General features: G+C 37.8%; 1 protein-coding gene across 8 annotated transcripts; it reads right to left on the bottom strand.

Annotated features, from left to right (window-relative positions):
* Window positions 1-40,079: 40,079 nt before the first annotated feature.
* Window positions 40,080-119,449, bottom strand: ELAVL2 (ELAV like RNA binding protein 2). Of its 8 annotated transcripts, none has more exons than XM_058168774.1 (7): window positions 119,378-119,449; window positions 117,108-117,351; window positions 75,267-75,370; window positions 55,487-55,640; window positions 50,431-50,656; window positions 42,476-42,514; window positions 40,080-40,410 (listed from the first exon to the last, which is right to left on the bottom strand). In XM_058168774.1, the coding sequence occupies exons 1-7, from the start codon at window positions 119,447-119,449 to the stop codon at window positions 40,080-40,082; spliced, it is 1,170 nt and encodes a 389-aa protein (XP_058024757.1). The 8 variants fall into 8 exon arrangements, with proteins under 8 accessions (XP_058024757.1, XP_058024758.1, XP_058024759.1 ...); XM_058168775.1 differs by having other exon boundaries at window positions 40,080-40,407; XM_058168776.1 differs by having other exon boundaries at window positions 117,108-117,348.
* Between the last annotated feature and the right edge of the window lie 24,730 nt (window positions 119,450-144,179).

The following is a 144,179-nucleotide window of genomic DNA, read 5'->3' as shown; positions in this document are numbered from 1 at the left end:
GCTCCCCTGCCACCCTGTGCATGTGCATGTGACACCTCATTTTTGGCCTAGCCTCCCTGCTGCTTCCTGGGCCCAAAAACAGGCTGTGAGGGGGTGGGCCAAACCCCCCATGCCCCATATTTGGGCTAGCATGCCTCCCTGAAACTTCCTGAGCCCAAAATCAGGCTGGGGGGGCACTCCCCACTCCACCCCGCCCCCCTGCTCATGCGCACACATCTCCCCCATGCGCTCCGCTTCCTGAGCATCCAGAAAATCAGCTGACTGGTGGGAGGCTCGCAGGCATGAATGGTGGCGCTGAGCTGGGCAACAGCTCACGTGCCCGCACAGGTGCCATAGGTTCGCCATCACTGGACTAGGAGAAATGCCAATAGAAGTGACACCATCTCTTCATCTCATGTACCCTTTATCTCAATTCTGGCATCAAATTATAGGAGAAATTTGTTCAGAGAATTCTTCAATAACAAGGTTGAAGCAGATTCTTTTATGGAAACACGAATTATGGCAGCAGAGGCTACCATAAAAGGGGTAGGGATACAAGTCCCATATTGGTTATTCTTATTTAGTTTTACCTTTATCCTACCTTTATTATTTTTATCACTCAATGAACTCTCTCCTGCTCCTATTTTATTTATTTTTATTTATTTATTTATTTATTTTCACATTTATATACCGCCCTATCTCCCTAGGGACTCAGGGCGGTTCACAGGCAAGTAAAAAGTACATATAAATACAGACTAAAATAACAATTAAAAAACTTATTCTACATAGCCGAATTATTAAAAACTATATAAATAATAAAACCCATTTAAAACCAGTAAATTTAAAATCTAATCCAGTCCTGCGCAGATGAATAAGTGTGTTTTAAGCTCGCGACGGAAGGTTCGGAGGTCCGGAAGTTGACGAAGTCCTGGAGGGAGTTCGTTCCAGAGGGTGGGAGCCCCCACAGAGAAGGCCCTTCCCCTGGGTGTCGCCAGACGGCACTGCCTAGCTGACGGCACCCTGAGGAGTCCCTCTCTGTGAGAGCGCACGGGTCGGTGAGAGGTATTTGGTAGCAGTAGGCGGTCCCGTAAATAGCCCGGCCCTATGCCATGGATTTTCCCGCAACAAACAACCCTGTGAGGTGAGACAAACTGACAGATGACCCAAAATCACCCAGCTGATTTTTTAATACCTAAACTTAAATTTATGTTAATTGCAATGTGCATATGTTTAGGTCAGCAGAATAATTTATTGGATAGAGCATATTTGGTTGTATATGCATGTTGATAAAATGATAGGTATATGATAGTAATTATAAAGATAATAGTTTCAATTAGATTAAAGCAAAGCTCTTTGAATAAGAGTTATTATCAATATATTACTTTTGTCTGCAGCGTAAAATTGGAAGTGTCTTGGCGACGTTTCGACGAAGTCTCATTCATCATCTTCAGGCTTCAGTTTTGTGCTTCTGGGAGCAATGTGTGATTGCAGCTGTTTCTTCCTTTTTAACTGCTAGTGGGGGTTTGAACTGATTGGGTGGGAGCTTGGCTGTGCTCTGATTGGATGGGGTTTTTTTGTGCTCTGATTGGCTGGGGGTGTGTCCTGTTTGGGTGGGGGCTTGGTTGTGCTCAGATTAGTCTGAGTTCCAGGGGGATTTGAGCTGGTGACATATGTTTACATATGTTTTCTGAAGTTTTCGCGGGTGTTTGTATGTAGGTCTTTGGTTATTCGGGTTTGCTCCCAGAAGCACGAAGCTGAAGCCTGAAGATGACGAATGAGACTTCGTTGAAACGTCGCCAAGACACTTCCAATTCTACGCGGGAGAAAACCCGAATAACCAAAGATCTACACACACACACACACACACACACACACACACACACACACACACACACATATATAAATAAACTTTTCTAGGAGTTATCTCCCAGTTTCCCAGTGGTGTTTCTGTCTGCTAGTGCAACACTATTTATGTCAAAATGTGTACAGTCCAGCTGACAATTTATTTTTCTTTGGAAAAGTGAATTTGGGAGAAGAGGTAATTTACTAGCTTTACCTAACCTCTATTTCTTTCAATTACACTGTCAATCAGATTTCACATTTCTCAAAATATTTTGTGGCATTTCTTAAACTTTTGAAATGACTTTACTGTTTAAAAATGACACTAGGTATGTATTTGGACTGCATTTTTTCTTTTTAAAAGAACTGCATTTTATATAAGAATGAAGTATGGGCGACATTACCCAACATTGAAATAGGCAAGGAGAAGATTTTGTTAATTTTATCAGCCTCCATCCTGATAACAGTTTGCTTTTTTATTACTGCATGATCACATATTTATTTCTCCTTTATTATTACATTTATTATCACATCCTTTACACATCTTCATTGGGCTCTTGAAATCAGACACCATAGTGTGTGCTTCAAGAATCAGTGCTCTAAATGTCTAATGATTGACTAACATTTTACAGATAGTCCTCAACTAACAACTATAACTGAGCCCAAAATATCTGTTGTTAAGCGAGACATTTCTTAGGGGAATTTCCCCCAGTTTATGACCTTTCTTGCCACCATTGTTAAGTGAATCACTGTAGCTCTTAAGTTAGTGACACAATTCTTAAGTGAATCTGGGTTCCCTATTAACTTTGCTTGTCAGAAAGTCATAAAATGGAATCATATGACCCCGGGATACTACAAGTCTCATAAATATGAATCAACTTCCAAGCATATGAATTTTAATCACATAATTAAGGGAGTAATGCAACGGTTATATGAAAAATGGTCGTAAGTAACTTTTTTCAGTGATGTTGTAACTTTGAACAGTCACTGAATGAATTGTTGTAAGTCGAGGACTACCTGTAGTTAGAAAACAAGCCATCAAACGTAAAACAGGATTATTCATCAAAAATAATGTGTTTTGTGGAATAAGAGAAAGGAATAGCCTCCCATTCTACAAAGCTACAGAGATAATGAGTTGTGACATTGGGAATCAGGCATCCAATTCAATGGATTTATTGTTGCTTGTAGCAAGTTATGGTGGCCCTAGAAAACCAGGTAGGGATCAATTATAACCCCAATTGGTGGGGTGGAGTGAAATGTGGTAAGACTTCGAGAAACTGGAAGTGTCATCATCAAACAAGCTCTATTTCTTAGAAAAGATAGTGTAATAGGGGAATGAGAATGGATTTCCAATAGGAAGCCACTTATTTTTGGACCTCCAAAGGAGACAATGTAAAACTGCTTTTGCAGCATTTCTTCTGGAACCTTGGTTGAGCAATTAACAGAGTAACAGAGTTGGAAGGGACCTTGGAAGGTCTTCTAGTCCAAACCCTTCCTCATGAAGGAGACCCTATATTTGTGATGGTGAATCTTTTCCGGACCGAGTGCCCAAAGCGTGTGTGCATGCCCGAACCCCCAAAATGCAATGTGCATGCTGCCCCCATGCATATGTGCTGACCCTGTGCGTGTGCGCACGCCCCCACGCATGTGTGCACGCCCCTGAACAGCCCTCCCCCGTGCTTGCACGCACAGCCCCCTGCACGCACCCTACCCCTGCACATGCCCCACCCCCACAAATTCTCGCATGTCCCCCCCACACGCACCCCCCCATGCATGCACAGCAGAGACCCGTCAACCAGCTGGCCAGCAGGAGGCACACGTGCATGCGCGGCAGAGCTGAACTGGGGCAATGGCTTGCGTGCCCACAGAGAGGGCACTGCATGCCACCTGTGTCATGCATGCCATAGGTTCGCCATCATGGCCCTATACCATTCCAGACAAGTGGCTGTCCACTTTCTTCTTATAAGCCTCCAGTGATGGAGCACCCACAATTTCTGAAGGCACATCTAGTCTGATTAATTGATAAATCATTTTAAGCAAATTAGTTGAGTCTTATGATATTACAAGGACATGGTTAGGCAACATCTGTCTCACACTGGTGAATTCCCTGAATGTGAAAGGACCTGAGTTAAGAATTATTAACATCTGCCTTCCTTCTGACTGGAATGAATGCTTTCTCCTCCCTGTTCTTTCACCTTTGGGTTATTTTCTCCTGGTGATCAGTTTTTTTTTAAAAAAAATTTACATTTATATCCCGCCCTCCTCCGGAGACTCAGGGCGGCTTACAGTGTGTAAGCACTGTGTACAGTGTGCAGTGTGTACAGTCTTAGGTTAAAGTTTTGGGGATTTTGGGATGAGACCACGGAATCAGGTAGTGCATTCCAGGCATTAACAACTCTGTTACTGAAGTCATATTTTCTACAATCAAGATTGGAGCGGTTCACTTTAAGTTTGAATCTATTGTGTGCTCATGTATTGTTGTGGTTGAAGCTGAAGTAGTCTTCGACAGAAAGGACATTGTAGCAGATGATTTTAGGAGTTATGCTCAGGTCATGTCGAAGGCGGCGTAGTTCTAAATTTTCTAAATCCGGAATTTCAAGTCTGGTGGCATAAGGTATTTTGTTGTGATGAGAGGAGTGGAGTACTCTTCTGGATATGCTCAATTGTATTAATGCAGTGTGGGTTCCATTCTATATACTCATACTATATACTAATTCTATTTGTATATTTACAAAGTCAACTTATTGCCCCCCCAACAATCTGGGTCCTCATTTTACCTACCTTATAAAGGATGGAAGGCTGAGTCAACCTTGGACCTGGTGGGACTAGAACCTGCAGTAATTGCAGGCAGCTGTGTTTTAATAATAGGCTTCTTACAGCCTGAGCCACACCGCGGCCCCTTCATTTTTCAATAACTCCTTCCCATCTCTGAAAGTAATGAAGTTGTAGCTGGGGTAAAGTTGTAATCTAGACTAGATGGGTAGCGAGGCTATTCAAAATTTCTGAAAATGATGCAATGTTGAGTGGGCACGTGCTTCTGGGGGCAGCTTGGAGCAGCTTTTGAAGCAGTAGCCCAATCTTTCCAGATGATGGATTGGTTTCAATGATTCAAAAAAAGAGAACGAGCATTGTGAAGCACCCATTTTGAATGCTTTGTGCAGTTGTAGTTGCCTTTCTTTGCAATCATAGATATCCTTGTTTGTCATGCCCCCATTGGAGTCTGAATTTGCAGGGGAAGATGAACTGGAACAAGAGGAGGCAGAGATCGAGAGGGGGGCTCCGTTGGCTTTGGAGGAAACTGGGGAAGGGCACAGTCAGTCTGGGCAGGTCTTTTCAGGATTAGAGAGATTTGTAGACAGAGAGGAGCAGGAGAGACATAGCTCAGGTGAAGAGCAAGAACCACCCTCTCCGGATCCTAGAGCATGGAGAGAAGACAGAAGGCGAGAACAACACAGATTGAGCCAGCTATGAGGAAGGAGAGTGCCTCGCCCCCACCCCCTCACAAGCACACTTGGGGACTAAGATGTAAGGAGGTGCCGGTGGGAGGGGCATTTGTCGGGAACAAGCATTGAATCTGTGGAGCCTTGTGTGCACTTGCCGACGCCGGGAGATTACGGTGCTCTGTCTTATGGGGCTTGCCCGGTTTGCCTGCTTCTCTGAACTTCTTGCTCTGGTTGCTGTTTGGCTAACCTTGTTTACTGGATTACTCATAGCCAGAGACTGCTGAAGGTGCATGTGAGAGCTTTACTCCAGGACTTGTAATAAACATGGGGATGTTTGGGGGCACAGTTGGAGCAATAAAGGGGAGTTAGACCTGTTCTCTGGTTGTGTTGCTTTCGTGCCATGCCCTTGGGTCATCACAGTGTTTCTATTTCCTTGCACAAACTTTTTCTCTCTAGTAATATATCTTATGTATTTTATCTGCTAATATGTCTCATATTTTATCACATACTTTTGCTATTACAAAAAAAAATCAGCACCCGTAAATTATATAAACGGCAATCAACCCAGCATCCATTCAAGAGTTAAGGCTTCACTGCCTTTCTGAAAAGCAAGTAGAGTAGACCAAACGTGCTACTTGGAAGAGGTAAGCCATGAATGTTTGCAGGAAAGAGCTGCTAACTTCAAATGATGGCAACCTGAAGAGCAAATCATCTCAAGAAAATTCCTATCTCAAATGTTTCTGTGGTTTCACATTCAACAGAGAAGAACTGATGCCCGGATTAAGACGGCAAACATCCTCTCTTACTAAATTCCACAGCGCAGTCATTTCTGTTGATACTTGTCTGTCAAAATACGTGACTGATGGAGATGTGCTTGTATTTTGTGTGTGCGTGAACATCCTTTTGAAGTTCTTAAATGGATCAGAAGATACTGAAATTGTACTTAACACCTTCATTTTTAAAAAATATGGGCGTCTAGTTCAGATAGATACTAGACAGATAACTTCACCTCATCAGCATTTCAAGCAATATATCTGTGGAGATTCTCAGTCATTCAGGTCATAGTTATCTCAAAGGTGTTCTTTTTCTTCACATTGTCCAATTCCCTTGAAGAAGAAGAAAACAACCACCCAACTTTGAGATCTCAAGCAAGAACCTCCTCATCATCTGAAAGAAACTTCCTGAAAGAAATCTGAGGATAATACTGAAGTCCCTTGTAGTCTTTCTCATGCAAGACTCCCAACTTCTTTTGGTCTATAGAATGGAAGCCAAACTTGATTGTGTCGCATGATGCATTGTGACGTATAATGATGTCTTTGCGTAGCCAGGGTGGGCCTGGCCTGCACGTGACGTATCCACTCCGCAGACTGCCAGTTTGACAGGTCTGGACTACAGCTTCCATCAACTGCATCCAAAAGACTTGAGTGGTCAGCTTTAACGGGAATTATTTATTGTAACTGAAAAAGATCAATAAGTACTATGTGATCTTTAAATGTACAGGCAGTCCTCGACTTACAGCCATTGATTTAACGACCATGACAGTTACTGAAAGATGCAACTGATGGCCATTTTTCAAACTTACGATGGTTGCGACACCCCCCTGGTCAAGTAATCAAAATTTGGATGCTTGGGAGCTGGTTTGTGTTTGTGACCATTGCAGTGTCCTTTGGTCATGTGAACAGCTTTTGTGACCTTCTGACAACCAAAGTCAATGGGGAAACCAGATTTACTTTACAACCGTGTTACTAACTTAACCACTGCAGTGATTCACTTTAACAACAGTGGCAGGAAAGGTCGTAAACTGGAGCAAAAATCACTTGACAACTGTCTTGCTTAGCAACAGAAATTTTGGGCGCCATTGTGGTCGTAAGTCAAGGACTACTTATATTGTTTTTGTTTTATTGTCTATTATTTTGTTTGCAGAACAGGCAAAAAAGCCAAGGAGGCATTTACAAAAATTGCAGTTATGGAATTGGATAGAGGCCATAGTGAGTTTCACATTTTTTTACTACCGGTTCTGTGGGTATGGCTTGGTGGGTGTGGCATGGCTTGGTGGGCATGGCACGGGAAGGATACTGCAAAATCTCCATTCCCACCCCACTCCAGGGAAAGGAGACTGCAAAATCCCCATTCGCTCCCCACTCCAGGGGAAGGTTACTGCCAATCAGCTGGGAATTAGGAGGCAGAGAATAGAGGGGGCGGGGCCAGTTAGAATTTTTACTACCGGTTCTCTGAACTGCTCAAAATTTCCGCTATCGGTTCTTCAGAACTGGTCAGAACCTGCTGAAATCCACCTCTGGATGGAGGACTGTTTAACAAATCATGTCAATCTGATCCTTCCAGAATTGTTCTCTTTATCTTGTAAAAGAGAGCGAGAAAAACCAGGGCTTAAAAAAAATCTATATTTTTTTTTTATGGCGGGCATAAAACATTTAACAGACTGGTTCAATTATTCATTAAGCATTGTCTGAATTTACATTTTTACAAATCTGTATGTTAGAACAACTCAGAGGAGTGAAGCCTTTATCTCATGTTTTAAAAGGAAGTGGGGGAACACCCATCAGTGATCACGACAACAAAGTGCCTTCTCCAACAGTGAGATTTCCCATTAAATAGCACTTACTTCAACTGCAAAGCTCGGCCGGAACCAGCAGCAAACAGCGGAGGGTTTACACTGCATACAAAGTGGATTCATCTTTGAACAAGAATTCTAAGAGAAATGAGAGAATTTGCATTTCTTACAAGCATACGAAGAACCAAACAAAATCAGATACAAATGGGAAATGTTACTTGCATTGAAAGTCTTTCTGGTAACAAGAAAAAAAATACTTCAGAAGCCTCTTCCTTCCATGAAAAATGAATTGCTCAGAACTCTTTAGACAAGGAATCTCTTGATGCTGGGATGCTGGGACTGAAGGAGATGGAAAACTAGATAGAGCAGCAACACTGAATTGTATTCAAAATGGGGGGAGAAAAATGCCATTAATTTCATTGAATTTAAATGGACTGACTTCACCTAAACAAAAGACAATTGTTTAATACACTTAAAAAAAAATACAATGCTGATATTGTTGGTTTACAAGGAACATATATATTTTTCCGAATTAACATATCATGTAATGGTGGGTTTCAAAAACTTTTAGTACCGGTTCTGTGGGTGTGGCTTGATGGGTGTGGCATGGGTTGATTGGCGTGGCTTGGTGGGCGTGCAGGGGAAGGATACTGTAAAATCTCCGTTCCCACTCCATTCCAGGGGAACGTTGCTGCAAAATCCCCATTTCCTCCTGATCAGATGGGATTCGGGAGGCAGAGAATAGATGGGGGCGGAGCCATTTTTACTACCGGTTCTCCGAACTACTCAAAATTTCCGCTACCGGTTCTCCAGAACTGGTAGAACCTGCTGAAACCCACCTCTGATATCATGTTAATTTATTGAAAGAGAGAGAAAACATTAAAGACTATCCAGCAGCAGGAAAATGAAGGGATAAAACATTTTTTTTAATGACCCCTTTTTTGTGATCCCTTTCATTGGGGTGAAGTCAAGGAAACTGAACATGGAGCCGGACATTCACTGGCTGGATGCCCTATGTCGGGATGTCAAACTCAAGGCCCAGGGCCCGGAACTGGCCCGCGAGGTGCTTAGATCTGGCCCACGGGGATGTCCTGGAAACAGTGAAGGACCGGCCCATGGTGCCTCTGCCAGTGAAAACGGAGCTCGGGAGGGACGCGGCAGCCTTCCTGAGCTCCATTTTCCCTAGCAGAGGGTTGCAGGAGGCCATCGCAGCTAAAAACAGAGCTCAGAAGCCCATTTTCACTGGCACAGCACTCGGGCCACCACAGATACCTCTGACACGGGTGAGTTGAGCTGACCACGCCCACCCCGGCACCCTGAGCTTAACCACAGCCCTGATGTGGCCTTCAATGAAATTCAGTTTGACACTCCTGCCCTATGTGAAGTTATATTATATGATAGAGAAAAATTTGTTGCTGCCTAGATTGAACTCTCAACCTTCTGAGTGGGAGGCAAGCAACTTCAATTCTAGGCCCCCGCAACCCTAGGAGTAAAACAAATACCTGAACCAAAACCTCCAAGATCACTGAAGTCAAGTAAGCCTCCTTAATAGCTTCCTGAGGCAGTTGCAGATGCTGGCTCATAAGTTATGTGTTTTTAAATGAGAATTAGGAAATAACTGGCCTCAAAAACTGACTAGGACCAACCTTCACTTTATTACAGGTAGTCCTTGACCTATGATCACAATGGAGCCCTCAATTTCTGATGTTAAGTGAGACATTTGTTAAGTGAATTTTGCCCCATTTTATGACCTTTCTCGCCTCAGTTGTTAAATGAATCACAGTAGTTGATCTGTTAGTAACATGGTTGTTAAGTGAATCTGGCTTGCCTATTCACTGCTTGTCAGAAGGTCACCAAATGTGACTGCATGACTCTGGGACACCGTAATGGTCATAAGTACAATTGCTAAACATCTGAATTTGGATCACATGGCTGGTGGGGGGGGGATGTTGCAAAGGTTGTAACTGTGAAAAACGGTCATAAGTCACTTTTTTCGCTGCCGTTGTAACTTTGAACAGTCACTACACAAACTGTTGTAAGTAGAAGACTACCTGTATTTATTATACAACAGTATTATAGTTGTATATTTCTTAACTGGGAAGAACCTTATTTTCTGTCTCCAGTTCTGCTCAAGTAAAGTTGGTTCAAGCAGATTGCATACAGGTAGTCTTCAACTTACAACCGTTTGTTTAACAATCATTAGAAGTTGCAACAGCACTGAAAAAAGTAACTTATGACCAGTCCTCGTATTTACACCATTGCAACATCCCTTCAGTCATGTAGTCAAGGTTGTAAAATCAGGAGTGACTCATTTAACAGCCACCCAGCTTAGCAATGGAAATTCTGGTCCCAATTGTAGTCGTAAGTCAAGGACTACCTGTAAATTGGGTCATGGGGAATTTTGCTCCTTCAAACAACAACAACAACAAAAAATTCAAAATTAAAACAAAACAGCAGCAGTTTATCTTGTCACCTGCAGGGGAGGAACTAGAAAAATGAAAACACAATGGAAGAATTTTATTCCTGAAATTAAGAAGTTTATAAATTAATGTTGGCGTCCATATTTATGTTTTAAATAAAAAGGAATAATTTTATGAAATACTTTTGCAAATGCTTGCAGAAATTATGGGAGGTGGAATAATTATTGCTGGAGACCTGAATAGAAAGCTAAATCTACACTTGAGTCAAATTTTCACAAGAAGCAAAAGAAAAGGAAAGTTCCATAAAAATGTTTTTCAGTATATAGACATACTGGCTTTGACAGGTGCCAGATGCAAAAAACCCTACACTTTTTTTGTCAGCAAAATATTCTAGAATTGACAATTGTTGGCTCTCTAAGGTTCTTACATCACCTATCAAGGAAAAAGAGATTCTCTCAATGACATATGTAGATCAGAAAGCAACGTGAGTCCAGGGAGAAGACTATCTTTTAAATAAAGCACGAACGAAAAGAATGTTACTGTAAGAAAATATATCACTGAGATGCAAAGAAGAATTAAAATACTTTTTAAAAAATAAATACAGTTCTTGGGATGTTAGTAACAATCATCTGGGAAGTTAGTAAAGCTTATATAAAAGGGATTGTTATAAAGTTTACAAGGAAATAGAAAAAAAATGTGAAAATTACAATTGGAAGAGAACAGAATTAGAACAAATTTGTAGCATTAATCCAAAATGATAGGCATTGAGATTATTAAACAAAGTTAAACAACAATTAGGCTTACTAGAAACAGAAAAACTCCAAAAGGAGATAAAATTCTGGCATGTAAAATTAGAAAATGGAAGGAAAGAAAGGCAATAATAGCAACAAAGAAATCGTTATATATAAGACCAGAAATTATAAGAGAAGTTTCAGAATGCTTTAAGAAATTACATGCCAAGAACAATGTTGATCAAGAAAACTTGAAAACCTATATTAGACAGTCAGAATTTAGTGGCCACCATTCTGGCAAGGCTGGATGGGGAAAGAGACTAATATTTTAAAAAATCCGTAATAGTTCAAGAGATTTGAAAATAAAGAAAATAAAGATTGTGAAAGTACCAGGCCCAAATGGATTTGTAACCCAATACTACAAAAAGCTAAATGAAAACTGTTGAAATGAATACAAATTAATTATGTAAATTAATTAAATTAATTAAATAAAAGTGACAAAATCAGTATGAAAGATAGGGGAAGAAGCCTATCTACAGTAATTTGGTTTACAAGAAGGGAACGATCTGGAGAAACCTCAGTCTTACAGGCCAATTTCTCCGCTGGACATTAATTATAAGGTAGTAAATTTAGCAATCAAGTGAACGAGGGCAGACTACATGTGGAGATTTCGGGAAATGGGGGTGAAGAGAAAAGTCAACAAATCTACATTTTTTGTTTCCCTCCAATGTTTTGTTTTGTTTTGTTTACTGAAGAAATGTGGGTTCTGTGTATGTGCGTGTGAAGCAAGGAAAAGGTTCTGGGAAGCTCCTCTTGAAACTGCCACCTTTGCAGTTTTCCCAAAGCCTAGCAAGAGCCAGGAGAGGGTTTGTAGTCTTCCCCGACAGCCAGCTGATCTGGAGGGACAGCTTTGAAACAGGATACCATTTCTGCAAGAAATTGTCAGAGCACAGAAAATGGCGCCTGCTCCCAGGAGACATGGGAAGCAGGCCCAAGCATTGGCGGCAGGGGTGGTATTCACTTACTTTCGCTACCAGTTGGCAAATGTGAGCATGTGTGCCTTCCATGCATGCGCAGAGCGTCAAAAATGGGATGTGGGATCTGGGTGGGTGGGAGGAATCTCCCGCAGCTGCCGCTACCTGTTCGTGCGAACCGGATAGAACCGGCTGAATACCACCACTGATTGCAGAGTTCTGGCAAGGCTGGATGGGGAAAGAGAAGTCGCGGACGCTGTAGCGTCCCTGTGGTCAGTCATAAGGGTGAATGACTGCAGGGGCACTGTAGCTGCCATAAAGGTCACATGTACGGTAGCTTGGGGAGGGGGAGGGGGGGATTGTTGTAAGTTCGAATGGCCGCTAAATGACCAATCATATCTTCTTTCATTTTATTGTTCTGATGCTGGGAGTCAGTTGGAATTGGGTCTCCTTTTAAGCCTGTGTAATAAATCATAAATAAATATTCTTCTTTTTAAATTTGCAGTGTTACGCTACATATTTGTTATTGTTGCATAGATATCCACAGAGGAGCATGCATACATATATTTTTTTAAGAAAGCAAAAAAATAAAAATAAAATAAAAATAAAAAAATCATTCAAGCAATTTTGTGAAGAGGATTTTTAGATTAACTTTCCTCTTCCTCCCGCCCCGAAAATCAAATAGAAAAATGGTCTGAGTTTTAGTGGGTGGGGAGAAAGAAGTCAGATAGCTGTAATCCTTCCTCTTTTGATGCAGTCTCCATCAGCCTCATCCCTCACCCCCATCCCAAAATCTGCTACTTGCATGGAGTCAGTTTCATTCATTGAAAATTTCCTACCCAAAGCAGCAACAGTTGGCTGATATTTGAAAGGGGAATCAGAGCTATGATTAGGACAATAACATTCTCTGTGGCCAAGACACTGAGCTTGTTGATCAGAAAGGTCGGCAGTTCAGTGATTCGAATCCCTAGTACAGGTCTTCTGCGTGAGCAGGGGGTTGGACTAGACGACTTCCAAAATCCTTTCCAACTCTTTTACTGTTATTATTATTAATGTTTTTCTACTTTAACCTTAATCAGGTTCTTAATTCAGGTTGTACCCTGGAGCTTGTGAATTTACTTTGGAAAAGCCATTCTTACAACTTATCATATTATGAGTGATAGAGTCTTGGTTTGATCAGGTCAACCAACATGCTTCTGATCAGGGAAACACAATATGGCTCTCCAGCTTTCTTTCCAGGATGGGTGGAGGAAGAAGAATAACAGAATACAGATTTGGAAGGGACCAACTCCAGTCCCATCCCCTGCTCAAACAGGAAACGCTGTATCATTTCAGACAAATGGCTGTCCAGTCTCTTTTTAAAAGCCTCCAGTGATGGAGCACCTACAAATTCTGGAGGCAAGCAGTTCCACTGATTAATTGTTCTAACTGTCAGGAAATTAGAATTGTCACGAATTAGTTCTCGGTTGGTTCTCTCTTTGATTAGTTTCCATCCATTGCTTCTGGTGTTTTGAAGAGTAGGTCAACCCCCTCTTCTTTGTGGCAGCCCCTTAGATATTGGAGCACTGCTATCATGCCATCCCTAGTCCTTCTTTTCATTAAACTAGATATTCCTAACTCCTGCAGCCCTTCTTCATGTGTTTTAGCCTCTAGTCTGCAATCCAACAAGACAGACACAGACTTCAGAGGATAATTAGAACTGCAGAAAAAACAATGGCTACCAACCTGCCTTCCATTGAGGACCTGTATACTGCATGAGTCAAAAAGAGGGCTGTGAAAATATTTATAGACCCCTCACATCCTGGACATAAACTGTTTCAACTCCTACCCTCAAAACGATGCTACAAAGCACTGCACACCAGAACAAATAGACACAAGAACAGTTTCTTCCCGAATGCCATCACTCTGCTAAACAAATAATTCCCTCAACACTGTCAAACTATTGCTAAATCTGCACTACTATTAATCTTCTCATCATTCCCACCACCCATCTTCTTCCACTTATGACTGTATGACTGCAACTTTGTTGCTTGTATCCTTACGATTTATATTGATACTGATTGTTTCCTGATTGCTTATTTGTACCCTAACACTATCATTAAGTGTTGTACCTTATGATTCTTGTTGAACGTATCTTTTCTTTTAGGTACACTGAAAGCATATGCACCAAGACAAATTCCTTGTGTGTCCAATCACATTTGGCCTATAAAAATTCTATTCTATTCTATTCTATTCTATTCTATTCTATTCTATTCTATTCTATTCTATTCTATTCTATTCTTTAACATTAAGGACAGATGGCCTGTGAACTGATGATCAGACATGTGTGCTTGTAGTTTGATGGGTCTGAGGATCTCTTACGTGGAGAATCCAAAAGCATCAAAACCAGGGCATTTAGCAAAGCTGAAATGTGATACATTGCTACAATATAGGTTGTCAATTTATTGCTGTGGTTCTATATTGCTCTGGGAGTGCACAGGCATGCCATTTGGATTTTCTTTCTCTACTGTCAAATGTCTTCAGCCAATAAAAAATTCTATGCTATGCTATGCTATGCTATGCTATGCTATTCTCCTAATCATCTTTGTTGCTCTAAGTCTTTATTTTTACTTTTGGGGGGAGGTACAGTAGGTGGTTTGGGATCTAAGAGAGCAAAACACACATTTTTCTCCTTAAAATCTCAAAAGAATTAAGGGTCCCAGACGCAGCCATATTTGAAAGCAGCTTTCAATTATTCCACCTTGCACTGACCATTCTGCATTCCAAGACTGTGCTCATGAAAAGCTCCTGCAGGGATTTTTGTCTGTGACTTAGGCCGCTCGTGGGCATTGTTGCAAGGATTCACAGCCGTTCCTTGATCATTATTCTACCTTTACCAGCCTCTGTGAATTTGAGAATGGCTCTGTCTATGAGGTAAAAAAATCTCATGTCTGCTGACCTGTCTGTTATTCTCCCTGCTGGCCATTTTAGAAGACGTGATGGGCTGCTATAACTACAGCAGCAGCTTCTATGCCTGGCAAGACAGCAAATATCTTCCAGGTGTCTTGAAGCAGCTAATACACACCTGACACAAGTAATGTGTGTTTTTAGGCTAGCAGCACAGACCGGAGGATAAAGAATCCTGTCAAAGCTCTTCATTAGCAAAGACTGACAGGATGTTTCTATGGCTCTGGAATGACTTCCACGTGCATTTCAACCAGCACATTCGTAGTTCCTGAAATTATGCAGAAAATGTTAGATGTTGCTCTCCCTGGAATGCATACAAGGAGAATTACATTCATCATCCTTTTAGGCACCAGGCAAGCTGAATTTTAGCATGGCTGCTGCATCTGTTAGCAGCACATTTGGTTCCGTCTCCCCTTGTCACCACTCTGAAGCAGCCCTGACAAAGAAAAGCAGACCCGCCGGGCACAACTGAAACCAAAGTGCAAACTAGAATCACACCTCCTTGTCTCATTTTGGTATCACTTCCCCTCTTGATAAACAACACTTAGTTTCACTTTCCAACTCATGGCAAGTAGCCATCGCTAAACATGCGCAGTGGAGATCAGTCACAACAAATTATAACTACGTTTCTATGAATCAGGGCAGGGGGAGAAAATGAAGCATCGGCTGTTCAGTGCGTTTGGAGAAGCCATATTTCTTTAGAGACAGGAAACCTGCTCTTGATGAAAGAAGTTAAACAAGGAGGAGACTGAAACATGTGGAATTTATTATTCGGGACACTTTTTAAAAAATCCAATATAATAATGTTATTTATTTCTTTTAAAAAATCCTGTTGATATGTGACAATTCAGTTGTAAACATAAGTCTCTAAGCAGGTGCCCCAAGTTATAACTGGCAGTGTGACATCTATCACTTAGATCAGGGGTCTCCAACCTTGGTCCCTTTAAGATTTGTAGACTTCAACTCCCAGAGTCCCTCAGCCAGCTTTCCTGGCTGAGGGACTCTGGGAGTTGAAGTCCACAAGTCTTAAAGGGACCAAGGTTGGAGACCCTTGACTTAGATGGTGATAAATTTCCTCCCTTAGCGATAAAAAGTCAGGCTGGCATAGTGTTTAAGGCACCAGGACAGAAAACAGAAGACTCTGAGTTCTAGTCCCACTTTAGGCACAAAACAAGCTGGATGATCTTAAGCCTACCCTTTTCTCTCAGCCCTACAAAACAGGCAAGGGCAAACCCTTTCTGAAGAATCTTGCCAAGAAAACCACAGAAGACAGCCACCCTAGAAACAAGGAGAAATTTCCTGACAGAACAATTAATCAGCCGAACAGCTTGCCTCCAAAAGTTGTGGGTACTCCAAAAACACTGGAGGTTTTTCAGAAGAGATTAAGTTCATATACCGTATATACTCGAGTATAAGCCGAGTTTTTCAGCACGTTTTTTGTGCTGAAAAACGTCCCCTCGGCTTATACTCGGGTCTATACGGCTTATACTCGAGTTTTTTTTTTAAGCCTCGGCTTATACTCGAGTATATACGGCTTATACTCGAGTTTTTTTCTTTTTCACATTTTACCGGACGGAAGCCCTGCCGGTGCAGTGAGAGGGCGGGGCGGGGGAGCCGCCAGCCTTCTCAGCTGAGGGAGGGAGGGTTTCCCCAACCGGTAGGTGCCTCATTTCCCACCCTCGGCTTATACTCGAGTCCCCAGTTTACCCCAGTTTTTGGGGTAAAATTGGGGACCTCGGCTTATACTCGGATCGGCTTATATTCGAGTATATACGGTAATATTTATTATTATAAAGTCCCTTTCAACTGTTATTCAGGTGCTCGCCAAGGGTGAAAACTGACTTAAAGCTCCCCTCCCCCCCCCAAAAAAAAACCCCATCAAAGAAAACCCTTAGGGATAAGTTTTCATTGATTAGTGTGACATTAAAGTCCTAACAGGCTCATAAGAGTAATTGGGAATCAAGACATCATCATCATCATCATAACAAAATAATAATAATAACAACATAATAATAAACAACAACAACAACAACAACAACAATAATAATAATAATACCCCAGATATCATGATTGTGGAAAAGAAAAGAAAAGAAAAGAAAAATGTGTGGATAGTCGACATTGCTATACCTGGTGACAGCAGAATTGATGAGAAACAACTTGAAAAAGTCACCAGATATCAAGATTTGAGAATCGAATTGCAGAGACTCTGGCATAAACCAGTGCAGGTGGTTCCAGTGGTATTCGGCACACTGGGAGCTGTGCCTAAAGACCTAGGCAAGCACTTAAAAGCAATTGGCGCTGATAAGATTACCATTGGTCAGCTGCAGAAGGCCACCTTACTGGGATCTGCTCGCATAATTCACTGATACATCACGCACACCTAAACACTTGGGAAGTGTTCGATTAGTGATCTGTGATACGAAATCCAGCATAGTTATCTCGTTTGCTGTGTATATTGTCATTTTGTGTAAATAAAATTAATAATAACAACAACAACAGTAATAATAATAGCACTTTTTTGCAGTACACTGTTTTACATAGTTTCTCTCAAAGTTGCTATTCTGGAAAGTAAGATAAGGTCCTTTCCAGGGGTGCTATTCAGCAGGTACTGGAGAACCGGTAATGGAAATTTTGAGTAGTTTGGAGAACGGGCAAATACCACTTCTGGCTGGCCCCAGAGTGGGGTGGGAATGGGGATTTTGCAGTATTTTTCCCCTGCCACGCCCACCAAGCCACGCCCATAGAAACGGTAGTAAAAAAAATTGAATTCCACCACTGGTCCTTTCCTTGAATGTTCCTCTGTCTGTTGACAGATCCTCAAACCGAAAGGATCATTTCCATGCTGCTAGCAGTAATCTCCTGTTGCCTTACCTTCCTCATCCTGGTCTGTCTTCTTTCCAATCAACCAGCTTTCTACTGTGAAGGAAGGAAAAACCCCAAGTCAACTGTTTTCAGGGAGAGGTCAACCATCCCTTAGTTCAACATGTCAGGATGGTGGAATCCCTGGCTTCTGGAGGCCCAGGGAATTCCAGAGGTGCCAATTCCTACTACAGAGAAACTGTTCTGCTCTGCAGCTTTATTTATTTATTTATTTATTTATTTTGTTCCAACAGTATACACAAGCATCAACATAAAATAACTACATATCATATAAGCATATATATGAGCAAAAGTATGCAATAACTATATTAATTTGATATAATGAAAGGAAACAATAGGACAGGAACGGTAGGCACGTTTGTGCTCTTATGCACGCCCCTTATACTCCTCTTAGGAATGGGGTGAGGTCAATAGTAGAGAGTTTTTGGTTAAAGCTTTTGGGATTTTGAGAAGAGACCACAGAGTCAGGCAGTGTGTTCCAAGTGTTAATAACTCTGTTACAGAAGATTTGGAGGAAACCCTCTACAACCGAATGGCAGCATTTCCTCTGCACCGAGTAACTCAAGGAGTCAATTAGCTCAGCTTTCCGAGATGCCCCGAAGCCCCACATCATTGTGGGGACATGCAAGCGTATTGCTGAACTGTGTGATCACTGTGTTCCTTCCATACGGAAGGCCTCTTAAGCATCTAAACAATCCTACTGGCCTATTTTTACAGAAAGGGGAAACAAATAGGGTGTGTTTCCCAGGACTAGCTATTTTTGATTCTTTCACTCTTGACAGTCCATTCCGAAGTCTGAAAAGATCTAGCTGAACAGTTCTGACAGCTTGAACTGCATGTAGAAATAAAAAGTGAAAGAATGTGGAGGGTTTTTTTCCCCCCCTGCAAGCCATCTATTTTTAATTACCTACAATCTTACATATAGGAAACGAGGGAATATTTACTAGGAAGAAGGTATTACTAAATCGTAGAGAGTTAGGATTATTTTGAGCATTCAAGAGATGTGTGCTGTATCAAATAAAAATGGGGCCTGTCATGTCTCTCAAGACTACTTGTCAGTCATAGTGCCTACAACAGTCCCTTCAAGTCCCCCGTGGCTCTACATTTTAGGCCCTGTTAGCTTTGTCTTGAAGATATATTTCTCTTCACTTATGCTTGTTAGGCAAAAGACTGGGGTGCAAAGTTAAGTCCTTTTCTGTGCCTTCCCATTGTTAATTAACCTCCTCATGGAATAGAATGGACTAGAATAGCGGTATATATAAGAACCGCTATTAGGGATAGTGGCATCCAGGTAGTTCTCAACTTACAACAATTTCATTTAGTGACCGTTCGAAGTTACAACGGCACTGAAAAAAGTGACTTATGACCATTTTTCACACTTATGACCATTGTAGCAAACTCATGGTCATGCGATTTATATTTGGATGCTTGACAACTGACTCACATTTATGACGGTTGCAGTGTCCCGGAGTCACGTGATCTCCTGTTGCGATCTTCTGACAAGCAAAATCAATGGGGAAACCAGATTCACTCAACAACCCGTGTTACTCGTTTTACAACTGCAATGATTCACTTAACAAATCTGGCAAAAAAAAGTTAACTGTGGCACGAAAGGTCATAACATGGGACAAAACTCACTTAACAACATTAATTTTGGGCTCAACTGTGGTCGTAAGTTAAGGACTACCTGTATTATAAGAGCCGTGGTGGCACAGTGGTCAGAATACAATATTTCAGGCTAATTCTGCTGACTGCCAGCAGTTTGTTTCTGACCGGCTTGAGGTTGACTCAGTCTTTCGTCCTTCCAAGGCCCGTAAAACGAGGACCCAGATCATTGGGTCCTCACCCCATTCCTAAGAGGTCTGTAAGGGGCGTGCATAAGAGCACAAACGTGCCTACCGTTCCTGTCCTATTGTTTCCTTTCGTTATATCCAATTAATATAGCTATTACATACTCATACTCATATATATGCTTATATAATGTATAATTATTTCACGCTTATGCTTATATATACTGTGTGACAAAATAAATAAATAAATAAATATGCTGACTCTATAAACCACTTAGAGGGGGCTGTAAAGCACTATGAATCGCTATATAAGTCTAAGTGCTACAGAATAGAATGGAATGGAATGGAATAATTTATTTGGCTAAGGGTGCATATGTGCACAAGTCTTCTCAATGTACATGCAAATCATCACAGAAAACATAGCTGGGAGTAACACTGTCTTACATTTACCCTGAGTCATTGACATACTCTTTCTACATAGCAATAGCACGTAGATTTATATACCACTTCATAGTGCTTTACAGCCCTCTCTAAGCTGTTTACAAAGTCAGTATATTGCCCCCAACAATCTGGGTCCTCATTTTTACCGACCTCGGAAGGATGGAAGGCTGAGTCAGCCTTGAGCCTGGTGACATTCAATCCGCCAACTGGTAATCAGTAGAAGTAGCCTGCAGTACTGCAGGCATTCTTAGCACTGTGCCACCACGGCTCATAAGTTCTTCCTCACATAGGGAGACAAGGCTGATGTGTTTATGATGGATTGTCCCAAAAATTGTATTTGAAGGAAAAGTCTGAGTTAGAATTTTCTCTTTCGATATGCAAATAAATTGTGAAAGCTGTTTATTTGGAAAAATCTTGTGCTCTGTTACCAAGAGGGTCTTTCGGCGGTCGTTATGGAGATACAGCACGTGAGCTAGTTGATCTTAGATGTAGGCTTAATAAAGGCAATGTGTTTGCAGGCTCCTAACGTGCCGTGTATCCCTCTTGCAAACAAGAACAATCCTGAAATACATGCAGGGATGACTCAAGCTAAGTTGACTTTCTATTAGATTCATAAGTAGGGAGACATAATAGTAAATACATGTTCTGTTGAAGCATAGTAACTGAATAAAATGTTGGGACGCTTGCAAAAAGACACAGGGCTAACTCCTTGTCAGACTTTCCAGCACCAATTACGGAATAACACCTGAACAGATTGTTTCATTGGGCAAATATGAGCTGTAGGCCTATCTTTCAAATAAGATGCTCAGTTGCAAATGCCATCAATTATTCCAGACTGTAGACTGCTCGAATATGTATGTGTGTCTCTCCCCCTCTCTTTTAAATTTTCAACATTGAAATCCAGGAGTCACAAGAAAGATTTCTTGTTAATGCCTAGCCTTTTCCCTGATATCTCAATTTCTCTTTCCCTGGATATGCCTCTGTATATATTTTGATGTTTGAGGGAGTGAGACAAAGGAAACCAGAGAGAGCATTCAATCAAGAGCCCTATTTGCAGCGTGAAGTGCTACAGCTCATTAGCAAGGTTTAAACCATCATGTGATGTGAGGCAGGAAAGGAGAGCCAATCTGAAATTTGACAACAGGGTTCTATAAATGTCCGTGCTCGCTTTGCTATGTAAGCAAACCTTTCTTGCACATATAGGTAGTCCCCAACTTACGACCAAAACTGACCTTAGCAAATTTCTGTTGCTAAGTGAGGCAGTTGTTAAATGTCTCATTTTACCACCTTTCTTGCCAGAGTTGTTAAGTGAACCACTATAGTTGTTCAATTAAGTGAGTGTGGTTTCCTCATTTGCTTCTCAGAAGGTCACAAAAGGGAATCCCATGACCCTGGGACACTGTAACCATCATAAATACAAGTCAGTTGCCAAGTGTCTGACTTTCGATCATGTGACCACGGGGATGCTGCAAGGGTCGTAAAGGTGAAGAAGGTCCTAAGACATTTTTTCCCCCAATGTTGCAACTTTGAACAGTTAAAGGTAAAGGTTCCCCTCGCACATATGTGCTAGTCGTTCCCGACTCTAGGGGGCGGTGCTCATCTCCGTTTCAAAGCCAAAGAGCCAGCGCTGTCTGGAGACGTCTCCGTGGTCATGTAGCCGGCATGACTCAACGCCAAAGGCGCACAGAACGCTGTTACTTTCCCACCAAAGGTGGTCCCTATTTTTCTACTTGCATTTTTTACGTGCTTTCAAACTGCTAGGTTGGCAGAAGCTGGGATAAGTAATGGGAGCTCAACCCGTTATGCGACACTAGGGATTCGAACCGCTGAACTGCCGACCTTTCGATCGACAAGCTCAGCGTCTTAGCCATTGAGCCACCTTACTAAATGAATTACCTGTACCAGAAGTCATACTATTCTGCACATTTTCCTACTCATTGGTTCCAGAGGAAGAATATAGTCAAGGGCATACAGTGGGGTGGAGAAGAGAAAAGAAAAGGAGATATTGTATTTCAAGAGGTGAGCACCTGGCCCTAGGCTACTTTTGGGACAGATGGGAGGAAGAGGATTCCTCCTGAACAAAGCCACCAAGAAATTGGTTCTATAAAGATGGGCTCCAAATGCCAGTTGTAGCACTATAACCAAGCTCACAGGTCAAGCCGGAGGCGTATTTCAAGTGCTGTTGCTGGTTGACAGGCGTCTTCTTCCTGCTACCTTGAAAATGGAAGATTTCAGAGGGGGGGGGGATGAAGAGAGGAGAGGGCATTTATACACATGTCCACATAAGTTCCAGAAGACCACCCCTCTCCTTTTTTTTAATTGCCTTTGGTAGAACGGCTATGAAACAGCTGCGACCGCAACAGTTCCAGCTAATTGCTCTCAGCTACTAGAAAAAAATTAGAACAAGGCAGCACCGCGGGAAGATGCTTTATCAGTGAAATATTAATATATCTTTCAAGCCTCGTGGCCTTCCTCTTTTCAAGCGGTCTGCTGACACAATGGAAGGCTTCTCTCAATATTCACCAATGCTTTCCTAAGAAGGGAGGGAGGAGAGTAACATCCATTATTTCCAGTTTCGATAGATCCTTGGAGCAGTACTTAAAACTCCAGAGAGGTGACCCTACTAGCCTGTTATAGAAAAGGGGGAAAAATGAGCAAGAAAGCTGGCAGCGTGTCAAGAGACTGATGGCAGACAGAAGCCGGCTTCACATCTTCACTGACAATGAAGTAGACTCCCAGATTCGTGACAGCTTTCATCACAGTCTGTCTGTCCATCTTGAAATGGATGCAAAGTCTGAGAGAGTAAATAAAAGCAACAAAGCAAAACTGCATATCATTTCGATTGATGACAGATAGTCCTTGACTTACCAGCAAAACACAACCCAGAATTGCGGTCGTAAGTCAAGGTATGTGAGCAGACTTGATTTTATAGCCATTTTTAAAATGCTCAGAAAGCGAGTCCCTTTGTCACAAAGCAAGTCACATGTGGTCGTTAAGCAAATCCAGCATATCCAATGGGCACTTTTTTTTTTTTTTTTTGCCATTTTCTGCTGGGCAATGAAATTAGCATCAGTGGAACAGCACAGGTTCCATCTCTCTGAGCTTATTACCTAATTGGCTGGGACTTCTGAAAGTTGCCATTTGGCAGCATCTAAAGGGCCAGAAGTTTAATCATTAACACTATACAGGTAGTCCTCGCTTTGTGTGCCTGCTTTGTCTCTTGTAATTCCTTCTTCTCCAATCTCTCCGATTTCAAAGAGTCGGGGGAAGAATAACAGTCACATGCAGGACAACGGTATGCTCAGAGATGAGAACCATAAGCACTCTATGCAGAGTCTAGTGTATTCCCAATTGGGTACATGCTTACTCTCTTGTGATCCCTTTCCCTCCAATCTTATCACTCTGCAGGAGGTAAGAAAGAAATGACTGTCAGATACAGGAGAGATTGCCTACAGAAATTGCTTTTTTTCCCCAATCTCTCACAGAATGGAAATTGGAGAGGAAGAATGTAGATTAATTCCGATCTGTTAATTAACCTAGGTGAGCATTCCAAAAAGGAGGGAGAGGTTGAGAAATTAATAAAAGTAGAAAATGAAATTGATTAGTCTTGCCAGTTTTGAACCAGCTATCCCAGCATTCCAAAGGCAGGGAACATGGAGAAAAGGAAAAGCACAGTTGTGGTCCTATGATTTTCTACTTAGCAACCACTTCACTTACCACAAAACTGCTGATCACAACCGTGGTTGCCAAATGGGGACTACCTGTATATACATATACTATATATCCATACAGGGACGTAGTGGCTCAGTGGCTAAGATGCTGAGCTTGTCGATCGAAAGTTCGGCAGTTCAGCGGTTCAAATCCCTAGTGCCGCGTAACAGGATGAGCTCCGGTTACTTGTCCCAGCTTCTGCTAACCTAACAGTTCAAAAGCACGTTAAAAATGCAAGTAGAAAAAAATAGGGACTACCTTTGGTGGGAAGGTAACAGCCTTTGGCGTTTAGTCGTGCCAGGCACATGACGATGGAGACGTCTTCAGACAGCGCTGGCTCTTTGGCTTTGAAACGGAGATGAGCGCCACCCCCTAGAGTCAGGAAAGACTAGCACATATGTGCAAGGGGAACCTTTACCTTTACCTCATATAAACATACACTCTCTCTTTTTGAGAATCTTAGGGAACTCTTCGGAAATGTTTATTCCATTTCGGGCTATGTCATTGACACATAATATTGAAATGAGATCTCATGGGCATAGGTCTGGACATGCAATTATACAGACACATTCAGGCTTGAGGAGAAGGCTGAAATCTAATCAACATTCAGTAATCACCATCCATGACTTATAATTTCAAACATATCCACAGAACTACAGTTTAGAAATTATGCCAATACATGGCTTCTGTCAACCATTATTAAGAAGTCATACATCACTGAAGTTGAACCCAGTTAACAGCATTAAGATAAAATTAATATTTTACTTGCTCTTGCATGTGTTCTTCTGCATCTTCTTACATGTCCCCAAATTTAGCACAACAGAATGCTGGAAATCCCCCCCCCCCCAAAAAAAAAGTTGCAAGCTTTCAACATTCAAGAACTCTTAAAAGTGAAACTGATCTTGTTGGTTAGAAAATAGGAAGTAAGGGAAAAAAAATGTAAAGATGAGGTTGGTTTTAAACAGGTTAAAAAGTAGCGTCAGCATTCTCCCGTTCCTGGGTGGAAAGAAGCAAGTAAATGTTTGTAAATTCTCCATTTTTGGAAATACATCCTTCAGGATCCAATCTGGGTCGGTCACCAGGACCAAAGGTTTTGTCTTCCGAGTTGTCAACCTCATGTTGAGGCTCATCTTCAGGGCATGAGGCTCATTTTCAGGGGACTTCTCTCTAGCAGCGTGGGCTGTCCTATGTGTGATATTTATAGTGCCTCTATTGTATGTGGCTTCTTAGATGTTGATCGGGGTATGTTGATGACTGGCTTTTAAGTGATTTGCTTGTGCTGCCCAGCCCTCGCCTCCTAAATACTTGGTAGGCTGGTGGTAAATGAACACTATTGACAAATTTCAATTTATATAAGGTAATTTATTACTATTATAGATTCGGTGGTGGGAGCTTTCCAAAGTTCCTCCAAAAGTCTTTTAAACAGCATGTCCTCTTGCCATATATACACACAAAAAAAGCAAAGCAAGGTAAAAACCAACAACCCAAAACATTTGCTTACCTGGAAGTGAACTTTCATTTCTTCAGACAGAACTTGAAACCCAGATCCACAGCTACAGGTCTGAACCCCAATAGGACAAAGTTATAGATTGCTTGAAAAATTCCAAGTAATTATTTGCCTGCAGAAAGTATGAACTAAAGCAGACATTAAACAAGTTTCTAAGATGAATTGTAAATTTTATATGAACAGTCACTGTAGCTGACATGGATATTAACCTTCAGGTAACAGTTTCTTTTCTACATACCACAGTTACCCAATAAATCAAGTACAGGTAGTCCTGGATTTACAACAGTTCATTCAGTAACTGTTCAAGGTGGGGTGAAATGTAAAATTTGTTACTACTGGTTCTGTGGGCGTGGCTTAGTGGGAGGGGTAATGCGACTGGGTGGGCGTGGCCAACTTTTTCTTTTTTACTTTTATAAACATATTTTCTACAACCTATTCGACCGAAGAGGTTGTAAAAAAATGCTTTTAAAAGCCTGTGATGATCAGGCAACTCAGCTGGGATCGCCAGAGGAAAAAAAGCATTTAAAGGGTTCTGACGATCCCAGCTGAGTTGTCTGATCCCCAGAACCCTTTCAAAGCATCTTTTTTACAGCCTCTTCGACCAAAGAAGTTGTAGAAAAAATGCTTTGAAAAGGTTCTGACAATCCCAGCTGAGCTGTGCGATCATCAGACGTTTTTTTTTTACTTTTAAAAGCATTTTTTCGGCCAAAGAAAAAATGCTTTTAAAAGTAAAAAAAACCCTCTGATGATCCTGCAGCTCAGATGGGCATGCGGGGGAACGGGGGACAGGGATTTTTGCTACTGGTTCTCTGAACCACCCGCCGCCATCACTACCGGATCAGGCAATCCAGTCTGAACCGGAAGCATTTCACCCCTGGTTCAAGGTTACAACGGCATTTTAAAAAATGACTTATGGCCTTTTTTTCATACTTACAACTGTTGCAGCATTCCCGTGGTCACAGGATCAAAACTGAGACAGTTAAGCAACTGAGTCATATTTATGATGGTTGGAGTGACCTGGCGTCACGTGATCACGATTTCTGACAAGCAAAGTCAGTGGGGGAACCAGATTCACTTACCATATTTTTCGGAGTATAAGACGCTCCAGAGTATAAGACGCACCTTATTTTTGGCGGAGGAAAATAAGAAAAAAAAAATCTGCTTGAGAGGCTCTCTGTTTGAGAGGCTGCATTTGCAGCCTCCCAAAACTCAGTTTCCAAAGGAGCTTCTCTTTGCAAAGGAAGCCTCTCAAATGGACCTTTTGGAGGCTGTTTGAGAGGCTCTCCTTTTGAGACGCTGCATTTGCAGCCTCCAAAAGGGTGGGGGCCGGTGGGTGGGTGGGGCTACATTATCTGTATAAAACACACCCAAATTTCCGCCCTCTTTTAGGAGGGGAAAAGTGCATTTTATACTCCGAAAAATACGGTAACAACCATGTTACTAACTTAATAACTGCAGTGATTCACTTACCAACTGTGACAAGAAAGGTCGTAAAATGGGGCAAAATTCACTTAACAAATGTTTCATTAGCAACATAAATTTTGGGCTCAGTTGTGGTTGTATGTCGAGGACTACCTTTATAGTTCTTTCAGATAATTTGCTATGAATGGGAGGACGGGGAGAGAGAATATAATAATAATAATAATAATAATAATAATAATAATAATAATAATAATAATAATAATAATAATAATAATAATAATAATAATAATAATAATAATAATAATAGGGGCTGTTGAAAACAAATGGATGGAGTAAAAATGCAAATGACTGCAGATATCACTGGTGAAAATGTTTTTGAACTTTAGCCAATGCTTTAGTCAATGTTTGCTTGTTAAATTTTAATCCCTGCTTAACACCTAAATAGGACTTTTTTTTCCTCCCCGCTCATTTTCATTTGCCTGTTGCCATAACTCCATTTTTCCTCTTTTTTTTTTCTAAACGTAAAAGGAGGGATGGGCTTATGTAACTGCGTATATATGAAAGATGGCCGTTTGTGTTTGATAGAGATAATAGTTATCTGGATAGGACACTAGTATGTATTTAATCAGTTTCATACATTAGGTTTATGCAGATAAATCTAGAAGAACCCTGAACCCTGCATATTCCATTTGGAGAAGGAATTAAAATCTAGCAAAAGGATTAGTGTAACTAAGACTCAGGGAATGTGCACTTCACTCTAATCACTTCTAGAGGGAAACAAAATCCCACAAAACAGCTTTTTGTGGCAAGAGTGGAGGGAAAAAATAAAATCAATAAAAATCATTATGTACTTGTTAACAGTGTCCCATAAGTATATACAGATTATGTGACTCTAACTCTAGTTGGATTTTATTTGTTTTCATTTCTCTGTTCCTGGAAAGTTTTGAAGATTTCCTAAAGGTCCATCCAATGGATGACCATCATATCAATGATTATGATGGTTTTGGTCTAATGGTTTATAAATTCAGACATGACAGCAAATGAAAATTACTATAAGCCAGTGGTTCTCAACCTGTGGTCCATGGAACCCGGGAAGTGGGCACGATATCATCATAGGGGTTCCACAAAGGTTTGAAGAAATGTTATGATTTAAACCTTGAGTTAAGTCTTGGGGGGTCCATGGCCACAAAAAGTATTTAAAGGGGGTCCCTGGTGAAGAAAAATTTGAGAACCACTGCTATAAGCTATATTTTACAATTTCAAATGGTTGCTTCAAAAGCTTCAAAGACATCTTAATGCATAGGCAACCTAATGTTTTTAACAGAACTTCGTTTCCTAATGCATATAACCAGACAAAGATTTATTACGAATTTTACAGGAAAAGTAAATTAAGCAACTTAAAATTATAGTTCAAAGTGAGGAATCTAAATCACCAGCTTAAAAAATGTTTTTCAGAAATTTCCATGCTTTTAATAAAAGTTTCCCAGAACGAAGACACTCACCATTTAAATGCAGAATATATAATTGAATTTAATACCAGGAAACCTGCATGAAATATAACTACTCTGAATATGTGCCTAAAAAACGTTTTGAAAGATTAGTAATGGCCAATTTAAAGGTCGAATTTGAAATCACATTTATATCTTGTCAATAGAGTTACAAAGTTGTTAATATCCTAATTACAGTGGCTTAATTTTTTTCCCATATTCTTATTGATAATCCAAAAAATTATCAAGCTAATCCAGAATCAATTTGTCTTTTCTTAAAAATGAAATGGAACTAACTAAAGAAGTGCCCCTTAAAAAAGTGTATTCAGTTATATTTATCTGATCACAAATCCTCAGATTTTAATCTTTTCCCCCCCATGTTTTATTTGTTTTATTTATATAACATTCAATTTCCATCAGTGTGTGATCTGGGTACAGTTATTTTTAAACAATCATAATCCACATATTTGTTGCATCACCATGTTAATAATATAATATAATAACAATGATTTTCTTGAAATATCGTATTATTAAAATGCCAACAGCATCTTCTGCTATAATAGCCTGGGATAAATGCAGTGGTGTGCTGGATAAATGTATACAACAACTGGCTGTGCTGACTTCAGTTACCATTACAGGCTACATAGCAATAGCAATAGCACTTAGACTTATATACCGCTTCATGGTGCTTTTACAGCCCTCTCTAAGCGGTTTACAGAGTCAGTATATTGCCCCCAACAATCTGGGTCTTACATGGTGAGATGCCACATAGCTGATCAATTTAGTAGGTATTATTGTTCAGTTCTGTTCTCAATTGGATTGCAAAATTCCTGAAAATTTACAAAAATTGGCCAGTATAAACTGGCTCCAGCACTCTGGCGGACAGATGACTCATCAGAGTGAAATATGAAATAAAATCCTTAAAACTATATACTGCTGATGTGATTGAGGGGAAAACTGAGAATAGGAGAACATACATAAAAAATGAAGAGATCGTGGGTAAGTTAGCTGACAGCTAATCTCACAAAAAGGCAACTTTCTCTGTCAAGAAACCTAGGAAGGAAGGAGCATATTAAATCATTTAGAGATGCTGCCTTAATGAATTCAGTAGAAATAAGAATTGGAAATTTTGATTCTGGTTTCTGATTTTATTGGCCTGAAAGTAGTGCAGTGCTGGTATTTCCTAATCCTGTTTAGCTTAATGGGGTTAAATAGCTGACCCTTTTAAGAAGTATTTTTCAAAATCTAGAATAGGCAATCTTCAATCAAACAGAAAACTTTTTTTCTGTCAGACATACAAAGGTTGTAAGAAAAGTATTGCTAAAAAAATCAACAAGGTGTTGCCAAACATTGACTGTGCAACTAATCCCCCTAACTGTGATGTTATTAAATCATTTTCATCTGTTAAAAGTATTAAAATGCCCAAAATCGTTGCAAGCAGCTAAACACTGGGGGCAGTTTGCACAGATTTGCTTTTTTCCTTATTCCTTAACCAAGGGGTCGGCAAACTTGGCTCTTTTAAGACTTGTGGACTTCAACTCCCAGAGTTCCAGCTTTGATGGCTGAGGAACTCTGGGAGTTGAAGTCCACAAGTCTTAAAAGAGCCAAGTTTGCAGACCCCTGCCTTAACCCATAAAATGAATTTAGATTATTAATAATAATGAGCCCAAACCAAAAGGAAGCACACACAGTTTGCATATGTAGAAGTACATCTGGAATATAATATGTGGAGAAGTATAATATGTGGAGTACTGCGTATAATATACAGCTAAAGGATCTTTTGAGGATCACTGCAACTTTTCTTATTTTACTTAGTTTTGAAAACAAACTCTTTAAATGTTTTAATATGGAGAAAATGAAAGCCAACCAGTTTAGTCTAAGGCACCTGGGTAGAAGCTAGGAGACTGTGAGTTCACATTCCATGGTAGCTATAAAAGCTGGCTGGGTGACTTTGAGCCAGTCACTCCCTCCCTCAACCCATCTCACCTGACAGTATTGTGTAAATAGGAGTGTTGGATATGTTTGCTGCCTTGAAATATTTGTAAACACAATAAAGGTGGGCTATAAATACATAAATGGCTAAACAAATACCAGCCGCATACATAACACCATTACTCTTAATTTTAATCTGTTATTTCAATATTAATATTTTAATAATAGTTGGAGAAAAGTGTCATCTATGACTTTTTGCCATATTGTAAGCCACTCAGAGGTGCTGTATTGGGAGATGGGAGGCATCGGTGGAGTTGAATGACATACAAATTTAATAAATACATAAATGGCTAGTGGCTATTTTTTTTAACTTACCTTACATTTATATTCTAGTCTATCCTCTATTTGTAATCTGAGAATGAGCATGCTAGAGATGTGAAAATATAAGATGGGATATTCTTCTCGTAGAAACAAATGACAACTGATTCTTATGCTTAATGAAAAAAAATTCCAGATAGATGCCAGTTCAGTGGTAGAGTATCCACAACAATAACCCTTAGACTTATACACTCCTTCACAGCCCTCTCTAAACAGTTTACAGAGTCAGCATATTGCCCCCAACAAACTGGGTCCTCATTTTACCAATCTTGGAAAGATGGAAGGCTGAGTCAACCTTGAGCCAGTCAGGATTGAACTGCTGGCAGTCCGTAGAGTTAGCCTGCAATACCATATTCTAACCTCTGTGCCATCATGCTATGCTGTGTATGTAGTATGCCAACTGACTGGCAGCGTATGGAAGCCTTCGGCCTATTTCCCATTCCACTGATTTTAGGAAGCTGCTGCCAAAAGAAAAAGACTTGACAAGATGGGAGCACAGTATGATTCTATCCAAAACGCTTTCATACGTCACCTATCAAAAACATGTTCAGTTACAAGAACCATGATTTCTATCGAATGAGAGAATCCTTCAATGGTACAGTCTAAGAAGCGCTCCTCTACTGGTACAGAAAAAGATTGCCAAATTCTTGTAGAATTCCTTGGCCTTCATTTAAACTTGGCTCTTTTAGGTAAGGTAAAAAAAAAAAACTCTCATCAGTGAAAGCCATTTAGAAAGTGGCATGGATGAGAAACTCTAAGATGTATTAATAAAATACAGAAAATGAGGGATGGTAGCTCAGCATTAGTTAAAATTAATTAAGGTCATAAACTAGCATCAATAGCTCAGTGGGGAAGTCTTCTCTTTTGTACTTAGAAATTCCCTGGTATTACTAGATAGGAGTCCCGTTGCCAGCTTAGGGGGCAGTGCTCAGTCTCCATTTCAAGCCCATTGAGATAGCACTGTCCAAAGACATTTCCATGGTCATGTGACCAGCATGACATCACGGAGCACGGCTATTTTCCCATCAAAGTGTAAATTACATTACATTTGAATTGGCTGCTGTTCTCTTCAAAGTGGTACCTAGTTATCTACTTGCATTTGCATACTTTCAAACTGCTAATTTGGCAGGAGCTGGGGCAAGAATGGGAGTCTTGAACCTGGGATGCCAACTTTCCAGTCAACAAGCCCAGTGTCTTAACTACTGAGCCACCATGCCATAGTGAAGGGAAGGGGAAAACCCCAATCTGAAACTCAGGAAAAACTGCATTTTTGTCTAATTTCTTAATGATCCAGGTTTGGAATAAATAACAACAACAATAACAACAACACTGAATAGAAAAGGAAATAAACAAACACATTGTTTTTAATAATTTATTTCCTTTTATATTCAGTGTTTATGCCAAATGTATCCTTCTCCAGAAGGTTACAAAGAGTCATGGTCAGAAACAGAAATCCCACAAACACCTTTCACATTCTTGTAATCATGTACACTCCACTGGTGCTCACCAATTCATCCCTGATGCAAAGTTTTGTATTGCAATCTGTAGTGTGGATTAGGTCATTCCCAGATCAAGGTCATAATGTGGGGTGAGGAAGAAAGATGATGATCTTAGTCCTCTCAAAGTTACAAGAAAGCAACTTTAAGAGTTGTGTCATTGACTGAAAGTCAAAAGTTGAAGTTCTCTATGTCTTAGCCTTGAGGGGTGGAATAATACTTTTCATTTTGGCTGGCATGGAAATTGACAAGGAGAAATTGGAAACAAAGAAAGAAAGACTGAAGGCAAGAAGACACACAACCTACTGTTTCCAGGATGTGTGTGAAGAAGCCTTGCCAATTCTACATAGTTGTGTGTTGGGCAGGAAAGGGGACTGGAAGGAGAGGGAATTGAAGAGAATGCGGGATAGGCTGTATATGTATATATGTGTGTGTTTATACATACACATAGAGTGTACTAACAAGCTATAGGCTCCGGGGACAATTGATTATATAAATTACATTACGTGTTTGAATTAGTTGCTGTTCTCTTCTAAATACTTCCTTACTTGATTCATGCTTGATCTTTGAACATTCCTATGCACATTAAAATTATCTTTGACAGTTGCAAATTCTAATGTAATGGTCTCCTTTAGATTATCAATTTTGTTTATAGGGTATGTCCTGTATAGTGCTAATTTATTAAGAATCGTCTTCTGTATAATTTATTTTTCCTTTCCTGTAACTGCAATATACTGGCAATAGAAATACACTTAATTTACAGGCTAATTAAAAGTTACCCCTACCCATTAATTAGGAAGCTTTGAGATGCTAACCTACTGATTAAATGTTAAAGTTCTACTTATGCTTACGATAAATAAGCAACAGCAAGGAAGCCATGTAGTTGTATGTGTGTATGTGCAGCGGTTAAGGAGAGAGAAAACATTACAATTTAATCTGGTTTAGAAAGGAAATCCTTTTACACTGTCTGAACCTAACACGTAACGGTGAAATTTTCTCCTCATGCAGATGGAAAACCCAGAGGCAGAACAAACTCTAGGCAGAGAGAGAGAGAGAGAGAGAAATAAAATATTGCTAAATTCTATTTCTTAAATTTCCAAGCCCATGAGCCAAGAAGGGCACTAAATGTACCATCACCGCTTGAAGTGGTACATAAAACTTTGTTTTAATAAAGGACAAAAAGCTCAAGTTGAAAGGAGAGAGAGCTGTATGGATAGCGTGAAGTTTGTAAGTCTTAAAGAAACGAACAAGTGGGCACTCAGATAGTCAGCTGTTGATAGGATCTGCAGCTTGAACAATCCCAGCAGATTCCATATTTTATCTCATTTTGTTAATCTTAATATATTTTGAATATATTTTGATCCAGACCCCTATTCCACTGAGCCTTCTAAAAGAGAATTCTAAAATCAGTTTAATATACAAGGTTCCCCCTCATCAGATATAACATTTATTCAGCAAATTAGTCAACAAATTTAAAGCATTATACATAATGTGAATTGTCTATGCTTGCCCAGTTCGAATTGTTAACCTACAATCAGAAATGGTTAACATTTCAAAAGTAGTAATCAGCAATTATACCAGGTCCTATTTAGTTGATTATGTCACCAGCCACTGAGGAACAGATGATTCAGATGAAATATCATTTTCTCAATTAAGGCTTAATGGACAACCCATGTACAATGACTAAAAATCTACGTGGTTCATTGCAAATTCTCAAAATAGAGACATTTCTAAAGTTCTAATAACAGTAGCAACAATTTTCAACTCAATAAGATGCTAAATGTTTTGCCAACCCTGGTCAAAAACGTCCTGCTCATAAGCATAAGCAACTGTGCACCTGAACTCCAATCTGAGGTAAAGACCTAGATGGGACACCTAGAATCTCCCTTGGCACCATAAAGAGGATAGTTCTGAATATTCACTCTTTTTATGTAGGGGGCATTGAGGAAATTTAAGAATAAAAATCAATAAAATCTTAGCTATTAGCCAGGATCTACCAAATTTCCCAGGCAAAACAGAAAGTATAACTGTGCCCCTAGGCTGGGGTGTCAAACTCGCATCGTCACGTGACGTATCGTGACTTTTTCCCCTTCGCTAAACCGGGCATGGGCATGGCCAGAATGTGGTGCATCCAGCCCGCGGGCCGTGAATTTGACAGCCCTGCTCTAGGCTGAAAATGATGACCCAAACCTGATTAAAGCTGTTGAATCAACATGTAGAGTTTAAATAGGATGCTTATGTCCATAGCTCATTTCCTTGAAAATTGTGTGTTGTTTTATAACAGGGCATTATAAACTCTTTATTTATAAAAACTCTTATTTATTTATAAGCTTATAAATAAGCTTCTTATTGCAATCGGCAGCAGAAATTCAGTTGATTGGGTCAATGGGTTTGGTTCAGGGAATACCTGTGATGGGGAAAACGTTTGGGAAGTGAATTCATTAACCAAGTAAGAATACAGCCAGATTTCCCTAGGTTCATGCCAAGCCTTATGTTTTTGACGATCCAAAATGTAGTATGGAGAATGCAAGCCAAACTGTTAAGTCAGCCTTTGCCTAACAATAGCTTGCAAACTGCTTTCATGGGATATATTCTGCCTGAATGTATTTTCCTCTGAAGGAAAGAAAACAAAAACTTTGATCCCAGATTGTACATTACCAGTAGCTCACAATTGTTGAGTGAGTTGTGCATATGGAGGCCTATGATGTAAGCATGAGTGAGATACTGAATCAGTATGTACTAAATGAGATTCTATCCTTAGAATTTACATCTCAGGGAGAAAAGAATGAAACCTGGTCATAGGGAAGTCAATCTTCTCATTCACTCCATTGCTAAAATCTACCGGATGATTGGTGTCAGTTGAGGTCTCTTAACCTTGTATTTGCTAAAAATAACCCCCTCAAACAAGAAATTTAGCTTGCTCTTCAGGATCTTCTGATCTTCAGAGAAAATCACTAGGCATCCAAATTTTACATACATACATACATACATACATACATACATACATACATACATACATGACATTAGATAAAAGTTGACTGATTCAGGGGTAGTCAACCTTTTTGTACCTACTGCCCACTTTTGTATCTCTGTTAGTAGTAAAATTTTCTAATTGCCCACCGGTTCCACAGTAATGCGCCATGTATTGTCGTCTGTGCATGCCTCTCGTGCATCGTGGATTGGGTTTGGGGGGGGGCACCAGTTACCAGCTCTGCTTGTCTGTTACAGCTGGTGGTGTGGGGGGAGATGCGCGAACTATTCTGGGATGAGGCTCTTTTGTTTGCAGTCGCACTATAGCGCCATTTAGTTTCACTTACATAACATGAACTAAATTTATGCGCGGGCAATTCAAATAGTATATTTTCAGAAATTTAAATTGTCATGGGGAATTTTATGAAAACCTAATGAAAATGTTTTTAAATAATGCTATAATTTTTTTTAAAAAGTCAATTAAATAAAAAAAAAGGAAAGTGCTTCAGTATCGGACAAAACCCCTACCGCCCACCATGAAAGCTGGAATGCCCACTAGTGGGCAGTAGGGACCAGGTTGACTACCACTGGTCTGATTAAAGAAAAAGCTTTCCCCAAACTTTTTGTTCTTTCATTCTTTTAAAAGCTTCCATTTATACTTTCTGATCTTTACTCAGCAGGCAATTGTTTTAGCTTTCCTTTCATGGTTTTTAAGTGCCAGTTGAGGAATTACTTCCATATCTTTGGGGATTCGGCTACCTATCAAACAAATAGGTACAGAAATGCAAACTATGACATCAGTACCATTCCTTTCATGGCATATGATGCTTCTGATTAGGTAAAGTTTTCCTGTCAGTCGTGTCCGATTCTAGGACACGGTGCTCATCCCCATTTCTTATCCAAGGGAGCCAGCATTGTCCGAAAACAATTTCCATGGTCATGTGGCCAGGCCAGCATGGCTATACGCCAAAGGCACATGAAATGCTGTTACCGTCCCACCAAAGTGGTACCTATTCATCTACTTCCATTTGCATGCTTTCAAAGTCCTAGGTGGCAGGAACTGGGGCAACTAATGGGAGCTCACCTGTTGTGCGGAGCTCTGGTCCCAAATCCAGACTGTCAGCTCTGCAGCTGACAAACTCAGCAACTTTAAGCGCTGAGCTATTGTGCTTCTGATAATCATGATGCAATTTCATACATGCTTGGTTATATGTAACCTATCTGTAATTTATAGATTCCTGGAATCTCACTATAATTTGTAACCCTTCTATCTTTTTAACATTCCACTATATATTGTCACTAAGATATTAACTTTCATTTTTTGTGGGGGGGGGGGACTCCAAATCATGGAGAGGAGAATGTGCATGCAAAACTGAAGTTAAGGCTTGCTTTTTCTGTTAAAGTGAAAACCAATAATTTTATAGATATGCTGAATACTACATTGCAAATTTCTGCAAAAGCCCAGCTAGTGCCATGACTTCTATCACAACAAAAATTTATCTAGAACAAAATGGCTAGAAAAGAAGCTCAAACTCTTTTATCGCAATCCATCAAAGTTAAATTATGGTACATTTGACTTTGAATATAAAAAATATCTGAGCACAAGGAATAGTAAATGTTTCTGGAATAATTATTAATTATCCCTATCTCAAGTGAATTTTGAGCATAGTGAATTCTCCTTTAAATTCAATGCATAGAAAATTCTATTTCATATAATCCTTCATTGAGATAATTTACCCCTTTAAGTCTCACCATATGGAAAGATAATTTCTAGATTTTAATAATTAATTAAAAGTAGATACGAGTTGAAAATTAATCCAGATTGCAGAAATAGGCAAATTCTGGATTCTATCATCTTATCCATTGCAGACGCTTTCCAAGTTCAGTTTTCTTACTCTTATCAGCAGTATACACTGAAAATTCAAAATTTTATTTTTCTCACAAGGGTTAGAATTACAGCAATCACTATATTTTTTGAAAGTATTAGCAATCTATGTAAACTGATGCCATCTTCAATAAAAGCTTAATTTTTTAGTGTCATCCATCAACACTGGATGCCAACCAATGAGCAGACAAGAATGCAGATTGCACCAATGTGTTCTTGACATGAGGGGTGTGTGTGAGAAAATGGAAAAATAAAAAGGACAGTTATATTAGCTAAAACAGTTGCGTTTAAGGTTGCCATTTTTATTTTAGCAGTTGATAAAATGATATACTTCACAAACTTAATCAATTGACTTTTTCACCGTTGGCTTTCCATTTCATTACAATTTGAAGAAGAGATCATAATCTCTATTATAACCTGGTTCTTTTAGAATGGTGTATATGCATATAATGGTGCATATAAATTAGAGCTGTCTGTTCTATGACTCGATCTGATGTTCCTTGAAATGCTCCTCTTTCTTGATGCAGAAGTCTCAGGTACTAATTCTTCAGAAAATAATGCATCCTAGCAAACACAGCTTTTAAAATTTTCTTCTGCTATGGGGTTATTGAATAGAAATATTGAGTAGGAAGCTTACCATGCATGTAGGTATTAAGACTTGAATTTCACATTGTACTAGGACACCCAGATGCGGTGGCATATCTAAGCCGTTTAGATTTTGAGGGGTGGCTCCTGCACTAAGTAGTTTGAATTTAACTTAAAAACCTAAAGGAAAAATAAACCCAGGGAAGTACGTTCAAAAGAAACATGAACTTTTAAAAGACCTCTGCACCACAGTGTTCTTTCCCTTCAACTTTTGTTTATTGATGTACTGAACATGAAAAAGTACAAAGGATCCAAACACAAAAGAAAACATGTACAGCCTCTTTTAAATACTCAACAGAATATATTTTTCTACTCCAACAGATGTGAATTAAGTCATACTGTACAACTTCAAATAAATACCAGCCTTACATTTTATTAAGTGCTCTGTTAAACAGTGTAAAGTGAAGCCTGATAGACATGCCTTCTCACCAATGCTTTGATCTTGCTACCGTAGAATATAGTAGCAGAGAGTACAGTTACGTTCCCCACTCCCAGAACGGATCTCTTTATTGTTGTTATTATTACTATTGTTCTTTTCCAAAGCAGTGTGTTTGTGTTAGTACAGAACAATTGCTCATCGCACCTCAAGTTGAACGTCTTTCAGAAAGTCAATCGATTTGAAAAGCATTGAATGGGTCTAGCATGAACAATCGCTTTCACTTTAACACTCTTCTTCCAACAGTTTTATGTACTGTACTATACTGAAAATTTATAACTACGATTTTTTTTTTGAAAAAAGAAATAATCAAAAAAAGCAACTGCAAAGATCATGTACAAGTATGTTATGCATAGCACATTGCTTGTTCTAAGGGGAAGCATGTGAGCATCTCAGTTTATACAAAAAGCAGGACGTAACTATATAGTTGTCAGGGCATCCCGGTGAAGGCACAGCAGCCTTCAGCTTTTTAAAAATTTATTATAAGCTAGATGCTAATCAGAAAATATTTGTACTTTTTGACCTTAAATTTCTTCCATACATGGTAAAGACTTTATTATTTCCCCAAATAAGTGATTTTAAGCATCATACAAAGTTAAATTTCAATAGCATACAGGTATTTATGATTCTGGTATGAAAAATGTAAGGAATTTGTTCAAAACCTATGGTTATACTCATTTTTTTTACCACAAACATATTTATAAACAAAAAAGTAGCATCACCATAAACAGCTGAAGCTAGACTATCTACAGACAAAATTTGCAACGTATCTGATCCACTGTAAATTCAAGTCCTCAGGACAACAAAAATGAATAAGCAGACCTCAAGTAACAATCTTAATGCCATTTACAAAGAAAAAAAAATACAAAAACATTTGAACATCACTTGGCATGTTAAGTAAAGAAAATAAAAAACCAGAAGAAAACTCGAAGTATTAGCTGAAAGAAGGTTCATCAACAAAAGATCTTATTTACATTACACAAAGCTCAGGTGTTAGCCTTGAACATAACTTTCAAAATACCTTCAAATATATCCAATGCAAGACTGTTTTTTCCTGGTCTGCCACTATGCAAACCATGTGCAAACATCTTTTTTTTTTCTTTAAGACAAAACAATTCTTCAAACAATACTGCAAGTACATCACTAAACACCTTGAGCTCTATCTGAAGGGAATTCTATAGGAAGAACAGATTTTTCCCCCATCTCAGTTAATTTAAATTTCTTGCCTGCTCTTATATACTTTTAAATTTTCTTCTGTTTCAAAATCACAAGTTTAATGTGAGCCATCTATCACATAGTAACCAGGATGTTCAGAGATTGCACCAACGATTACAAAACCAAAACCAGCAGTGCTTTCTCCCAGTGATTCCATTTCTTGAGTAACAAAGATCTCTTAAAGAATTTCTACATCATAAATCGCTCTAAAGTGTTTTCCCCCAACCACTGCAAATTTCCTGGTAAGTTTTAAAAGCTCACTAGGTGTCATATGAAGAGATTTCTCAAAGTATTCAAGTCAAAATATTTGTTCCAGGACCTGTAAAAAGTTTCTCCAAATTTTCTCTTTTTTATAAAAATAGATGCTTTGTTTTTTTTTTAAACCCACATCAAAGAGGCTCTTATCTCTTTGGCAAGGTACAGCTTTACGAAAAGTTCTCCATTAATCTTACAATAGGCTTTTATAATGCACCACCCCCCTTCCCCAACCCAAATCATAATTACAAAATAAATATTCTTAAACTTTATAAATAAAAATGTAAACTTCAAAACACTTCTGGAACAGACTAAACAGCAAGGCATTAAAGTGTAACTCAAACACAACATAAGGTTAACTAACTCAGGAATTTTAACACAAAGCCTCAATATCTACTCACAGGTTCAAGGCAGTCGTGTAAAAGAAAATTTCTTCCCTTAGCTCAAACATTTTTTAAAAGGTCCACCTTCTTCAAAGAAGGCAATAGAATGCATTGTGACAGGTAAAAACCCTGTACCTCTTGTCCATATTTCAAACATAGGATATTTAAGAAGTTTAATTCAAATACTAGCAATAAAAAATCTCGCAATATTTCTTAGGATGCTAGTCTGTTATTCCCCCATCTCAACACTGACTTACAAAGACATTTACTAATGTATAAAGTTTCTTTTAACTTGCCTTTGTCGAATAGTTTTCAAATATAAATTGGGCTGAGGACACCTCATTAGGCTTTGTGCGTTTTGTTTGTTTTAAAGGAAACCTGCAAGACTCTGTCTCCAAGGCGATATCCATTCAGGCTGGCTATTGCCATGGCGGCCTCATCATAGTTTGTCATAGTCACAAATCCAAAACCTTTGCACTTGTTTGTGTTGAAGTCGCGGATAACCTTCACATTTGTCACGGCTCCGAAGGGTCCGAACATTTGCCACAGGATGCTCTCGTCTGCATCAGGAGCTAAATTGTACACAAAAATGCACCATCCGGTTCCCGCGTGTCCTGGGATATTGATCCCAGCCAAACTGGTCATTCCATCAATGGTCATCGGAGAAAACCTGCTAACCAATGCAAAAGGGTAAAAAAAAAAAAAAAGACAAAATTCTTTTTTTAGAAGAAAACTTTTTTCAAGATTAGAATCTATTTTTTATATATCAGCATGCTTTAAGAAACTTAAACCAAAGGCCTTTCTGCCTACATCTCGTGGATCAATTGTTTCTTCCTTCAAGTATGCATTTTTGTTACATTATTTATAGACATATGCAAAGGTAGTCTGGTGTAGTGGTTAAGATGCTGACCTAGAAAACAAGGAGACTCTGAGTTCTAGTTCTGCCTTAGGCATGAAAGCCAGCTGGGTGACTTCGGATGACTCTCCTTCAGCACAATCCACCTCATAGGGCAGTTGTGGGGAAAACAGGAAGAGATGTTTTTGTCACCTTGAGTTATTGATAAAAACAACAAAGGCAGGATAAAAATATTTTTGTTAAAAAAAACAACACTTGATTAGTGTTATAGTGCCATTTGACCAAAGGTATGAGCCACTTATGTGACTTTAATACTATTTATTTATTTATTTAATTAATTAATTTATTTGTTTGTTTGTTTATTTATTTTATTTATTTTTTTTATTTTCGTCAAGCATGTATTTTATGACAGATACAAGTGTAAACATAATTATAAACACATGTAAAGGGTATGAATAAAAGAAAACATTAGGACAGGGAGGTAGGCACGCTGGTGCGCTTATGCATGCCTGTGAACAATAAAATATAGTTGCTGTGATGTTCTGTGGTTAAACCTTTCTCAAGTCAGATTATTCTGCTTTTTGCCTGGGCTGCAGATAAGCTGACTAATTCAATTACTTTCAATGATGATATGAGAAAAGCAAACTGTAGTCAGCTATTAGAAAGCCTAAAGAATATTGCAATTGCCACCTTTGGAATGTGATTAACCAAGGTTCCTGAGAATTTGCTTTTTGTGTGTAGGGAATAATATAAACAAAAATATTATGTAAAACCTAAGCGCTTTAATTTTAACAACAAGTTTTGTTCAAAATTCTGTATCTATTAACAAGTGAGTGGCTCTACCCTGCCCATCCCCCATGGGTCTAGATACCAATTCTCCAGAACATGGGCTGCAGAGAGGGGCTGTTGAGAGAATCCATCTACTAAAACTTCATGTTGTGCTTTTAGATAGACACCATCAGAGGGAAATCTCTATTACTTTAGCTAAGGAATGGCTAGCAATATCTTTTTTTAAAAAGAGAAAGGAACAGCAAGAGTTTTGTTTGTAGTGCTAGTATTCAGTTTCAGGAATCATTTGTTCAGTTCCTTTTAAAAACCTTAGTAAAATACTAACTCATCTCTATGTAAAAAAAAATTTCAAAAGGAAATTATATTAATAACAGAATGGTGAAAAAGTAAAAAGTACAAATGTATTGCCTTCAATAGTTCATTATATTGTTCATATTTATTGTGTTGTTTCACCATGGATTTAGCGAATTATTTAACACAACTGAACACTTATTCAACAGAAAAAAATAGCTTCAGAGATTTCTGATGTTACATCTACGTTTTGGTTTATTTATTGTTATGTAGATCCCTGAGTCGCCTTTGGCCAAATGGGCAGCTATCTAAATTTGATAAAACAAACAGATGAACAAATCCTACATAAAACATACATTCTTAAAACTCAAGCTTCAAATGGCCTTATGGAATTATTATAACCTTCTTCTTAACCTTTTAGGTTATATAACATACTTGATATGGTAACCTTAATGTAGCTCCAAACCTGTATCTGCTTGTTGTAGAGACAGAAGATGACTAAAGAAACACACACCTGGTGGGTGGACATTATTAAAATGTCCTTTGAATCTATAAAATGTCCATATTCTTTCAAAGTGAAAGACTGATACAAAAGACTCCCAAATAAGTCATTTAAATGCAGATACTGGGTACCCTAAACAATGCTAGAAAGCTGATAAAGTAAGTGATAAATGGAAACAAATGATTGTTTAACCTCTGTACATGCAAAGATCACTCAATATAGAAAACATGAAGTACCAATACTTTTAGTTCAAACAATAAGTTATTAGTAAAGTTAATTATGGATCTAATTTGTTATTACCTCTTTACTCCGTAAGCCATATTGAGCAGATTGTCCAACCTGCAAAACACATTTAGCAAAAGTTTATTTAACCTTTCAGTCTTTTACTTTGATTATGTTATGTTGCTAGATTTTCTGAACTGCACTTTATGCAAAATTGCACTTGTGCAATGATTATACATTGGCATTGCTTGGATTTTGCTGAAGAGATACTGTCCAAGAATTCTCATAAATATAGCTTCAAGTTTTATTTATTTATTTTTATTTATTTTTGTCACACAGTATATATAAGCATAAGCATGAAATAATTATACAATATATAAGCATATATGTAAGTATGAGTATGTAATAAATATAATTAATTGGATATAACTTATATCTTATATTACTTATCTAAGTTCAGCTGACATTATGTAATTATGTAAAAAAAAGGCACTCAGACTGAGTCTTTTAATTCTGGATAAGCAAGACCATTAGGTATATCTGAAGTGATACAATATGCACATTAATTTAGTTCAGATGCTATATTTAATATAGCGATCCTTGTAGAAATATGAACTCCAAAGACTAAACAATTTTGCCAATATTTTCATGCCTTTCTCTGAAAACTCGTTGGGATGAATGAATGAAAAGTATGTGAAAAACAGTGCATATATAACATTATTCTGCAGAAAATCTAATAGCAATTTTATTTCTCAAAACTTTAGATTATGAATATATGATTACAAAATTATCTTGATGCTCTATACATTTTAAGCTGGTAAGATTTAGGCATCTACTGCCAGAAACTGCAGCTATGTTAGAAATCTACCATTTCAGCATAAAAGAACAAAATGAATCCCATTTTTTAAAAATCTTAAATATTTGATTTATCACAAAATATGAACTTCTTACAAACCAAGTAGTTTTTTGCTCCAATGTAATGCAAATGATGTTTAGAGTAATGCTGGATTTAAATAATTGCTGAGAAATCAAAGCATGTCAGGCTATAATATTAACTATGTTCTATAATATTAACTATATTCCTCAGTTAATTAAAGTGATTGCCATCTTTAAAGACAAGTTATGAGGACAAATGCATTGCAAAAGTGGATCCCATTTTCTTTTAAATTCACATTAAGAGATATTTTAGATGCATTTCCCCCACTTTCAGAAAAGCTACAACGTGCAACTTACAAGAGAATGTAAATATACACAGCCTTTCCTAAGGAAAAGAACATCTGGTGCTGCAGTGCTTGGTTAGACTAGATTGTGGACTGTTACATTTAAAGTTGCTGCCAATTTTTCTTTTGTCTAAACTTTGTATGCTATAACTGTTATTGTCCTTTAAAACACACTTATGATGGTTATATCAGAAGAAAATGCTGAAGTTCAACAATCTGTCAGTATCCTGATTCTGAAATTCAGAAAAATAAGTAAGCAATCTAGTTTACTGCAACTGAGTGGAAAATGCAAGAATTTTTATCATATAAACTGAAAACTTTCCTTCAGGAACACTCACATGAATGCTGAGTCATTACTTTCAAAACTAGAACAGCTTTAGCTGTGACATAATATATAATAGCTTTAAATTCCTAGATAATTATGTAGAGGTACAGTCAACATGCATACCACACATTTTAAAAGAAAATATGGTATGTACACTCAGACAATTCTCCCCATTTACGAATCTCATCTTGATTTTTATTTCTGGCTACAGCCTTCCAAACGACAAAGAAATTGTATCAAGATCTCAAATATCCTGATATGGCTTTATTCCAACCCAAATTCTGCTTTCTATATGGTCGTCACCATCTTCATCATTCCAGGAAGGAATTCACCTATCTAAGAGATGTAAAATGATTTAAAAATTGCTTCTGGCTTAATTAACATGGGAGGCGGGGGGAGAATCTGATGATGAAAAACATTAAGATTGTTCCATATTATTTATCAACTTATCACTGAAAGCAAACCAAAATGTCCTTTGTTCAAATAATAACGGGGAGAAACAAATATGGAATATTTTGGCTAGCTTTTCAGTCAACTTTACATGGCACACAACAGTCATGATTTCTGCAGTTAAACCTCCTAATAACAAATTCAAAATCTAGGCTTAACTTCTGCTATCTTCAGATATTGATAATTAGATATGATTTATTTTGCTTAAGTAGAAGCAAATATAGAGCTCAATAAAACGCTCTTATTTTTATAACAGGTTATTTTGGCCAGTTATTAAAAGTCTTCCATTCCCTAAATCTAAAATACGTTGGCTATTAATTAACAATTGCACGAAAGGGAGAGAAGATCACTTGAGAAGTACTGATATTCATTAATGGGATGTGTGCTTTACAGGTTTCTAAACCAGATTGTAAATTGACGGTTTTTTTTTTTTTTAAATCGGTATTTCAGCTAATACTTACACATCAACCAGCTAAAAAGATGTCCATAAGATGATAAATCAAATTATTTTTGAATGCATCGAAATATGTATTTTACCAGTTTGGGAACAAAGATACAACTTTTAACAATAAGGTGACTGGCAATATTTATGTTTTAATACAAAATTCTAATAATTATCAATTTCACCTGGAATTGTTGGCATGTGAACTCAAGTCTTTCAACCAGATGAATACAAATTATCACACATTTAGGTTCCTCAAGAGAATAAAGAATGGGAAGATATTCACAAGAGGGAATACTGCTTTTGAATTACTGTATTGTAATTCTTTTAAGACTGAGTCTTTTCCTCTTGCAATATTTTAGTGAAGATAGAACATTATTTTGCTTTAACAGTAGCACTGCTTCCATTTAACTACTTCTAATTTCAGGAGCTTTATTGTAAAGCACACAGCTTCTAACAAAACCGTCCTTGACATCCATTACCAAGTAGTAAGAATTGTATAGAACAGTGATGGCTAACCTTTTTGCCATCGCGTGCCAGCAGCAGGGGTTGGGGGGGGTCGCGCGCACGCATGCCCACATCCATAATGCTATACACCCCGCCCCCGCACATGCGACATCCCTGTTCCTGGCCCGGTGGGCCTGTTTTTCCTCTCTCCTCAGCCTCCAGAGCCTTTGTAGGAGCTTGGGGAGGGCAAAAATGGCCTTCCCTACCTCCCTGGAGACCAGAAAGGCCCGCTTGCTGACTTCCAGAAGTTGGCAAACAGGCCGTTTCCAGCCTTCAGAAGGCCTCCAGGGGGTGAGGAAGGCCGTTTTACCCTCCCCAAGCTCCTACAAAGGCTCTGGAGCCTGGGGGGAGAGAAAAATGGGCCTTCCCCACCACCCCCCGAGGCCTCTGGAGACAGGAAACAGCCTGTTTCCCTACTTCCGGTGGGCTCAGAAGGCCCAAAAATCAGCTGGCTGGTATGCGCATGCTCACCGGAGCTGAGCTCGCATGCCCCTGATATGGCTACGTGTGCCACCTGTGCCTACTGCTACCGAATACCTCTCACCGACCCGTGCGCTCTCACAGAGAGGGACTCCTCAGGGTGCCGTCAGCTAGGCAGTGTCGTCTGGCGACGCCCAGGGGAAGGGCCTTCTCTGTGGGGGCTCCCACCCTCTGGAACGAACTCCCCCCAGGACTCTGTCAACTTCTGGACCTCCGAACCTTCCGTCGCGAGCTCAAGACACATTTATTCATCTGTGCAGGACTGGCTTAGATGTTAAATTTATAGGGGTTTTTAAATTGGTTTTTTTTAATATTCATATTTAGATCTTTTAATAATTGGGCATTAGAATAAGTTTTTTAATGATTATCTTAATTTGTATATAAATGTTTTTATGTGCCTGTGAACCGCCCTGAGTCCTTCGGGAGATAGGGCGGTATACAAATTTGAATAATAAATAAATAAATAAAAATAAATAAATAGGTTCGCCATCATGTGTATAGAAGTTACCATTAAAACAGTCTCCATCTATCTATTTTTGTGAATAACAGTAGCCAATAATTTGAATCCTACCATCTCCATATCCAGGATGTTAAGCAAGTATTAATGTCTGAACAGCAAGCTAGCACTGGTGAAATATGAATTGCCATTTTTTTTTTAAAAAAAAAACAACTTTGTATAATGGTAGCTTCCTTAACAAATCACAGACTGAATTAGGGTTTCAGTTGCTTTTGCATTTCCAAAACAAATCCAGGCAGGAAAATGTACAGATCTTTTTAAAAAAATTATGCTTGTACAAGTTTATATATTAATTTGTTTCCCAATGTGAAATAAGGAACAATAGCATTTTTTCAATGTCGTATGTTTAGAAGTGGAATCTAGTCAGACATTAAAATGCTACTTTGGTTGCTGCAAATAATTAACCTGCTAAGATTAGCTGACATTTTTAGCATCTTCTTTAGGCAGCTGCAGGTAGATACGCAATGGCATGAGTTAAAACTACTGATTTAATATTATTATTGGTTTCACTCAGAATGAGCTTTTCACAGACTGGATTTAGTACCAGCTCTGCTCCTTCTCTTAAACTCCCTAGAAGGAACTTAACATTCTGACAAAAAAAGAAAAAAGAAGAAGTGATGCAATTTACTTCTGTCTTTTTGTCAGGAAATAAACCTCCAATAATGAAACAGTGGAAAATACCCCCAAAGCAGGGGAAAAGAATAACAAATTTCAGCACTGTGCCCTCTGCTGACTTCCTTGCATTATTGCTCCCTTGTTCATTGTCGTTCTCAATAGTAATTTCCAAAAAACGTACATCTGCCCACAGAAAAGGTTGGCTCCCCTGCCAAAGCTAACCTGAATCACAGCTTTATTAAACTATCAACACTCTTGATAATGGCAATCCAAGGAATTGTTTTTATTTACTAGAAGAGACCAAGTAAGCAACATATAACAACATATTGTATCAAGCATCTTAATGACTGTTCTTTCCGTGCTGGTGGAAGACCTAGAAGACCCCTATTCTGAGATCTTAGGATGTATTTCAGAGGATATCCATTTAAAGCTTCTAGTACAATTCATACACCTCTAATACTTCCAAGCTTCAACCTTTTGAGCAATTTTATCTGCCTTATCAAGCACCATGCACTGAAATGACTATCCTTAAGGAAACCCTTGAAAGACACAGAAAAAAATCATATTCTTTGACTCAGTCGTCTCACTTCAATACAAGATATAAATATTTCACCTTCTGTTTTAATGCCAAATTCTAATAATTATTAATTTCACCTGGGATTGTTGGCATGTGAACACAAGTCTTTCAACCAGTTGAATACAACTGGTTTGGTTTTATATTACAATGAAATTCATCACTGAGGATTGTTTTCTGGAAAAAATATCCAAATCAACACATTTAATCTTGTCTGTACACTCATAGACTACAATAGTTCATTTAGTGACTGTTTGAAGTTACAACAGCACTGAAAAAAAATGACACAACCATTTTTCACACTTACGATCTTTGCAGCAAAAGTCTGCAGCATCCCCATGATCAAAATTCAGGCAGTATTTATGATGGTTGCAGTGTCCCAGGCTCATGTGATCATCTTTTGTGACCTTCTTACAAGCAAAGTCAATGGGGAAGCTAGATTCATTTAACAACTGTGTTACTAACTTATCAATTGCAGGGGTCCCACAACAACTGTGGCAAGAAGGGTCGTAAAATGGGGCAAAACTCATTTAGCAATTGTGTTCGTAAGTTGAGGACTATCTGCAAAACCTTTTTGGTAACGTACGACTTGTGGAAATACTTTCCAGCGTTCTAAAGATCCAGATTTTAATTCACAGAATGGCATGAATAATAAAATCACCTAACAACAGTCATCAAGACTCAAGTTGCGTACTCAAGCTAAAGTTGCCATTTTATGTGAGATTCTGCTTGAAGTCTGGTGCTTATCAGAGCCGGTGCCAAAAAAACAGAGAGTTACAAAATACGCATATACTTTCCCAGCCTGAGGCCCTCAAGCTTTCTTTAACTGACTTTAAAATTCTGACTAACAACAGTAGTAAGAGTACAGCAATGGCAAGCATAATTTATTTGTCTCAGTATACTAGAGCTTGATCTAGTACACTAGCTAAGGATCAGATACCCATCGAAGACAACTACAAAGGTAAGCTCTTTAAAATCTATGCAAACACATAAACACACACACACAAACTCTTCTACATTTTGTGTGTGGAGCCATGCCTTCCTAAATTTCAGAGAGAAACCCGAACAATGCCTAAGTTAATATAAACTGAGCAAGCAACACCGTTCTCGTTTGGAATACATGGCTCTTTTATTTGACAAATCACCAGAGCAGAACGGATTAAAAACTCAAGCAATCCTTAACATTCGATGTTAAAATTGCTCTAGACAACATGATCTAATGTGCTGCTTTAAAAAGAAAATGAAAAGAAATGCAGTGAAGTCTATTTTTGTGGAATGGAAAACGCGGTCAAAAACAAATGGCAACCTTGGGATTCATTCCTCCATTTCCGAACCTGTAACGCACATTTCCAGCATTCAGGGCCTATCCCCTTCAGAGTCATCTACCACCGCCACTGATATAATGAACATCCTTTAGACCAGGGCTGGGCAACTATGGCCCCTTTATGACCTATGGACTTCAACTCCCAGAATTCCTGAGCCAGCATGCTGGCTCAGGAATTCTGGGAGTTGAAGTCCATAGGTCATAAAGGGGCCATACTTGCCCAGCCCTACTTTAGACGATAAGCCGGCAGCCCATGGCATTGTGAGAAAGATCTAGTCAGGGTTTTTTAAGGCCACTGGAGATTGCGTGCCCCAACCCTGGCACCAGCTATTTCTGAAAAAGTTCATTTACCTCTTTTTCATGTCAGTGCAGCAACAATTCCCCAGTGGCCTTACTTCAGGCACGAGGCAATCTGGAATTCTTCTTCTGACCATTGCTAACTCTGCCCTGGCACTCAGTTCTGGAGCAGGCAGTCTGCCTATGGAGAAAGGGCAAGTCTACTTTTATTCAATATTCAGCGGCTTCACAGAATATCCTTTGAACAACAAAAACAGAGCAGAAACTGAATACTCCAGAAATCCACTGAATACTGAATAATAAAAAAAAAAACATTTGGGTTTTTTCCCCCTGCTCCAACAGAATGGTTCACTAGAATGGATGTTTGTTTTTTTTCCTGGGTGAACAAATTAATATAACAAACATGCAAAGAAGCTGTTTGGGTTAAGTTGTTAAGGTGAGACTGCCATTGGCCAGGTGTTTAAATAAGCACGTTGTTCGTTTTTTGAATTTAAGTCCCAAAGTTTCTATAAAACAAAGTTTATCTGAGCTTTTCTACTACTTAATAAGCACAACTAATCTCTCTCTCTCCCTCTTGCATTCACACAGGAAAATAGCATCAAGTTCAAAATAAGCCTGTTTATCCCCTCTCTTGATCTCTCCCACTCTCGAACACAAATCTTTCATAAAACAACACTGAAATAAAAGCCCCAAGCAGTTAGCGAATGTAGATTAATACAGTATTTGTTTCAATTCACGCCATCTGTCTTTTTCAGCGCATTAAAATATCAGAGAGAGAAACGTATGGCTTATAGCACTGTGTGTCATGAAAAGAGAGATCCATACAAAATAATGGAAAACTACTGGGGAAAAAACCAATTTCTCCCCATTCCAAAAAGGATGCAGAATAATTACTGAGACTCCACTGCAGGGAGGGAAAAAAAAAAGGATTTCTTTCAAAGTAAAGAAGACTTGGTATAGAAACAGGATTTAGACAGGTTTTTCTACTCTGTAGAAACGTCTTATTGTAACAGTTTAACCAATATCCCTAAAAGCATCTTGCAAATTGAACGATAGATAGTTTCCAGTTAAATATTACTACCTACCTAAATAAAACTCTCTTCTTTTTATAGCTACCAACAGATGGCAGTACCTCAAAAGTATTTTTCTGCTATGCCTGTCAGATATTAAATTTAACAACCAACAGTTCTCATGTGAGGAAAATATATTTCTACAGTGATACTGGTTGGGGGAAAAAAATCCAGAATGGTTGAGATAAGAAACAACGTACAGTTCCACATACCTAAAACGTTGAGCCTGCTGAGCAAGAGGTCCTGGATACCTCCTATTTGGAGACTGGTACAGCTGGGAGAGGATGGCCTGATTTGTTTTTTGGCTTGGATTGTTGGCAAACTTTACAGTGATGGGCTCCGTGGCCCCGGGAGGTTTCTGCCCATTTAAGCCCTTGATGGCTTCTTCAGCTTCAATCCGCTTGTCAAACCGGATAAACCCCACACCTCTTGAAACTCCTGCATAAAAGCACAAATGAATCCGACCATTACTTCCAAGCATTATAACAGCCTCTTCCCCAAAAGAATTCTGTAAGTAATAATCATAGAAAGCAAAGCACAAAAAAAAAAGAAGACCCAGATTTCAACAACTGAAGTGTATTTTTGGAAGAAATAATATAACATATAAAGCATTGGCAAAGAAGCAGGAACACAAGAGATGGGAACCAACAGGTGGGTGAAACCACGTCTGTTTATAAGAAACACAGCAAAATGAAACAAGGCATCAAAATACAAGCAAAAACTCTGTTATGCCCTCCCATACCTTTACTCCTAGTATTTAAACTTTTTAACATAACAGCTTTTTAGATGTCAATTTGGTGATTGTGACAAGAATGGGTGATGCATCTGAGTTGGAATGGATCTGTCTGCTTGGTTATTACAAGATGCAATATATTGTTGAATTTATGCTGATAGTTCCTATTGTTTTTACTATATTTGACCATTTTTAATTATTTATTACAAGCTGCCTAGAGTTGCCTGATTGAAACAGCACAGAAACATCTATACTTACCGCCGTAACAAATAAACGCTATACCCAGCTTAATATTAAATCTAGTTATAAAGATGGCTCTGGGTTTAGTATAATGTGACATGTTCACATTAAGCTATTTATTTTAATTTAGATACTGTCTGAGTCTAAATAACTCTAGGCAGTTTACAAATAACATGAAAACCAATGCAAACCAAAACCAAGATGGGCTCCAGACACAAAATACAGACAAAATAAAAATAACAAGAGGGAGAAAAAACCACGACTGCAAGGTTTTATGAAATGCGAACAGGCTGGGAGCCCCAGATTTCAGGGGAATCTCATTCCAAAGGATGGGTGCCACAACAGAGAAAGTGGCTTCCTGGGTCTCACTAGCTGACATTGTTTAATTGAAGTGAAGTGACTCAGAGCATGTCAACTCTGCTAGCAGGTACCGGCTGTGCAGAAACCATGGGCGGTTCCTTAAATAATCTGCCCACATGCCATGAAGACTTTTATAGGTAATAACCAGTAACTTGAATTGCACCTAGAAGCAGACTGATAACCAGTGCAGCTCATGGAAGAGATGTATCATATGAACATACTGCCCTTCAATGCCCAAATCACTGCATTCTGCGGTGGAAACTTTCCATAGTTTTTTTTAAATTTACATTTATATCCCACCCTTCTCCGAAGACTCAGGGCGGCTTACAGTGTATAAGGCAATAGTCTCATTCTATTTGTATATTTACAAAGTCAACTTATTGCCCCCCCCCAACAATCTGGGTCCTCATTTTACCTACCTTATAAAGGATGGAAGGCTGAGTCAACCTTGGGCCGGGCTTGAACCTGCAGTAATTGCAGGCTGCTGTGTTCTAATAACAGGCTTCTTACCAGCCTGAGCTACCACGGCCCATATTTTCAAGGCTAGCCCATGTAGAGTGTACTGGAAATCAAATCTTGAGGTGACTTAAGCTTGAGTGACCCACTGAAAACCTTCCTGAACTAGTGCACCAGATAGAGCTAAGCAAAGGGTAGAGTTGGATAGAATTGCCACCTGCTATTTTGAGCAGGAGACGTGAGTCCAAGAGGACCCTCAGACTGTACCACACCCTTAATTGGGAAATGCTACCCCATCCAAGAGAACGGATGAAAAGTCCTCAGATCCGGGCAGCTTTAACCCAACCAGTAGAGGGGAATTCTTGCAGCAGATAACAGGATCAGACATTTCTATTTTGTCATTAATCTTGCACAAGAAGTTTTACTACAGGAAAAAAAAATCCATCAGGAAAAATAATGTTGTTGTAAACAAATATATATGGAGACACCCAGAACAGCGTAATGAACTAAATTTTCATGGATTAAAAGTACATCCAGGATTATTAATTGCTTGCTTGCTTACAGTTAAATGCAACATCAGTCTGTGACATGAAGAGTTGGCAAGAGAATGTGTGTATGTGAACATGCATGGCTGGGAACACGAAAGGGAAATCTGTTGGACACACTTCATCCTGAAATACCTGTAAAGGACTAGAGACAATACAGCCTAATCGTTATAGCACCATAGAGACCATTGTTCAAATCCCAACTGACCACAGAGCTCTTTGGAAAATGTTGCTCTATTCTTTGTCAGCCCATCCTACTTTGTGTAGCTGTGGTTTAGAAGCAATTCTAATTTAAGGAAGATTCCCTGATATATTTCTTGAGCTCTCGGGGTCGGGGTGGGGAACCTTGGTATCGTGAAATTAAAAAATATATATAAATGCACTTGTATCAAATATTGATACAGATGAAAAGCCTATGAAAACTAAGTTCAACATATTGAAACACAAAAACATCTAGATATATTGTTGATTTTCATCTGTGCTGTAAAATGACAACTTCTCCCAAACCAGAATAAATCTAAAGTGAGAGGACTGAAATGCAGTAAATAAATACACACATACATAATCAAAGACATAGTTATAGGTGTATTTAAAATAATACAATTGACAGTCCTGGAAACCTTAAAGGATATTTGCATTATAACTGTTGCTATTATTACTGGGGGAAAGTCAGAGAAAAGATTTAAACATCTAAGATGGGGAGAAGGGAAAAATAACTATTTTGATGACTTTAGAGTAGACTTTTATAACAACTAACCTTATAACTACCTATGTAACAATCTGTCTTATGCTATCACCGCACTTCTGCCAGCTTGTCTCCTGCAGCAAAACAACTTTATTCTCAAGGTAAAGAGATACTATCATCAGAAGCCTGCAATCTCCAAACAGCCTTGTTTCTCTTAGTCAAGGAATATGAAGGTTTTGGATGTTTAATTTGGAATTGAAGAAGGGAGCAAGGCAAAATGGATAGATCTGCTTTTTTCCATACAAGGAGGATATGTGGCTTCCCCCGCCCCTTTTCTTGTTGCTTGTAAAATGCTATTTGCTTTGTTCTGCTAACTTCTGATCTAATCTGGCGCTATTAGAGGAAACTATCCTTTATTAGATGCCGTTTTGATCTAGTAACAGACCTTTTCATCTCTCCTTTAAAATGATTATGATGAAGGCAGCCTCTGAGAAACCCAGCACAGCAATCCTAGGCTTCCTTACTTTAGAGAAGAAACTCCTGCTGTGTTCAGTGAGACTTATTCCCATATATTACACACAAAATTGTAGCCAAAAGAATTAATACTTTGTGAAGCTACAATTCTATGTATATTTACCAGGGATCAATTCTGCTGAATTCATTCGGATTTGCATAGCATTGTGCTATTAGATAGGTAAAGGGCATTATTCTATTTATTTATGAATATATCAAATGGCAATTTTGTATTACGATAGAATTTATACTGCTACATTTAATACAGGGATATTTACTACACTATAAAAGTTTATTTTGCAAAATCTATTTTTCTAAAAATGTTGTTTCTTTCCCCAGAGCTTCAAAATTTTGGAGATGCTTTTTTTCTTTAAAGAGGCAGATCATTTAAGTTCAGATAAGTAGTTCTGAAATCTTGGCTGCAGCAACTTGTGATCCATTAATCAATTCTTTCTATCAACAGTAATGACTAAGAAAGAAATAAGATATAAACAATATATAGTAATTTTAAGTGGTTAAAGGGCCAAGGTGGCCACATAAGGTGACTACACTTGCCGCCTCCTGCACCTCCAAAAACATAAGACCTCCCTGAAAATAAGCCCAAGTGCTTATTTTCAACTCTAAAAGAAAATTAGACCCGATCTTATTTTTGGGGAAACATGGTAATTGTTTGCTTGCAATCAAAAGCTGTTTTTTAAAAAAATCCCAGTGGTTGATGTAACCCCATCAATTTAATGCCAAAAAGAAAAATAAAGGATAAAATAAAAATCTAATTATACCATCATAGAAAACCTTGTTTTTTGAGAAGCAGATTTCTTTTGCCATTCCTGTGGGAAACAAAATGTTGCATGATATTTTTGCACTAATTGGGACCCAAGTGTTATTTTAAAATTGTTTTATTAAAACAAGTCACAGATGTAGTACCCCCCCCCTTTTTTTTTTTTGCTTGAAACGTTTAAATTTTTAAAGGATTAAAAGAATTTTTAGGATTGGGTTTTAAAGGAACCCAATCAAATTGTTAAAATTTAAGTGCTTACAGAATATTGAAAATAATGAATATTTTCCTAATATTTTATAATTTCTATGAAAATAAAGCACTCAAATTCTAATATAATCCACCCAATGCATTAAATTGCTTCATTCATATCATATATAGAAAGATAAAAAGACCAATGTATTCTTTTGGCAATACCTGGAGAATAAAAATCGGGTTCAATAAAAATGAACTCAATATTTATGTATCAAGGTCAATCTTCCTTTCAGTTGTATTTTTTAAAATTGATTAGTTTTTCTCAGGATCTTGCATTATCCTAACATTGAAAAATGGGAATTGTAAGGTTTGTTTTAAAGCCTAAATGATGATTATGAGTTTGTGTTTCACGTTTTCTTAGTTTAAGGAAACTGCTAAGAAGCACTACAGTAAAAAGGCTTTAGATTTTCCCCCTTTTTAAAATATATGCTGTTTTTTTAGCATTTTACAAGGAACATTTTCTTCATTCAATGCTTGAGATTACAGCAACTATAAATTTATTACAAGGCATGAAACAGGCTTCAAATATGCAGCTTCAAGGTGGAAATGACTCAGCGTTGCCTGACTACAAACCAGGAGTTATTTTTATCCATGCATATTTATGAACAATTCCAGCAGAAAATTGTATTTTCTGCCCCACATAAACTTTTATATGTTCAATATTTTGAAGGCTGAGAAAGACAGGGCAGAGCAGCTTTCTACTTACCAGTAACTTGGTCAACGAGAATGCGGGAAGTAATAATACGTCCATATTGGGAAAACAGCTGTTCTAGCTCTTTCTGAGTCATAGTTTTTGGGAGACCGCTGACGTACAGGTTTGCATCTCTAATAGAAGCTGAGCTTGGCCGTGCATAAGAAACCTGCACAATGAAAAAAAGCAACTTGATCACGCAAATGACCGTATAACTGGACTAGACGGTTGCCTACTTTTAAAAACACATGAGTTAACTCTACTTTCAGATCATACATCCTTGGCCTGTTTTGTCTATTATTATGTCATGGAGGGAAGCAGGGCAGAATGCCATTTGTATAGGAACCTAATGGGATTATATTAAGCCACAAGGAGACCCGGTTTGTTTGGGATCAGCATGCTCTCTATGGCTGCTGTTCTTTGTTACTCTAGAGCAAAGGTAGGAAACCCTGGCCCTTTTATGACTTGTGGACTTCAACTCCCAGAATTCCTGAGCCAGTTCACAAGTCATAAAAGGGCCATGGTTCCCCCACCCATGCCCTCGAGTTTCCTAGGAAAGTAAAAAAAAGGCAAAAGTGGACAAGGAGCTTGGCATGCCACACATTAATGGTGGTACCAAATCCTACTGTGCCCCTGCAGGGTTTTTTTAACCCTTTACCAGAAAAAAGTTAAAAAACCAGGAAGTAAGAAGGCAAATGCAACCCTTGGACTCAGTAACTGGCAACAGAGAGGTTAAAAAGATACAAATATTCAGTATTATATCATCTAGAATGCATCAAGGCACTTCAAATGTATGCTGGCATTATGAACAACATGAAGGGACATTTTATCACGCTTGATGAACAAGTTGAAAAGGCTGAAAATTTTTGGATCCCAATATATACTTGGTACACAGAATTTTAAAGATTAATATTCCGTTGAAGCCAGAACTTTACAATTAATGAACAAGCATTTAGAAAAAACACCCGTAGAAGATTATTTCAATATATGATCCAGCAGAAAGCTTATTGTAGGCACAGAGAAGGAAAGATTCAACACCAGCCACTAAGGAAGAATAGTTGGTGAAGTTGACAGATTTGCTGAAATGGATAAATTAACTTATTTGATTGCATAAAAACCATTATCTATATTTATTGGTGAATAGAAGCCTCTTACGGACATTTGCATAAAAATGAGGGAAAAAATAAAGTCGTGACTTAGGGTTTTGACAATTAGACAAGAAAGACTGTAGAAATATAATGTAACTTTAGAAAGAGAGGTTAAAATATATTTGCACATAACTGTCGTGAAGAATACTGAAAGTTACATCTTTATACCTTTTTCTTTATTTTCTTAATTTTTTTTATTTTCTTACGTTTTTTTGCTTTTACTTTGCTTTTCTTTTTCTGTTTACTGTTACCTTAGATTTTATCTATCTGTTTAAAAGTCTTAATAAGAGCTTTAAAAAAGGATTATACAATCCTATACTTGCAGGGCTAAGAATGGAGACAGGGAAGCAGGGCAAAATTCAGTTTTTTTAAGTTTAGTTTTGACATGAGCTATGCTGTCAGATTTGTCCCACCATAATTCTACTGCATAACCCCTTCCTTTATTTGCTGATGTTTTGATGTTGCTACTGAGCAGAGCCCAAGTAGAGCTATCATTGCATGCACTCATATTTATTTATTTTTTATTTATTTATTTTGTCACACAGTATATATAAGCATAAGCATGAAATAATTATACAATATATAAGCATATATATGAGCATGAGTATGTAATAACTATATTAATTGGATATAACGAAAGGAAACAATAGGATAGGAACGGTAGGCACGTTTGGGCTGTTATGCACGCCCCTTACAGACCTCTTAGGAATGGGGTGAGGTCAACGGTAGATAGTTTTTGGTTGAAGCTTTTGGGATTTTGGGAAGAGACCAGAGTCAGGTAGTGACTCTGTGTTACAGTCAGTCACTGTATATGCCATAGACATCTTATTCCTTGCTTGCCAGGGAAAAAAAACAAAAAACCCAGCCCAGCCAGCTGGTTTTTTTTTTTAAATCATAATTGCCAATTATTAGTGAAGAGCAGATTTTTTTACTGGCAAGAAATAATTAAAGCATTTTTATTTCTTGTTGCCTTCTACTTGAGATTTTTTTTTTCAATTTTTTTTTTCAGGAAATGAAGTTATGTCAATTGATTTCACTGGCTAGATAGTGTGGACACCCTGCTGATAGAACTACTATTAAGATATCATTAATTTCTGTCTTGTTATGATTGAAGCTCAGGAAGCCAAAAATGTTTTCTGTTTTAAGCTGAAAATTGAAATATAAACATATTTCAGGAAAGCTTTAGTCCCCTGCCCCCTTATTTGCGCTTTTCAATTATTATATTACAGAAGGTTGGCAACAAAATTACACGTATGTATGACAAATGCAAAAATATAAATAATGGTATCCGATGTGTTAGCAATTGCATAAAATGTTCTATAGTTTCTTATTATAAAAAAGGTGACTTTATTTAGAGAAGTTATTTCACACTTTTTAAAATACATTTTTTTAAAAAATAAGGAAGTGTAACCTGAACTTTGTGAAATTAGTGCCAGCTTGGGAAAAGCTGCTGTAACTAATAATCAATGTTACAGCAGAATGGATATGATAAATAGTAAATATAGTAAATATATAAAACTGCTTTATCACACATTTTCCCCATGTGGGTCAGATTAATATTTTTTTTAAAAAAAGTATTGCTTTTCATATAAAGGATCTCTAAAAGCCAGTGCAACTCCTTAAGATTTTTATCAGTAAGGTTTGAAAAATATTTTTTCATCTATTTTAATCCAATTGAAATACACAATCCTTTTTTACTGAAACCCTAACTTTAATTCAGAAGCAGGGCCTGGAATTCCTAAGTTTGTCTTAAAAGAGTCTTCCTTCATCAAAATTTCATTTACAAAGTTATACAACATTCTTACGTGATTCGTTAAGTTACACTAAATTGTCTAAAAGAACACTATTGGCTTGTAAAATTGCTTGGAACTAGAACTGCCAGCTAATTTATTTCCAAGCAAATTGGTGCTTTGGAGCACTTTTTAGTCACTCAAAAAGATATTCTGTGGCTCTAACTCAGAGATGCCAAAGTGAATAAGAGCTGCAAATACAAAAATATTTCAAAGAAGGAAGAACGCTAACCAAAATAGCACACACTGTCTCTGACAGAGCACTGGACACGTAATTCAACAATAACTGCATTGTTTGGGATAATATAACTGAACTCCTTATCTAGCAAAGGGTATTAGTGATCCTAAGCAGGAAGAAATTCATTCTATGTTTTTATTTTGAACTTTTAGACATATTTTTGAACTGAAATTTAATAACAGGAAGTGTATATACATTTTTGAAATCTCCATATTCAGAAATGGGAAAAATGAATTAGGGGATAGTCAGTACAGAAATGTGTATGTCCATGAAAACTGTTTTTGAAGTAATTGTGCCCAACAGAGAAAACTGCGAACAAAAATATGCACCATAATGATCCACTGTGAATTCAGTTAGTTCTTAAAAGATCAACCAGCCCTGTCTATCTTTAAAATGACTATACTGAAACTGCTTAGGTCTGTTTACCCATGACTTTGGGAGTCACAACACTATTTAGAGGAAGTAATAAAAATCAATAATCAACCTGCCTTAAGTGCACAGGGAAAAGATAAAGTAAAAAAAAATATTTTTGAAAAAGATCTCTTCCGCAAAGAAATGTTGCTGTTGAATTTTGGGGTAGGAGTTCCTCTAAAAGAAAAAAGGAACAGCTGAGCTCTGGATAGCAAAATTACAGTTTTATTGGTGTCCCTGCCTCAGTCCTGCATTTCAATGTTGTCTTCCATTCTAAAATACCTGTTGTGTCTGCGCCCCCTGAGCCGGGCCCCCTGCCAGAAATGACTCAGAAAGTGAGGGAAAAGGGCCATCAGGACTTACCTCTGGAGCACTGGCTTCCCTGGCTCAGCTCCAGGAGCCAGAGGCAGGCCAGGTGGAGGAGATAACAAGACCTCCGTCCCCTGACTCTTTCCCCCCCCCAGGCCACGCCTCCAGACCTGGCTGATGGCAATCAGGCCTGGCTGGATCCCAGGTTTCGGAGATATGAGAGGTGGCTACAACAAAGGAAGGGGTGGGGCAAGCCTAGAGAATGCTGAGTCACGGAGCCACACCCCACAGAGTATAAAAGCAGCCCTGGCTGCTCTTCTGCTCCATGACGAGCAAAAATTGAGCTGAACTATTTGACTTTTGGAGAAGTGAGCTGAACTCTTTGACTTGTGGAGAATTGAGCTGAACATTCGGCCTGGATTGCTGACTTCCTGGTTGCCCGGCAACCCCAAGATAAGGGAGACTTTGGCAGGCAGCTGCAGATTCCCTGCCAGGACTGATAGCAGCTGTGAACTCAATTACTGGCTCGTTTAGCCAGCTCGCGTGGCTGAGACTGGGAGGGGACAGAACAATACCAATAAATGTTTCTGAAATATATGCATGTTAGCTAGCACCCATGAAGCAGAACAATTTATAATTTAATGATATTTAAAGTTCAACATCATGTCATTGTTTCAGAATTGCCAATTTAATGGCTTATTTTAAAAATTGGTTTTCATAATTTTGTTTGTTTGAAAATGCATTTACACATAACCACAAATTGTTTCTATTTGAAAAAATATAAATCCAATAAGATGTAATCATCTTTGCACATTTCACTACACAAAACTTGAATACATTTTGTGAAATAAGATTAATGCCACTGCATAAGTAAATATCAGTTATTAAAACAACATTTTGTAAGTTTGGCAGTTTCAATTTCTTAGTGGATTTACCAATATGCTTTTGATTGTAAAGTTTTCCAATATAAACTGAAAATTGTATGGATTCATACAAATGTGTTTAATTCACTGGCAAATGTCCTGTTCAACTTTTTTTTTGGGGGGGGGGGGAAGAGAAAGACAATTCATAGTAATATTTATTTTAAAAAAATAATCTGTTAGAATAAGGTTAATTGGATATAGATTTGAGTTTGTTTTAAACCAAATATATGCTAAGTATATTTAAACCAAATATATTCTAAGTAAGTATGAAGACTTTAAGTTCCATACTAACACCAGCCATGTCTATGGAGATTCTCAATCATGAGGTCATGGTTATCAGAACTGAAGAAGCTTCTTGGATGAGAAGCAAAACCTTTGAAAAGCACCTTTGGGACACACCAGCCACGATGTAACTCGCAAACTCAAAGTTGGAAGAACTCTGCCTTCATGCATACTTTTAGCTTTGAATTGTTCTGCTTGTTAAATTGGAAACATTTCCCCAATATATAGCAGTTATGCTATCAATATCAATCCACAATTAGTTAACAGTGTTAAACCTAAAGATTAGCCAAAGCAACAATTATTGGGCTTCATCCAAATAAAATTTCTGTTCCATTTTTCTTCTATATGAGGCAGTCCAAACGCAGCCCTTGTTAATCAACAGCTCTTCTTTATTAAACTGTACTTTAATACATGCCTTACACTTACTCAAGCCGTGAACTTGGGTGAACGTGAACAAGAACTTGGGATATAGGCTTTACTAATTTTAAATTTCCCCAAAAGATAAGCTGCCAGTGCAATATTCTGCATTTTAGTAAGGCTGCTAAGGCTATTTGGAATTCTGAAGTGAACTTGGCTGAAGGCATCTTGCGCTACCTCATAGTTGCCATTTGAAAGGCAATACAACTGCATCTAAAAGCAGCCAAGCTGCCAGATTGATGGGGTGAAAGCAGGGGTGAAATGCTACCGGTTTGGCTAAACCGGTAGTGATGGGTGGTTCGGAGAACCAGTAGCAACAGCAACACGAGGCTCGTCACACCCGCCCTGGTCATCATACCTTCCTAGTTTTAATCAGGAACTAACCTGTTTTTTACCCTCTGTGCATGCGCAGAAGGGTTTGCACATGCGCAGAGGGTCCGTGCAGCGCGTGCACTTCCGAACTGGTAGGGAAGGTAAGTAGATTTTACTCCGCGTAAAAGACAAGCATTCAACAGTCATAGTTAAAGGATCTGAGGCTTTATCTGATGCATGAAACAGTAGAAAAAGTAACTAAGTAAGATTTAGCATAACTGAAAACCATTGTGACCAATTTCACAATTCCTAAACTTCAACAAGCAAGCATACCAAAGAAGAAATTTCCTGACAGAGCAATTAATCAGTGGAAAAATTTGCCTCCAGAAGTTGTGAATGGTCCAACACTGGAAGTTTTTAAGATGCAATTGAACAACCATTTGTCTGAAATAGTATAGGGTTTCCTGCTTAAGCCGGGGGTTGGACTAGAAGACGACCAAGGTTCTTTCCAACTCTGTTATTCTATTTAATTCTGTTCTGTTCCTAAAAAAAGCTTGTGCTTTGTAACATGCTGAGGACTTAAAGCCACCCCCTGTGTAATCTTTCAGTGTCTTGAACCCTAAGATAAGGTTTCTTAAAAATCTGCAATACAGTGTAAACCTAAGGGCAACTGAGGACTCTCCAATAGCTTCTCTAAGTTCCATACTCCCTCCTTACTTTTTTATTTCGTAACTATGCATGACAACCATTTTAAGAAAGGACATCTCTCCCACATTCCATCACAGTTACACACCCACAAGTTCACATAATTCAGTATGTGCCTACTGCTGAAAGAATCTTGAAAAAAAAGATTCACACATGTGCAATTGCACCACCACATCCTTCTATATATTCTTCTACAAGTTGCAATATGATATATTGGAAGATTCTGGAAAGAGCAAAATCAATTTTTATGTGTTGCCAAAATTTAGCAAAAAGAAAAGTCACTGCTTTGTGGGGATTACTAAGCTTAGATCAATGAGCTCTATCTGCTCCCGTTATCTGGAGCAGAATGAGAGATCTCCAGGATTATCTTTGTTAACTGAATTATAAATAGGTGTTTAGTTAATATGATATTTTTTGGGCAGCACACCACTTCAGTTCTTTCAAAATGAAAAAAAAAATGTAAAAAACCAAGAATGTGCTATACGGCAAAGGAACCCAAGATGTGATAAGATAGCAGAAATATGGTACAGAAATTTTGATCAGCACCTCAATGCAGAAAAAAAAATACACATCCATTTTTGAATCTCTTTTTCTCAGGACACTAAGTATGTGATCAAAACGTCCTGAAATTCTACACATCCCCCGGCAACTATATGGGTAGGCAATCTGAATGGAAAAATTGTATCAAAGTATACTTAATTTAACTTTCTTCCCTCACAGTTCCTTGGTCTCAATTTCACATATATAAATGGCTACCAACAAAGGAATTATATCTTTATTTACCCTTTTCTAGATTAATTAGAGCTTCAGGGAAATGTGGCTACTTACATCTGGGAAATGACAGAGAAAAGGGATTATAAATCCCCTTTCTGTTTTTACAACTGCATGCAAGTGCTTTGAAATTAAAAGACCTAGAGGCACTTCGTTGCATAATACCGTATAAAAATTTTATCTAGTTATAGCACAAACCAAATTATTTTCTTGAAGTTTAACTGATGTCTTTCCACAAAGGTTTACTGGCATAACTTGTTTCCTATCTATCAGCAATGGATTAGTTATTAGGATTAGAATACTTTTGTTAGCATTAACAATATAATCTATTTATTAGTGGCAGAATCGAATTCTTCATAATAAAATTTGTAGATGAAAATGGATTTGAACACAATGCTAAGCAATGGCATGAAAAAAAGGCTACCTTTCTTAATCCTTATCTACTTCCTCTCTTTCCTTGATGACATGAAGGAGACAGGAAGCCTTATTTTCAATCTCAAATAACTTGCAACTTCCTTCCTGTTAGTACTTATTATAGTAGGCATGTCCAACCTTTTTGCTCCCGTATTTGGCCTATTGACCGTGAATTGAACATCTGCATTACAGCATTAAAATGTAGTTTATTATGAAAACATTAAGGGGGAATGTGTGGCTCTATTTTTTCCTATCAACCTGTACATTTATTTTTATAAATTTCTGAGAAAAAGGTACTGTCAGCCATAATTCTGACAGAAGAACAGCAAACAAAACTCTGTATTATTACTTTATATTATTTTTTTTAAAAATACAAGAGCTTTCTTGTTTAGATATGTGAGGATAACAAATCTAAGCAAATAATAATTTAAACCAAGCCTTGGATATATATTTCAAAACTGTTAAACCACTGTTTAGTATAAACAGATTTAAAACTTGTATTTAAGCAAGTAAATTTGTTCATGTTGCTACTTTTGTACGGCACCTACTAAAATCACCTTCTTTTCTGGACTGACGTGCTACTACTTGATGGGATCTCTTTTTGAAGAAGACAAAGGTCAGCTAGAGTACCTATTATAGTGGTGAAATCTGAACCGGTTTGCTACCGGTTCACTGGTCAAACATGCGCACTGCATGCCAAATCCATGCTGTGTGCTCGGATATGCATGTTGCATGCCAAACGTGCACTGCATGCGCAGTACGCGCTAAAAGCAGGCTTAGGAAGATAAGTAGAACAGCGAGGGGAGGGGATCAGCTGAGCCACGTGATTTAGCTTCGCTAGAAAGCAGGATTTCCTGCTTTCTAGCAAAGCTAAACCCCACGGCACAGCTGATCGTCAGAATTAACAGTTCGGAGGAATTGGTACCTTTTTAAACTACAGGTTCGACTGAACTGGTAGCTTTTTTTTACCACTGGTTTGTCCGAACCAGTAGTTTTTATCACTACTGGTTCACCTGAACCGGAGCAAACCAGTAGCATTTCACCCCTGACCTATTACTATCCCTGTGCTAAGGAGGGGTATTCTGCATTTAGTTTGTATCAGAGGGTGCATCTTGAAGTAAGCTGATGGGAGAAGGTGGTTGAGTAAAATGATCCTTAAAAAGGAGGCATGTTAAAAGTATATAAGAAATATAAAGCTATAAGAACCCTCTCGGGACACAGAATGATTTACTATCTTTGTTTTCCTCTGGACCATGGAAGCCTTTATGTGTCTGTAGTTAGTGTCTTTTTGCAATCGGAAAACACACACACACAAAAATCTTATTTTCAGGATCCATAGTTGAGTGGAACTATGAAAATCTTTAACATTAGTGACTGTATATGGGTAGTCCTTGACTTACAATACTTTGTTTAGTGAGCTTTCAAAGTTACAATTCACTGCAATGTCACTAGTCACTCTTGTCTAGCAAAGAACCTGTTGTACCAACAAATTCATTGTTTTTTTCAATCTCTTCTCTCTTTTTTAAAATTTTGTGGGCTTGCAAAAAACAGGGACTCCAAAAATCCAGATTTATTAACCAGAACAAGGAAGATATGGCCAGCTGTGATTTCAGATATTAATGAAAGGGTGATCCAACTTTCCCCATACTTTTTTTTGTTTAAAATCTACAGTATATCTCAAATGACCAGAAAATCAATGTATTGTTTTAGGAAAGTGGACAACAATTGTGGCTCATAGGCACTGAAAAAAGTGACTTACGATCTTTGCAGCATCTCCATTGGCATGCAATTAAAATTCAGATGCTTGACAACTGGTTTCTATTTATGGCCATTGCTGTGTCCCAAGATCATTTAATTGCCTTTTGCGACCTCATGACAAGCAAACTCAATGGGGAAGCTAGATTCACTTACTCACCAGATTACTAACTTATCAACTGCAATGATTCACTTAATAAGAGAGGTTGTAAAATGAAGAACAGAAATTTTAGGCTCAATTGTGGTTATAGGTTGAGGATTACCTGTATGCACTTATGTTTGTGCCTTGCTAGGAAAATACAAACTATGGTGGATGGTTATCAGTTACTAAAAAATTTTCTCAAGGGGATGATAGCAGGATTTGGTCTTCTGGATAAATTAATTAAAAATCACCAAATGGATCTATGTATGCATTTGATGGCATTTAGTTCCCTATTGAAATAAAATGATTATTGTTCTTCAGTTATAACACTGCTTTAATCTTTTAGTGTCTTGCTTAAAATAATACAATCAGCAAAGAAAGTATTCATCATTATTCGTCCTGAAAGGCTGAAAAACAGTTACTTGGCAATGATGTCTCAACAAACCTGATGCCAACGTCTCAATTGGTACCAATGTCTTAGCCAATTTACACAGCCTTGCCAGGTTGGGATCAAAATAATAATTTGCAGCAATTCAAGCATACAAACAGATGACTCAGAACTTTTATAACAAGAAACAGAGAATGCTGAGTTACCTGCAATGATAACAAAAGCAATTGTCCCACCCCTGCCAGTCACATTGGGTAGAGCAAATATTTTCTATTCTGACATTTCAAGTTGCTGGTTTGAACAATGAAAACTAAATATGAATTAAACGATTTATCAGATGAATCATCATACACTACCAGGTTCTGTGGTGCAAAGGTTTCTCAAATTCTAATGAATAGCTAGTAGTTTTAACATAGAAGGGGTATTGGACTTACCTGATACGCTCCTCTTCATTGAGTGGAGACAGCATTCAAGAATAGGTTGTCCTCATCTGCTAGCCAATAGGATTGAGTCTGTCAAAGCTGTCAGGACATAGCAGGGGTGAAATGCTCCCAGTTCGGACAGAATCGTCCGTTGGCAGCGGGTGGTTTGGAGAACCGGTATCAAAAATCCCTGCCCCCCCCCCATGCCAGCTGAGCCACGCAATCATCAGAGGTTTTTTTTTTTACTTTTAAAAGCATTTTTTGTTCAGCTGAAAAAATGGACCTGGAGCACCAGGAGCAGAATGCCTTCCAGGCGGCATCATAGATTCTGTTCATGGAAGCCCTCCTTGATATTGGGGTATGGTGTCTATCACCTTGGAGGAATAATTGTCCTGGGTCAGAGACCTCTGCTCAAACACCAGGCAGTCAACTAGAGTCACTGTGGGTCCGGGGGAAACAAAGTCCCCTGGCTGAGGGAGTCTCTGTCCAGCGGTATCCTCCAAGGGCTTGCCACCGAGAGGGCGACTAAGTCAGCAAACCATGGTCGGGGTGGCCAGTGTAGCGCCAGAAGAAGCACCTCTGCTTGTTCCATCAAAATGTTTCTTAATACCCTTGGGATGAGGGGAAGGTGGGGGAAAGCATAGAGAAGCTCTGGCCGTTAAGGGCTGCGAAGCGCATTGGCCCCTTCCACTCCCAGAAGCGCAAACCTTACATAAAACCTTGTCAGCTGGGCATTGTCCGGGGTTGCGAAGAGGTCCACAACTGGAAGTCCAAAATGCTCCTTCAGCTCCTGAAATAAAGCCAGATGCAGGGGTCACTCTGCATGATGAATGGCCCTGCTGAGCCAATCTGCCTGTATATTGTGGTTCCTCCCTGACTACTAATATGTGCCTTAGCAGCTACATTGTCAGTCAGAATTAAGACATGCCTGCCCGACACTATAGTTTGGAACTGTTGAATGGCCCAGATGGACTGCTGTGAGTTCCAATCAGTTTATGTTGTGGCTCAGGTCAGTCTGAGACCACCGACCTTGGGCCATTCTGTTTTGGAGATGTGCCCCCCAGCCAAAGAGACTGGCATCTGTTGTAACCATCAGAAGCTCCGGCTCTTTAGAGAAACATCCCTTAGTGATTGCTGGGGAATCCCACCATTCCAGAGAATGGATCACCTCTGGTGGTAACCTAACTTCGGATGGGGAAGTGCTCCTGCATGAGGAATAAGGAAGCATTGGAGAGACGTGGCCTGCAGGTGTGCCCAAGGCACAATTGAAATGCAGGACACCATCTTGCCCAGGAGCTGTGAAAGTGTGGCCAGGGCACCATACGGTTCTCTCCTGATGTGGCCCACCAATTCCCTTATGCTCGCCTGTTGCTTCTGGGAGAGGTGCACCATGCATGCCAGGGTGTCAATCTCCCCACCTAAATGTAGTAACCAGTTAATCGGTGACAAATGGCTCTTGGCAGTGTTAATGGAAAACCCGTGGTCCTGAAGCATCTGGATGGCGATTCTGAGATCCTTCCACACCTGGGGTTTGGAAGCGGACTGGATCAGAATATCATCCAGGTAGCACTGGACCCATACAGGGAGAGCCCCTAGATGCCTGGCCAAGGAGCTAGTAACCTAGTGAACACCCTAGGTGCTGAAGATAGGACAAAAGGCAGTGCCGTATACTGATAGTGACGGCATGCGTAAAAAAACCTTAGATATTGTCTATGGCCTGATAAAATCAGGACATGGCGATAAGCTTTTGTAAGATCAATAGAGGTAAGGAAGTCGCCCTCTCTGACGCTGTCCAAGATGGACTGAAGTGAATGCATTTTGAACCGCTTGTAGATGACAAGGCAGTTCAGCCTTTTCAGGTTCAGAATTGCCCTATACCCTCCCAAGGGTTTCGAAATCACAGAGAATGGAATAGAATCCCATCCCCTGCTGGTCTTCAAGAACAGGTTGGATTGCATGGATCTCCAACAGAAGTTGAATAGCAGTTTCCATGAGACCTCATTTGATTCTGTTCCCTGAAATGGGACAGCAAATGAAAAACCTCGGGGGTGTAGAGAGGAAGTCTAGGGAGAGGCCCGAGTGGACCATCTCCCAAACCCATGCATCCATAATAATGGTCTCCCATTGCCTGGCAAACATGGCCAAGCATCTCCCAATGGGATAGTCAATTACTTCTGGCGTCTGAAAAAACAACTTCCTCCCCCTCGAAAAGGCCTTCTAGGGGGAAACTGCTTATAGCTCCCTACCCTATCCTGTTGATGGTCCTGTCTGGATAAAGGGGCGCTGTGGCCTAAACCCGACATCCGAACCCCTGAAGGACTGGCGACGGAAGTAAGGCGGTGGACAGAAATCCACCCGTCAGGAGAGAGATGGAAGGATCTTACGTTTGTCACACGATTCCACCAGGATTGGTTCCAAGGAATCTCTGAATAGCCATTCCCCTGAAAATGGAGTGGAGGCCAGCTGCCACTTATGTTTGGCATCTGCCTGCCATTGGCAGAGCCACAGGAGACGCTGGGAAGCCACTGTAGAGGCCTTAGACGTGAACCATGCCACATTGAGTGTGGTGTCTGTGGAGAATTCCATGGCGGCGGACAGCTTATTCAGGTCTTGATGAGACCATACATCTGCCACAGGGATCCTGTCCTGTAATTGCCTCAACCACATCAAGGAAGCCCTATTAAAAAAGGAGGCCGCCATGGAGGCCTTGACCACCCAGGCGGCAGCCTGGTGGGCTTTCCTTAGCAATTGCTCTGCCGGTCAGTCCTCGGGTCAGAGGACGTCCTCTGGTGAATTTGTCATTACAGAGGGTGTGACCAATGCTGCCACTGGGCTATCCACCACTGGCACTTGAAGTGCCTTGGATAAGTCTGGGCCCATGTTATAGGATCTCTTATCCAGAGTGCTGGGATTTAGCCCTGCTTCAGGGGCTGCCCAATGTTTTTGCACCACATCCAAAAATAAATGTGGTGAAGGTACCACTTCAGTCTCTGCCATCAGTTTGGAGAACAGCAAGTCCATGGGCTCAGCTGGGTCCAGTGGTGGGTCAGGCCTGCTAAGTGAGCTGTATTCCTAGCCTTATATAATAAGGGCTTGAATAATGCTGGACGGAAGAGAGCAGCGAAGACTGGCTGGTCAGGCACTAAGCCTTTGTCCTCTGACAGGTCAAAATCCCTGGGCATCTCTTCCTCTGAAAGGGAGTGATGAGAAGAACTAGGGGAATACGGATCCTGAGTGGGCAGAGTCCCTTGAAGCCTGATCCGTAAGAGGCAGATCTAGAAGTAAGGACTGACTAAATATGACAGAAGCAGCTGTCTGGCTTCGTTGTAAGCCAGCTGCTAAGCCCTGCTTAATGGCCTCAGCAGGGATATGGATCCTGCCTCTCCCCTGAGGAGGTCCCTGCTGTAGCTGGGGCAAAGGAAGCCTCTGAAAAGGAAGCCCTTTGCCTGAAAGGCTGTAGGCAGGCAGCTAATGGATCAGGGAAGATGCCAAAGTGTGACTCCCTTTTGCTGGGCAGATTGCTTCCTATAGCTGAATGTTGCTGTGCAGCACCATCTGGCGATAGGGACTGAAGGGGCTTGCTGCTACAAATTGTAGGCTGAGGCAATGGCTGTCCCACAGTTGGGTGGGAAGAGTCCTTGCAAGAAGTCTGAGGCTCTCTCCTGTAGTTAGCTTCTTTAAGAGCCTTGGCCACCTACCGCTTGATTGCCTATTGGTGCCTGGCTGCCTCCCCGACTGCTGCCTTTGAAGCCTTCTGAAATGCCTTTGATCTCTTAGAGATTTTAACCGCAGCCTTCCGGCTGGTGGACCTCGATCCCAAGGCTCCTGCGGCTCTGCCATTTCCCAGCTGGCAATCTGAAGCTTCCCCCATCAAAGTTAGCTTCTTCGCTGACAGCAGCAGCTGCGGTTGCCATTTTAAATATGCTGCCAAACAAGCTTGGCTTAAAAGGCTCTGCTGCTGATTAAGAGCGGCTATTGGCGACTTCAGAGTATGCCCGCAAATGGGTAGGGACTCAGCTCTATGAGGCAGTAATCAGCAGTGGCGGCTGTCAGACTGACAGTCCAAGGTTTACCTGACAGCCCAGCTGCCCTTTGGCTAATAGCGAAGCGCGAAGCTCTCACCTAGCCAGAAAGAAACGGAGTGTTGTACCCAGCTCTGAAAAGCCCCTGGGTCAGCGCACCGATTAATGTCTGACCTGGCTGCCTGGTCAGGATCACCTACACCTACACCTACAATGCAGCCCTCAGTGAGCTTGAGTTAAAAGCTCTTCTCGCTGGAATTCGGTGGTGATACAGCTAGCAGCTTTGGTGGTATAGCTGTCACGTTGGCAGTATAGCTGTCAAAAAGGAAAATTGGAGAAGGATCCAGGAATTTGAAGCCCTCAGTAAAAGCACATCTGTCTTTAACTAGGACTGAGTCAAAAAACTGGGGATTGTTGGGGTCAGTGTGTCCTCACAGCTATGACAGACTCAGTCCTATTGGCTAGTAGACGAGGACAACCCATTCCTGGATGCTATCTCCACTCAACAAGAAGGAGCGTATCAGGTAAGACCAACGCCCCTTCTATGTTAAAACTACTAGCTACTCATAGCTAGTATATAACTACATAACATAGAAAAGGAATGTTAAAATTTATTTGAAGAGTTCTTTGCAAGGGCATTTGAAGAAGGTATTCAATGTATTTCCTACCTTAGCATTCCATAAATCCAATGCTGTGCAGATGTGTTGGATGATGCACTGTGGGTATTTTAATTGCACAGCATAAGGAAGGTGGTTTTAGATCCTAATGAACTAGTTGGAATCACCTTCCGTGGAATAGTTATCATAATCTCCAGTTACCCGCCCTTGCTTCTCTTGAAGAAACATTATTGATCTCACATTCAAGATCTCCAGGCCAGAACAGACTTACTGTTCCTTACTTAACAGATAGAGCTGACTAAATCTGGGACCATGAAATAAGACAATGCACCTTTCACAGTTAAAGACAGCTTCTGAAGAAAATGTAAAATCATATTATGTTATGATGGCTGCCTAAAGTCTTCAACTGATTTTAATGCTTTACTGGACCTACATCTTTCTATAGTCCTTTTAGGTAAAAGCTTCAGTCATTCAGAGGCTGGTTCCTGCTGTTCTGATCCATCAGATAATTTTCTGTCTTCATTTTGCACTCTATGTCTGATTTATTTGCTTTTCTATTCAAGTCCGACTGACCTATTCCAACAGACTCTGATATGCCACCTCTGACAACTCTAGTGTTCTCTGTAAGCCTCAAATAACAACAGAATATTCAACAATCAGGTTAACTAAGAAAATCAAAAGCAGGCAATACTTAACAGTCCTATAAATGAACCTTCTCAGAAATTATGCATTTTTGAAGTTTAGACTGGTGAGGTTTAATATTGCTATGTTTTTCAAAAAGCTTCAGTTTAACGTAAGGGCAACCGGGGGGAAAAAATCTCAATTTTAAATTACCCTGTATTCTAAAAGTCATTTTATTTAAAAAATATTTTTATACAAGTATTTTATGCAAACCTTTCAAAAATGCAAGCTGACAGAAATCAACCAATTTGTATACCAGGAATAAATAACCAGCGGTCATTTTTTAAAGTCTTCCTATATACTATTTAGGAAGAGAAAACATCTTTCTTTTGTCCCAACAAAAGAATCACATCTGCAAAAGGCTCTTCACTTTATCTTGAGACTAGAGTCCTGTGGTATTTAATTACCCTGTCAAGAGCACTAAATGGTTTGGCACCAAGCCCTTTCACTCAATCTCTGCTGATTGATAGCATCAATAAAATTCACTCACTTTAATTAAACTTCCAAATAGGCTCTCATTTTGCCACTTGCTAGGATCAATGTTCTATGATATGGAAAGAACAGAACACAAAGGTTGTGAAGGTGCTTCTTCCTCACCTTCACACTTCGTTTCCTTCAGATATTCTAAAGGGATTTTATGCAATACGTACATATATTACAGTTCTCGTCACATTCGCTAATAAAAAAAAATCACCATTGAAAACTCTCATCTACCTATGATTATGTGACACAAGTGAGCACACACATGCATATATGAAAATATATACATTAAGAGTATAGTATTAGTTTCTTGGGAGGGATGCGGTGGCTCAGTGGCTAAGATGCTGAGCTTGTCGATCAAAAGGTTGGCAGTTCAGCGGTTCGAATCCCTAGTGCCGCATAACAGAATGAGCTCCTGTTACTTGTCCCAGCTTCTGCCAACCTAGCAGTTCAAAAGCATGTAAAAAATGCAAGTAGAAAAATAGGGACCACCTTTGGTGGGAAGGTAACAGCGTTCCGTGCACCTCTGGTGTTTAGTCATGCCAGCCACATAACCACGGAGACGTCTTCAGACAGCGCTGGCTCTTCGGCTTTGAAACAGAGATGAGCACCGCCCCCTAGAGTCAGGAATGACTAGCACATATGTGCAAGGGGAACCTTTACTTTTACCTATTATTTTCTTGCAAAGCTGTCTTATCAGTCCTAGCGATAATCTTTCTTTCTTTCTTTCTTTATTTGCATTTATATCCCGCCCTTCTCTGAAGACTCAGGGCGGCTTACACTATGTTAAGCAATAGTCTTCATCCATTTGTATATTATATACAAGTCTCTTCAATAGGATAATTGGTATATTTATTTTGAAAAAAATGTTGTGAGTGTTGCATGCTGAATGATGCATCGTGTTGAAATTCATTAAGTTATTATATGATTTTTAGGGTTTTTAGGCATGTATTGCGTTTCTCTATTTATTTTCTTAAAATAAAATCCAACTTTTAGAGAATTAACTCCCAGAGGCAAATGACTCTTAAACTCTAATCATTGTATGCCTCTTCCACAGTGAAAACTGTTGCAAAGAGAAACCAATGAGATATATATTTTTTAATCTCTGGATTAGAGGGAGTGGGATGAACTTTTTCTCTTACTCACTCCTTCATGACAATGCATTTATAACTTTTAAATACCAGGAAGTGGGAAGAAAACCTACTTAATTAATTTGATTAAAAATAACTATATTACTTTGACAGGTAACAGTGTTACATAAACATTAATGGTGGTCAGTTTTAAAATATTACATAAATACAACTTTGAAAAGAATTATCTGACCATCCTTAGCCCTATAGAAAACTAATGTGCTTTATAGAGTAAGATAGGAATGGATAACTTATGGCCTGTAGACTAATTTTAAAAGTTCCCTGCAAGAAATCAGTTCAAGATTTTACCAAGAGCCATTTCTTTCCTCCTGGAACTTGCTGCTTGGGAGACTGAGATGGAGAGAGCAAGAACAAGAAAAACTGTATATCTGAAAAGAGAACAGGTGTATGTACCCATTCCTTAAGTAAGGTCCACCCACCGCATGCCTCCCCCACAACCTGGCCCTGAGAAAATGCTTTACAGGTTGTCCTCGACTTACAACAGTTCATTTAATGACCGTTCAAAATTACAACCGCACTGAAAAAAGTGACTGTTTTTCACACCTACGACTGTTGAGGCATCACCATGGTCACGTGATCAAAATTTGGAAGCTTGGCAACTGACTTATATTGATGACGGCTGCAGTGTTATGCGGTCATCTGATCATCTTGTGTGATCTTCTGACAAACAAAGTCAATGAGGAAGCCAGATTCACTTAACAACCAAGTTACTAACTTAACAAGTGCAGTGATTCACTTAACACCTGTGGCAAGAAAGGTCATAAAATGGAGCAAAATCCATTTAACAAATGTTTCGCTTAGCAACAGAAATGTTGGTCTCAGTTGTTGTTGTAAGTCAAGGACAACTTGTAATTCCCGGTGGCCGGTGGGGGAATGCCTTTTGATTATGGGATTTCACTAGTTGGGAAACGTGTGTAAAATGTTATTTCAACAATTCTACATTACAAGATTTCTCTTTCAATCTCCATTGAAAGTTGATGAGTAGAAATATTGGATGTTGAAATCCAACATAGCAGGTAACAAATTACCAGCTGTGATTCATGGGTAGCACACAAATGCCATTTATGAACATTTAAGATATACTTTACCCATTCACAGCATATTTTGCCTTCCCTTAATGTGTCCTTCTCGTTTAATGAGAAATAAATGGCTAGCCTCATTAAGGACATGAATTCCTGAACAATGAGCATTTTACTTTGTTTTCATGAGGATTAGAATACAGGTAGTCCTCCACTTACAGCCACAATTGAGCCCAAAATATCTGTTGTCAAGTGAGACATTTGTTAAATGAGTTTTGCCCCATTTTATGACCTTTTTTTGCCACAGATGTTAACTGAATCACTTCCGTTGATAAGTTAGTAACACGGCTGTTAAGTGAATCTGTTTTCGCCATTGATTTTGCTTGTCAAAAGGTTGCAAAAGGTGATCATATGACCCAGGAACACAGCAACGGTCATTAAGTATAAACCAGTTGTCAAGCATCTGAATTTTGATCACGTGACCATGGGGGATTGTTGCAAAAGTCTTTAAGTGTGAAAAATGGTCATAGGTCACTTTTTTCAGTGTCGTCATAACTTTGAATGGTCACTAAATGAACTGTTGTAAGTCGAGGAGTACCTGTACTTGCATCTGATGTTTCCCCAATATATCACTATTCACTCTTGCCTAGGTAAAGAACCTATTGTACCAATCAAATTCATTCAATCAATCTCTTTTTTAAAAAAATTGTGCAAAAAGCAGAAACTCCAAAATCCAGATTTATTACCTCAGAAGAAGGAAAATATAAGCCAAGTGTGATTTCAGCTACCAATGAGAGGATGAGCTAACTCTCCCCATACCTTTTCCGCTTAAAATCTACAGTATATCTCAAATGACAAGAAAATCAATGTATTATTTTAGGAAAGTGGAGAACAATTGTGGCTCATAGGCTAGAAGTCTCCCCAAGCAACCCATTTGTCACCTCCAAACTTCTCTCACCGCATCAAGCACATTTCAATGACTGTTCCAAAGACATAATCAGCTGTGCCTCCTGCAGCCCTCAGGCAAGGCAAAAAATGAATTTATTTAGAACTCTTCTGTCTATGAAAACCATGAGACAATGCACAAGGGAATTCAAAGAAGGAAAATTCAGCTGCTGGGAACATTTATCAGGGAAGTCTTAAATATAGTGTTTTCTATTTTATATTTATTATCAATATTAATACAGTATCACATAACTTTATAGATACTGGGATTTTCTTTTGATATGGTTGCAAATAGATGCAAACTGCCTGTGTAAGCTCTGGCAAACAAAGGCAATAACTTGTGAACAAATTATAATTAGTTCCCAAATGATACAGCTTCTGAAAATACACAGGACAGGTTACTTCAAGCTATTTTATTCTAGCATTAATTTTAATCTCAAAAGGTTAACATACTTTTATAGTTTTGGTTTGAAGTCTCAATCCGTTCAGAGTATTGATTGCCTTTTCAGCATCCTTAGGGTCAATGTAATTCACAAATCCATATCCCAAACTCTGTCCTGGAGATTAAGAAAAGATGAGAAAGAAAAAAAAGTTACATGAGTGCATAAAGAACTCACATTTGTGTTTGAATTCTGTATTAATAAAAAATCATTTACAGGTACTATATGAGAAAAAACAACTTCAACAATTTGGGTAGACGCTCACTGAGACAGGAAAAAATGAAAACACATTTAAAAGATGTTAACTATGCTATAATCTTATATTTAACAATTAGTAAGGAAGTTTATGAACAAGTTAAGATATTGCTTATATTTCTATTATTTATTCTTCCAAATTCATCCAAAATCCACAATTTACTATCCACAATTTGCTGAAGCGGTAGTTGTCAACAAACCAAGAAAAGGACTGACAAAAACAAAAAGAGAACACTATTTCACCTTCTGCCTATAACAAGATTCTAAGAGGTCTATGACAACTCACCACAGCCAACTTGCTGTGGCCAACACACCACGGCCAACTTGCCATGGTCAACTTGCTCCAAGCCAACTCACCATGGGAGAAGAATTACACTAATATCAAAGAAATGGTGGAATAGAATAATTAAAGAAAGGCTGCAAAACGAGGGACCAAATGAAATGTGAATGACAAAAATTAAAATAAGTTTTTATTTATTTTAAATAATTAAATTGAATTGTTAAACTGTCCTTCAGTGAGGTGTCCCCCTGGTGAGTTGGCTGTGGCAAGTTGTCCCATTCCGATTCTGAGGACTAGGGACCCCCTACAGCCATAGAAAAACAGATCAGGAATATAGCCAGTACAGGTAGTCTTTGACTTTCAACAGTTCATTTAGTGATCGTTCGAAGTTACGACAAAACTGAAAAATATGACTTATGACTTCGGTTATGAACTTTACAGCATCCCCATGATCAAAACTGACATGCTTGACAGCTAGTTCATATTTACACAATGCTGTTTCCCAAGATCATGTGATTCCCTGTTGCAATCTTCTGACAAGCAAAGTCAATGGGGAAGCCAGAGTCACTTAACAACCCGGCTACTAACTGATCAATTGAAGTGATTCACTTAACAACTGTCGAAAGAAAGTTTGTAAAATGGGGCAAAACCCACTTAACAAATGTTTCACTTAGCAATAGAAAATTTGGACTCAATTGTGGTCATAAATTGAAGACTACCTATATCTAAATTTTGTGAGTAATGAAACACAATCCATTAGAAAAGCAGATAAAATATTTAAATAGCAAGAATCAGCAAACCTTTTCAACTAGTGGGCAATATCACATTATTTATTTTGTTTGCTGTATGTTCACAGACCCCAAAAAATCAGGGTAAAATTTAAAAAAGCTGCTTGAAAGTAATTTGACAAAGAATAACAATCGCAAAGCAATCACACTTCCAAGTCAGCATATAGAGCAAAAACTGCTATTCTATAGAGATCAAATCTAACATCTTCTGCAATGGCTGAAGTTGAATTTCAATAAACTGCAGTGGCACAAAATCTCACTATTTTCACATGGATCACTTAATAGGAAAGTCATTCTTAAAACTACATGATTTCACGTAATTTCATAGGGACAAAGTAACAATTTTAAAAATGATTCCATTTCAAAATGCCCAGAATTTCATGGGATACCAGGTGAAATCATGAATATGGTTTGAGTGAACTAGATTCCTCATAAAGTTTTGGTCTTTTAAAAATAAGTAAACATTGCTAGCTCTGAGAAATTCTGCAAGTTGTAAACAAAGTCATATTTGTCTCTGTGAAAAGGAAAAGTACCATGACTAAAAAACTGCAGAAAATACTGAAACAAGGCTATTTTCCGTATCATGAAGTTTGATAAAACATATGGTTTTTAGATTTGCATTCTACATTTCCAACAAACGGTGGCAGACAAGAATAATACATTTAAATATAAATCAAAGGCAGAGTAAACTAAAGCAAGCTAAGGAAAGATTCGTGAAAGAAAACTCAGTCAACAATCCCAGGTACAAACAAATTGCATTATATTTCTGCATCGCCTCAGGAAGCAAAGAGGTACTCTGAGCATCTAGCATTATCTAGCTACTTAGGCCTCTTCTATAAAGGATTCATTGACTCCTACTCAATGTTTTTAGATGTTTAGTGAGGAATATATAAACCTCCCCCAAAAAGTCTCAGAAAATATCTGAAAGCCTGCATAGAATTTAATGGGGTAAATATGGACTTTGCTAAACCAAAACTGACTGCTTGAATAAAATAGTATCTAGTAAAGTTGCTGGCTGTTTTATCCCTTTTAATAATCCCTGCAGTTTTCTAAATAACCTATGAAAACAAATTCACACAGAAAAGAATGCTAACACAGAATATGTTAAGAGTTTTTGAAATCTTTCTGATCTGGAAACTTTCAGATGTTGAACTCAACTTTCAATCGCCTCAATAATGAAAAATTACAGACCACCTAAGTACAAGCAAACTGTTAAATAATATTACCATGTTTCCCCAAAAATAAGACCTGTTTTGTATTTTTTTTGAACCCTGAAATAAGTGCTTGGCCTTATTTTCGGGGAGGTCTTATTATTTTGGAGCGTGGAGCAAGACGGGGCTCCTCTTGCTGTCTTACCTAATTTCCAGCTCTGAGGAAATTGGCGGGGACTGGCTGTGCATGCGGTTAAATATTTTCAGGGAGGGCTTATTTTTGGGGAGGGCTTATTATCAGGGAAACATTGTATCAGAAACCTGTAATTTCATTACTTTATGTCTCCATTTTCAATCCCTCCCCCCTTTTAAAAGATAATGCTTCAAGGGTTTAGCAAAAATGGATTATAGTCAATGAAAGGCAACCTCATAATAAATAAGCTAATCTTTAAAGGATCAGAGGAACACTACTTTGGTGCAATATACTACTATTCTCACTGCTGTGGAAACTGTTTATAAGCAGACAGATTTAAGACATATGTGATTCACACCTATAATTGAAAAAAGATGGCACAATATGTAAATAAAATACAAGAATGATGTATAGAAAGTAGAAGCAAAAGCTATAATCTAAAAAATAGCCAGCATATGTATTGTCTAATGATAAGTAATAATAACAAAGATATAATATCAAAAAAAAAAAAAGTAGGTGTTGTAAGCAGAATTCAAATAAGGAAACAACAAAGCAAGAATGCAATCCATAATACAAGCTCCAGGCAGACATCAAAGCATTAAAACAAGGAAGCTGTTGATACCTCAAGGTATCAGTGACACTGGAGGTTCTTGAAAGAATAAAATATTGGGCCCCTGGACTCCCGGATTTCATTTCACTCATGATTCAACCTTGGAAGGTCAACAAGGGGCAGATATTTTAGAAGTGAGTCAATTTTTGTGTGAACTGAACACATGCCATATTACGGAAACAGATCAAAATTAGCACTACATTCTCCTCAGCAGCTGGCTTGCCAAGTTCCTAAAGAATCTATACAAATAGAAAAACCTCAAATAACCATTTCAACAGCTTGCTACAAGCAAAATAGAAACGGAAATGATTTAATAATTTTTTTGAACAGGATTTATATCCTACCCCAACTCATGGTGAAGGAAGCCCCTACACCCACTTAGTTATTCCAGCTAAACAGGTCCTTGACTTACGATCATAACTGAGCCCAGAATTACTCTTGCTAAGCGAGACAGTTAAGTGAATTTTGCCCCATTTTACAATGGTCTTGCCACAGCTGTTAAGTGAATCACTGCAGTTGTTAAGTTAGTAGCACGGTTGTTAAGTGAATCTGGCTTCCCCATTGACTTTGCTTGTCAGAAGGTCGCAAAAGGTGATTACATGACCCCGGGAAATGTGAGTCGGTTGTCAAGCATCTGAATTCTGATCATGTGACCATGGAGATGCTTCAACAGGTGTAAGTGTGAAAAACGGTTGTGTCACTTTTTTCGGTGCAGTTGTAACTTTGCATAGTCACTAAATGAACTGTTGGAAGCCAAGAACTATTCATACATTTTATACAGGAAAGCTTATTTCCCCATATATTCAGGCTGAAAATAAAGATGCAGGACAAGTAGTATAAGATACACACAGAGAGGAAGAAATAATTACAAAAAAACAGCCAAAAATAATTATAGTTAAGTATGCCTCAGAAGGAACCCAAGAGACTTCTGATTCACAGGTGACAGTATGAGAAATGCTAACAAGCAAAACCGGGGAAATGCAATGTGACCTTATTACAGGCCAGATGTTTGTATAGCTCTAGACTGTTTTGCTTTTCAGCAGGGAAATATTTGAACATGTTAAAGAAAGCGTATGATAAAGTAAATAGGCTTGAGTTGCAAAATGTCTTACATTAATATGGAATTTCTGGATGCAAGAAGAGCGTTTGTGAGAATACATATTATATTTAGCCAACAGTTTGATTCTGAGCAAGGAATTAGACAAGAATGTAAGCTAATCTCCTCGGTTCTTTTTTTTTTATTATTATTATTATTTACATTTATATCCCTTCTCCGAAGACTCAGGATGGCTTACAATGTGTAAAGCAATAGTCTCATTCTATTTGTATATTTACAAAGTCAACTTATTGCCCCCCCCAACAATCTGGGTCCTCATTTTACCTACCTTATAAAGGATGGAAGGCTGAGTCAACCTTGGGCCTGGTGGGACTAGAACCTGCAGTAATTGCAGGCAGCTGTGTTTTAATAACAGGCTATCTTACAGCCTGAGCCACCACGGCTCTTCATTGCATTTTTGTTTACACAGAATGAGGATCGTATTGCAAACAAATATACAAAGGAAGAATGACTGGGTTGAAAGGAAGGGGAAGATGGAGACAATTGTAAATGGATGGAAATGATGGATTTTCAAAAATATGCCTGTGAATTGTTTAAAGAACAAAGCCAATAGATGAATGGATGTGGTAAAAATAATGGTGAGGTCCAAAAACATACAAAAATATCTTCTTGTATCTTTCTGATTTGGTAATTGTGTATGTCTAACTAATAGGCATTGAGAAATACACTAAAAGGTATAAATTTGATTTAGCTGCACTTTCTTCTCTCCCATCCTCTGTCTCATGCTTTTAATTCTGTTTCTTTTTCTTACACTTTTTCTGTGCTTTCTGTGATATTGCTTATTCTGAAAAGGAGCAGAGTGTAAGTCTATGTAAGTCCAATCATTAAAAAAAAATACAGAGGTATACATATTTAAAAATCAGAAGAACATTAAAAAATAATCCAAAGCAGAAAGGAAAATACAAATAACTAACAGATTAATCTACATAACACCGTATTTCCGGAGGCTCCAGTGACGTCACCCTCCTGCTGGGTGCTCTAACAGAGCACTCCGTGTTAGAAGATTGTAAAAGTCAGTGAAACAGAAAATAAATCACTGTTCACTGAGCTTAGCATAATCTCTGGGTGAAAGAGGTTATCAGAATTGTGGAAGAGTGGCAGGTCTGACAGGGGGTTTGCTCTCAAGAGCGAATTTTCCTGGATTTATGACCCCACCGAATTCCACTCCTTCCAACTTCAGCACGCCCCTGTTTTTATCAGGGAAAAGGAGAGGAATGTCGCTTCTGCTCTAGAGGACTTATTAAATTGATTGATATTCCAAGCAGACGGGAATTTCACAAGCGTTCGAACTTTGATGTAGAATCAGCACGGCAAGTACCGACTCCCTTTTTGAAACTTGAAACCTTTCTTTGTCTTTGATTAATTGACTTTTAAAATGGCGTCTAAAAGTGAAAGTAAAAATTTTTTAGTACGATGAAGCAGCGTTACTTGTGGATTGTTACAAACGGAGTTTTTTTATACTGAAAGGAGGGAAGGAGAGTTATTAAGTTTGAATTCCTGATTCTTTTGAAGACAGAATGGCAGCTAAACCTTTAAAGCCTTCTGGAAGAAGGGGATCTGAACCAAGTCTTGAGGAAATATTGAAAGAACAATTAAAACTTTCTGAAGATAGGCAAAAAGAGATGATGGAGAATTTTAATGCAAAAATAAGAGAAGATATTCTTATGGCAGTTCAAGGACTGAGTAAAAAAATTGAAGGATTGGAAGTGGAAATGCAACAGATCTCTCAGTCAAATAAGCATTTAGAAGACAAAATGAAAGGTGTTCAGAAAAAAGTGGATCAAAATGAAGATCAGGTTGTGATATTACAATATAAACTTATGGAAGGAGCTCTTAGAATTCGTGGTATGCGAGAAGAGCGTGGAGAAGACTTAAGAAAAATTATATCAGAAGCATTGGCTGAATTTATTGAAGCGGACCCCCAAGAGGTAGCTTACCAAATTGATAAAATATATAGAGTTAATTCTTGGATTGCAAGACAGAGAAAGCTTCCTCTGGACATTGTGGTTTATTTTGTGAAAAGGACTATGAGAAATCAAATTCTGCAAGTTTCATATCAGACAACTTTAAAAATTGGAGAACAGGAGTTGAAGGTGTTGAAAGAGATTCCTTCAAAGATGTTAAGAGACAGGAAGGAATTTGCTTTTTTTACACAAGAACTTAAAAAACATCAGATTCAATTCAGATGGGAGGTGCCAGTTGGACTGACACTATTCTATCAAGGAAGGAGATATAGAATTGACACTGTTTTAAAGGCAAAGGATTTTCTTTCTACAGTTTTGAAAGTCGAAATAGAAGTGATAGAAAAACTTCAAGAGACTCAAGAAGGCGTGGTGACCCAAGAGCCTTTATTGCTGCCAGTATTAGAGGAACCACAAGAGCAAAGGGTGACAAGAGGAGCCCTTAAGCGTAAAGAAGAGCAACAGTCTCAAAGTAAAAGTCAGGATCCCATTATGGAAGCTGTGGGAGGAGCTAGACGGAAGATACCGGAGGAGGAGCTTCCGTTGTCAGCTCTAAAGCTTCAGGAGGCCAGTAATGGCAAATAGAATCTTGTCATGGAATGTTAATGGCTTGAATTCAGCTCAGAAAAGAAGGAAAATATTTCACTACTTGAAACAATTTAAAAATGATGTGATTTGTTTGCAAGAGACACATATAAAATTATCAGACCAAAAATATTTAATTAATTCAAAATTGGGTAACCATTTTGTTGCATCAGCTTTGGAAAAGAAGCATGGAATTGTTGTATATATCAGGAAGGATATACCAGCTAAGCTAATTGAGGCAGATATTCAAGGAAGATTTATTGCTATTGAACTGGTGATAGATGCAAAAAAGACTTTGTTGATAGGTATTTATGCACCTAATCAGCAACAAGAAAAGTTTTACAAAATGTTACATGAGAGGTTGACCCTCTGGGATTATAGTTCGTTTATTTTATTAGGAGACTGGAATGGAGTAATTGATACAAGAAGGGATAAGAGAACCTCCTCCAAGAAGATACCTATACATGCAAAATTACCAAAATCCTTTTTTGAAATGATGGAAGACTTTGAGTTTAGAGATATATGGAGATTACGGAATCCAGATGAGAGAGATTTTACTTTTTTTTCTGATAGGCATCAATCTTTTTCACGCATTGATTTTATTTTAATTTCTAATGACTTGCTTTCTAGGGTGAAGAAAACGAAGATATTTCCGAGGTGTTTAACTGACCATAGCCCAGTATGGATGGAATTATTACAAGGGAAAAAAGGTGGTAGAACATGGAGGTTGAATGAAAATCTGTTTAGATATGAGGATAATGTAACTTATTGTAAGAAACAGTTAAAAGAATTTTTTGATTTTAATATGTACAAAGGGACACCTATAGGAACTGTGTGGGAAGCGAGCAAAGCGTTTATTAGAGGATATTGATTTTATTTGGACAACAGGCAAAGGAATAATAAACAAAGGCAGCGTAGATATTTGGAAGAAGAAATTCAAAGGAAGCAACAGTTATTAATTCAAAACCCACAAGATCATAAACTTAAAGAGGCTATAAAAATATTACAGAGTCAATTTAATATGTTAATGGCAGACCAGGTGGCAACGAATATACAATATGCTAAACATAATACCTTTTGTAATGCAAATAAACCTGGGAGATGGTTGGCATATAATTTAAGGAAGAAACAGAAAGCACGTGTCATACAAAAAATAGAATATAAAGGTAAAGAGATATACCAACAGGATAAAATTAAAAGGCATTCTCAGAATTTTATACTGCACTATATGCAAAAGACAAAATATTGATAGGGACATTTATGATTATTTGAAAGATTATAAGGTGAATATTCTAACATTAGAACAGAGGAGGAGCTGAACCGCCGATAGCTACTGGAGAAATAGTGGAGGCAATTAAACAATTAAAATGGGAAAACCCTGGTACAGATGGTCTTACAGCAACTTATTATAAAAAACACAGGATGAAATATTAGGCCCACTTAAAGAATTATTTAATCAGATACAATTAGGGTGGGAATACCCCGTCATAGAAAACATCTTTTATTTCACTGATACCAAAGAGGAGCAAGACTGCTCTAAACCTGGTAACTATAGGCCGATTTCACTTTTAAATAATGATTATAAGATTTTTGTAAAAATAATAGCAAATAGATTAATGTTAGTTTTACAACAAAGAATTCATACTGATCAATCTGGTTTTATAAAAGGGAGGCAGATGAGGAATAATGTTAGACAGATTATTAATATATTGGAATATTTGGAAAAGAAGAATACTTCAGCGGCACTTATTTTTTTGGATGCAGAGAAAGCCTTTGATCGATTGCATTGGGATTTTTTATTTAAATTAATAGAGAAAATGCAATTTGGAGACTGTTTTATTAGAATAATTAAAGCGATTTATGGAGAGCAAACAGCACAGATTATAGTAAATGGTAGTTTGACAGAAGTTATTAAGATTGCGAAAGGAACAAGACAGGGATGTCCCTTATCACCATTATTGTTTGTTTTGACTCTGGAACCATTATTAGATAAAATACGAGAATTAATGAAAATAGAGGAATTAAGATTAGACAATATGAGTACAAAGTTACAGCTTTTGCAGATGATGTAGTGGTTACGTTAATGAATCCTATAAATTCAAGTAGATTTTTGTTGGAAGTAATTGATAAATATGGAAAGGTATCAGGATTTAAAATAAATCAGAATAAAACAAAAGTGATAATTAAAAATATGTCTATACAACAGAAACAAAAACTAGAGGAAATGACAGGATTTGAGGTAGTAAAAAAGGTTAAATATTTAGGGGTCTATATTAGCTCATCGAACAAGAAACTTTATAAGAATAATTATGACTTGCTATGGCAAAAAGTTCAGAATGATATGAGTGGCTGGAAGAAATTGCAGTTATCCCTATTGGGAAGGATTGCGGCTATTAAAATGAATGTGTTACCTAGATTTTTGTTTCTGTTCCAGATGATACCTATAATTAAAAAGGATAAAAATTTGGAAGATTGGCAGAGTGGGATTAATAAATTTATATGGCAGGGTAAAAAGGCGAGGGTTAAAATGAAAATAATACAGGATTCACGGGAAAGAGGTGGTTTAAGAATGCCTAACTTTAAACTATATTATGAAGCAGTAACCCTTTCAGTAATAAGTGACTGGTTTAACTTAACAGAGGAAAGAATTTTGAATATAGAAGGTTATGACTTGTTATATGGATGGCATGCGTACTTATTTTATGGAAAAAGGTGGATAGGGCTTTTAAGAATCATGTGTTGAGAAGTGCTCTTTTGCGGGTCTGGAATAAATATTCCTATAAATTAGATTACAAGATTCCTATATGGGCGAGCCCTAGACATGCAATAGAGAATATAAATATAGAACAGAAACAGGAAATGATTACATATAAAGAACTTTTGTATGCTGAAGGAGGTAGATTGCAATTAAAATCATTACAGGTATTAAATGAAGAAGGGAGGAATTATACTTGGTTTCAATATGGGCAAATAAGTGCTAGATGGAAAGAAGATCAAAAAATTGGTATAATGCAAAGGGAGGAAAATTTAATAAAGCAAATTAGAAATCAGACCCAGGAGCATATAAAGAGATTGTATAATGTGTTGCTTGAAATAGATTCGGAAAAGGATTTGGTAAAGGATTGTATGATAAAATGGGCACAGAATATTCAGGAACCAATAATGTTGGAAACATGGGAGAAAATCTGGGTTAGAAATGTTAAGTTTACACAAGCACAGAATTTAAGGAAAATTTTTATAAGATGTTTTATAGATGGCACTTAGATCCCAAAAAATTATCATGTATGTATCCTAATATCCAAGCGAAATGTTGGAGGTGTGATTGTGATGATGCTACATATTTTCATATTTGGTGGACTTGCAAGAAAATTAAGGTCTTTTGGATAAGAATTTGGTGGATTATTCAAAATGTACTGAAGAAGAAGATAAAGTTCCTGCCACAATTTTTCCTTTTGGGAATTATAACGGATTGTACAGGGATTGAGACTAAATTGATTTTGAACTTAATAACAGCAGCAAGACTGTTGATTGGACAATACTGGAAGAAGAAGAGATACCTACAATAGAAGAATGGATATTGAAAGTTATTAATTTGGCTGAGATGGCTAAAATCTCAGCGTTTTTAAAAGACAATACGCAGGAAAGATATTTAATTGAATGGAAAAAATGGATTGATTATTTACAAAACAGATATCAGATTAAGAAATATCAGATTGCCTTTGAATAATTAGAAAGTTATTTTATGTAATGGGGAGGGGGTTGGGAGACGAAAAGCTTTGGATGTGGTTATTTGGATTGGAAGGGAAAATTTTATTCTATGTTTGGTTTATGTATAACTTTACCTTGTGATTGACCCGGGAAGCCGGGGGGTGGGGGAGGGAGGGGGGTGTTTTGTTGTTGTTTTTTTGGGAGGGAGGGGGAAAAAAGGGGAAAAAATGTTTTTGTTTTTTTAAAACTCTTTCAATAAAAAAAAACAACAAAAAAAAAAACACCGTATTTCCCTGAAAATAAGACCCTGTCTTATATTTTTGAACCCTGAAATAAGCGCTTGGCCTTATTTTTGGGGAGGTCTTATTATTTTGGGGTGCGTGGAGAAAACCAGAGGAAACGGCGGCGACCAGGTGTGCGTTTAAATATTTTTGGGGAGAGCTTATTTTCAGGGGGGCTTTTTTTAGCGCATGCGCTCAAAAGTCTGATTGGGCTTATTATCAGGGGATGTCTTATTTTCGGGGAAAGAGGGCATTAGATTAAAGCCTAGAACTGGTAAGCACACTTTATAAAGAAAGACATTTCACTGTTCTGTTAGCATTCCTGAATTGGTCCTGTTCTTTTTTCCAAATAACAGTCTCAAAGCATAGGAGAATAAGCCCTCAGTTGACCATGATAAAGGATGGATTTGTTCATGAAACACAAAACATTATGGGGAAGCTAGTTCTCCTGTCTGTCTGTATCTAACTGGAAAACTACTCCACAGAGTTGGTGCACTGCTTACTCTGAGCAATATGAATGAGGCAAAGTATAAGGCTACTAAATGAAACAGATAACAGAAGTATGGGAACCTGAAGGAAAATGATTTCTTCATCCTCCATCCTAGATGGTCAGTCCCTTCCACAAAATGTTTTATTTAGATCAAAATAACCTTAATAGTAACATAGCTATTAGAAAACCAAGGTGGACCTGTGATGGCCCTTTGGAAATGAAGACAACTTTCCAAGAGCTGACACAAAATATCTGCAAATCTTTACAAGACTGAAACATTAGTTACGTATCACCTGCCAATATGCAATCTGAGCATAAAATGCCTTCCTTTAATTAAGGTTTTAAAACATTAAAAAGGGCGTCTAACAACCGTTTTGTCATCTTATGTCAATTAAAACGAATAAAATAGTAATGTTGCGCAAATGCAGTTTCATCAACCCCGACAACCTCAGTAAAATCTACCATCTCTATAAAGATGGTACATACAAGAGCTTCCAAGACCACCCTTATTATCTGCTCAGAAATATCCTAGTTGTTTTTCATCAAATACATAATTTTCTTGATCTCAACCTAACTGCTTGTATTATACTTTGGGCCTGCAAGATGCAGTGTTTATTCTATTATTCAATCTCATGATTCATCGAGATAATCTCTATCTTTCCTAATAAAACAACATATTAAAATAGATTTGTCTATTTCACACTGACCAACAAACACTGTCAGGGAAAGAGATTAGCACTTCCGTTGATTAAGCTTCTCTAGATACTATCGCTTAAATACAGCATCACTGATGAACAATTTAACTCCCCAGTTAAAACAACAATTTAAACCATCTTACCTAGATTTTATTATTTCTATTACATTATTCTATTTCTATCTTGCCTATTAATAAGAGATTACTAATGTGTCTTTCCTTTCCTTCCTGCATTTTATCATAGAGTCTTGACTTTGCGATAACTCATTTAGTTTGCATATCCTTTGCTTACATAAATTATTCAGCAAGGTGGTTCTCATATCAATTAAACAAAATATGATAGACAATAAGAATAAATGTTAAAATATGGGTATTATGAAAAATGGAATCTATTCTTAGAGAGTTATAGTAATTACTCCTAAGAACTATAGCTGTGATAAAGTGATATGTTATAATGGAAGCTCAGAGGCCATTATGCCTACTAGCTAAAAATTGTGAGGTGACATAGCTACTAAATTTCAGAGCAACAGTAGTAATTTTGAAGTGATAGTACAAAGATCAGTTTATATTGCAACTGTAATAAGTACTACTGTTGCAGATCAAAGTAATCTCTTGATCCTGTTATTTTTTTAAAAAAAAAATTATAGATGCCCATCTCACAAAGCATATGAATTTGGGTTGTCTGCAACAAAGTTAAAAAACAATAGTTAGCAAATTATAGGAGGCGAGCAGGCAGAGCTGTGGATAGAGTTAAGTGTGTCATTAGTTTAGAGTTGTTATGTTCACACAAATGGCTTTAATCCAGCCCCTCTTAAATTCTGTTGACCCTTATTTGGCAGCAATTTAATCCTGAATTTTAGTTGACTAGATTCTTGTGTACAGGCTTTAGCATAAATCTTTTGAACAGCAACTTAAACTATGGTCCTGATCCTTCGTGCTTGACACAAATACCAATTATTATAATTATTATAAAAACAATAAAACACTGCTAAATGATAATAGGCAAAGGGATGTTAATAATATTGGAACCATATTTTTGAGCAGTGTCCTAATGTTTAGGAAATTCCACAGAACTATTTACACTGTCCAACCCAGTCAAAAGTTATCTAAATCAGGGTTCCCCCACCTCCCAGGTCAGTGGCCCACTGGGAACCGGACCATGCAAGCAGTGAGGGAGTGTGCAAAGCTTCATGTATACATGCACGGAGTTAGGTTGAGCACACGAACCCACCACCTCCCCACCCCACTGTGCAGTCAAAAATGTTGGGGACCGTTGGTCTAGATAAAATGGATTCATGCATCCCTACATTAAGAGAAAAATTGAATTAATATCATTAACAGTAACTTGTTCAGCATAGCAGCAGACCTTACAGCTATTCCTACAAGCTAAACTCAAATTAAAAAATACATTAAGGTCATACTGAAGTTACTGTTATGATGTAGTTCAAATATTCCTGAAGGGGCTTTACAAAATTGCTAAGGCCTAAAAATCAACCTTGGCAATGACAGGCAAATGCCATTAGTAAAAACCAATTTTTATAATGTCAGATTAGTTTACAAAAGAGTATAACAACCCAGGAAGGGGAAAAATGATGTATTCAGTTAATTAAAAAAATGCAGGATATGTAATCTACAAGGCACTAAGTAAATTACAAGCAAGACCCCAAATCCAGCTTTTGTTACCCAAAAAATGCAGACGATATTTCCACAATGGATCAAATAATTCTACAGGAGTTTCATACTGAGGACATTTAGTTTCTATTTTGTAAAAATGGAATAAGGATTTCCTGAAGAGACAAAAAATCAGATGTCTCAAACTAAACCTGAATTACCTACGAAAATGCAAACATTTTGTTTCTTCAGTTTTACAGTTCAAGGACAGAAGGATAATTCAGTGTCTCTGCTCACCACTTCTAGAATTTCAGTTCTTTAAGAAAAAAACTGTACATGCATAAGTTATCTGAAATATGTTCATTTGTGAATATTCACGCCACATTATATACAACTTCATGCCAATTATTTCAGAGTAATAATTATAAAAATATCAAACTTTGACAACTAAAAGATAGGGACATCACTAGGAATGTCAGCTGTCATGAGTTCAGCTTGATTGTTGTACACCAGAATTTGAACGCAATATAAAAAAGTTCAGACATGGCTAAAGTCACCATTGGCAAATTATTAGAACTTTAATGCTGAATTGTCACCTTCATAAACAAGACTTTGAAATTGAATTATTGAATCCCATGAAGTTACACATTTTGTAGTATTGTGTTAATGTCTAAGGAATAGAATTTTTACTCTAAGGGCAGGGTAGTTTTGATTTGATCTAAATCGATTTAAAATAATTTAAATCACAATTAAAAATACTTGATTTAAAACAATTCGATTTAAATCATAATTTTTAAAGAGCAACTGTCATCTCTGTCCCGCAGAGGCTCCTCCTCTGACCCGCTGTTGACTCACCAACAGTCCCAATATTGAAGAATATGCAGCCTCATGCTACATAACTAAGCTCCATTTCATGCTGAATAAATTAAATTATTAATGTATCTTAAATAGAAAACTACCTTTAGATAGATTTTTACTCCAAAAGCATTTTATTAAAATAAATTTAATGACAATAAAAAAATCCAATTTAAATAAAAAAATCAGATTTTTAATTTTTTTTAAAAAAAACCATTGATTTTTATCCACCCTGTCTATACGAGCCATGGATGCACAGAAATCAAGGTATTAAAAATCTACAAGCAAGAAGTAAGTTAGTAGAACGATCCAACTATCTTCCTGCTTCCATGCACTTTTTCTATGAATAAATGACATTCCCAAAGGGAATACAACTTAAGAAAATAACAGTGTAAATGTAGTGAGGTCAAAGAAAAACTGATGTCACCACCAGTCATGTTTCTCAAATATCCAATGGTCAATTTTGTCTTGAATCCTTCATGTAGACTTCCTATGCTTCTTCTAAGCTTAGAAAGCAAAACCTTTTCCTAATAAAGACATAAAAGACAAGCTAATCATACTCCTTTTTTCAATTTAAATTAAAAAGCATTCAAGCTTCTGACTTTACATCCAACATGAAAAGTTATAGTCAGAAACCAAAGTAACATTAAGAGTCTAACCGGTTTTTAAAGAAAGGCTGAAAGCAAATCTTCTTTAAGGATGGATGTTTAAAAAATCCATCTTTAAGGACGACTTTGCAACTAACAACAACAACAAAGGATGGATGTTTAAAAACAAACAAACTATATTTTTTAGAATTTTTTTAAATATCGTAGCCACTGAACTATCCATACTTACATTAACAACTTTTAGAAAAGAAGGAATTATATTATTCCAAATCCACTCAGAAAATTATAATACAATACTAAGATATGGTAAAAATCAATGAAGCTATTATCGATCTATTACTGAAGTTATTATATGGTGTTTGAACAAAGGCATGATCCTGTCTCCCAAAATGAACATTCACTGAAATAAAGTTTTTCATTATACAATCATCATGCCTTGTTCATGAAATGTCAGATGTGATCAGCCAGGATAACGTGTTAAATTCCAGTTAAGCTGATTTATTACTCATGCCTATACAAGAAAATCTAGTCAACTCAGTGCTAAATTGGTGCTAGATAAAGGAATTCAAGAAGGGTTGGACTTAGACTGTCTGTGGAAACGTAACAGATCGATTCCTCTCTCGACTCCACCTCTACGTTCTGCCACTCCTTCTTCTACATGAAATTATATTTGGAAAGGGAAGGTTAAGTGGCTGCACTTTATTTTCTACTCATAACCTTCTGATGTTTTGCCACTGTTGATAATCTTTGAGTTACTACTTATAAGAAAAAGTCAAGAAAAAATATGCAGAGTTGGAACTGTATTTTCATTAGTAACTTTACTAGCTATCTAAGCTTCCTTATATTTAAGAGTGGCATGTGTATGTCAATGGGTGGCCAGTGCAAAATTAGATCTGATATAATTTAAAAGTGAGCCATCTTGCATTAAATCAATGTTTCCCATGTATTTAATAATTCTCCTTTTCTATCCCATTAAAAACTGCAACTCATTAGCCAACGTTCTGGCTGCAACCCTGAGAACTCAAGTTGTGCATGATATGCGTAAGAGTCTAGTCCAGGGGTATTAAACTCGATTTCATTTAGGGCCGCAGCCCTCAATGTTTGAGGGCTGCGTCCTCAATGTTTGAGGGCTGCGTCCTCAAACCTTGGCAGCCTCATTATGTTTGACTTCAAGGGACTGGGGTGGTCATGGCTTGAAGTCACTCCTGTCGGGGACGCCTGTGGCGGCCCGAGCGCTCTGTCAGAAAAAACAGAGCTCAGGAGGGCCACACTGGCAGAATCACTGTAGACTGGTCCTTTGCTGTTTCCTTGAGTTTGATACCACTGGTCTAGTCAATGATTGTTTCAATAGCAATACCACTTTTAAAAAATATGGTTTGGATTCTAAGCCCATTTCAAGGAAATATGGTACTCACTAGGCCTTATATTAAACCCCAATATAAGTGTGTCTCAGTGGTGAAATGTAAAATTTGTTACTACCGGTTCTGTGGGTGTGGCTTGGTGGGGGGGTAGTAATGTGACTGGGTGGGCATGCCCAACTTTTTTTTTTTTTACTTTTAAAAGCATTTTTTCTACAACCTCTTCGGCTGATGCTTTTAGAAGGCTCCTCTGACGATCCCAGCTGAGTTGCTTGATCGTCAGAGGCTTTTCTTTTTTTAAAAAAGCATTTTTTTTGCCTTTAAAAGAAAAAATAAGCATCTGACAATCAAGCAACTCAGCTGGGATTGGCAGAGCCTTTTAAAAGCAGTTTTTTAAAAATGCTTTTAAAAGCCTCTGACGAGCCCAGCTGAGCTGCGTGATCATCAGAGGCTTTTTTTTTTTTACTTTTAAAAGCATTTTTTCGGCCGAAGAAAAAATGCTTTGAAAAGTAAAAAACCCCCACCTCTGATGATCGTGCAGCTCAGCTGGGCAAGGGGGGCCCCCAGGGATTTTTGCTACCAGTTCTCCGAATCACCCGCCACCATTGTTACCGGATTGGGTGATCCAGTCCAAACCGGGAGCATTTCACCCCTGGTGTGTCTGGTTTACAAGCTTGTTATATGATACCTTAGGATTTCCGTCCTCTTTCTGGAATATATTACCATTGGTTATTGGGTTCTTTTATGCTGCTGTTTCCAAATGGGTTCTTCACTATGTAGAATTAACTATTTAAGACAGGTAGCCACATACATGTTTGAAATAAATGAACTGATGTATTTGAAGTAGCAAACAGCCAAGATGATCTTTATCTTTCTTTGACTATAGGTAAGATATTTACTAAATTTGAAAGAAATGTAGGAAAAAATGTACAGGCTTGATAAAGTAACAATTGTTATAAACTATTTTTACCACTATAAAGAGCATGAAATACTAATTTACAACTTAACAGTTGGTGGGGAAAATAGGACTATGCCTTTAAATCTGTTACTATTCTGGGGACTTGGGATGAACATGAAGCTATTTAAGGAAAGTTGATATTTAAGTGTTCTCTGTTCTTGCTGGAACACTTATACCTGGGAAATGTTTGGGATGCTATTTTAAATATTTCAAAAGAAAAATATACGTTTCCTGAAGTTATCATCAAGTGACAAAAAGCTTGGTATTAAGATATGAAGGATTTTAAGGGTCACCCAGCATTTCTTTTTTAAACAGCTTCCTCTCTGCCTTCCTATAATTAAAATCACTTAATCTGTCATTCAATATTCATTTAAGAGAGAAGAAAAGTCAGCAGCCAGTATAGAAAAACTATTGGCAGTATTACAGTATTTCCTTCCATCTTGTGCTACTATAGCTTTTCAATTTTTTTTAACCTTGGTTCAAATGTTTCCAGTTAGTAATGAAAAATGTAAGACACACCAACACTGTACCAGACAATGAGAGACTAGTAATAGACTATAGATATTATTCTATAGTTCAGCAGTTCTTAAAATATGCACTGGGGACTTCATTTCAGGGCATTCATGAAGTCAATTTTTAAAAAGATTTACTATTTTAATTTCTAGTACAATAAATATTGATATCTACAATTTGATGTATCAATAGATATGTATTGAGACTAAAATGTTTGAGAACTATTGCTCTTGATCAGTGGTTCTCAACCTTTCCTTCACTATAGACTCTCCTTTACATAACTTTTGTGGCCACGGACTACCAAGACTTAAGATTCAAATCATAACACATTACTTTAAGACTGTGATGGCGAACCTATGGCGGATTGCCACAGACAGCACAGGGAGCCATATCTGTAGGCACGGGAGCGTTGCCCTAGTTTAGCTCCAGCGTGCATGTGCGTGCAGGCCATCTGATTTTCAGCCCTTCCGGACCCACCGGAACTCGGGAAACGGGCCATTTCTGGCCTCCGGGGAGTGGGGAAGGCCATTTTCACCCTCCCCAGGCTCCTAGAAAGTGTTTGGAGCCTGGGAAGGGCAAAAAATGGGCCTACTGGGCCCACTGTTGCCACTGTAGCTAAAAACGGGGGGAGTGTGGGGGATCGCATGTGCATGCACGGACGGGCACATTTTATTATGGGTGTGGGCACACACTTGTGCAATCCCCCCGCATTCCCCCTGCTTTTGGTATGCGATGGCATCACTGCTCTAAAATGTTAATATGCAGACACACAAAGTTATCTTGAACTGAATTACGATCTACCAAGGCTAGTTACTCTATTAGAGATGTGATTATCCAAGGCTGGTTTCAAATTCTGTTATCCCAATCCTTTTTTAACTGAAATGACATAGACCTAGAATATGTGCGATTGTAATTGTTCTGTCATTATGCTTTATTTTCCCACCCCAAAAAGCAGAAGGAACTAAATGTATTATAAAAATCCAACTTCTTATGTTGAAGGCATAAGGTACTTTATGAAATATAGGAGATTACTCTGCCTTATTTACCCCTAGCTGCCATACAAGGGGTTAATGAGTCCAATGAAGGAAGCACAGAAATTAGTATGCATTAGAATAATGTAGGAGAAGGGTCATGATTTTTGATTCTTGGACTTTGCAACTTATGGCAAAAGATTTGCTTGGTAAATCTTTGGGGAAGATCAATCACTGCCATCCTTCAATCAGAGAATGTAGGATGGCCATCATTTTCAGAGGATTAACTCCTAAGCAGAACCTTTTGAAGGAAAGGGACAATTTTGTACATTACATTATGCCACTGGTCTATCGATCTAGGATGGACTATTCTAATTAAGGGCTGATCTCCCAACTCTTTTAAATCAGAGTTGGAAGGCTATAGTTGGAAGGGGTTTTCATACACTGAAAGACTATATTCAGACAACACTTATGTAACCCAGGGGTGTCACTCAATTTCATTCATCAGGGTTGTGTTTGACCTCGACGGGCTGGGGTGGACATGGCCAGCTTGACATCACTCATGTTGGGGGGGGGGCGCTTGTGGTGGCCCGAGCCCTCTGCCAGCGGAAACGAGCTCCAGACCTCTGTTTTTGGCTGGGACGGCCTCCTGAAACCCTCTGTCAGCAAAAATGGAGCTTGCGAGGGCCATACGCGGCCCTCGCAAGCTTCATTTTTGCTGGCAGAGGTACCACAGGCCAGTCCTTTGCTGTTTCCAGGGCAGCCCCGCGGGCCAGACATAAGTACCTCACGGGCCGGTTACGGCCCACGGGCCTTGAGTTTGACACCCCTAATGTAACCCATTAAGCAGAACATCAAACTCCACAGATAATTTCTCTAGAAAAAAAAATGTCTAAAACAGACTCGTAAAATGGAATGCAAACCAACAGGGGGGGAAATGCAAAATAAGCTTTGGAGAATTCAGCAACAACATCCTTCAACTATTCTAACCGAAGAAAAGCTGAGCCATCAAGGCTGACTTGAATCTCTCAAAAGTCCTGTTCCAGTAACCTCATCACTAAGAAGCCCGACCTTGCCAATTGTTGTTCTCTTCATTGAAATTCCTGATTTTTCATGCCAGTTCTGGTTTCTTCAAACAGCCTCATACAGATAACAAAATGACTGGACAGCATTCTGTAGTTATAACATATGAGATTAATGGAAGCAAAGATTTTTCTAGAAGGGAAAAATACTATAGAACTAGTAAAACAAGGCAAGATGGCGATATAAATTGCTAAGAATTTGAAGAAGGAAGAGGATGAAGTGAAGTGAAGGGGAGCAAATTTTTTACTGCTATAAAGTGGCTTCAATCCCAAAGACATGCAAGAAAAACAAGGATAATTTAGAATCATAGGGCTGGAAGGGACATTAGAGGTCTTCTACTTCACCACCCTCTGCTCAAGGCAGGCATCTTTATTTAATAAATATTTAATTTGTTTTTTTAATTTTAATTTATTTAATAAGTGTTCATTGGACAAACATTTTTCACTCAAGCCAGGAGTTTCAAAATACCTAAGCTGCACACCAGCAAGACTGCTCTTTTAAAATCCAGGTTGCTCTCCGCAGCTTCAGCCTTCTAGAAATTTTGGGAAAACAGAGTTATTTTGAGAGCTCACTGTGAATGACAAGGCCCTCATGTATGCCTTTTACGTTTAGCCTCTATTGTACTTTAAAAATGTGAATGCTTTAATTCTGAGTGCCTTGCCCAGTTGCTCTTAATTACCACAATCCACTGAGAACCCTCTTTAAATTGCGGCAGGCACAAATGTGATAAACAAGTAAGAGCAGTTACGGTCTCCAAGACAGAGGCAACCGATTGGCAGGAAAATAAGAATTTACTTCCCTGGGCTAAGTGGGGAATGCTCAAGGTGAGTCTATTTCCCTATTAAATGGAAGGTCATACAACTACTGACAGCTCTTCACAACCCACCTGATCTATTGTACACATTACTCTATTATCCTGACTGAATTAAGAAAAGACTGGCCTTTAGTAAATTCCAGATTTCCAAGGCCAGATTAGAACATAATATACCTAATTTCTACAGGATTGCACAAGCAGTAGCACCTTCGCTTCTTAGCCTACTCTGTTGTATTCCAACTGAAAAAAGCTAACTAGTTAGTTAGCTGATGCTTCCCTTTTCCATCTTAATTCCACACATAATTCCATTTTAAGACCTTCCAGAGAATCATGTTAATAATCTCACGAAGCAAAGCAAGACCATGCCACCACATGTTGTTTTTAATTTGGTCCTCCTTATCTCTGCGTAATGAAAACATTTTATGAACATAATTGATATCTTTGAGAGAAGCAGCACCTGAGTGGAGTAAGGCAAAGACCAAAGTCTCTTACTTTCCATGTGGAATCCCTAGCAATCCAAGAAGTTAGAGTAATGTGTCCATAATGAGCTAGTTACATTTCAACATCTATATATATGTATAAATGTGTGTGTGTGTGTGTGTATGTGTATGTGTGTGTGTTCCAGCATAACTCTGGAATGCCTCAAGTAATTTCAACCAAACTTGGAACACAGATGACTTATTCTCTGGAAAAAAATACTGTGGGAGTAAGACACCCCAACACGCCTCGAGGTGAATATAGCGGCCACGCTGCCCAGCTGATTGGTCCCGGCGGTCTTCCACAGCAGTCATGCACCACCCACTGGGCCATTCTGGACGGCGAGGAGGATGCCAGATGGGTGTTGGCCCAGGCAGTTACTGAAGTGGCAAGCCATGCACAGCCCCAACGCTGCCAGGTGCCGGATGGTGGTTACCTGTGGGCGTGGGCAGCTGGATGGACAGGAGGTGGGGCCCAAAGGCTTAATAGTAATTTTGTGTATGATTTTACTTTATACTGTACGTATACTTTTAAAAGCCTGTAAGGATTGGGATACATAAATACCCGAGCAACGTCGGGTTATCAGCTAGTCTTTTATAAAAGCAAAGTCAGGAAACAAATCTACTCTCACATCTAGCAATATTCATGCTATTCTTGTAAGTTTTTACATTAGCCTATACCTGCTGAATCTCAGCCAATGGAACTCAATGAAAACTCCAGTAACAAATAAGAAATGTTAAGTGTTATTTGGACTTTCATCCATTTAAATCTATTAGGATTATTCAATGGGATTTCGAGAGAGAAGAAAAGGCACATTCAAGGAAGTCATCCTTAATTATACTGAAAGAACAGAAGTTGGTTCTGTTAACAAAAACCTCCACTGAATAAAACAGCTTCAATAAAGGAAAAGATAAAAGGCATATAGGACATCACATAGCATCTTTGAGATTCTGACATTATATTGCCCAATGCTTATGAGTATTTTGGTAAATGCCCAGTGTTTACATCAATATAATATAGATGTTTTGCATCAGAAAAAGCTATAATATGCATTTTTGGTTTCTATTTTGTTTCGGGGATGTGTGTATGTGCACATTTATATTCCCTGATCTCTTCCCATTTGAAATATACAGCTATGATTGGAACTATTTAATAGATGTTAAGTTTTGAAGAAACTGGTGAATAACAAAACAAAAAAAAAGTCCTGTTTGTTAACAGAACCAACTTAATACCTTGTTCATTTTGTTGAAACACTTGAAATCTATGACAGTCTTGATAACATTTTTTATTTCAAATCATCATAAAAAATGGAAAAGAACATGGAATCAAAATTGGAAGGTGATTTGAATAGCTTTCTTTAAAAAGTACTCTAATAAAATTTTATTTTTCTGAAATTGAAAACGTCAAAACTAGCAAGGTTTATAATTTTGAGTTTTAAGTCTGACCTACTAACTCAAAGCCAATTTTATGTGGCAGACAATTAAAAACCAGAACAAAGCCTGAAACAATGTAATAAGAAAGAACATCATGTGGGAGGAAAAAACGCATATCACAAACAAAACTGCACATCAGATGGGGATATTATCAATTACAGCATATCCTTTCTTGCTCCAGGTTTCCTATAACACAGTGAAAAGCAGGAAGGTTAAAAAAACAAAAACAATCAAGCTAAGCATTTGAAATAAATGCTTCATAAAAGTTTCTTCATAAACTGTGTGGAAGCTCTAAAACTTCACTTCTCTTTTGCAGCTTTAAAGCAGCTGCATCCTCCGGAATGCTTAGTGACTGCTTCAAAGATTGTCTGCAAACATGTATATATACGGTAGTTACACTAATTGTTCTAGCCCAATTTGTAGTGCATACCTGAAAGAAAAAGCTGCTTTAATACTGAAAGGGGGCACGGCTGTTCTGCTAGTACTAAAATGCTTGGAGGTAAAGCATTTCTTTCAAATATTTTTCATGACCCCAGAAAAATAACAACTTAGATTCTTAAGAGAGGCCAGCTTGACATAATCTCTCTGGCTCACTAAGTAGTACAACCTTATTCTCTTATGAAAAATGAAGCGATTGAACCTGCATATCTTCTATAGAGTAGAATCAACTGTGCCATGCTGAAGCCGCAGGCATCATTCATAGAAAATTAATTATTATTGCCACCTATATCTAGTATATGCAGCCAGAATGCTAAGTGGATGACTTTAGCTATAAAGGAAATGAATGTGCTTTCAAATCAACTCTCAACGGACTACTTATTTTATCAAACTGGACTAGTAAAATGAAACCACAAAGTTAAATGGTGTCTTAATTCTATTTGTTGGGGTTGAGCAGCCATACCATTCTACTTAGTAATGGGGACTTCTGTATATGTCCCAAAGCCATTTCCAGCGCAAAATGGGATATAGACTATCATGTAGCAAACAGGTTGCAGTTAATTTGCCCAGGTCCACAGAACACAAACCACCTTACTATGTGATTTATTGTACAACTCCCAACAATCTATTTATATGCAGTTGTTGTGAGTTGAGCAACATAAAAAATAATCACAATTATGTTGATGCCAGAGATTCCTTTACAGCCTAGTATATAGAAAGATGGTGCTGAAATTCCTTTGAGAATGTATCAGCCTTCAAAATCTGCTCTAAAAAACTCTGGCGAGAAGATGCTGTGTCACTTTCTCAAGACAGGCCTGAGCAGGAAGAAGAAACTAAATCTTTACTGTAATTCATCATTACTAAATCAGTCTTGCAAAGATATATCCCATAGCTACCAAGGAAAACACATATATACCTGTTTCTTAGCAGGTAAGAACAGTGAACAATGAAAAATATTCTAGTAGATAGTAGGAAGCAAGTCTTACAATCAGCAACTTATCATCCAGAAGTCTGCTTTAATTAGTTATGGTTTGTTCAGAGTTAGGTAACATGCCATATAAGGATTAAATCATATGCTGCACTAAGATCTGGTTTATTTCCAAGTAAAGGCATTGTTCAATGCTTAAAGGTTAATATACTGTATTTACAAGAGTAGCACAGAGAAAGAAGAAACTTAATTATCCAATTTTATCAATCCTCTGAATCCTCTTCATGAAAAAAGAATGACAAATAAAATTTTAGATGGTTATATATTGCATTTTAACCAAACAGGTTATTGTCAAAGTATTGATATCCTCTGTAGAGGAGAAAAAGATTTCACCCAAGATGTATGGTACTAGAATTTGAAATGAGAGAGAAAAAAGATACTTTAAACAACAGAGTTGAGTTTTCCCCTTGTCATATTATTTACTTAAGTAATGGTTGTGCCAATTTATTAACACCACTATCAAATCAACCAATCAACAAATCCAAAACACAGTGAAAGCTTACTAATCTTTTCCAGGAGATAACTATACTGGGTAGTAAATTAGCTCCCTCTAGTGGTTTATGTAAGTAACCCATTCAAAACAGAAATTGACACATTACTCTTTACAATAGAGATGGAGACTTCTTGTTATATAAAACTTAGACTCGTGCGTTTTGGAGAAAATGTAAAAAACACGTTTTACAAAGAGAGAAATAATTTGAAACCATTATAACACTTAGCTGATTTATAGCATTCCATTCCCTTCGTATCTTTTATAAATATAAAGATACACCTATTTTACAAATCAGCGGTTTCTGACTATTCTAAGAGAGTGCTTCTGAAACTTTTTCCTTCAGTATCCAAAATCATTTTCAGGGTTCAGCAAACAGACGTGTTCTTTGTAAAGGTAAGACTGGAAAATCCTACTTCCACATGTAGGTGTTTGCAAATAACCTCCCCAGTTCCCACAGGATGTTCTTTGTAAATTGTTAATCAGAAAGATTCCACAGAATTCTTCTTTTCTTCAAATAACACCTTTTGCATCAACTGCTTATCCTAAGCATGACCATTAAATTAAGCTCTATAAAACCATTAATAGTTCGTGTGTTGTTACCCAAAGAAAAACCACTTTTATCCAATTCTGGATCATTTTATTACCCAGGTCTGAGAAGCGCTGATCTAAAAAGTTTATAATATTCTTAAAAACTAGAAGAAAAGGAAGGGATCCTATTTACAAAGTTAAGAATGTCTCAGGGACTGAACAGTATCTAACTGTATCTAAACAAAATATCAAAATGGAGATAAAGCTGTTTACATGGAACCGGAGAAGTTTATACAAACATTGAGTAAACATTTGAAAAGGACAGAAAAGCTGCAAAAAATAATAAGCCAAAGAAATTAAAGCTATGGAAGGTAAGAAAAAGAGCTAAATTTGGTTTACATGAACAATATCTACAATAAAGGTACACCTTTGTATTTCTACGAACAATTCTTTCTTCCACCACATTTCTAGGTCCCTTCCTACAATGCCTTCCTTTTTTTTTCATTTTAAGAATCTTATCTAGGCACAATTTTTCCTCTTCTACGTGATCTATTCATTCTTTCATATATTTGTTTTGTGATTTGTGACATTCATTCTCTCTGTATGACTAAACCATTTCAACTTACTTTGCATTCATTCAATCACGTTCATTCAGCATCTATTTGTGGCCCGACCAAAACACCAGTGTCATGTCACTACAACCATTCCTTGTACACCGATGAGTAAATAGAATGCATTATCTAATAGACGTCGCTTATTTTTGTCTGACTCTTTGGTCAATTTTGAACTAGTCATTATGCATTCTGCTTTTTCCTATGCATGCTTTACTTTCTTCATTCACATCCTATCTTTCTCACATTTTTCAAGTGCATTTTCATATAAAACTCATCACACTACAAGACGATTCACTGTGTCTATCATATGCTTCCTCTAGATCATTAAATGTACAATAAACTTGATTTCTCACATTCATACATTTCTCAATGATCTGCAGAAGAATAACATCTGGTCTCTTCTTTATTACTTTGCATCATTTTTTTAAAAAATGAATTCCATCTGGATAACTCTCTTTACAAACTTTGAAAACAATAAATCATTCTGCATTTTCTTTCTGTCTTTTAATCTTCGCCATTCCTTGATCTCTTTGACTACATTCTTTACCATTATCTTCGATGATACCACTTAGAATACAATCTTATCTTCCTTGTTAGCAGCCACTATTCTCTTGCATACATTTTCTCATCCACAGCTTCTTTCATTTCATCATTGTCCATGCATCCTGTTTCATACTTCCCATTAGCATAGCTTCCCACACCACAATTTTGCTTCGTAATGCTTTCCACTGTGTGTTTTCTTCCACATGCTTTTTTTCCTCCTTACATCCACTTTCCATTCATTGTCCTTGGGACAATGGACAAAGACTTGATAGAATAGAATGGAATTTTTTATTGGCCAAGTGTGATTGGACACACAAGGAATTTGTCTTGGTGCATAGGCTCTCAGTGTACATAAAAGAAAAAATCTATCTTTTAATATTTTTTTCTATATACCACTCACAAATTCTATCTCTTCAGTATTACTCTTTTCACCTAGAACATGACTGTCAAACTCGGGGCATCACGTTGTCTCACGTGATGTATCACAACTTTCCCCCCTTCACTAAACCAGGGTTGGGCGTGGCCAGCGTGTGACTCATCCGGGTTGCGGGCCGCGAGTTTGACGCCCCTAACTTAGAATGTATTCTTATTTTTACTTTTCTTCCATGTCCATTTTCCCAAGCTCCACTCTTCATATTATCAACAAATGTTCTCTCTTAAACTCATCACCTGTCACCCCATGTGTCCTTCATTGTCATTTTATCATAAAATAAATAAATCACGCATTTAATTTGATATTCATTTCTTTACCTTGTATATGCATGAATAGCCGAATGCTTAAAACATACATTCAAAACAAAGATAACTTTTTCTGCACAGATAGTCTCATTCATACTTGGATTTCCAAATGATTCAATCACTGTTTATGAATTCTCTTATCTTATTGTCATTTAACAGAATCCCTTTTCTCTTCCTTGATCACATTCTATTGTACATTTTTCTTGAAAATGTATCTCTCATTCTCCCTTTATCAACATTCAGTGGAATCATCATTTTAGCCATTGTCTATCCACTGCAGGATGAAAGATGAAGTGGAATATAATATGCATTTACTAACAATGTACAGATTTCTATATTAAAATGCCCTCACATTAATCTGCATTATACCAAGTCATGTCTTCTAACATACTTTTTATGGGGACGTGGTGGCTCAGTGGCTAAGACGCTGAGCTTGTCGATCGAAAGGTCGGCAGTTCAGCGGTTCGAATCCCTAGTGCTGCATAACAGGGTGAGCTCCCGTTACTTGTCCCAGCTTCTGCCAACCTAGCAGTTCGAAAGCACATAAAAAATGCAAGCAGAAAAAATAGGGACCACCTTTGGTGGGAAGGTAACAGTGTTCCGTGCGCTTTTGGCATTTAGTAATGCCGGCCACATGACCATGGAGACGTCTTCAGACAGCGCTGGCTCTTTGGCTTTAAAACGGAGAAGAGCACCGCCCCCTAGAGTCGGGAACGACTAGTACATATGTGCAAGGGGAACCTTTACATTTTAACATACTTTTTACTCATTGATTCATAATTAAACTTAGCCCTTCAGTTCTGTGCATATATTAACTCTACTCCATCTTCATTCAAATTATTAAATCTTTCCCATTTCTATTAACTTCAGACATACAGCATAACTTTTGGGTTTGTTTGTTTTTTTCTTTAGCTTATTTACTACACTTTATCATTTATTCCTCTATGTCATATAATAATCTTTCATATGATTATCATGAAATGTGCCTCGAGTATTGATCTCCACCACTAACACTTTTACTTTATAGTAGGGTGTAGAGTAGGTTACTAGCCATAGTTGTACCTATGTCATGTCGCATTTCTTGCTAAGAGAACGGTCAGTTATGACACATTCTTGCCAATATGCCACAAGCACAACCAAAGCTCAGTGTTATTCCAAGCATGTTCGTTCTGTTTTTGTAAGCAGTGTCTCTAATCCTGCAGCATAGCATGTGTGAATGACCTTCGGAGACAAGAGTGAGACCCAGCCAATGAAATGGTCAAATAAAAGGCAACTTAGCTTGGAATAGAAATATGGACAAGGCAAGAGACTCAGAAGAGACCCTCCCTAGTTTCTTGGGCTGTAAAGGGGATGGGGGAAAGAAATACTTTCAGAATGTTAATGTAACTTTACAATAAAGCAGAACTAGCTCATCTAGTCATGCTTCCTGTCTGGCCTACACAGCAATTATGCTTATACTTATATAGCAATAGCACTTAGACTTGTATAGCACTTCATATTGCTTTACAGTCCTAAGCATTTTACAGAGTCAGCATATTGCCCCCAACAAACTGTGTCCTCATTTTACCCACCTCGAAAGGATGGATGGTTGAGATTTGAACTGCTGAACTGCAGCTAGCAGTCAGCTGAAGTAGCCTGCAGTACTGCACTCTAACCACTGAGCCCCCTCAGCTCTTGCTTCATTGCAAAAATCTGGGTCCTTGTTTTATCAACCTTGGAAGGATGGAAGGCTGAGTCAACCTTGAGCCACTCAGAATTGAAATCAAGGCTGTGGGCAGAGTCAGCTTGCAATACTGCGTTCTAACCATAGTGCCAACACGGCTATACACACTAAGGCTAACAGATCTAGAAATTATTTTTCTAACCTGGACACTGTGTCTTGTTGGAAATATACTTAGTGGAAAGCAGAGTTTTTCCTTTTAGTAAACATTTCATCCAGAATTAACTTTGATAAGTCTCTAAATAAATAGCCCAAAATGTGACATTCATGAATAGGATATTCCTTAATGTAGCCTCTTTGACTATTGGAAAAATAAAAGATGGATCTCTATATACTCTGCATTTTAATATTCATAATCATAGTGGAAAACATGATGCCACACTAAAAAGACTGAAACCTAGGTTGTTATTATTAAATATTCTTCTGTTATGGACCTAGGATTATAAAACAGACTCCCAGTAGATACTAGAGTTGCATACAGTCTGACAGCCTTTCAGAAGCATTGAAAATCAAATTATTCCAGAGGGCCTTTGGTGTGTGTGTTTTCTTGCTGGTGATTGCTATTGTAAGATTGATATAATTATGACTTTTATATTAATCATCCATTCTGGATGTTATAGATTGTTCACCACCAACATTTGAGGACCCAGATTGTTGAGGGGGCAATAAGTTGACTTTGTAAATATACAAATAGAATGAGACTATTACCTTACACACTGTAAGCCGCCCTGAGTCTTCGGAGAAGGGCGGGATATAAATGTAAATAAATAAATAAATAAATAAAAAACATTTTATTCTAATAGCCATAGATGTTGTTCCTAGTTTTTATATATACATACATACATACACACACATTATGTGTGTGTGTGTGTGTGTGTGTGTATTTGTTTTCGTAGGTTTTCATGGGTATAGGTATGAAATGGAATGAACTTCCCCCTGGCTTACGCCAAGTACCTGATCTTCGGACCTTTCGCCGTGAGCTGAAAACACACCTATTTATTCAAGCGGGACTGGCATAATATTGTTAATATTGTTATTAATTTTAAATTGGGTTTTTATTGCCTTAGGGTTTTTAACTTTTTTAAAATTTTAATATTGGCCTTTTGCAATTTGCTTAGTTTTAAATTTTGGTTTTAAATTGTATGTATATCAACTTTTTATTTTTGGCTGTACACCGCCCTGAGTCCTTCGGGAGAAGGGCGGTATAAAAATTTAATAAATAAATAAATAAATAAATATGTAGGTCTTGGCATATTCTTGTCTTTTCCTATGTAAGGTTGAGGGTATCTTGGCGACATTTCGACGAGGTCTCACTCATCTTCTTCAGGCTGGTGCTTTTGACTTTGTCGCACAAGCTTGCTCGCACAATCACGAAGCCGAAAGCACCAGCCTGAAGATGATGAGTGAGCTGTCATTGAAACGTCGCCAAGATACTCTCAACCTTACATGGGAAAAAACCCGAATAACCCAAATATGCCAAGACATACGTACGTACGTACGTACATACATACATACATACACTTCTATTTCTGTTTTACTGAGAACATTTTGAACTGTCACCCATAAGCCATCATGAATCTAAAAAAGCAGTGACATTTTTAAGAAGTTGGCATAGCATCCCTTCACTCCCTCTGTGTAAATATACAAGAGACTAGCAGAAAATGAAATTATATTGTTACCCGTTTATCCCCTATTCAGAACATTGTATTTACTTACTCATTGTCCTGGTTATTAGTATGCAAAAAAAATATATCAATCAACACTGCTCACTTCCTACATTCAGACCTGAAGATTTCCAGAAATGTTGCCAAGTTTCTCCTAAATCCCTATTAGCATTATCATTTACTTTAAAAGGTCTTAATTTCTACTACGCTGGCTCATTTTTCTTCAACTTTTCTTCATTACATTGCTTCTTTATGCATTGTATTTTATTTTATTGTTTCTTCCTTTTTAAAGTAAGCAGAATAAGCACTTCACTGTAGTACACTATAAAATGAATCCTCCTGGCTGGAGACTGGCATCAATCATTCTGCCCCAATACAGTTAGTCCTTGACATACAACAGTTTGTTTAGTGACCATTCAAAGTTACAGCAATACTGAAAAAAAGTGACTTATGACCATTTTTCACATTCATGACCATTGCAGCATCCCCAACGGTCACGTAATCAAAATTCAGATCCTCGGCAATTGATTCATATTTATGACAATTGCGGTGTCCCGGGGTCCTGTGATTACCTTTTGCGACTTTCTGACAATGGGGAAGCCAGATTCATTTAACAACCTTGTTACTAAATTAACAACTGAAGTGATTCACTTAACAAATGTGGCAAGAAAGGTTGTAAAATGGGGCAAAACTCACTTAACAACTGTCTCGCTCAGTGTCAGAAATGTTGCACTCAAATATGGTCATAAGTCGAGGAGTTCCTATACAACGAAGCCAGTAAAGAAAACACCACAGAAATTGGCAAACTAAAGCTTTTATGTTTCTCAAACCTATTTTGCAGCTGCCCAGATGATCTCTGATGTGAGCGCCTCCAACTTGTTATTCAGGGATTGAGGGGCTAAGGGGAAAAAAATTATGCCCAAGAATTCCCTCAACAATAGTCATTTTCCCCATTATAAGGCTTTAAGAACAAGATGGAAGACGTTTGATTATACAAAAGAAACAGAACAAAGCTATGCAGACAGTAATTCAATTATCCATAAAAAGATCCCCATCTCAGGCTTTGTTCTTCCTACTGATCTTCAATTTCTTAGGATTACGATATTCAGAAAACTGGTTGGAATTTCTGGAAGATAGAACCCAAAATATGCAGAAAGTGCCAGGTTAATGGAAGGATATTTTAAAGCTCAGAGCAATCTCCAGGATTCGAATCCAGGAACCTGCTCTACTACGGTATTATGAAATACACTTTTCTCGACTTAAAAACAAACAAACACCATAATAAAGTGAACCTGCTTAAGAACATTCCAGAGAACCATAAAACAATTAATTATGCTTGTCTTAATTACAAAAAACAAAAAGGTTCCAAGCCAATTGCAGTAATGTTATTCCTATTCCTGTAGGTAATAAAAGTTTTTTTAAAAAAACTAGACCAATTATTCCTTGAAGAACTGTCAACGTTTTCTTGATTGAAGTGAGATATTTTGATCTCTGATTAATATTAATGTAAAGTATCATCCATCATGTATTTTTTTAGGTTCAGGGGATCTTAAAATGAAGTATCAAGATAAAGTATCAAGCTTCGTGGAGTTAGTGGAGGAAGGTAATCACGCCGATTCTCAAAGTCTTCCCCACTTCAAAAACATGTCGCAGGGACACCACCATGCTATCAACTTCAATGTAGCTTCTAAAACTATTATCTCCTACCATAAACAGGAGTTATTTGGGGATTAAACTTTGATGTCAGGCTAGAGGTAGACCAGATAGGAAACACGACCAGGTAAGTTTTTTTTTATAAGATTGCATTAACAAAATCTTGCAAATCTGAAAGTACTTGTCTCCGTCACATTCTCTTTAAAGCCCCCAAACTCTACCCTATACACATTGGTCTTCCAAGTTAAGCTGCCTTTTTATCTAGATCAGTGGTCACCAACTGGTGGTCCATGGACCACCGATGGTCCATGAGAAAATTTTGGTGGTCCGCAGAAAAAAATATTTGCATTTTTTATATTGCACTAAATACTATTTATCTTTTTTAAAAAATCATATTAGTGGCCCATGGGATTTAAAATTATGAATTTAGTGGTCCCTGAGGTCCAAAAGGTCGGCAACCCCAGATCTAGATCAGGGGTGTCAAGCTCGCACCATCATGTTGTAGTCACGTGATGTAGCACAGCTTTTCCCCCCTTCGTTAAAATGGGTGTGGCCATGCCCAGACCATGATGCATCTGGCCCGCAGGCCAAAAGTTTGACACCTCTGATCTAGATGTTCTTACGGTTATCTTTCATTGTCCCATTTCCCCAGGTCGTTGCTGCATATCATTACACTTGTAGAACATCCTCTCTCCTCTCACAGGCCCTCTACTCTTTTAGCTTTCTGGAAGCCCATCAAGATCTGCCTTTTTATATCAAGCATGGGATAAAGTCCTGGAGCCTACGGAGGGTTGTGGATGTATCCTAGGGAAATGAGTTAGTGCTGAATGTTTATTTCTCTGTTGTTGTTGTGAGCCACACAGAATTGAACTGCAAGAACTGATGATATGGAAATATTTTAAATAAATGAATAAATATTACCATATATACTGGGAGGTAAGCCAAGAATTTTAAGGACAAAAATACACCATCAATATTGGATTTGGCTTATTCATGAATATACATACCTTAGAGTTTTCCCTCAGCTTTTTCAAAAAATCTATAAATGTTCGTATACAGTAAGCATATGCTCAAGGATAAGCAACCTTCCAATAAGCCAACCCATAAAATGGTCATGTTTTAATTTTCACAATTTTTCATATTTTAGTTAACATTTTGAAGATTGGCTTATCCACAGATGGGCTTATATACAAGTGTATATGATATCTTAAACTCCTGTAGGAAAAGTGGGATGTAGATCTAACAAACAACTAACTAAGATAATACTAGAGTGGCTAATAAGTTGCATATGGATAAGCTAATATGCTTTTAAAACATCAAATACCATATTTTTCGGAGTACAAGTACCTTAGTACAAGTTCCTTAGTTTTTGGGAAGGAAAAGGGGGGGGGGGAATTCATCTGGCTAGTATCCTTAGCCTGGTCAGCTTCAGCACATTAGTTTGTTTGCTGGTTTTGAGGTTGGGGCTAAAAAACAGCTTCTAAAGCACAGCTGATTGTCGGAAGGAGCAGCAATTGGAAAAGCAGGCAAAGCGCGTTGGGGCTGAAAAACAGCTTCAAAAGATCGTTGGAGGGAGCTCCAGTGACTAAAGAAGGTGAAGCGTGGAAGGGGTAAGAGAAGGCTACAGCTGTTCCGGGTAGCCATTTTGGGCACCGCGTATTGCATTTTCAGCCTCCAAACGCGTCAGGTTTTCGGGTGGCGACTGATGGCGATGTGCTTTGGTGATGCCCGCAGATTTGAAGGTCTCTGAAATGGAGTGTTTGGAGGCTGAAAATGTAACACGTGGAGCCCAAAAACACAAGCCACTGTCAGTGGCAATCTCTGCAGCCAGGAAGAGGATACGCGGAAGCCAAAGGGTGAGGGCCGGCGGGTGGGTGGGGTTACATTCGGAATATAATACGCACCAAATTTTCAGCCTCTTTTAGGAGGGAAAAAAGTGTGCCTTATACTCCAAAAAATACAGTAATTTGTTTCTCAATGTTACTGTGGAGTTGAGCAGTACAATAGCAGCAATAAAGATGGCAACAAAAACCACAATTCTATATCCAAGGAATAAGGGGAAAAAACCCACTGAATTTAATGGGCAGCTCTGTAGGATTATATTAAGAATGAAGGAGTCCTAGGGGGACAGAATAAAAATGTGTTTGTCCAGCATTTTATTCCTACAATGGAACCAATATGCAAAACTCTCCCACTTGTGCTAATTTGAGAGCAAACTACAATAAGAAACATAACACATTTCAAATATCCTTTCCTCTAGATTTGAGCTTCAGAACACTTAACAAGGAGGGTGAATTTTTAAAAACACACACACACAATTGAAATCAATTTTAATTTAATCAAGAAAGTTGAAATTAATTAAAACAATAGTTATAATTAAATCCCTCCATAAATATTTAACAGTAATAGTCACATAAAAACAAATTAATGGCTCTATCACACATGCGTAGGTAACATGCAAATTACCTATCAAATCCCTAAATTCATCAGTTTTTCATCTCGTGAAAATGTTCTTTTTTCAATCTTAGTTGTCTGCTGTTGCTTCAACCAGAAGCTCTGAGCTTTCCAAGTCTGCTAAATCTGAGTGTGGTTTAAATGTGCAAAATGGGGTTTGTTTTTTTAAAAAAAAAATAATTTTGTGCTTATGTGGGAGAGCAGCATGTGAAGCAAAACAAGAGGGGAGATTTTTATGGCACTGCATCTAGTAACAAATGGCTATTGGTATTCTCACAATTTAAAAAATTACACTCACGTCCCACTTTACTGAGAAATGTTTGCTCATTGTAAATTAATGAGTTTTCATTATTAAACTTTCAGCATGTCAGAAATGTGAACAAATCTCAGTGGCTCACTTTATTTAAGTCAGGGATGAGCAACGTATTGCCTGCAGGCATCAGTATGTTACCAAGTATGTTGCTTGCTGCTAACCGGGTTCCTATCTCACGCAACCTTTTCTTTAAATATATATAACTTTATTTTTTTAAAAAAAAAAGTACAGGAAACCACAATGCTCTCAGAAATACAACTATGAGGCAATACTTCGGAGGCCTCCAGAAATCTCCCATTAGAATGAGAAAGAACAATTGGGGAAAGTTATTGAGGGAGTAAGTACATCTTTTAGAAAATGGGTTAAGTGTAGGTTGAAACCTTTTCGCAAACACCTATCTGAAACGGCATACATGTAGTTCTTTCTTAGCAACCCTCTGAAGTCAAGACAGACCTTGTTAGAGCTATTTACAACCTGATTTCTAAGTTCTGAAGAACTTAGCGGTATCCACTCCCGCAGTCATGTGACTGCATTTTGGGTGCTTGGCAACCTATTTGCATTTACACTCATTTGCAACATCCCACCATCATGCGACTGCAATTTTTGGAAAAACTGCCAGTTCCTGGCATTTACTTCTGGTTTCCAGCAAAAACCAACCAACCAACCATTGGGCATAATGGCTTTGTTTAATGACTGCTTCATTCATTTAATGACCACTGTGTGTATATGTATGCGTATGTGTATGTGTGTATACACACACACAGAGAGAGAGAGATATATACATACACACACATACTCATAATTATCCATGCTGCTGTTTTCTAGACAAGCTAGAGCTTCAGGATGGTCTTCAAGGACAGTTCTGTGTATAGCACACTGCAATAGTCTAAGTAGACAGTGACCAAGGTATGAGAATGAATTCTTTCAGATTGTTCAGATCAGGAAACAGACTCCATCAGAAGATTGGAATTAGTCTTTATATTAGAATTTAGGAGGTCCATTTGTGTTTTTCCTTTCCTTCCTTTTATTCCTTTTTGTTTCTCTAACAGTTTCTGAATATTTCCCTCAAGACTATCTCCACTGCTCTTGATATGTGTTGATATCATGAAGTGTCCAAAATTGTTTAAGCTACTGTATTCTAGATTAGTTAGTTACAGCTTTTAAATGTCCATTAAGGGTAGACAGCACACTACAGTAATCCAGATAGGTGATGACTAGGGTGTCACCACCTATCATGGGTAGTGCCCTCCCCATCAGTAGTGGGTTTCTCTTACCTTCGCTACCAGTTCGGAACCGGGATCGCATGTGTGCACGCAAGATTTGCTCGCGTGCAGACCTTCTGTACATGTGTAGAGTGTCCATGGTGACGTCTGGGCAGGGCCTCTCGCTGCCACTACCGGTTCACCTGAACCGTGGCGAACCGGTAGAAATCGACCACTGCCCCCCATCCAGAAATGGTCACAACTGGTACACAAGATGAACCCATGTAAAAACCCATGTTCTTCAAGCAGGAGCTGTGATATCAGAAGCATCCCAAATTTGGCACCAACTCTGGAGTGTTAAGAGATAAAGATGAACTCACTGGATCCGGTGGGTGGACAAAACTCAGAGCAATCAAATCTTACCAAGGTAGAGTTGAAGCCTGTTCTTTCCCAACCAGATCCCCACAGCCTCCAGATATCTAGGCAGAACCTCAACATCATCATTTGGGTCAGTCTAGGACAGAGATGCATACCTATGTATACTGATGATGTGTTGCCCCCAGGTCAAATGGATAAAGCTTCAGAGCTTTATATACAGTAGATGTTAAACAGAAATAAGGAAAGAAAGAGATTTGAGGAACCTTGTAAAGCAAAGGCCTCAGGCATAATCCCTCCACACCAACCAATACTGATAAGAACCAGCTCTGAAGGAAGAAGGAAAACCACTGCAGCACCACGTGTCCCCCACTTAACCTTCTGAGCCATCCTAGAAGAATACCACAAGTGATGCAAAGAGGTCAAGGAAGGCCAGGATGGATGTGCTACTTCTATCCTGCACCTGCCGAAGGTCAATAAGTCAATCAGTGCTGTCTCAGTGCTGTAAGAAGGTCTCAAACTTGACAGAAAATAGTCCAGATAAAAGGATTTGGCTACTCGCACATGCAATCTACCTAGTCAAGATAAGGAAGAAAGTTATCCAAAGCAGAATACGGTATTCTACCTTTGAAAAAAAATGGGATTTCAAAAGAAGGCTCTGCTACGCTTTCGTTCTGCTGACCCAACCGTTTACCTATTTAAACCATCACTTAAGCGAATTCCATGACCCGATTTAGAATTTATTTCCAAAATAAAGGTACAATTAAGAGCTCAACATGACTCTAAATGAAGTGAGAGAAAACAAAGAAAATTGTGCATCTAAAGAACAAAATTACCTCTCTGTAAAAAGAAATAAAACTCAAAGCACCGGTCTAAACTATTTTGCAGAGAGGAAAGGGGGGAAAAAAGCTCATTTTAGAAGGTAAGATCTAAATAGACAAAAAGTAGGTATATGCAGAAACAAGCCAGCAATCCAGTGTAGATTTCAAAATCCTTTTTTTTCCCACTGCCATGTTTGAGAAATAGATTTAATTTCTTTCCATCTTATACTTCATTGGCAAAGATGACAGTGGTAAGCCCATACGGTTGTCAAGAAAACAACATGAATATGTTCATATAATCACCAGAAGCCTGACCTGTTTACTTTCTATTTAAAATTGAAATAGCATTTAAGAAACAAAATAAAAAGGGGACAAGAAGAGAAGAGACTTTAAAGACAAAAAAAAAAAAATCAGATTCAGACCCTTTTAGCCTTGCAAAATTTAGTCTAAAACTCAAGCGTGGGAGAACTCTGAAAAATTAAACCAGACAGAATGTGGTCATGCAACACAGCGAACAATTTGGCATAGAAATATAATGCATAAAACATGGTATCTCTGGAATGACACTTTTTATACCTCACTATGGATTGCCTGCCTCTCATACATACAGGTGACTTCCATCCAAGATTGTGCAGATTTAACTTGTAATTTAGCAGGTACCAGACATTTATTTTATTTGCTTGTCAAATATGTACAAGATGACAGGTAGAGGTATGAACATAAAAAAAGGAAGTAAATACAAATAAATGGGGGCAAGTAAGACAAGGACAGTAGGCATGCTGGTGCCTTCACGGACCTCTTAAGAATGGAGTGAGGTCCAGGATAAGCAGTTTGAAGTTGAAACTGTGAGGGTTTCATTATTTACCTTAAGCCAGGTAAAAATGAAACAAACATTGGGATGAAAAATATACCTGACAGAGAAAGAACTTTCGTTCTAACCAATGGATGGTCAGATTAACCAGTCTTTATTAGGTTCTCATTCCATCTTCCTAGGTGTACTGCATAGTAGTACACAAGACTAGCTAGAAAAAAAAATGGGTTTTTCCTCATTGAAAACCATGGGACAAGACAGAAAGCCAGGCAACTGAAGTATCAATACAGGTGGTCCTCATTCAAAGTTACAACGGCATGGAAAAAAAGTGGCTAATGGCCATTTTTCACACTTGCAACCACTGCAGCATCCTTGTGGTCACGTGATGAAAATTCAGGATGCTTGGGAACTGGTTCGAACAGGATGCAGTGTCCCAGGGTCATGTGATCACTTTTTGTGACCCTCTGACAAGCAAAGTCAATGGGGAAGCCAGATCCACTTAATAACCGTGTTAGTAACTTAACAACTGCAATGAGTCACTTAACAACCGTGGCAAGAAAGGTTGTAAAACTGGAGCGCAACTCACTATCTCCCTTAGCAATGGAAATTTCAACTCAATTGTGGTTTTATGTTGAGAATTACCTGTATATTGCATGTAAAATGTGCAGACAATAACTGATCATCTATTTCTGATCATTTTTGTTACCTTATGGCAGGGGTGAAATGCTCTCGGTTCAGTCCAGATTGCTCGATCCGATAGCGATAGTGGAGGGTGGTTCAGAAAACTGGTAGCAAAAATCCCTGCCCCCCCCCATGCCCAGCTGAGCTGTGCAATAATCAGAGGTTTTTTTTTTCCTTTTATAAGCATGTTTTTCTTCCGCCGAAAAAATGCTTTTAAAAGTAAAAAAAAAAGCCTCCGATGATCGCGCGGCTCAGCTGGGATCATCAGAGGCTTTTAAAAGCATTTTTTTACAACCTCTTCGGCTGAAGAGGTTGTAGAAAAAATGCTTTTAAAAGTAAAAGAAAAAGTTGGTCATGCCCACCCAGTCACATTACCCCCCCACCAAGCCAGACCCACAGAACCGGTAGTAACAAATTTTACATTTCACCACTGCCTTATGGTGATTATTGGGACTGGGTCCTTGTATGATAGCAGTATATCTGAAATCCACTCTGGTATTTGAATGGCAGCAGCATTTTATTTGGGGCATCTTTTAAACATTTATGTCTTCATATAATGTCTTAGTTACGAATGAGTCCACAGAAGGGTGGAAGGTTAAATATTTAAGTGCCTTTAAACGTTTAAAGCATTACAAGTAAATCTATATTATACTAAAACTTTCCTGTCTATTTGTCACCTTCAATTGGAAGGTAAACAAATAAAGAACAAGCAAATTATTTTGTAGGAACAAAATTCAATTGCTCTGGGGTCTTTGTTCAATTTTCTGCTCTATGTTATGTATTGCCTGACTTCCTATTTTGAATGGGTAACACAAGGTCGACAACACTATATTAAAAACTTTAATTATTAAGAGAGAAATCTGTATCATCATATTTAAGCAAGGGATTTAGGCCAGAATGAAATAGAGTGGGGCAAACAGATTTGCATTATTTGTAGACTTAAAATACATTAAACAAAATGATGCTTTTAAAGCATCACCTAATTAGAAAAGCCACCAGTTTTTTCAAGCCAGTTTTCAAGTTATAAAGTGTATGCTTTATGAAGTATTAGATTTTTGCAACCTATCAGATTCCTAGATTGACTCTTGAGTCTGAAATTTCAGTAGATTTGCCAAAATAAAAAAATCAAATAAAAAAAATCAAAAGTATTGTCTCGGCCAAGATTCCAATGTGGAAATGAGTGAGAATAAATACTGGACAAAATGAAATGCAGTCCTAGAAGGTGCCAAGAAAATTCTGCAAATTCAGAACACTGAAACCAAGAGAGGCATCTACTCCTTGTTACTCTGAAACACAACATTCAAAATTTGAGAAAATGACCCAGATGAACAGTACAACAATGGTAAACTACGGCCATCTGGAAACCACACCAATAATTTGATAGAAAGAGATTGTGTAGGATTTGGAGGCTTAAGAATTTATGCATTTAACCATATGAAATCACATGAACAATCTAACCTTATGTCGAAAATAAGGATAGCAACTAACACAGGTATTGCAGTAGGAGTATGCAAAATATTTCAACCTTTCCAATGATGAAGTATTGACCATTCAGAGCTCAAATCAAAATATACAAACAAAACTTGGCCACTTTCAGTGATGTCCTTTACAGTATATTAGCGAGTATTACAGTATTGATTTGCAGCTTTTAACTAGATTGCTTTTTCTCCCATATTTCCAGCTTAGCTATTATAGCAAAAAAAACAGTCATGTTATAGATACTATTAGTTTAGACTGGATGAGGAATGCTTGATATCAAAAGCTAATGGTACAATGCTGATTTGATGGCACGGGCTGTGTCTCCTCTTAGGATGTGTCTCTCAGATAGGCTCAAGATCTTGACAATTTGAACACTGGGCCCTTTCTAACAAAATGAAATTCAATGGGGAAAAAAGTAAGGTGCTACATTTAGGCGAGAAAACCCAAATGCAAAGGTACAGAATAGGTGGTATCTGACTCCATAGTACTGACTGTCAGAAGGATCTTTGAGTCCTAGTGGACAATCACTTAAATATGAGCCAGCAGTCTGCTGCAACTGTCAAAAATATCAACTCAATCCTAAAATGCATTAACAAAGGGATAGAATCAAGATCATATGAAGTGTTTAGTACCACTTTATAAATCTACACTTGGAAAACTGCATCCAGTTTTGGTCACCACAATATAAAAAAGATACTGAGACTCTGGAAAGAGTGCAAAGAAGACCGACAAAGATGGTTAGGGGATTGGAGGCCTGTGAAACGAATGAAAACCGGTTGCAGGAATTGGGTATGTCTAGTTTAATGAAAAGAAGGATTAAGGCTGACATAACAATGTTCAAATATTTAAGAGGCTGGGTGCATCTGTTATTCCCAAATGCACATTAAAATGTGAATTATGTCATTCACAATTTACATCATTTGTGTAATGACATCATTACACAAATTATGTAATGTGCATCAATCTGCATAATGATGTCATTACTATCTCATCAAGACAACTTCAAAGAAAATTTATTTATCCATTATTTGGGGGGGGGGGTCAGGAAGGAGGATGTTTAAATTTTGTCTAGTTCTAAATGTTACAAGTTCAATTGCTGTGATCTTTTTGTGTAGCAAATTTAATTTAACAATGCTGGCAAAGATGGAAAATAATCAACCTTAACATTTAAAGCTGAGCAGAGTTGCTTTGGCATGGGTGGCATGTAAATTTAGGAAATAAATGAAATGTCTTCTTAACCAATTCACCTCAACTGTATAAAAAATCATCTACATGCAGGCAATTTTACACTCCTTTATTTCCTATTCCTTTAAGAAGCAGACAAATAGTGTGTTGTCTTTGCAACTAAGTAATTTTATGCAAAAGACATTGTCATCCCATACAACTATTTTTTGAATATATTTCCCATATTGTAGCTCCCAAGAGATATTAATCCATTTTCTAAGGGAATGTGACACTGTTCTGCCATTCACAAGTAATGCTATTAGAAATGTTCAACAGAAGGCATATATTATGTAAAATTGCAAACGCCTGTTGTTTACATACCTGTGATTTTGTCTCTTACAAGTTTGCAGGATTCTATTTCACCAATGCTCCCAAAAAGACTTTTGAGCTCTTCTTGTGTCATATTCTGAGGGAGATAGTTGACTATTAAATTGGTTTTGCTGTCCTCTGTGTTCCCAGAATCAACTGGTGATGAGCAGTTGTTGTTTATGGTAGTAGGGCCATTGGCTGTGTTATTGCAAGTTGGCCCATTAGACAGTTGTGTTTCCATGGCAGCAATTACCTGCTAAAAACAGAGAAAATAGGAACTGTCAGAATTCATATTTCACCATCTATTAGCGATTCTAGCTATGAATTTAAAGCTTTGATATTATGCAAGAGTGCCCAATTGTCAAGACTGCAATTATCGTTCTATAATAAAAACAAAGCTGTTGTAATTCTCTAACAATAAAGCCGATTTAGAAAAAATAAAGCTACAAAGGTTTACTGAAACATTTTTTCTAAGCCAAAGCTAATTCAGTAAACCCCAAGAAATAACTGGTTAAGTATTAAATTCTGATAAAGTTTCAATGTTGTTCAAATAAACGTCTCATAAAGCTTTCAATAATTATTGCAAATGACGAACTGACAAAGACAATCAACAGTAGACTTCATAAAATACATTATTAAAAACAAATGTACTGTTTTGGTTACTTTTCAAATATTAAAGTGGATTGGCCACATTAGTTATATTGCTTGCAAAATAAGAGTTTTCTCTTCCAAACTTTGTGATTGACAAGGATTAAGAAGTACCAAATGCTGGAATAACCACATGAACACTTCCTCGCTTCATCACCAATTATTATCAACTACTTTCGACCTCTATTGTTTCTCACAGTGCCCCCCAAAGCAGTGAATTCAGACCTGTGTAACTATGTCTTCAGTTAAACTGAGCTAATAGAAAACTGAAGTTATTGACAGAAGAGTAAAAGATTTTGTCATTTGAAGCAAGAGCTTTCCTAAATATAGAAAAACTTTTATTTTAGGAATGCTACTGTAGAAAACCTGTTAGCTATTATTTCCAGATAAGAATGGAATTTAAATTTTAATCAAATCTGAAAAGACAGAACTCATTTCAGAAGTCAAGAACTAGTTTAGTGTGCCCATAATACTGCTTCAAGAAGGAACTCAGCCTAAGATTCTCTTCAGCTGGCCTTTTGATAATCCATTATTTTCAATCTTAGGCAGTTTAATAAAGTCCAAATTATTATCTCGGTAAAAAAAAATGGAATGACAATACTTGGAAATTATAAATGTTACCCTTGAAAAAAGGGAAAGTAGGAGATTATGAGCTATCAACCCGAGAATGACCAATTCCGGGATAATGAGGCATGCCTTCAATATTTGTTTTAAGAGGTCCAAACATCTTCTAATGAACACTCCTTTCAGTTTCAGTTCTTCTAACATATGCTCACTTATGAACCTCTTTCCTCTGATTTCAAAACAGAACTGAATTGTTCATGTACAAACTATCCAAGGATATTTTAAGCAGTTTGTTATTCAAATGTTCCTACTGTATCATGTAGAACATATGGGCCACAATATTGCAGACTGAAGCTTTCTAGAAAGTTATTTTAAGCATTATTAAACTGATCTTTTCTTAAAGGATAACTAACCATCTTCACATATCTGCATATTTATTTTTGTGCTTAGATGGCAAAAATGAAATCCTAAAGCAACATTCAAATGAACAGCTGTAATACCCTATATAATCTGAAATTACGGTGTCTCAGTTACAGAACCATCTGCTACTCAAAACAAAACCATACCAATATGTTATCTTTTAAAGAAATATACCCTATCCGTAAATAAATTTTTCACCTGTTAGAAAACAGGTTTTTCAGCAGCTTTAAATTTTTGTTTTATTTCCAGCCAAGAAAATTTATGATTCAAATGGAATTCTATAATTTCTTTAGTAACCAAAAAAATACACAGTGTAAAGTCATTTCCAGAGTTATGGTTATTCAGCATTCAGACCATACCAAAGCAGATTTAATACAAACTCTGTTCTTTTTATTATAAAATTGTACTGGAGCAAAACTCAAGTTATTATGAAGAAAAATAGCATTAGAAAAAGTTATATCTATATTTACAAGTTTCAAGTATGCCATGAACCTTGCCCCAAGCCAAGATATAGTCTAATAGCTATGCCAGAACTTGTAAGAGAGCGTACAAAATTAATTCAAATATAATTTAAAAGTGTTTGGTATGGCCTCAGCACTAGTGCAACATGTTAATAATAGCCTACAGAATTTAAGAAAAATCCCACAGACCCCAGTCCAAGGCTCTGCTGCCCACGAACCACTTCTAAGCAGAGAAGCCACATCACACAGTCTGACTGCCATGTTAGTTTGGAGTTGCCGTCTGCAATATGGACACAAAAAGTACCATATGTTAGATTAGCAAGATAATGCAACAAATCAGTTCGTACAAATTTACATTAATTGTATTGATATTCCCAGCACGTCCATGCAGTATGGCTTAATAGAATTTCAGGCAATTCCAATCTAATCTTTTCAAATTCATTCAACGTCTTTTTCTTTCAGGAATTAAGATATTTTTAGAAGCCGGGTTTAAAAGAGCAGAACAAACTAATTACTTTGCATCCATCTTCAAACCTATATACCGACATATGGCTACAAGAACTCTATCTCAGCTAAACAAAGATCTGGTACTGAAAATCAAATCGGTTGGGTGAGGCAGAAATAATGGCAAAAATATATAGCTGGATTATTTATTTTTGGTGTGCCACAGATTGCTTTCATAGTAACCTTTTATGAAGTTTGTGAAATTACATCAGTTGCTGTCCAGCTCTGTAGACTAACCTGTTTGCACAGTTATGCAAATATCATTGACTGTATGAATTCAATTGATGTTGCAACTGAAAGTTTAATTCAGTATTTCTTTACAGAGAAAGTTTAAAGACTCAAGCAGTATTACTGAAATAATTGAGCTGATAAAATACAGAAATGTCTTCAATAATATGCTGTCCCACACAAATTACAAAACCAGACATCTGAATTTTGCACAGCTAGAAAGGGACTAATGCACCAGTATGCCACTTATATAACATGTCATGATTTTAACATAACCTTGTAAGATGGAAAACTAACATTGATATCTATATTAATTCCCTGAGGTTTTTGAGGCACCATTGTTCTGAAAACCAGTCACTGGGCCACACCTTAAATCCACATGGCTCATTTGATGGTTTTATAAATTTATATGGTTATTTATAGCAGGGGTCTCCAACCTTGTCAACTTTAAGACTTGTGGACTTCAACTCCCAGAATCCCTCAGCCAGCAAAGCTGGCAGAGGAATTCTGGGAGTTAAAGTCCACAAGTCTTAAAGTTGACAAGGTTGGAGACCCCTGATTTATAGTAAGTTATTTCTATTAAGAAATAAAATGACTGATTAAGACAGGCCTTATGGATCCACCCAAAAAAATATCACCCATTTTCTTTGGACAAAACAAAATCTGCCAGATCCAAAGCTTGAATAATGTGTACTTTATTGCAAATTTATTTTAAAATTAAAGCATTGCTTGCAACAGAACTACGTACTGATTCATTCAAGCAGTTAGATATTAGCAAAAGTGTTTTTTTCACCCCTTCTAAATGCAGAAATGCACACACACTACTGTAAAACAGTGAATCTCTAAGGACAGAAATTCCACCTGGAATATGAATTAGATAAGCTGAGAAAAATCCAGCATGAAATGGAATACATTCCAACCAAAAGTGAATATATCGACTGTATAATACCTTGACAAACACTAATAAAAAAGCAGTACATTTTGTGTTCTATAATTGGTGATATTATCTGGTCAATATATATCTGTATCATCAAGTCCTCTCATTCCTCCAAAGAAGCAAAAGTTATTGCCAATTTTCTTTGCCAACATGGGCCTCAGTGTTATAGCAAGAAAAGTTTAGATTTAGCACATCACAGCAGTTCAAAGACATAAATGAGTAATCAACTGCAGAGTATTTTATCTTATTACGAATGTCAATCAGAGTTTTGTTTTGTGGCTTTCAAGTCAGTTTTTGACTCCTGGTGACTGCCTGGGCAAGTTCCTGCATTTTTCTTGGCAAAGTTTTTTGGGAAGTGATTTGCCACTGCTTCTTTCCCAGGCCTGACTGTGCGTGACTGGCGAAAGGGCACCCTGCTGGCTTTGTGCCCACTACAGGATCAGAACACGGAGTTTCCCAGTTTCTAGCATGGTGACTGAAACATCACATCAAACCAGGGTTATATGCAGTGGTGGTATTCAGCCAGTTCTATCCGGTTCGGTCAAACCGGAAGCAGGATCACGTCTCATTTTTGACACTCTGTGCATGCGTGTAAGACCCACACATTTGCGAACCAGTAGCGAATCTAAGTGAATACCACCCCTGGTTATGCCTATGTTACCCAGGTAAAATCCACTAATAATTAACCGGGGGGTGGGGGGGCAGAAGATTAAAAATAGTTCACATGATTCAATATGGAAGAAAAAGAAAGAAAGCTTTTATAATTGGAAAAATATCATTTGGTCAGATTCTGCATTAGACCAATTTGCAACACTTCTCTTACGTTGGTGCCATATAATTCTTTCCTTTAAATGTAAATATAATATACTTGAAAAGCAGCATGCTTCTTTAAGCATGCTCCCTTTTTAAAGAAAGCCTAATCCTTGAAAAACTGCAGGGAAGGTTTTCTAGAACAACAAAAGAGAATGCAAAACATCAATAGGCCTAATCTTAAATTCTGTCCATATGCATAGAAGCACCACTAGTTATAACTTAAGACTAAAGAAAATTCACCTGGGCAATTAGCTGCTTTCAAAAAATACATTCTTTCACAACTAATCATTACAGAAACACACACCAAAACTAAGAACTAAAAAGTTTACATTTGACTGTAGTTACTAAACTGGAATATATAGTAAGGAGAAAATGGGAGATATACCAAACATCTATAAAAGAAAGGATAAAAATGTCAACACCAAATAAAGATTTCTTCTTGAAATCAGCTTCTCACATCCTGGAAACCTGGATTACAAACTGTTAACTCTCCCTTTGAAATCTGATCAACATTTAGGAAACAAAGATATATTAGATCTGTAGTAGGAATACAATAACATGTTAGGCAAGGTCAAGAATTCTAAAAAAAAATAATCTAGTTTTTTCAGAATGGTAGAAGTGGGAATTTGGTAGGATTTCCAAGATAGAGGAGAAGAAGAAAAGCTGGCACTGTCATTTGGGTCATATATCTTAATATTTGAAAACACCAATAGTATCAGCTTTATCATCCTATTTATAAAGCTTTAGTACCAAAGTAAGGAAGGATGGATTTTATCCAAATAGAAATTTAACTGGATAGGAAATTAATACTATAGCCAATAGTATACCACTCTCATAAATAAAAACCAAATTAAATATTTTGCAGCTAGCATACAAACTAAGGTTTTGGATTAAGAATAGTGAGAGTCAGGACTCACTCTTAGCCCAAACTAAAGAAGCTCTATGTAGGAAACCTTGAACTCCTGGATATCAACCCAATAAAGAAATAAACTAGACAATAATCTAAATCCTATGCAGTTTCTGACCATTTTATGTATCTGTGTATTTGCTTGAGGCACTAAGCAAAATGAAATTCAAATTTAAAGGAACATTAATCTTCAAGTCAGCATTAAAAGACCCACCAGAGTCAAAGTTAATTTATGATTGGTAAGTCTTCAATTTATAATACATTTCATTAATCTGCATTGTTGAAGCTCAGGGGGTAAATCTCATACTTCCAGCAGAAAACCTGAATCCTTAATATGTGCAGAAGTGACTAAAATCCAGGAAAATTGCTGTTATTCAATATTTATAATGCTAAGCAAGTTGGATCAAACATGTCAGCCTTACAATGGCTATCAATACTGGCAAACTTATAATAGCTACCAAGAACATGTATGTAGGACTACAAGAATGCTGGGGTTCATCACTATCATCATAATCACCATAAATCAGAAATGAAAAACAATGGCTGGTTTCATGTACTCTCATGTGCTCTCACAGGGAGGGACTCCTCAGGGTGCCGTCAGCTAGGCAGTGCCGACGGGCGACGCCCAGGGGAAGGGCCTTTTCTGTGGGGGCTCCCACCCTCTGAAACGAGCTTCCCCCAAGACTTCGTCAACTTCCTGACCTTCAGACCTTCCGCCGCGAGCTTAAGACACATCTATTTATTTGCGCAGGACTGGACTAGATTTTTAAATTTTAATTGTTTAAATTTTAGATTTGGTTTTAAATTGGGTTTTATTATTTATATGTCTATTTTAAATATTTGGCCTATTTAATAAGTTTTTTAGATTAATGTTTTACTTTGTATATTTATGTTGTTTTTATATGGCTGTACACCGTCCTGAGTCCCTAGGGAGATAGGGCGGTATAAAAATATGAATAAATAAATAAATAAATAAATAAATAAATAAATGTACAGGTGTGCATGATTAGACCAAAATTTTCAGCACAATATTCTATCATAGATACTATGCCCAGTTGCAAGAAATTCACAGGCCATGAATATGCTGCGAAACAGCAATCTTTACCATTACACTGCATTGGGTATCTCCATATTTTAATATTTTTTTAGAAAGAAGATATTCATCCTCTACATAATAATTTTATCCACATTTCTCTCATGTGTCATTTCACTTCCTATTTGCCATTTCTCCTCTAACTTAGAATCTCAAACACTGTAATCCTTTTTAGCATGCAAAAGTGACTTACGTGCCTTAATAAATCTGATTCTCCATTTCAATATATTTTCCAGCTCTACACTATCCTTTGAGGTATGATGGGAACATACTGCATTGCAAAAGTGGATGTTATGTGCATTTTAACATAGATAACAGTTTCATTTGCAGTAAATGACTTTTTATTTTTAATGATTCCCCATATGGAACTAAAATGTCTTCAGTCACTAAACACCAAGTGGCTGTTTCATAGAGATATGCTACAAAACATTTCAAGTCAGTCATCAACAGCCCTTACCATTAAGATTTGTTTTTCCAATCAATAAACATCTATTTATATATGTCCTTGGAAAACTTTCAAAATCTTTGCTTTGTTTGTTTCCTCCTCATTCCTCCCCTCCTTATATTTGATAACATTAGCAGATTTGAACCCCTTATTGCTCAACTTAACACAAAGTCATGTATCAAACAACAATCCCAGTAACATGTTGCTGTTTATAATCTTCTATAAAACTGTATAGCTATTCTACCTTTACTTTCTGTTAAACAATTGGAAATCAGTTAAGAATACCATCACCTGTTGCCCTTGGCTACCAGCATTTTTCAACAATTCTTCAAAAGCAGTAACCAAAGCCCTTTTGAAAAATGTAGATAAATAAATGACTAGAGGACATTATTTTTATTCATTGCATGCTGCCATATTCAAATAATATTTTTTTTTTAAAAATTACTTAAGGAAGTCTTTCATATGCAGAACAGCATGTTTCTTCTGCATTCTTCAACAAGATATGTTATATACAATATGTGCTGTAACTGGAAAAGCTAGCATTTTACAATACCTGTATATCTCCATTTTAAAATCAGCATTTAAATAGGGAAATCCTCATTTCTCTAATAAAAAAAACTTTCATTACATTGGGAAGGAAGTTTTCTCACTTTTTAATTAAGAAATTTCAGAAGGGTACCATTTAGACTTGGTGAATTGTGAACAATTTGTTAGCAAGATCCAGAAAGAGGATCTCTTTTCATTATTACTACCTCAGTTTAGTCCAATTTTATTCAGTCTTTCCCTCAGGCTATCTTCTTACTATCCTTTCCTGTCCAGTAAAATCCGGAGTGAAAACGGAACCAGAGATTTCTCGGAAGGCTTCTTTAAAATCCAAGAGATTGCTTCATTTCTGTGCACTGAATATATTTTAAGGTTCTAGATGTTAATATTATTAGCAACTGCTTCCCTGCACTATTGTTTTTTTACATTTTAAATTCCTTGTGTTAAGGTCTATTTTACTGTTTGTCCTCTTTGGGGAATATTTTATTTTTCTTCTAACAAAATCCTTGATACCACACAACACTCATATTGATGATTCCTAGGTTTCCTGATACCTATTTATTGTATACATTCTAATTCAGGGGTCTCCAATCTTGGCAATTTTAAGACTTGTGGACTTCAACACCCAGAATTCCTCAGCCAGCTCTGTTCTAATTGATCATCCATTGTTGGGCATATCTCCCTACTTTTCAACTAATCCCTCATTTCTTTTTTGACTTAAATGTGACTTTCTTGATCATTCTACCCATGCTTAATTTTATCAGTACCACAGTTATGTATGTAACCAATCACTACAGGAGCAAACATCTTGCACAATGTGCTTTAAAGTCAGGGAAAGGCAACCTGAGATTTAACTCTGTTGAATTTTGGACATATTACTGCTGATAACAGACAGTACATTTTTCTGCATTTTGAAACATTAGATGTAAAAACTGTAATGTACACTGTAAGACCGTGATGACAAACCTATGGCATGTGTGCCCAAAGTGGCACGTGAAGCCATGTCGCCCAGAACGTGTAGCCTTGCCTGTTTGTCTTCCGGGTTTCTGGCATGCATGCACGCGCAACAATCAGCTGTCCTTCGCATATGTGGCAATGCTGAGAACTGGTGTGCACATGCATGCCAGCCAGCTGATTGTCAGGTGCGCATGCACGCCAGAACCAGTAAATTTGGCTTTTCCAGAATGCAACCCCTTCGCATGCATGGTAGTGCTGAAAACTGGTCTGCTCATGTGCACTGGCCAGCTGATTGTTGGGCACGCATGTACGCTATGATCTGGAAGTTTGGCTTTTCCGGAGCGCAACCCCAATGAGCGCGCATGCACGCACACATTTCAGCACGACAGGTTCACCATCACTGCTCTAAGACATATTTCTAGCCTTCTAAAGTAAGGAGTCAACTACTAAGAGACTACTCATTACTGATTTAGGGCACTTGGAAATGTAATCCCTTTAACTGTGACCAGATTACATATTGGTAATTCAACTGGTAATGCATGGTAATGGTAATTTAAGAAAAGAAATTAATTCGTTTTGTCCTTGTGATTTCTTCTTTGATTTTATTCGCAATCTTAAATTCACCCTGAACATTCTGTCAGGATGTCTAAAGCATATCCTCAGCAGTAGCCTCTCTGTGAGCCTAAGTTGTTATTTTTAAGAGAGTTATGTGGAGGAGTGTTTTTAAGCCTTTAGGGTTTTTTATCATTATTATTGATCATCGCACAGTCAGCCAGATGTTCAGACTGGGTTTGGCATTTTTGCCTACTTATGGAGTCCTTACCAAGGACCTGGGATAGGCAAATCTGGTGTTACAGATATCGTCACAGGATAGAAGCTGTTCCAAGTAAAGCTACCTTCTACAATTGACTGATAGCAAATTTGTCAATGCCTATGGTGTTCAAGTGATGCTCCAGTTGTTTTGGAATTACACCCAAGGCCTCTATAACTATTTGTACTACCCTCGCTTGCCTTTGCCATAGTTGTTCTATTTCTGTTTGTAGGTCTTTGTATTTTGTTATCTTCTCCAGTTCTTTCTCTTCTCTTCTGCTGTCTCCAGGCACTGCCATATTCACTATCCAGACTTTTTTGTCTTTCTTATTGACAACTGTTAAGTCAGGGGTGTTATGTGGCAGGTTGTTGTTGTTGTTATTGTAGTTCTTAATGTACATGAAGGCAAATGCTTTTTCACGCACTCTTTCAAAAGCAATATAAAGAGTTTATAGCCCACTATATCTTTTTATTCCACTGTATTATAGATTTATATGCCCGTTCTCACATTAATACAAATTTCTATTCCACTGTCAATAGATGAATAATCCCAAAATAGAATAAAACTTATTTTAAGAAGATAAATACAATATGAAATAAAAAAAATAAAACAATTAATATACCATATGCTTAGAACCATAAACCATGTTAAAGTTCTACAACACAGGACATCGGGAGGAAACAGATGAACAGAAGGCACAACAGCACAGACTTAACCACAGTTATGGGTGAACAGATACATTATAAACTGGCACCAAACATTCACAAGGCTCGATGCCAACTGAAACTAAACAGAGAGAAAAAAAATGTTTCACTTGGTGTTTCAACAAAGAATACCTTCTGGCTACCACATAGCCAAAGCTTGGAAAACTTAGTATGCTCAAGAAGAAGGAATCTCCACTAGAATGTACTTGCAAATCAGGCACACAGAGAAAATTTATATAATCCCAATCTGAAGTTGCATCATTTTAATATATCGTTACAAGGAGTTGCAGGCATTTTCCTCTTTTTAGGACATGACTCTAAATCTGTCATCTTGGAGCACTTCAAATGCAGTCTGTTTTGGCTTGGGGGTTTCTAACATCTACCCAAATACTTAAAACAATTTATTCCTTTCCGAAGTTCTTCACCTTGTACATTATCCACCTTGTTCTATACCTTACTTCTTTGACAATCAAACAGATTTCCTTGAATCTTAAACATGTTTACTGGTTTCTATCAGGATCTCAAGGATAGAATAGAATAGAATAGAATAGAATAGAATAGAATAGAATAGAATAGAATAGAATAGAATTTTTTATTAGCCAAGTGTGATTGGACACACAAGGAATTTGTCTTGGTGCATATTTTGGATTCATTTTAAGAGTCTCCACTATTGTTTTGATGCGAAAGGCCAACAGTGTTGTTCAAAAGTAAATTAAATAGACACTGTTTACTACGTGGTACATAATGACCACAATTGAGCCAAAAAAATGTGTTGCTAAGTGTGACATCTGTTAAGTGAGTTTTGCCCCATTTTACGACCTTCCCTGCCACAGTGGTTAAGTTAATCACTGCAGTGAAATTAATCTCAAAGGTTGTTAAATGAATCTGGCTTCCCCACTGACTTCTCTTGTCAGAAGGTCACAAAAGGTGGTCACATGACATACTGCAACCATCATAAATATGAATCAATTTGCCATGCATCTAAATTTTACCATGTAAATGGCTGTAAATGTCGTAAGTGTGAAAAACAATCGTAACATAGTTTTTCATTGAACTTGTAACTTTGACCAGGGGTGAAATGCTCCTGGTTTGGACTGGATCGGGCAATCCAGTAGTGATGGGGGTGGGTAGTTCAGAGAACCGGTAGCAAAAATCCCTGCCCCCCCCCCCCCGACTATGCCCACCCAATCGCCCGGTCCCCACTTGCTACTTAGCACTTGCTGCTTCTTTCGGGCTTGCTTGCTTTTCCTGCCTTGCTTCGGATGCTGCAATCAATTCCATCAGCTAGCAACTCAATCTGCCTGCCTGCAATCCATCTCATCGGTGAGCAACTCAATCTGCCTGTCTCGTCCCTTCAATTGAGTAAATAACTGGAGGGGAGGGGGAGCTTTAAAAAAAGTTAATTGGGGGTTTTTTTAGGAGTTTTTTTTTTTAGACATAGCAATTTAAAGTTAAAATTTAAATTTAGCTACTTTTATCTAAAAATATAAATAAAATAAAATAATAAAGTAAAATATTTGTGCAGCTTTCTGAGTTTTGGTGTGTTTCTGTAGTGTTTCACTCTAACTACACAAACACCCAAAATCTCACAAAGCTATATGTGGCATTTTGTGTGTGTGTGTGTGAGAGAGAGAGAGAGAGAGAGAAAGAATCAGCTGTGTTGTGTTGTGTGTGTGTAAAGTGTGAAAGTTGATTTTTGAGCTTTTTGTGGCTGTGTGAGGTTCCTGCTTGTTGCAGGGGCCATTTTGGGTGAAGTGCAGCTGCTTTTACATTGTGTGTGAGTCAGTTGTATTGTGTTGTATTGTGTTTGTGTAAAGTGTGAAAGTTGGTTTTTGGTACCTCTTATTGTTTTGTGTACTTTATTATTTTTATTATTTATTGTTATTGGCCATGCCTACCCAGTCACCTGACCACCAATTAAGATTTCACCCCTACTTTGAACGATCACTAAACGAACTGTTGTCAAGGACTACCTGTATCAGATTCCTGTGCTCAGTGACATATAAATAAAACTCTCCTCCTTATACCAAAATGTTGAGACTCTAGAAAAAATGCAGAGAAGAGCAACAAAGATGATTAGGGGACTGGAGGCTAAAACATATGAAGAACGGTTGCAGGAACTGGGTATGTCTAGTTTAATGAAATGAGGACTAGGGGAGACATGATAACAGTGTTCCACTATCTCAGGGGTTACCACAAAGAAGAGGGAGTCAAACTATTCTCCAAAGTACCTGAAGGCAGGACAAGAAGCAATGGGTGGAAACTAATCAAGAAGCAGCAACCTAGAACTAAGAAGAAATTTCCTGACAATTAGAAAAATTAACCAGTGGAACAACTTGCTTCCAGAAGCTGTGAATTCTCCAACACTGGAAGTTTTTAAGAGGAGATTGGACAACCATTTGTTTGAAATGGTATAGGGTTTCCTGCTTGAGCAGCGGGTTGGACTAAAAGACCTCCAAGGTCCGGTCCCGTCCCATTCCTTCCCTTCCCTTCCCCTGTCCTGCCTGTCAAGCACTAGGCTTATTTTCATCTGTGCAAATGACCAAGCTGCATTTCAAAAATATTGTTTAATGACACTGAATGGTTGAATGACTGGTTAACTCCACTTCCTAGTTTCCAAAGTCTGACATCAAGAATGAGGGTTAGTAACTTCCTTTCAATACTAAGACAATTCCATGTATATGCTATATATCTGGAAAAAAAATTATAGCAATGTCCAGAAATAAAGTTAGCCAAGGCTTATGAATCCCTATTAAAGTTGCTATTGATTTTGCAACTGTATAAAGCAATGTGCATCCACTTTATTTCAATGGGGGGTTTGTGCACTATATATATATATATATATATATATATATATATATATATATATATATATATATATATATATATATATATATATATATATATATATATATGTGTGTGTGTGTGTGTGTGTGTTTTCTGAGGTTTTCATGGGTGTTTGTATGTAGGTCTTTGGTTGTTCGGGTTTTCTCCCGTGTAAATATATATATCTACACCTTGCTAAAACAAAAGTATCACTTAGCATAACTGATATTTAAAATGTAAGAAAAACAAGAAAAGGGCAAGAGTTAAATCCATTTTATAAATTTTAGATATTTAACTAAGTCTGACTTAAGAGAAAAATATACATATGTATGCAGGTAGTCCTCGACCTACAACCACAATGGAGTTCATATTTTTTGCTTCTAAGCGAGACATTTGTTAAATGAATTTTGCCCCATGTTATGAGCTTTTTTGCCACAGTTGTTAAGTGAATCACTACAGTTGTTAAGTCAGTAATACAGTTGTTAAGTGAATCTGGCTTCCCCATTGACTTTGCTTGTCAGAAGGTCGCCAAAGGTGATCACATGACCCCAGGACACTGCAACCATCATAAATATGAGTCAGTTGGCAAGCATCTGGATTTTGACCACCTGAATATGGAGATACTGCAACAGTATATAAGTATGAAAAATGGTCATAAGTCACTTTTTTCGGTGCCATTGTAACTTTGGTCACTAAAGGAACTATTGTAAGTCAAGGACTACTTGTACATAAATTGCATGTGACACTCAAGTGAATACTTTTCTAAAAATAAAAGGCTTGACCCATCAGCAAATCATCAAAGAAATTTTTAGTGCTAATATATTTCAATTTAAAACACCCTGTTTCAACTGAAAAATGCCCCTTCTACAACTTGAAACAGCTATTTTGAATACAAAACTTTATTAAAGTACTTTAGTAATGTACTACCCTGTTTCCCCGAAAATAAGACCCAATTGGAAAATAAGGCCTAGCATGATTTTTCAGGATGTAAGCCCTACCTCCAAAATAAGCCCCAGTTAAGATTGTCAGCAGATGGAGGCATTTAGTACTGTATTTAGTACTATATTTTAGTACTGTACTAAATAAGACCTAATTGGAAAATAAGCTATAATGCGTCTTTTGGAGCAAAAATTAATATAAGACCCGGTCTTATTTCGGGGGAAACATGGTATGTTAAAGTAGCTTGTCCAAGTAGAGTACGTCATATTGTTTTGAGCTCAAAACACTTCTAAGATGTTCAGAATACCCCATTTTCCACAAAACATTTCAAAATAGGGCATTTTGTATTTAGGGCATTTAAAAAATGCTGAGTGATTCCGTTTTAAATATTCTGCACATCTTCAGTGATGCCACTGGAACCAACGATTTCTACAGTCTTGAGAACGGCTTGTTTTTATTCCAAGCAAATATATCTCCATCACAATGGAGACATAAAAAGACATTCTTTGAGATTATACGAAATGATAGCATTTCATAATGACTACACCTCCAGAAAAGAGAGAGGTTACATCAGTCATATCACTACAGTATAAGCGGGATCTCAACATTAGCTTTGGATAAATAATTAAATTATCTGTGTTTTACATCTAAATTCTGTCAATAAAATTTCTGTCTCGAATTACACCAACATGTACTGTACTGTTACATTATGATCTACTGGGGGAAGCGCAAATGAACTTAGCTAAATTTAACCTACTGAATCACACCTAGCTTCCTGGCAAATTTCAGAAAACTGCAGTAGAAAGTTTAAAAAAATATAAGAAATTACAAATTTTCAACAAACAATAAAACAAACAAAATACAGCATCAAACCAAGGAAAATGTCTAACTTATTCTTAGGATAACAGAGAGGAACCATGAAAGTGTTTTTTTTTTTCATCAAATTAAATGAGAGAAGAAGAAAAAAAGTTTAACGAAGTAGTCCTGAACTTATGACCACAATTAAACCCAAAATTTATGTTGCTAAGTGAGACAGTTGTTGAGTGAATTTTGCCCATTTTACGACTTTTCTTGCCAAGGTTGTTATTTGAATCACTACAGTTAATTAAGTTGTTAACATGGTTGTTAAGTGAAGCTTCCCCACTGAATTTGCTTGTTGGAAGGTAACAAAAGGGATCACATGACCCCATAACACTGCAACAAGAGTCAGTTGCTAAATGTCTGGATTTTGATCATGTGACCATCAGGATGTTGCAATGTTTGTAAGTGTGAAAAATGGTTACCTTTTTCAGTGCCACTCAAATGGTCACTAAATGAACTGTTGTAGGTCGAGAACTACCTGTACTACTCCAACATAATATGAAATGTCACAAACATATTCAAGGTTTTATTCTCCACCAATTAAGCTCCAGAGATGTTGGAACTGCATCTCCCAGAATTCATACTAAACTGAGTTATGTTGAGATGGGTAGCCGAATAAATATTTTTTTAATATATATATATAATTTTTTATTATTATTATTATTATTATTATTATTATTATTATTATTATTATTATTATTATTATTATTATTATTATTATTATTATTATTATTAAAGCTATATAGGGTTACAATCCAAAAATAAATTGACATTGCTAGGCTAGAAGAAGCTGTTGTAATATAATTGGACTCTTTTTTCTCTCTCTCTACACTGATTATATAACTGCAATATGCTTTTGAAGTACCAAGTACTCCTTTGATAGAACGGGCTTTTAAATGCATCCCTAAAAAAATATCAAGTCATCAAGCATTTCACATACGATGTGCTCGCTCAGCCTAATTATGAGGGATGGGGGGAAATATTCTCTCAAATTCTTCATCTACTATCCCTTCTCATCTCCTCTATTTAAGAACCAGATCCAGTTTTTCCTATCTCTTTTTTGCATATATAAGCCGTATCTCTTTTTTCCCTTTAAGCCAGAGTGCATCAATAAATAAAATGCCTTTGAATTGATAGAAACTAAAATGCAAACCGTTCGTAATAGAACTTATAAGCAACATTCACAATAAGATATTCTTTTAGCTTTCCAAGAAAAGCCTTTTGACTGCTATGACAAATAGTTCAAAGCATCTGGCCGCTATATGGGAATAAAAGGTTTTCAAAAGCCTGACAGAATTCTGTTAATACTAAAATGAAACAACATAAGCCTCTGAATGAAAGAACTCTCTTCCCAGCAGGGGGGAAAAATGTAAATTGCATCATTTTTCCATTGGGAATTCTGCAACTAGTACATCAAATCGCAAAGCCAGCAGGAAAGGGGGTCATTTGTCAAATACCTTGGAATACCTGACATGTTATTCTCCAAGCTTTGGGATAAGAAGTAGCAAACAGTTCATAAAGGATTCAAGTGGAGTACTTCTAAGAGACCACTTTCTTTCTGAGATAACAGTAAGGGACCTGTATAACTTTAAACTGGTGAGTTACAATTAAAAAAATGCCAAAAAGTGGTTGAAGATTAAAAAATAGGCAAGATATTTTATCACTGGAAAGCTGCAATCTTCCTCGCAACTTCCCCCTCCAGCATTCTACTATTTAGAGACTGCCTGTATAAGCAATTAAATAAACCAGAAAACTAGCTGTCGTAATTATGCATCAATTCAGAGCCAAGAGAAACAAAAATATGAGGCCTACTCATCAGAAGGCAGGAGAGGAAAAACATAAAAATATATTGTGTATTATTGTTTGGAGGAACTCACCAAAAAGGTTCCAAATTTACATTTACAAATGTGAATTGTCACAACAAGTAATTAGTATTTCCAAAAGTACATCTGTAGATTTCATTTTATATACACAAGGAGCTTACTTTAACTTAAGAAAATCAGTCTACTAGTTTCCAGGTTGTAAAGTTGTAAAGCTTCAACTTTAAAAGGTATCAGTACTTTAAGAATAATGTGCCAATCATAGTCTTCCTAATCCAATTCCTATGCTTTGGGTTTGACAACGAAATATTGGCTAAAATGCAGAAAAAAAACACTATGTTACAAAGAAACCATAATAGCCTCTGGATTTTTCAGACCACAGGTCCCATAAATTGCAGTGTTTGGACTGCAAGACCTATAAAATAAACAGCTAACATAACCTAGATGAATGGAGAAATCAGTAGCCTTTGGATTAATCAAATTCCCTCATTAAAAAAATGGCACATAACTACTTGAATATCAACTTGCAGAGTTGATTTTGTATGTATATCAAGAAAAAAGAAAGACCAAGTAATGGTGAAGTTTTCACTTGTAATTGAAAATTAGTGATCTTACTTCAGTCAAGATCTCATTTAGAGTTCTATGCTTATGTCAGTTTCAAAAAATGTAACAGAGTCATTAAGAACTCCTAGACCAAACTGTGTAAATTTCTACCTCAACTATCCCATATGCCAGGGATAATTCTTTCAGTTTTCTACCATTTTGCAATCCTCTTTATATTAAAACAATATAAACAGACACTGAATGAAGTATGGAATTGAAAATAATGATCAAATAAAAATACCATCCTATTATCCTCAAATCATTTACTTTTTGACTTACATATGAACCTAGTTTATAGTTAAGACAGTTGATCAAAAAACTTATTATATCGAACAGATTGGGATATGCTGTAGTTATCTGAATTTATCTGAATGATGTATTTACCTGAATGTTGATTTACCATATGTATTACTATGTTTCCTTTTATCTATTTTACCCAGGACTTATATCCTGCATTTTATTTATTTTCTATTTTGGATATAGTTGTAACACTAATCAATCAATAAACTACCTTTATATACCTAGAAAATATCCAATAGATACTTTGTTGAATATCTGAATAAAATTTAATAATCAAGTATGTAATTCCCAAAAAAGGCCTACTGCAGAAAAACATGAATAACCAACATCAACGAGACACCGTATAGTTCTATAATTCTGTTCTTTGACGCCTTCTGAGCTTTCAAGAATCACACACAACCAATCAAGAAGGGACTGTATACCCGTGGTGAACCTATGGCACGCGTGCCAAAGATGGCACAGAGAGCCCTCTCTGCTGGCACGCATGCTGTCGTCCCAGGTCAGATCTCTGTGGCATTTCTTTTGTGAGCTTGTTTCCCTGCAAACAACGAAACAGAAGCTCATGAAAGAAAAAGATCTTACCTCTTGCCATGCTGCCGGTGTTGGGATGCCCCGCCTCCCGCCGGCCAGCTGGTGTTGGGGTCTCTGCTGTGCATGTGTGCATGTTCATGTATGCACATGTACACGCATGTCTGCATGCACCTTTCAATTTGGGCATGTGTGCATGCACAGTTTGGGAACTAGGTGTCTAAAAAGTTCACCATCACTGGTTTACACTATGTGGAGATCACGTTTGCAGTATTATTTATCTGTTCGAGATAGCAGGTGTTGTTAAGGTACTTGGAAGAGTTTATCTCACAGGCTTAAAAAAATCATTATTCTGGTCAATCCGATTTCAATATTTTTGTGCAAATCTCTTAGTCACTATTTCCCATTTTATTCACTTTAAATTTCTTATAGTCTTTTATATATTTTTAACATACAGCTATTGAATTAGATTTTTAACTGGATATTGCATTTTAAAATTTTTTTATTATTGGTGTTTTATTTTGCTGTACACCGCCCTGAGTCTTCGGAGAAGGGCGGTATAAAAATTTGAAAAATAAAATAAAATAAAATAAATATAAATATAAACAAGTAGTGATATCACATATTACAATGAGCATTAATTTAACAAAATACAGTGGCTACATTTCACATAACATAACCATTTATAGCTTGTGTCACTAAATTGTAAACCCAGGCAAGAGCTACTTCACTTTTGTACCAGATAAATGAAATAGTACAGATCTACTATTGGAACCAACTCTTTAATATTTTTTTCAAACTATTGGTTTATTGAAATTGATCAGTGCCAAAAATTACTTAGATGTTAATAGAATGCATTAAATGTGCACTTAAAGGGATGACAAATATTCCAAACCAGTTGAGGGAAAGAGTAGATGACAGTGAGGAAGAATCAATTAGATTCATTATCAGAGAATCAAAAATACCCTGCGGCAGAATACTCAAAATGTTTCAAGTTTTGTTCTTCTGGGACATGAAATATTTACACAACTCCAAAATAATTTTCTAAGTAGGGATGTTTGGTTCTTTTAGAAGTCTTTTTTTTTTAAAAAATCAAGCATATCTTTAGCAAACAAGATAGGGACATTATCCACTCCACAGAAGCCGAGATACTGATTCTGCAAATCTTTACAAAACTTTTCATAGCTACTCAGTGCCAAAAATAAAAGCATAAATCATATATAGGTTTTTGAGTCACTATCCCTATCAAAACATAGGGCTGGATTTGACAATCATTAAAATCATACAAATAGGGTGGGGGGAATGAGGAATACAATGTAAACCACCTCTCCCATTTTTCTGTCTGGATGAAGCCATGTATTTTACAGTAAGATTCCATCAGAGACAGAATGGATTCCTCCTTGAGATTCTTCAAAAAGCAACCAGGACTATATTTAACACCTACCTTAGATTAAAGCCATTTATTAATCCAAGTCATCTACCTTGGATTAAAGCCACATGTGTTGAACTACTTAAGTCAATATATGTAGATCTTAAATGTTGTCTCTATTTGTATTCCATACCCAAATGCAAAAAGCAACAAAATAAGTTAGTTAGTAATACCCCCATGAGATACCGTAAAATGGTCATTTCCCCAATCTTGCTAATGCTGTATTTCTAAATAACTAGGCCTTTGTTCTGGTAAGGATTGACATTTTGCCCTCTTTCTGGAAGATTCCACAAAATGCCAACTTACCATTGTTTGTTGTTATGTGGGATAGGCACTGTGGACACTTTTAGACGCATAGTAGTACATCATAGGTTTTGGCCGATTCATCCTATTCTTCAGAATTTTTGATCAAGGAGCTAGAGTACAATTCTGTATTATCACTATTCTCACATTACCTATAGAGTTAACTTAGTTTTGTGCCTCTGAATGCTATTAAGTTGCTCAGCGATCTGCAAAATCTCTATTATATGGCATTGCAGCATTTTACCTTAATTGTATAAGCTGATTGTTTAACACAGTGGTAGTCAACCTGGTCCCTATGGCCCACTAGTGGGCATTCCAGCTTTCATGGCGGGCGGTAGGGGTTTTGTCCGATACTGAAGCACTTTCCTTTTTTTAAATTTAATTGACTTTTTAAAAAAATTTCATAGCATTATTTAAAAACATTTTCATTAGGTTTTCATAAAATTCCCTGTGACAATTTAAATTTCTGAAAATATACTATTTGTATCGCCCGTGCATAAGTTTAGTTCACGTTACATAAGTGAAACTAAATGGCGCTATAGTGCGACCGCAAACAAAAGAGCCTCGTCCCAGAATAGCTCGCGCATCTTCCCCCAAACCGGTGGGCGGTTAGAAAATTTTACTACTAACAGAGATAAAGTGGGTGGTAGGTATAAAAAGGTTGACTACCCCTGGTTTAACATAATAAATTATCTGGCTATCAATCTGTTATCTAGTTTTTCACTATAAGGTTGTTCAAATTAAAGACTCCTAAAAAAATCACAGAAAACTAAAAAAAAACTTTCAACAGAAGGACTCTGGATGCTAAACAGAATTAACAAAAAAACTGTAACAATGTTTTTTAAAAAATTACATATGCCTCAAACATGGGAAATCAACAAGATTTCAAGCCAAGCCTGACTTCAACACATATTAAATAATTTCTAGTTTTTAGAAGATATTTGGGGGGGGGATCAAGATAGTTTGATGTAAAAGAACCCAATGAGAATGCTGCTCAATTTGAATACTTGTTCAATTTGAAGCATCTTTTTTGCCCAATTAAATATCAAGGAAAATGTATACTTTTATTAAGGCATTATTTTACTTGCTTTAAAAAATTAAGACAGGTTGCAACAGAAATATTGTTAGAGTGCAACATTAATAGAAAAGCAAAGGGTTAAGCAAAAATTTCTTTATTCCAATAATACATTAGCAATTAAACAAACAAGTTTGCTTTTAAAAAATATTCAACAATAGAACCAAACTAGTATTCTAGATTCTTCTAAGTCTTATTCCCATACATATAAAAACTAAGTAATATCATTTGGAAAAAAAATATGTACTTGCTATTCTATTCATCAGTTCTGAAATATGTCAGTATATAAGAGTTCATGAATTGGAATTGACATGGTAACAGGTCAGCCAATGGGGACTGTTTGGTGACCCAGATGGCTCTAACAGGTTATGGGCCCAGAGCACACCAAGCACACAGTAAGACTGAACTGTAATTAAGCTCAAGGACAGTCTGTTATAAAGAAAAGAGAACAAAGCTGAGAAGGCTTGCAGGATGGCTGTTGTGTTTGAAGGAGAACTCTGCCTCAATTGGGACAGAAGAATTATATTATTTGGGCTGCAAAATTGGAATGCTTCCTGAAGGCTAAGGAGCTCTGGGATATTAATCCACCCCAGGCACCATTAGCAGCAGCAGATTAAAGGCAACATAGTAAGGGCCTGGCCTATATCATCTTAAATTTAGAAGATGAACAATTCCTGAATGTAGCTAATTTAAAAACTGCAAAGGAGGTTTGGCTGAAATTAAGAAGTGTGCGTGTGAGTGTGTCAGTATGCAATATTGTGCAATTATCAAGACAATTGTACAGAGCTAGACTGTTACCACAAGAGAATGTGGAGAAACATTTGCTGTGAATGCAAACTTTATTTATTGAATTGGAAAAGCGTGGAATGCAGATTCCTGAGTCTCAGAAGATACTGTTGGTGTTAAATAGTCTTGATGAAATGTGGGACATTGTTTCAGCTGTTTTAGAGTGCAAACCAGAACAGGACTTAAGAATAGAAGCCCTTAAGACAGGAGTGTCCAAACTTGGCAACTTTAAGACTTGTGGACTTCAACTCCCAGAATTCCTCAGCCAGCTTTACTGAGGAATTTTGGGAGTTGAAGTCCACAAGTCTTAAAGTTGCCAAGTCTGGAGGCCCCTGCCCTAAAGCCTGTTTGCTTTCTGAAGAAAAGAAACATCATTTTAGAAATAGCCACCAGGAGAAATTCCTGAGATGGGGACCCAAGGAGCAGAGAGAGAAAAGCAACAAACAGGATGTCTGCAGAGATCGGATTACAACCCAGCAAAGATTTTCTAAAAAGCATGAAACAGGACACCAAAACAAGGTTTTGAGACCACATTTGTAAAAGGGAAGTGTCTCATAAAATGAAATGGGAGTGTATGTGCACAGGGCGTAAAACAGGATCATCTTTATGTGTAATAGGAACAAAAGGTTCAATGTGCCCATACATTTGGAAATGTGGCACAGATTCATGTGTTCATCTCTTGCACAGGAAGCTTGGCCATGCCAGCTTCAGAGTTTTGCTAAAAATGCAACAGTTTGGAGAAGTAGGTTAAATTTAAAAGGGTGTAAGGCATATTTGGACTGTTCAGTATGTAAATCATCAAAGTTCAAGGTATTTTCTGTAAGCAAGAGTAGCATAAGGCAGACAACAAGAGCTCTAGAGCTGGTACATGCAGATTTGGTTGGGTCAATACAAGCCAGTTTGGGAGGAGCAAAGTATGTGCTAGTCATTATAGATGACTACAGCAAATTCCACTTAATGAGAAGGAAGGACTCACTGGAGAAGAGCCTAATGCTGGGAAAGATTGAGGGCAAAAGAAGAATGGGATGGCAGAGAATGAGGTGGCTGGCTGGAGTCATTGAAGCTGTAGGCATGAGCTTAAATGGACTCCAGAGGATGGTGGAAGACAGGAAGGCCTGGAGGAACATTGTCCATGGGGTCGCGATGGGTTGGACACGACTTCGCAACTAACAACAGCAGCAGCAGATTTGGTTTCTGCTATTTACTAAAGAGTAAAATAGAAGTGCTACAGAAATTTTAAGCAATGGATAAGGTTCGTAAAAAGGAGATATAAACAAAAGGTATGTCAGCTGCAAATTGAAAGAGGTTCAGAATTCATGTCAGCAAATTTTCAACAGTGGTTGGGACAGTTAGGTATAAAACACAAATCCGTACACAGCAGCTGAGAATGGAGTTGCTGAGAGACGGAATGGTGTCTTACAAACAATGAAGGACTCACTGCTGGAGGATTCTGGTCTGACCAGGTCATATTGGGGTGAAGCCATGTTGACTGCTAATTATTTAATCAATAGGCTGTGGAGTTCCTCTATTAATGATACTCCATATGCTGTGCTATATGGGAGAAAACCATCTATGACACATTTAAGGGTGTCATGCATGGGTGCATATTCCAAAAGGAATTAGGAGAAAAGGTCAACCAAAGGCTAGAAAGCTCAGGTTTACGGGCTATGAGCTCACTTAGTGATGGTGACAGCGTTCAGGGAGGAGAAACTGAAAGAGAGCAAGAAAAGGAATCAGGAAAAGATGATGACTCGGATATGAAGCAAGGGAGGGTTGAAACACAAGAGCAGTCAATGCCAAGCAGGTCAGAGCGATGGAACAAGGGGATTCCACCTGACAAAGTATTCTGCTAATGAAATTTGGGTGAGGACAAAAGTGAAGCCTGTGATCAAGAGATATATCAGTCAGCAATAGGGAGCTTGTTATATCTGTCACAGTGGTCCAGACCAAACATAGCTTGTGCAGTAAGCATCTTAAGTCTGCTATTATACTGCTGCACCAATGCAATTGCATTGGATGGGTATAAAAATGATTCTCAGATATTTGAAGGGAACTGTGAACTTGGGTCTTCAAATACAGGTCTCTGAAGAATTGAAATTGAAATGTTAAATTGACAGTGATTATGCTGATAATGTAAAAACCAGAAAACCCAATTCTGGGATTGTGGTATTGTTTGGAGGGGCTTTAATTAGTTGGAAATCCAGAAAAAAACAACTGTAGCCATTTCTATGGCAGAGGCAGAATTTATTGCTCTGTCTGAACTTTGCTCAGAGGTAACCTGGTACGTACAGGTGTTAAAGGATTTAAACATAAAGATAAATGAAGCTGTTACTGTGTTTGAGGATAATGCTGCTGGCATTAAAATGGCAACAGGTGACAGAGTAAAGAATAGAAGCAAGCATGTGGATATTAAATGTTGTAATGTAAAAGAAGCCATCAAATTTAAATTAATTAGCTTGCTGTTCTTCAGAGGACAATCTGGCAGATATAATGACCAAGCCATTGGGTGGAGTGTACCATGGGAAGAATATTAAGTTACTTGGTTTTATGTCTATTCCAGTCATGAAGGCAGGAGTGTATAAGAGTTCCTGAATTGGAATAGACATGGTAACAGTTCAGCTAATGGGGACTGTTTGGTGACCCAGATGGCTCTGAGCCTGGGAGTGGCTTAGCCTAACTGGTCTGTATAAAAGAGTTACTTTGTCCTTGCAATATAGCCTCTGTATTATATTGCTTCTGTGATTATATTGATTCTGTGCTTCTGGATTCTGAGTTCTGCTGCATGGGTATTGTATACATGCATCATGCTTTATATTACTGTATATAAAGAAGGTTCTTTTATACATGAATCCTGCTGAATTATTTACTTGTGTGCTGGTTGGATTGCTGCAAACTCTAACAAAATATTCACTAGAAGCTTTAGTCATATCAAATAAAAGGCATGGGGGGGGGGGTTTGAGGAAACTGTTAACACTTAACAAGTTTGAAACACATTACTTTCATGCCAGCAGTTATATTATATAAGTTTTATTACTGCATAGTTTGGTGTTATTCACAATTATATTGTTGCCCGGATAAAAAGAATTACATCTACTTCTTAAAGAATGTCTACTTATACCTTGACTGATTTAATATTGGCAGCAGAGTACAAAAATAAATTAGCACAGAGTTCCCAAAAGAGGTAAGATTTGAAGATATCATATGTTGTCCTGAATCTACAATAATCAGAAATCAAGTCTACAACCAAATGCCTACCAAATAGAAACTTTCTAAATTGAGTAATTCACTCTATTGAAACACAAAGATATAAAAAAAATTTCTCAATTATTTTTCAGCAGATACCGAGAAAACAATTACGGATAGATGAGTGTATGTTTTAATTAATGTATTCAAATATTATATTGCCTGTTCTGCTTTTGCATCTTTCTCTAAATTTAACATTTCAAGGTAAGAATGATTGTCATTATGGTATCACTACACGAAAAACCTCTCTAAAAAAGGGACAGTTAGAAGAATTGTCCTTGATTCCCAAACTGGAAGGGGCACCACTCAAAATATACCTGAAATGATCAGATGTATCTGAAATGGTCAGATACACCAATTTTTTCATCCAAATTGATTAGTAAAAATAAAGTGTGTGAAGTGTTATTTTAGTATTTTTCTGACATTCTCCCAATTTGTTTCAATAGATACAAATTAATGAAGGAAAATAATTACAGGCATTTCAGTCAGCAAGAGGAAGGTGTATCATATTATAATATTTTGCCCGTCAATAACTGCCTTGTACATGAATTAAGGTGGGATATAAATTTAATAAATAGAAAAGATTAAAACAAGCAACTGACTCCCCACAGAAGGGCTGTGGATCAAAGTCCCTGATAAACAGTCCTGCCAGGTAATGATGGCTGAGAAAAATAAGGGGGAACTTCCTGTTCCAAGGAGTCAGGGCAGTAGGTCAGCTGTAAGTCTGCAGCAATACCTTGGGAAATGGCTTGAGAAATTATAAGCCTCATGTCCTGAGAGATCTCAGGCCCCTGACTGTCCACTGGGCAAAGCTCCACCACAGTGGGTATAAAGGTATTTACAGGAGCTGACCTAATAAAAGATCCTTGCTGTCTGTCTGTTGTATGCAAGCAAAGGGATCTGGTTTTTTTTCTCTGCTGTTAAACTGAGGGGTGATAGAAGGAGATAGTTCTCTCGCTCCCTCTAGTGGTGATTCCAGCAGAATTGCAGCTTGTGGTTGGGCCAATGGCTCCATCTGAAAAGGGCGTGAATTGCTTGGAGCTGTCAGTGGAGACTCTGGCTGCTTGCCCTGTTTCTTTGCAGCCCTTGAAAACTGCTTTTCAAGGGCTTTGAGGCACCTCTTAGCGTCCTTCTCCTCAGCGTTGGTGATCCTAGACTTTGAGCAGCGGATTGCTTTGGTTTTGATTTTGTCAGCTGCCCTCTTAGAAGCCTACCTAGATTTTGCCAATCCTCTAACAAGTTCCAGCGAAGCTGAGGATCGATACTTAGCTTCGTTCCTGTCATCAGGGGAGTGGTCCACCATTTTGACAGCTCAGCTCCTGACAGGAACAACGGAAAATACCTGGGAGCTGAAGCAGAGGATCCAATGGTGGTCAGCTGACAGTGGCCCGAACTAGTCAGCACACTCAATGGCGGCTCAGAAGGCAGAATCCAGTGCCGGAGGCTGCTTTTGAATCATTGTAATTCCGTGGATCGGCGGCTGTGCCAGGCACACTGGTCTAGCGAGTACGATCCTCACGGCTTTCAGTTGAGGTGATAGTAGGTTGGCGGCATTACCAGAAGACCTGGATTGGCCAGCGCGACTGTTCAGCATGGAGCTGAGCTCCGGCGGCAGGAATGAAGGGTGAGAGCTTCTGCTGCCTCCGCTTGCTCTGATATGCCGCTAATCGCAATAGAAACTTGTTTCTTTTCCCGAAGTCCAAGAATGGGTTTTTCAATTGTCCGATCTGACCAGATGCATCTCTCTCGGGCTAGACCGACTTGAAAACTGGAACCAGAGACAGAGTCAACTGGGCATGGCTTCAATTTATCTCTCAGTCTCTGGGCAGAAAGGACATCATTGAACACTATTCTTGGACCCTCCCACTATCACACTGGAGAACAATTTGTTCATTCCATGACTCTGAGAGACTCTGTGCCAAGTTTTGGAAACTAGTTACCTGGCAGCTTTCCAAGCGAGATCAGGTCTGTGTTGATAAATATTCCTTTGAAAAACTGTTTGGACAGGCCTTGCTGACTATGAATGAAAGGAATTCACAGTCATGTAAATAAAATAGGTTTTGCCAGGACCAAGACTCTGCTTCCTGCTTTTTGAGGTAGCTTAGGTCAGAATACTTTCTTTACCAGCTGAACTGCCTACACTGTGGTAAACATGCTTGCATTAACTGCATTGCAGGTACTAATTTAGTAACAGATTACAATTCTTTTCAACAGAATCTGAATCAAGTTGAAAATATGAAGGAAAGTTATCTCTTTCAGTTCTATCCATTTGGATAGCAATTTCAAAAGAAGCTTTCAATACATAGAAATGTTCAGAAAACAGAACATTGCACAAT

The sequence above is a fragment of the Ahaetulla prasina genome, chromosome 2 (assembly GCF_028640845.1).
Source record: "Ahaetulla prasina isolate Xishuangbanna chromosome 2, ASM2864084v1, whole genome shotgun sequence".
In the NCBI taxonomy this organism is placed as follows: Eukaryota; Metazoa; Chordata; class Lepidosauria; order Squamata; family Colubridae; genus Ahaetulla; species Ahaetulla prasina.
This window is presented reverse-complemented; position numbering and strand designations above follow the sequence as displayed.

What these genes read in the sequence shown, in the direction of transcription:
- ELAVL2 (XM_058168774.1), bottom strand. Translation starts at nt 119,449, where the DNA reads ATGGCAGTCAGACTGTGTGATGTGGCTTCTCTGCTTAGAAGTGGTTCG. An exon ending in TCTCGTTGACCAAGTTACTG is followed by an intron (nt 50,657 to 55,486) that starts GTAAGTAGAAAG and finishes GCTTTTATGCAG; the next exon opens with GAGTTTCAAGAGGTGTGGGG. An exon ending in CAGCAGGCTCAACGTTTTAG is followed by an intron (nt 42,515 to 50,430) that starts GTATGTGGAACT and finishes TGTGTTTTGCAG; the next exon opens with GTTGGACAATCTGCTCAATA.